The sequence below is a fragment of the Trachypithecus francoisi genome, unplaced genomic scaffold (genome assembly GCF_009764315.1).
Source record: "Trachypithecus francoisi isolate TF-2019V2 unplaced genomic scaffold, Tfra_2.0 Lachesis_group5, whole genome shotgun sequence".
In the NCBI taxonomy this organism is placed as follows: Eukaryota; Metazoa; Chordata; class Mammalia; order Primates; family Cercopithecidae; genus Trachypithecus; species Trachypithecus francoisi.
Genome location: NW_022681470.1, coordinates 27,211,990 through 27,356,168, shown reverse-complemented (window position 1 = coordinate 27,356,168; position 144,179 = coordinate 27,211,990). Strand labels below are relative to the sequence as shown.

Sequence of the window (144,179 nt, the reverse complement as noted above, 5' to 3'; positions counted from 1 at the left end):
TGTGTGTGTGTGTGTGTGTGTGTGTGTGTGTGTTTAGTTTTTTGTTTTTTTTTTCTGGAAGAATATTTTGCAAATTCTTCTTACTGAAAAAGATGAGTTATTTTCCTTCTTTTAAATCATGAAGAAACCATCCCTATCTCCCCCCTTCCCCCTACCCCACACACCCCCGCAAAGTCTGCCTCCTCTAGCAACGCAGTTTTCAGTTTTAAGATGTTTTATTAAATTGAAACACTACATCATTTCCTATGGTCTCTAACCAAAAAGAATATGAAACCCCAAATGTGTGGGTCTATTGTTGTTCAACTCGGTTCCTAACACCCCCTTATATGGAGAGAGGCACAACTGTGCTTGTTTCATTCAGTCCATTTTAACAAAAGCAGGGCAGTTGTTTCAAAAGAAGGTGGAGTGCAATGCGGGCCAATTTTGATTCTGCATTACTTTGAGTAGTCTAAGCAGCCTCCAGGCTGAGGTCTGCAAGCATTTGGCTTATTAGATCTAATCCACTGATGGCTTGTGTGGTAATGAATGTCTGAAATGCTTGTCTATGATTAGGAATTGTTAATGCTGTCCTCATGGGCTCTGCTGAACTTTCCTGCTAGTAAGCAGGGGCTTAACACACTCCAGTCATCCATGGAACTGAGTGAGCTGGCGACACCCGGAGAGGAAACTTGCCATTGTGATGCTAATTTCCCTCTCACCTTTGACCAGGAGTGGGTAATTATATATAATTTGTAGAAACAGTTCTTCTGGAATGAGTAAGCACAAGGGAAACAGGGAAGCTTGCTTAAACTACATTGAATACTTTCAGGGTAAGAAATACAAAGGTAGTCTGAACTGAGTTATTTTCCTCCGCCCTATTATTAAAGCACTGGGAGATTTTAACTGCTCTGAAAGTTGGGGCAACAGTGTGAATATTCTTGAATAGATCCCTTCCTGCAACTCTACAGAAACTAGATTTGATGAAGCAAAGATCCTCGGAACGGTTGCCAGAGACTTTTGTTTTCTTCTGTGATAGATGTATTGTAAAGGCATTGATAACTGTTTAATCATGACAGTAATGAATATACAAAAGGGGCAGCATTCTAGCATCTATTTTCTGTGCTTCTCCCTTGCCACTCCACTCCTTCTCCTGTCTCCATGTGTCAGCTTTAACCAAGTCGTGTTAGAATAGACACACCTGGAAAGTTGATGGCTCCCACCTCTAGGGTAACTGCCATTCTTCCCCTGAGAACATTTGTGTAGTGAGTTCTCTGTGCCTTTGAGAGAAGTCTCTTGAAATACATGTTCTATTTGTGTTCCCATTTCCAGTTGTTTTTTTACATCAGAAGTGAGCTCCTCAAAGGGCTAAAACTCTGAGTGGTGCAGTTAGAAGACAAAGCCAAAGCAGATGTGATGTGGACAACAGCGATGATCCGGGGATACAGTACTAATCCCTTTTCCAGGGTAGACAGCAATGGCTGAAGGACGTGCATCTTAAACACAGTTCACCATAATGCTTGTAGTGTAGTATTGACTGAAATACCATTTCTATCCATTTGTACTACTGATTGAAAGTGCTGGATAAGGGAAAGTCAAATTTGGTCCCTGTTGGAAATAGCAGGGGCATTAAAGTCAGATGGATCTGGATTCACAAATTAACTACACGATATATTAGCTGTGTGTTCCTTGACTTCCCTGAACTTCAATTTTCTTACCTTTAAAATGAGCACCATATCAAGGAAGTTTTAAGATAAGATACAGAAAGTGCTTGGTAATATTAAAACAAAACTTGACACTCAATAAAAACTAGTTGTTTCTTCCACTCTAAAAACAAAACAACAATTTTTGCTGTGAACAATTTTGTTGCAAATCATTCTAATGTCCAGTTCTCAGCTGTCTTTGATAATTGATGGTTTTGTTATGCCATAACTAGTTTTATTAGATCACGAGAGAGTCGTGTAATTGTAGAAGTTATAGGAGACATGATGAACAATGTCTTACTCTGAAATTTACCTTTAGTACCAAATATCCATAGACAGGTTTTTGTGCTGTAATAATAATCATCATACCATGATTTTTTTTTTAGCACTGCGGTGTGAGCCATAGAAAAATTATTTATTGATTATTACAATGTTATGAAGTAGTTATTTCTGTTCTACAAATGAGGGAATGAAGATTCAAAATGGTAAAAAATAATTTCCACTACACGAATAATGGAGATGAGACTCAAACTCGGGTCCTCTTGGCTAAATCCCAAGCTCTTAACTGCTGTGTGAATATTACCTTATGCTACTGAATCACATAGTACAGAATCCATCATAGTATCTCTACAGATCATCATTTAGACTCTGCTCAAATACTCATTTTTCCATCTGTGAGGTGCCTCATGTCACTTTTTGATAACTCTGTTTTTCTATAGTTCTTTACTTTGAATCTGGTGATCATCACTGTAAAGCCAGGAAGAACATTTAAACAAGGGGCAAAAATGTGCTGTCATATGGGGTAAAAGAAAAGAAAAAGCTGCTGAATTCTCTGCAAGTCTCCTAGCAATTATCTGGTTTCTAGTAATATTCCTCAGGGTCGTTAAGTATTATTTTTCGTTTGTTTGAATGTTTTCATGGCTGACATTTTAGAACTGCCCTTGCCATATGTGGCTATCAAGAACTTGAAATGTGGCTAGTTCACACTGAGATGTGCTGTAAGTGCAAAATAGACCTTGGATTTCAAAGTCTTAGCGCACACACACACTCAAAATGTAAGATACCTCATTAGTTGATTACACATTGAAATGATAATATTTGGATATGAGTTAAATAAATACATGTTAAAATTATCTTCACCTGTTTCTTTTTACTTTTTAAAATGTGGCTACTAGAAATTTTTAAATTACATATATGGTTTACAATTGCAACTTGCATTGTATTACTGTTAAACAGCATTGTTCTGGAACCTCAAAAGTGGAATGTACCAGATGTTTGAAATCTATCAAATCCACACCTTGCTCCAGATAGCTCAGAGAACAATAAAAGCAAATGCTTATTCAGCTTTCATCCTATCCTGCTTTAAAGCTTTGACTACAAGGTCCTTAGAACGCATGGAGAGATATTTATCTTTTGGCCAGAGGCTAGTGCTAAAATGAATATCCCTTAATCATCCTAATTTAAGGTTCATAAGAATTATTTCTTTTATACCAGAAATATTGCTCTGTGTTATAGGCAAATGCATGGACTTATTCCTTAAAAACCATGGAGTCAGAATTGGAAACATTTAGGCATTTGCCCTCACTTTTTGTGGGTGTGGGTGGGTGTGAAGGAGTGATGTGGAGCAGAGGACAGATAGAAGGCTATACTAAACAGACTTAAGGCCCAAGGAGGCTCAAGTACCACCTTGAGCATCCATGATGAACATAAATGTCTTTCCAAACCCAGATTCTCCATCTGAACACAACAGAACACTATCCAGAGTAATCAAACACATTGAAGACCTGAGTTGGTCCTGATAACTCTTCCTTGAGAAATAAAATGGTGTTTCCAACCACCCCACCTAGAAATGGTTTGTTCAGGTTGCAGAGAGGCAGCTACAACTGATTTCCATCTTGGAGGAAGGAATTGTTTCCGTCAGCCCGCCTGCCTCTGCCTGCCTGCCTCCACCTGCCTGCCTGACTGGGATTGCAGCTGAGCCATATTTAGCCTCTAAAGCTAGATGTTTTAGTGCCTAGCTCTTTTTAACTGGCATATGTTAAGAGCTTTGAATTAACAGGTGCATAAAAACTGTCAAAAAACACTTAAATCTCAAGACAGACTGTCAGTTGTATTAAAAAATATGGTGTTACATTACTATGCACTCTCAACACGTCCAGCGTGTTACAGCTTGGAAAGTCCTTTCTCCTTCTGAGCAGCCCAGCAATGTTAATCCATCTCATGAAACAGAAGGCCATGGTCCTTTAACCTCTTGATGGAGGACAGGAGTTTTGGTTGGGGGTTGGGGGGCGGGAAGTAGTGGATCAGAATCATGGAGGGGAAGGTTTTCCCTTTTGTGACTGAATCGTCTTTCAGTTTTTGAGATCCCCATTTCTAAACCAAGCTAATTGGACTGGAGGGAAAAGGAGCTCTCAGGGCTCTGTAAGGCATACTTGAAATGGTTTATTTTAAGGAAAATAAACAATTTATTATGTAATGTGGTGAAATTTAAATTAAAATTAGGACAGATGGCAGAGAGAGAGATGTGTTGCTTAAAACTGTGTGAACAGTTTCAAGTGAATGTATAAAAACCACTGCTTGATTAAAATAAGTGAAGTCAAGCATGATTCAGTTCAAGAAGAGGATAATATTTGTTTCTATGTACGATATTTAAGAGTTCTTTTTTTTTTTTTTCTTGTGAGATGGAGTCTTGCTCTGTCACCCAGGCTGGAGTGCAGTGGTGTGTTCTTAGCTCACTGCACCCCCACCTTCCGGGTTCAAGCGATTCTCCTGCTTCAGCCTCCCGAGCAGTTGGGACTACAGGTGAGTGCCACCATGCCTGGCTAATTTTTGTATTTTTTTAGTAGAGATGGGGTTTTGCAGTGTTGGCCAGTCTGGTCTCGAACTCCTGACTTCAGGTGATCCACCATCTCGGCCTCCAAAAGTGCTGGCTGCACCCAGTCAAGATTTCTTTTATTATATTTTTAAAGGTAGTAGTTATATATTACTAACTCTAAAATTGGGATGGGAGAACCTAGCATTTCTGGCTTAAGTACTATATTGCACATAGTATGCATCATAAAAGCATTTTTAATTTAACAAAATTAGAAGTTTGATATGACCTGTGCTATGTTTTATAGTGATGTCTTGGATTCAGCACTCAGTCCTAATCTTTCAAATAGCTGGGTGACTATGGCCAAGTTAGTTACTTTTTCTAAGCTTCATTTATCTTTTAAACTGTAACATGGAGGTGGATGAAGGTGGGATTGGTGAAAAGATTTTTTTTTTTTTTTTTTTTGAGACGGAGTCTCACTCTGTCACCAGACTGGAGTGCAATGGTGCCATCTCGGCTCACTGCAACCTCTGCCTCCCGGGTTCAAGTGATTCTCCTGTCAGTCTCCCAAGCAGCTGGGACTACAGGCCCAGCTAATTTTTGTATTTTTAGTAGAGACAGGGTTTCGCCATTTTGGCCAGGATGGTTTCAATCTCTCGACCTTGTGATCTGCCTGCCTTGGTCTCCCAAAGTGTTGGGATTACAGGCGTGAACCACCGTGCCCGGCTGGTGAAAAGAGTGTCACTTTTGGATATCTCTCTGTAGAATAGTAGGGCTACTGTGTTAAAATGATGGGGCAGATTAATGGGGTTTTTTTAGTTTTTAACTTTTTTCTGTGTCCTGCCTTTTAGATTGTTGGGTTTTTGTTGTTGTTGTTGTTGTTGTTGTTGTTGTTGCTCATGCTGTTTGTTTGCTTTTTGTTTTCTTGTTTTTGGTTGGTTGGTTGGATTGTGTTTGTTTTAATGTGCATTCCAGACCCAGAAGGCTTTCATAGGTCAGGTTTACCAGGAAAAAAACTCTAAAATGGAGATGCATATAATAGTTTACTGGGGAATATGTTTGAGAACAAACAACTGTAAGAGAACCAAGAAAGCAGGACTGGGCACAGCAAGAGGTTCAGATGTGATGCAGTCATAACAAAGACCTCAGCAGATCCCATGGGGAGTTCTGGCCCCGCAGCTCATCCCAACTGAGGCAAGGGGGTCAGTTCTTTCTACCCACACAATTATGCATCTTTTGCTGCATGCTGCCTTCCACCCTCCCAAGGGGAACAACCTTAGGCAAGGCCACTCTCTTTAGCCTAGAGAGAGATTCTCCTGGAGAGAGAATCACCAGTCGGCCATTAGCAGCCAACACTAATGGGTTTTAAAAATCAAACCCTGTTGGGTGTTTTTAAAAGTGAACCCTAGCCAAAAGCAAATAATATGCACTGTTCCCAATCAGCTGCTTTCCCACTGGAAGGTGTTTATTGTTGCTTTCTCCTTATCGAATGGCAACAAGAAGTTACTTTTTGTAATAGGCAATGACAAAGTGTTTGCTAAAAGGAATTAGATTCTAAGGAAGATCCAAGTGTGGGTGTTTCAACTGATAACATTTCCTCTCTGTTTGGATACTCAGGGTTTGCAGTCTCTTTTGAAATTCTGATGTGCAAATGGTCAAGACTTGTTCCTCATTCTTGCTTATTCCCTCCTTCTCTCCTTTGCCCACAGAGGTGTTCTTCTGGCTTTTCCCAAGCTCAGTGTCAGCCAGTCTGATGTCACTACTACAACAGGCCAAAGAAGGGGGTGCAATATCATAAAACCAAATACTCTTGGTAAATATTTTGATTTTTGAAAACAATTATTATCTTGGAAGTTGAAGGGCCAAGTCCAGGAAGGAAATTCTTGAAAAGGAACCTGGCCCTGGCATTGACAATCTCTTTAGTAGGAAGATATTTTTATCTTTGAATATGGAACAAGAAGATCTTTTTCTCCAAATGTTAGAATGAAACCAAATCTTTACCAGCCTGCCAACAACTTATAATAGAAAAGAAGAAAATCACCTGAGCTCTAACCATGGAGAACTTAAAACCATACCAATAAAACAGACTAAAATGACCCAAACAAACAAAAACCACTTTTCATTCCACTGTGTGAGCTAAACAATCCCATCCCCCCAAATGTGTGGTTTTTATTTTAGTTTATTTACATTTAGCCATCCATTTTGCCTCTCTTTAAAGGAGTCTGAGGTGTTTAGGAATGAAAATGAGTTTTTCCAGGTTATTTATATTACCAGTTTTTATTATACCATCTTTATTATTATATGAGATGTCAAATAATTCATTTTTCAATCTTTAAAGAAAATACATAACAAGTCCCTGAAAAAATATTATTCTGTTCACTTTAGCACTCCAGTTTTACAAAAAAGTTATGGTCAATGGCTTCATAACTGATTCAGACCTGACACTTCATCAAAATTAAATGGGACATATTTATGTAGCACAAATCTCAAAGTAAACCAAGTCTTGTGCTGAGTTATAGAGTATTGGGGGACTCTGAATGATCACAAGACTGTGGGGAAAGAGTGGGATGGAAAGGTGAGGGGTGGGACTTGAATGTGAATTGACAGATCCTAAGCATCTCCCAAGATTACCCTGGAGTCCTCACTTTCCAGGCCCTCACTCTTTGTTTTGCCTTGCTTTGCCACAGCCTACCAACTCCACTTGGCCTGTGGCTCGCCTGTTGGGATAAGCAGCCTCTTTATTTGCAAATGCCAAGTTCTTCCCGTCAGCTGACTCTCATGTGCCCAGAGTTTCCGTCTCTTCCCACTACTTTTAGACTTGGATAAACAGTACATCACAGGCATAGGATACATACAAGTATCTGACACCCCAGCAGCTATCCTGTTAATGTAATCCAGAAGGGGGAGGAGTTAACACCCTACAAGGCAGGGGGGAAGAGGAAATGGGTGAGAGCTGGCCAGATAAATTCCTTCTTCTTCCTCACACCCACAGGCTGCTCTGAAGTATCATTTATTAATATGAAATTTTTAATATGAAACTTCTGCCTATCTGTAGAACTCCCCACTGGGTATAACTACTGCATACCCAGCCATGTCTCTTTACCATCACTGCAAAGCCGTGGCCAGCACAACATTGCTTCCTGTTTCTTCCCTTCTTCCCTTCCTTCTTCCTTACCCCAACCGATTCCCCAAGTAAAGCATCAGCAGTCAATCCTTGCCTGCTGATAACTATACATCAAATAGTTATCATACTGTGGCTAGCTCATATGTAATGTCTTACTCGGGACAAGTAAGACAGTAGGACAGCATGAAGTCTTCTGAAAAACTGGTATTTTCAACAACCTGTATAAACTACTGTCGGAATCTTACAAAAGTGGCGTACAGGTTAAGAAATCACCCCGAGGAGTTAGGAATGTAAGACAGCCCTCCTTTAAGATCCTGGTAGCAGAGAGTGGCACAAATACATTTCTTTCACGGAAAAGGGGGAAGGGGTGTCTCTACTTCCTCAGAGCGGTACAGCTCCTCTACAGGACAATAGGAGCACAGGGTGGCCCAGAGGGACCACTGGGTGGCAACACCAGCAGCAGGAAGTAGTCCAGCCTTAGTGGCTGCAATAAAGAACCTTCACTTGTATTCACAGGAAAATCACTAAAGGGAAACAGACAGAGAAGGGAGTATGGCAGATGGTACATGGTAGTTTGAGAACTTACTCAGAAGAATTAGTGAGGCATCTCTTAGGAGTTTTAGAACTAATTGGAAATTTGGGAAAGGAGAGGATTGAGAAAGGTTAGACATTCTGAAATACAATTTAAACAAAAAGCCGACTTTTATCATGCAGTTGTTGTTAGAATGACTAACAACATTATATATGAGCTAGTATTTGCTGCATGCCCTTGCATGATACATGATTTAAAGTTCATCATCAATCCCATTGTCAGTAAATGTATTACCACTGTTTTATGCTAGTTGGTATTCAACTGTGATGTATATTCATATATATATTATGCATACATGGATAATATTGTGCATTGCTGTTCATTTACTGCCTCTCCCTTCACCAACACTCTTCCCACCTGTCAATATACCTTCTTTTAATTCAACCAAAGGATCACAATTTGTTGATTTTCATTGATGTATCTCCAATATCGTAGTACTTGACACATGGTAGATATTCAAAAAATGATTGTTTGAAGAATGAAATTTGTCAAAAGAGTTCACTCTAGAACTCTTGAAACAATCTCCTATTATGAAAAATCCTAAATAGGCTTTATTCTAAGGTTACACACTAAGCTATGTGAAGCACATAATTTTGAAGCCTAATGTTTATTTATTGTTGTTTACCCCAAAGAGTATGTCTCAGTTAATCAGGCAAAATAGAGGCCATGTGTATTATCAGACAGTAGAAACAATGTATCATCATGTGAACACAATTCATCATCATGAAAGTAATGAGGAATGGAAGAAAATATTTGAAAATCATACATTCATAAGGGGTGAACATCCACTATACATAAGGAACTCAACAACTTAAAAGCAAGAAAACAAATAACCTGATTTAAAAAATGGGTAAATGAACTGAATAGACATTTCTCAAAAGAAGATATAAAATGGCCAACAGATATATTTTTTTAAATGTTCAACATCACTAATCATCAGGGAAATGCAAATTAAAACCACAATAAGATATCTCACTCCTGTTAGAATAGCTATTATAAAAAAGATGAAAGATAACAAGTGCTGGTGAGGATGTGGAGAAAAGGGAACCCTTGATCATTGTTGATAAGAATGTAAATTAGTATCACTATTATGGAAAACAGTACAGAGGTTTCTCAAAAATTAAAAATAGAACTACTGTATTCTTCACCAATCCCACTACTAGGTATTTAGCCAAAGAAAATGAAATCAGTATGTTGATGAAATATCTGTACTCAGCATTATTCAAAATGGCCAAGATAGGGGAATCAACCTAAGTGTCTCTCAGTGGATGGATGGATGTTAATATGTGGTATTTATACATAATAGAAAATCTTAAAAAACAGAAGGAAATCCTGTGATTTGCAACAACATGGATTAACCTAGAGGACATTATGTTAAGTGACAAGCTAGGCACAGAAAGACAAATGCCATATGAGCTCATTTATTTGTGGAATTTTTAAAAGTTGAACTCATAGAAGCAGAGAATAGATAGCGATTACTAGGGCTGGGGTTGAGTTGGTATGATGGAGTTGTTGCTGTTGATCAGAGGATACAAAAGTTTTGTTAAATAGGAGAAATAAGTTCGAGAGATCTATTGTACTACATGATGACTAAATAACAAGTATATTCTTGAAAATTACTAACAGAGTAGATTTTAAGTGTTTTTACCACACAAAAAGTATGTGAAGTATTACACATGTTCATTAGCTCTATTTAACCATTCCACAATGTATGCCTATTTCAAAACAAATGGTGTACACAATAGATGTATATAATTTTTGTTATTGAAAAACTAAAATTTAGTTTGAATTTTACAAATATGCACAGCCTTTTTGTGTGTATAACGGGGCATTATTTCTGTCATCATCAATGTGATTGTTCTGGAATCATCTTCATCGTCCATTCTGGGTGGCTAACAAACACCACAGTCAGAAGTAGGGAAAGATGCAAAGGTAGTGCTGAGAAGAAAGGCTCAGGAGATGGTAGAATGTACTAGAAGAAAAGCACTGAAGTAGGAATCAGAAGACTAGAGTCTTTGACAAATTTCTGAACCTTTTGATCTTCCATCTCTTCAACTATAAAATGGAAATAATAATAATTCTTTGCCAGACTTGCTGGTGGTCAGGAATATCCAGTGAAATCAGAACTTGAGAACTTGGCAGTTTAATATGGTAATCTGTTGTTGTTGTTGTTGTTGTTGTTGTTATTTTAGAGATGGGGTCTTGCTCTGTTGCTGAGGCTGGGGTGCAGTGGTGTGATCATAGGTCACTGCAGCCTTGAACTGCTGGGCTCAAGCAATCCTTCTGACTTGGGCTCTCAAAGCATTGAGATTTAGAGGCCTGAGCCACTGCACTGGGCCTGTGTTTTTATTATTATTCACTTAACAATCTATTTAGGAGGTAACTAGACATTAGAACCAGACAAACAATAGCCCAATTCCTGAGTACCCAACACAAGACTTATACGAGCTTGGACAGGTTACTTCATCTTTCTGAACCTCTGTTCTTCATTTTAAAATATAGCCAATTCTGTCTGTTAGGGTTGATGTCAGAGTGTTGCCAGACATAGCATTTGAATAGCTTATACAAATTTGGTTTTTAAATGTTATTTTAAATAGATATTTGTGAAAGATTTCAGCTCAAATGTTGTCATTTATTTACTAAAACAAATGGAAACTTTGATGCATTATATAAAATACACAATGCAAACTAAATCAACTCCCTAAAGATGAGGACCTAATGTGTTTTCCAACTGGTGATGAGACCCAGGAGAACTGAAACATTTTCAAACAATTAGCAGTGCCTTGATCACATGATGCTCCCAAACAAGATCATTGTTTTCCATCAGATCGTGGAATTCAGTAACTAACCCGAGCAGTATTTGATATGGGGTATTAAAATAGTGTAAGTCAACTGAAGAAGGGAATTACCTGTGGTGAGTGATAAACAATAAAAGTAAGAAGGTTATACTGGTTAAAAAAAAAAAGAAAGAAAAAGCATGTTTACAAATGGCAGAGAACATAATAAGAGCAGACAATTTAAATCTAGTTTTTATTATTATTATTGTACTTTTAAGTTCTGGGATATATGTGGAGAACATGCAGGTTTGTTACACAGATATACGTGTGCCATGGTGGTTTGCTGCACCCATCAACCCATCATCTACATTAGGTATTTCTCCTAATGCTATCCCTCCCCTTGCCCCCGACCCCCAACAGGCCCCAGTGTATGATGTTCCCCTCCCTGTGCCCATATGTTCTCATTGTTCAACTCCCACTTATCAGTGAGAATATGCAGTGTTTGGTTTTCTGTTCCTGTGTTAATTTGCTGAGAATCATTGTTTCCAGCTTCATCCATGTCCCTGCAAAGAACATGAACACATTCTTATTTATGGCTGCATAGTATTCCATAGTGTATATGTGCCACATTTTCTTTATTCAGTCTAACCCTGATGTGCATTTGCCTTGGTTCCAAGTCTTTGCTATTGGGAATAGCACTGCAATAAACATACGTGTGCATGTGTCTTTATGGTAGAATGATTTATCATCCTTTTGGTATACACCCAGTAATGGGATTGCTGGTTCAAATGGTATTTCTGGTTCTAGATCCTTGAGGAATTGCCACACTGTCTTCCACAATGGTTGAACTAATTTACAATCCTACCAACAGCGTAAAAGCCTTCCTGTTACTCCACATCCTCTCCAGCATCTGTAGTTTCCTGACTTTTTAATGATCACCATTCTAACTGGCATGAGATGGTATCTCATTGCAGTTTTGATTTACATTTCTTTAATGAAAAGTGATGAGTGTTTTTTCATATGTTTGCTGGCTGCATAAATGTCTTCTTTTGAAAATTGTCTGTTCACATCCTTCACCCACTTTTTGATGAGGTTGTTTGTTTTTTTCCTGTAAATTTGTTGAAGTTCCTTGCAGATCTGGATACTAGCCCTTTGTCAGATGGATAGATTGCAAAAATTTTCTCCCATTCTGTAGGTTGCCTGTTCACTCTGATGATAGTTTCTTTTGCTGTGCAGAAGCTCTTTAGTTTAATTGGATCCCATTTGTCAATTTTGGCTTTTGTTGCCATTGCTTTTGGTGTTTTAGTCATGAAGTCTTTGCCCATGCCTATGTCCTGAATGGTATTGCCTAGATTTTCTTCTAGGGTTTTTATGCTTTTAGGTCTTATGCTTAAATCTTTAATCCTTCTTGAGTTAATTTTTGTATAAGGTGTAAGCAGTTTCAGTTTTCTGCATATTTAGGGCTAGCCAGTTTTCCCAACACCATTTATTAAATAGCGAATCCTTTCCCCATTGCTTGTTTTTTGTCAGGTTTGTCAAAGATCAGATGGCTGTAGATGTGTGGTGTTATTTCTGAGGCTTCTGTTCTGTTCCATTGGTCTGTATATCTGTTTTGGTGCCAGTAACATATTGTTTTTGTTACTGTAGCCTTGTAGCATAGTTTGAAGTCAGATAGCATGATGCCCCCAGTTTTGTTCTTTTTGCTTAGGATTGCCTTGGCTATACGGGCTGGTTTTTTGTTCCATATAAAATTTAAAGTAGTTTTTTCTAATTCTGTGAAGAAAGTCAATGGTAGCTTGATGCGAATAGCATTGAATCTATAAATTGCTTTGGGCAGTATGGCCATTTTCACGATATTGATTCTTCCTATCCATGAGCATGGAATGTTTTTCCATTTGTTTGTGTCTTCTCTTATTTATTTGAGCAGCGGTCTGGAGTTCTCCTCAAATAAGTCCTTCACATCCCTTGTAAGTTGTATTTCTAGGTATGTTATTCTCTTTGTAGCAATTGTGAATAGGAGTTTGCTCATTATTTGGCTGTCTGTATGTCTATTGCTGGTGTATAGAAATGTTTGTGATTTTTGCACATTGGTTTTGTATCCTGAGACTTTGCTGAAGTTCCCTATCAGCTTAAGGAGTTTTTGGGCTGAGAAGATGGGGTTTTCTAAATATATAATCACATCACCTGCAAACAGAGATAATTTGACTTCCTCTCTTCCTATCTGAATACTCTTTATTTCTTTCTCTTGCCCGATTGCCCTGGCCAGAACTTCCAATACTATGTTGAATAGGAGTGATGAGAGAGGGTATCCTTGTCTTGTGCCAGTTTTCAAGGGGAATGCTTCCAGCTTTTGCCCATTCAGTATAATACTGGCTGTGGGTTTGTCATAAATAGCTCTTATTATTTTGAGATATGTTCCATCAATACCTAGTTTATGGCATGTTTTTAGCATGAAGGAGTGTTGAATTTTATCGAAGGCCTTTTCTGCACTTATTGAGATAATCATGTGGTTTTTGTCATTGGTTCTATTTATGTGACGGATTATGTTTATTGATTTGCATATGTTGAACCAGCCTTGCGTCCCAGGGATGAAGCCGACTTGCTCATGGTGGATAAGCTTTATAATGTGTTGCTGGATTTGTTTTGCCAGTATTTTATTGAGGATTTTCACATCAATTTTCATCAGGGATATTGGCCTGAAGTTTTCTTTTTTTGTTGTGTCTCTGCCAGGTTTATGATGCTGGCCTCATAAAATGAGTTAGGGAGGATTCCCTCTTTTTCTGTTGTTTGCAATAGTTTCAGAAGGAATGGTATTAGCTCCTCTTTGTACCTCTGGTAGAATTTGGTTGTGAATCCATCTGGTCCTGGGCTTTTTTTGGTTGGTAGGCCAACCAACCAAAAATAATTACTGCCTTAATTTCAGAACTTATTTTTGGTCTATTCAGGGATTCGACTTCTTCCTGGTTTAGCCTTGGGATGGTGTATGTGTCCAGGTATTTACCCATTTCTTCTAGATTTTCTAGTTTATTTGCATAGAGGTGTTTATGGTATTCTCTAAGGGTAGTTTATATTTCTGTGGGATCAGTGGTGATTCCTCTTTCTTTTCTTTTCTCTTTATTAGTCTGGCAAGTGGTCTATCTATTTTGTTAATCTTTTCAAAAAACCAGCTTCTGGATTCATTGATTTTTGGAAGGGTTTTTCCTGTCTCTATCTCCTTCAGTTCTGCTCTGATCTTAGTTATTTCTTGTCTTCTGTTACCTTTTGAATTTGTTTACTCTTGCTTCTCTAGTTCTTGTAATTGTAATGTTAGGGTGTCCATTTTACATCTTTCCCACTTTCTCCTGTGGGCATTTAGTGCTATAAATTTCCCTCTAAACACTGCTTTAGCTGTGTTTCAGAGATTCTGGTATATTGTGTCTTTGTTTTCATTGGTTTCAAAGAACTTATTTCTTTCTACCTTAATTTTGTTATTTACCCAGTAGTTATTCAGGAGAAGGTTGTTCAGTTTCCATGTAGTTGTGCGGTTTTGAGTGAGTTTCTCAATCCTGAGTTCTAATTTGATGGCACTGTGGTCTGAGAGACTGTTTGTTATGATTTCTGTTTTCTGTTGGTTTTTTTTGTGTGTGTGTTTGTTTTTTGCTTTTGCTGAGGAGTGTTTTACTTCCAATTATGTGGTTAATGTTGGACTAAGTGGTATGTTATGCTGAGAAGAATGTATATTTTGTTGATTTGGGGTAGAGAGATGTCTATTAGGTCCACTTGTTCGAGAGCTGAGTTCAACTCCTGAATATCCTTGTTAATTTTTTGTCTTATTGATCTGTCTAATATTGACAGTGAGGTGTTAAAGTCTCCCACTATTATTTTGTGGGAGTCTAAGTCTCTTTGTAGGTCTTTAAGAACTTGCTTTATGAATGCTCCTGTATTGAGTGCATATATATTTAGGATAGTTAGCTCTTCTTATTGCACTGATCCCTTTACCATTATGTAATGCCTTTCTTTATGTTTTTTTTTAATCTTTGTTGGTTTAAAGTCTGTTTATCAGAGACTAGGATTGCAACCCCTGCTTTTTTTTTTTTTTTTTTTTTTTTTTTGCTTTCCATTTGTTTGGTAAATATTCTTCCATCTCTTTATTTTGAGCCTATGTGTGTCTTTGCATGTGAGATTGGTCTCCTGAATACAGCACACCAATGGGTCTTGAGTGTTTATCCAATTTGCCAGTCTGTGTCTTTTAATTGGGCCATTTAGCTCATTTACATTTAAGGTTAATATTGTTATGTGTGAATTTGATCCTGTCATTATGATACTAGCTGGTTATTTTGCCCATTAGTTGATGCAGTTTCTTCATAGTGTTGATAGTCTTCACATTTTGGTTTGTTTCTGCAGTGGCTGGTACCAGTTTTTCCTTTCCATATTTAGTGGTTCCTTCAGGAGCTCTTGTAAGGTAGGCCTGGTGATGAGAAAATCCATCAGCATTTGCATTTGCTTGTCTGTAAAGGATTTTATTTCTCCTTCCCTTATGAAGCTTAGTTTGGCAGAATATGAAATTCTTGGTTGAAAATTTTTTTCTTTAAGAATGTTGAATATTGGCCTCCACTCTCATCTGGCTTGCAGGGTTTCTGCAGAGAGATCTGCTGTTAGTCTGATGGGCTTCCCTTTGTGGGCAACCCAACCTTTGTATCTGGCTGTCCTAAACATTTTTTTTTTTTTTCATTTCCACCTTGGTGAATCTGACGATTATGTGTCTTGGGGTTGCTCTTCTCAAGGAGTATCTTGTGGTGTTCTCTGTATTTCCTGAATTTGAATGTTGGCCCGTCTTTTTATGCTGGGGAAGTTCTCCTGGATAATATCCTGGAGTGAGTTTTCCAACTTGGTTCCATTCTCCCTTTTTCTGTCAGTTATACCAATCAAATGTAGGTTTGGTCTTTTCAAATAGTTCCATATTTCTTTCAGGTTTTGCTTGTTCCTTTATTTCTTTTTTCTCTAACCTTGTCTTCATGCTTTATTTATTAAATTGATCTTCAATCTCTGATATTCTTTCTTCCACCTGATCAATTCAGCTATTGATACTTGTGTATGCTTCGTGAAGTTCTCATGCTGTGTTTTTCAAGTCCTTCAGGTCATTTACGTTCTTCTTTAAACTGGTTATTCTAGTTAATAATTCCTCTACCCTTTTATCAAGGTTCTTAGCTTCCTTGCATTGGGTTAGAACATGCTCCTTTAGCTCGGTGGAATTTGTTATTACCCACCTTCTCAAGACTACTTCTGTCAATTTGTCAAATTCATTTCCCATCCAGTTTTGTTCCCTTGCTGGTGAGGAGTTTCGATCCTTTGGAGGAGAAGAGGCACTAGTTTTGGGGATTTTCAGCCTTTTTGTGCTGTGTTGTTCTCATCTTTGCAGATTTATCTACCTTTGGTCTTTGCTGTTGGTTACGTTCAGATAGAGTTTTTGCATGGTTATCCTTTTTGTTGATGTTGATACTATTGCTTTCTGTTTGTTAGTTTTCTTTCTAACAGTCAGGCCCCTCTTCTGCAGGTCTGCTGGAGTTTGCTGGGGGTCCACTCCTGACCCTGTTTGCCTGGGTATCACCATTGGAGGCTGCAGAGCAGCAAATACTGCTGCCTGCTCCTTCCTCTAGAAGCTTCATCCCAGAGGGGCACCTGCCAAATACCAGCTGGAGCTCTCCTGTATGAAGTGTCTGTCAACCCCTTCTGGGAGGTGTCTCCCTGTCAGGAGGCATGGGGTCAGGGACCCACTTGAGGAGGCAGTCTGTACCTTATCAGAGCTTGAGCACTGTGCTGGGAGATCTGTGATGCTCTCTTCAGAGCCAGCAGTTGGGAACATTTAAGTCTGCTGAAGGTTCACCCATAGCCGCCCCTTCCCCCAGGTGCTCTGTCCCAAGGAAATGGGAGTTTTATCTATATGCCTCTGACTGGGGCTGCTGCCTTTCAGAGATACCCTGCCCAGAGAGGAGGAATCTAGAGAGGCAGTCTGGCTATAGCAGCTTTGTGGCGCTGTGGTGGACTCTACCCGGTCCTAACTTCCTGGAGGCTTTGTTTGTACTGTGAGTGGAAAACCCTCATACTGAAGCCTCAGTAATGGTGGATGCCCCTCCCCCCACTAAGCTCAAGCATCCCAGGTCAACTTTAGACTGCTGTGCTGGCAGTGACAATTTCAAGCCAGGGGATCTTAGCTTGCTGGGCTCCATGGGGTTGGTATCCACTGAGCAAGACCACTTGGCTCCCTGGTTTCAGCCCCCTTTCCAGGGGAGTGAATGTTTCTATGTTGCTGGTGTTCTAGGCACTACTGGGGTATGAAAAAAAACTCCTGCAGCTAACTCAGTGTCTGCCCAAACAGTTGCCCAGTTTTGTGCTTGAAACCCAGGGCCCTTGTGGTGTAGGCACCTGAGGGAATCTCCTGGTCCTTGGGTTGCAAAGACCTTGGGAAAAGCATAGTATCTGGGCGGGATAGCACAGTCTCTTGTGGCTTCCCTTGGCCAGGGGAGGGAGTTCCCCGACCCACTGCACTTCCTAGGTGAGGTGATGCCCCACCCTGCTTCAGCTTGCCCTCCGTGGGCTGCACCCTCTGTCTAAGCAGTCCCGGTGAGATGAACCAGGTACCTCAGTTGGAAACGCAGAAATCACCCACCTTCTGCATTGGTCTCACTGGGAGCTGCAGACCAGAGCTGTTCCTATTCAGCCATCTTGTCCCTACCAATCTAGTTTTAAAATGTAGATAAAAGACTAGAAAGAGCCACACATACTGCTTTTTCCCAAGACCACTGGATTCGGTGGACAAAAGGTTTCAAGTCTATGTGAGCAGTTAACAAGGTATGCAAAGGGGCAAAATAACCCTGGTGTCTTTTTCAGTGTTGTTCTGTTTCTAATAGGACTTGAAGAAGAAAGGCATTTGCTAATGGAAATAGAGCAGTGATTCAAAGTTAAAACCATTTTTCATGATATAGTAATAAAGAATAATACATCACTGAATAACATTAAAACCCAAAGTTTAATAAGAAAACAACTATGAAGTTTTTCCACAGATAGACAAGAGTCACCTGAAAAATGAGAGACTAGAACCTCCTGAACAAAGATTTGTAGGCCAAAGAGTAAGAAAGATGAGACTCTTCAGGTAAACAGCCTGTGCATGTAGTCATGGAGGCCCCCCGGAGGGAGGGGTGAAATGCCAGCTGCCAGGTGACAGATGATGCAAATTCTTGGACACTACACTGAAATCTAGGAATTCCATTCCCTGTTGTTTGATGAAAAGCTCTCCTGTGTCCACCATCTGATTCTTCCCGGACCTGGCTTCTTTGTTAAGACTCATTCTGTCACCTGTGTCCTGTGCTCTGTACTTACGTTGTTCTGAACTCTTCTAATCTCTTCTGGGCTGAGTACAACATGCTTTTTTTTTTTTAAATTCTCATTGCTTTCTGATTTTCTGATTAGAAAAACAAAAAACAAAAAAACAACACAAATAGGAGAGGAATGAGAATGGGCGGAGAGCAGTGAGGAGCATTAGACCTGCCTATAATCACAGGTGCCTCATTAGGACTGATTTATGTTTGACCAACCTAGAAAATGTTTTTACCAAAACAATCCAGTCCTAATTCATAGAGCTGTGTAGTCTTTCACCCTCAATCTGACTTAAACTAATAACCTGATTTAAACCCTGTAAATCACACATTGCCCAAGGCAAGGATTTAAAGTGAGAGTCAAGTGTGCAGTCTTTGACAAAATATACTTTCTCACCCCCTGTCACTTCTCCAGTTACGAAATCTTTTCGAACTTGGCTGGGCCTTCTGTGGCTGGAGCATAAATCAGGAGAAATGGGGGTGGAAATGGCTTTTTTTTTCTTCAAAGCAATAGGTACCCACCTCAATGAAGCATTAGAAATCCATAATGGTACAGGACACATGGTTTCCATTATGCCAATGTAAAGCCTGTCCTAGCTGCTCTCGACTGTCTCTCTGGTGTACGACATCGCAGCATCTTCTTTGGAGAACTTGATTTTTAAAAATCTGGAGAAGTTCTTGGATTCAAATCAAAAAGGGATCTTTTAGGCTCTCAGATCTAGTTTCTTATTTGTATATACACAGAGACAAAATGCTGATGGTATGGGGGCTTGGCATAGTCTCTGAGAGAGATTCTGTTAGGAGATTACTGACTTTAAATATCACTATCCTTTTGGGATTTCAGACTCCTCTGAGGCTGTTGACAGCCTGAGCCAGAATGGTCACGAGAGGCCTGGGAACAAACATGACACGCAACCTGAGGCAACAGCAATATGTTTATGACTTTGTTTCCTTCTCTTTTTTTCTTATTTTTTTCTCTCTTTCCCTTTTCCTGTCCTTCCCTCTCTGCCTCCCTCTTCCTTCATTCCTTCTTTTATTCTTCCCTCCTTATCTTCTTCTTTTTCTTCTTCTTCAGGACCGTTATTATTGATAGTTTGACTTCTCTTTTTGAGTTTTACGGTATATTCAGCACACTAGGCAGGTGGAAAGGTTAATAAATATTTCATATTTTTTTTTTTTTTTTTTTTTTTTTTTGAGGCAGAGTCTCGCTCTGTCGCCCGGACTGGAGTGCAGTGGCCGGATCTCAGCTCACTGCAAGCTCCGTCTCCCAGGTTTACGCCATTCTCCTGCCTCAGCCTCCCGAGTAGCTGGGACTACAGGCGCCTGCCACCTCGCCCGGCTAGTTTTTGTATTTTTAGTAGAGACGGGGTTTCACCGTGTTTGCCAGGATGGTCTCGATCTCCTGACCTCGTGATCCGCCCGTCTCGGCCTCCCAAAGTGCTGGGATTACAGGCTTGAGCCACCGCGCCCGGCCAATATTTCATATTTTTAAAATACCTTATTTCACTCTTTGTTTTTCCTAAGATTATTATTATTTTTACTCTGCTACTGCTTATATCAGTGGGGAGTAGCAATTGAGGTTCATAGACAAATGGGTCAACAGCTATGTATGATAAATGGATCTTTCTAGGCCACTGAGAGTTATCTAGTAAGTAGGAAGACCACGGACTCATGAAAAACCCATTTATCAAATCTTCTCACAGTGAAATGCCAAGAGATGTATGTATAAGGCCTGTCCTGCAAATAATTACAAGCTAGTGGAGAGGGGAAAAAGAGAAGAGAACCAATGTTTATTGAGTATCAAATAGTCATTAATCCTTTCAGTAAGCATACACTAAATATCTACTATGTGCTAGGAACTCTTCTAGGTGCCAAAGATACAGCAGTGAACACAACAGACAAAACCCAATTGACTTACTTTGTAGTATAAACCCTAGACATTTGTGCATGTAACTTTATTTGATACTCCCAAGAACTCTCTAAACCAGATATTATTATTCCCAGTTTACACATGAGAAAACAAAACTGCAAACAGGTTAAATTACCAGTTTGTTAGGGAAAGAGCCTGGATTTCAAACTAAATCTGCCTGACTTTAAAGCCTGTATACTTTCTGTTATACCACATGGTCTTTAGAGATTAATGAAATCCTAAGAGATACCTATAGGGCAAGACAGAGTAGGGTAATTGCCAGTTGAGAAGAATCCAGATGAGTGATGCCTGGCAAAGGGCTGAGGTGGCCCAGGAGAACTTCTTGGAGGCCCTCAGTCAGAAGGGTAGATAGAGCTTTGGCAAGAGAAGAGGTAACACAGGGCATACAAAGGTGCACAGACAGATATATCCATGGCTTATTTAGGAACAATAAGTAGAAATAGCTTAAATGAAAAGACATGGTCTCACAAGGGGGAATTGGGAGACAGAGCCAAAGAGAAGGGTCTGGGACAAATTGAGGTGTGTTTTAAACACTAGGGTTTGTACTGCATCCTGGGGCAGTAGAGAATGTGGAAGATGGGACTTAGACATTATGACAGTAAATGTCCTACTGTTCTATTACTACTAAAAGATGTTCTTCTTTCTTTCTTTCTTTTTTTTTTTTTGAGGCGGAGTCTCGCTCTGTCACCCAGGCTGGAGTGCAGTGGCCGGATCTCAGCTCACTGCAAGCTCCGCCTCCCGGGTTTACGCCATTCTCCTGCCTCAGCCTCCTGAGTAGCTGGGACTACAGGCGCCCGCCACCTCACCCGGCTAGCTTTTTGTATTTTTTAGTAGAGACGGGGTTTCACCGTGTTAGCCAGGATGATCTCGAACTCCTGACCTCGTGATCCGCCTGTCTCGGCCTCCCAAAGTGCTGGGATTACAGGCTTGAGCCACCGCACCTGGCCGATGTTCTTCTTTCAAAGTAATCATTTACTTATTTGTGAAAGAGAGGATAATCTTGGACATAGTTTTAGACAACTTCAAGAATAACTAATAAAAACGTTTGTAAATTGATGGACAAAGGACTAGCATATTATTAAATTTTCACCCTGGATATATTTTTTAATATCCATCAGATTCTTTTTTGGGCAGGCTTACTGTTCATACAACTGGATACATGAGTATTAAGCCAATAAAACGGGTTGAAGAATGTGAGAAATTTATCTACTACATGAAGTCATTGTTTCATATGTTTCTGAGGCTCCCAGTGGACTCTGAACACCAGATTTTTGTTACTCTCTGCTTTCCACATTGTACTTTCCCATGAGGAGATTCTTTTGATATCAGCATGGGGTGTATGGAATTCTTTGGGGGTGAAAGGTGTACTTTCTATTATAGTAACTTTCAATTTAACTAGTTCATTTCCATGTGCAAAAAAAAAAAAAAAAACAACAACAAAAAAAACTGCTATCAATGCAATACAATTTGAAGGGACACACCGGATCTGTGTTTTAATTTTCTTCTGGTGGCGTAAAGTTGCTGAGTAAATTTGTTGAGCAGTTGGAATTGTTAAAGTCACATTAACATTGAAAAAAGAAGGTCCTGACATCAACATACTTGAAGATCTGAATAATTTTGATCAGACTCCAGTTTTGATAATCCTATGCTCTTCCTTTTTTTCTTTTTCTTTCTTTCTTTCTTTCTTTCTTTCTTTCTTTCTTTCTTTCTCTCTCTCTCTTTCTTCCTTCCTTCCTTTCTCTCTCTTTCTTTATTTCTCTTTTTCTTTCTTTCTTCACTTTTTCTTTTTTCTTTCTTTTTCTTCCTTTCTCTCTTTCCTTCCTTCTTCCCTTCCTCCCTCCCTCCCTCCTCCCTCCCTCTCTCTCTCTCTCTCTCTTTCTTTCTTTCTTTCTTTCTTTCTTTCTTTTCTTTCCTCTCTCTCTCTCTCTCTTTCTTCTTTCTTTCTCCCACACTGGTTTGGTTTCTGGTTTTTCTCCTTTTTCTAATGAATCCAATACTATGTGGATTTTTAAATTTTGCCTGCTATAGTGCAAACAGTTCCTGTAGTATAACCTTTAGGTCAATTCTTCGGGTATTATTTGCTTGGTCTGTTCAGGAAAAATAAAATCACTTTCTTCTGCCCAGACCCTGTGTAATTGCATGAATGCTCTGATTTAGTTGGCTCTGCAAATTTATCCCAAGGTGCTTTGACTGCAAAGATGGAAGATAATTCATTATACATTCCTTGCTGAAATAGTGACCTGCAAATAATGACGGGGAAATCAACCTTGATCGCTGTTCTTTTCCTTTAGTCTAATTTCTTCTGAACTTTAGACTGTAACTTTTTTTGACTGGATAGCCTAAGGATATACTGGAATCTGACCAAGGGGGTGCCCAGACCTGGATTTTCACACCATGAAGCTGGTAACAGTTTTGACTTCAATACCTTGAAAAGTAGGTGATTTCAATTGCCCTGTTTCCTTTCAGGGGAAAATGCTCTCTTTGCACCTAAACAGTCTTCCGGTGCTTTTGACTGACAAGCATATTGTTATGATTATGACTGGACTTCTTGACTCCTGCAGGGATAGCATTTAAAACTGCCTGAGACTGGCACAAATCAAAATATTCATCAACTTAAACTATGTCAGCTAAAATGGGAAAGCCAAAATTGTAGTGTTTTATATCATGTCAGAAGTCCATGAACACAGTGCAAAACCTCTTAACTGTTTCCTTGCCAAGAGAAAAGCCTTAGTATGCTGCATAATTGAAGTTATTTGGATTTTTTTTTTCAAAATTACACCTGTCATGAAAATGCTTTGTATTTCTCCTTTTATAGTGCCCATCAGTTGTTTGGGTTTGTTAACTCTTCCTTCCTATTCATTGATTCATTTGATCATTAAATGCACACTTTTGAATGCCTACTGTGTGCAGGGCACTGTGTTTGCCTTTATGGAGAAAGGGAACTAAGCCCTTGCACACTGTTTACTGGTGGTCTGCTACAAGGTAGAGATATATCCATAAATGGCCATAAAATAAGCAATATAAAAAGCAGTATAAAATGTGGTATGTATAGATAAGCTGCCAGGGTAGTTCAATAAATATGAAATCACTTCTACCCAGGAAATGGTAAGCTGAATATTGAAGAGATTGTCTGCCCAGCCTCCACTTTTTCTTTCCTCCATCAGTGGTGGGTACTTCTTAGCCATTTTATAAAATGGGATCCTATCCTTCCCTACAAGGGGTCTCTCAGCTACAGTTAATTTATTATTGACCCAGTTGGCCCAATCAGAAGATCCATTAGAATCCAAATATTAGAGCAAGAGATTTCAGTCTCAGCATGGCAGGAGGAGGAGCACAAATTTAGGCCCTGTCTACAGAGCGGAAGAGAAAAGCCACGAAAAGAATGAACAAAGCCAACATGCAAAGAACAGAAACCAGAGGAAGCATGGGTCTGATAGAAATCCACAGCTTTGGTGCTTTCATGAAGCATGATCACATTTCTGTCTTAGACTCCAGTCCTTCCTGCTCCTTCTCCTAGCACCTGCATTATATTTTCTCTGAGGGAAGTGGTAGGCAAAAATGAGTTGATTTCCATTACTTACATCCCAAAGAACCCTATCTAATGTGGAAGGCTTTGTAAGAAAGGAGGAAGACGAGTTCATCTCAATTTAACAGAGAATAAAAAAGAGAATAGAAATCCTATTGTAGCAGGATATTTTGATGTATTAACCAATGTGTTTTTCCCGTGATTTCCTGTTACCCCTGACCCTCCCCCATCCCGCCAGCTAGACCATGAGTCATTCCTTGCCTCAAGGGAGGGTTGTCACAGCAGAACCAGAGAACAAAAGAGACAAATTCTTGGCTTTCAAGTTTTAAAAGCTGAGCTTCAGGCTTCAGACAAGAAAGATTTGGAAGAAGAAGATTTGATTAATTTGAGCCAATTTTTTTTTTTTTTCCTGCCCTCGTATGATAAAAATTCCCCTGGCTGGGATACAAGAGGCGATTCTAAGGCAAAGCAAGATGGTTCGATGCCGCTGAGTTCCTGGGAAGGGGCCCCTGCACTCTTCTCCTATCCTTCTCTTGCTGAGCGCTGGCCTGTGTATGGGTTTTTCAGGTTCTGAGAATCTGGAGACCTGTGGCTTATTTCCTTGTTGGAATCTAGGAGATGGCAAACCTCAGAGAGATCCTCTATACTCAGCATTGGATGAGAGGAGCTGCATGGCACATCTAGAGCAGAAGAGTCTACGGTTTCCTCAGAGAGTTTTCTATAATCTCAGAGTGGTAAGGGAGGTGAGCCTATTATTTTCTGGGACCTTGAGATGGGTGTAGAAGTGGCTGAGAGAGACCCAGACCTAGTGGAATGCTGCAGTCTTGTCTAAGGGATAATGCAGATGTAGTCCACATGGACTGAGTACTGGGCACCACTGGTCCCATCTACAGCTTAGAGGATGCTAGCCTGGAAAGATAACAACCAACAAGCAAACCTGAGACACACCAAAGGCCTGGAAAGATAACAACCAACAACCAAACCTGAGACACACCAAAGGCCTGGAAAGATAACAACCAACAAGCAAACCTGAGACACACCAAAGGCCTGGAAAGATAACAACCAACAAGCAAACCTGAGACACACCAAAGGCCTGGAAAGATAACAACCAACAACCAAACCTGAGACACACCAAGGGCCTGGAAAGATAACAACCAACAACCAAACCTGAGACACACCAAGAACCTTGAGTCATTCTGGGAAAGTAGCTCTTATACCCTCCGGGTAGCAATCTGAGCATGTTAGACCCACAATTCTCTACTCTTTGCACTGAATACTTCCCCAAACAAAGACTCTGATTAGATAGTTTAGACATCATTTAGATGTGGCACACACTTCTATGGGGCAGAGTTCCTGCTAATCACACTAAGGATGGCTGGCCTCCCTTTTGGGTCAGCCTGTATTTCATTGCCTCAAAGAATTTGCTGGAGTTCCTGATTCAAGGCACTATGGCATATCAGTTTTTCGGGGTTTTTTTCCTTTAATTATTTATTTATTTATTTATTTATTTTTAAGACAAAGTCTTGCTCTGTCACCAGGCTGGAGTGCAGTGGCACAATCTGTGTTTACTGCAACCTCCACCTCTAGGGTTCAAGTGACTCTTGTGCCTCAGCCTTCCAAGTAGCTGGGATTACAGAGGCACACCACCATACTCGGCTAAATTTTTTGTGTTTTTATTAGAGACAGGGTTTCACCATGTTGGCCAGGCTGGTTCTGAACTCCTGACCTCAGGTGATCTGCCCACCTCAGCCCCCCAAAGTGCTGGGATTATATGCATGAACCACCATGACCGCCCAGCATGTCAGTTATTTATTGCTGCATTAAAAAACACCCAACACTGAATATCTTTAAACAACAACCATTTTATTTGCTTCTGATTCTGGGGATAGGACAGAAGAACTGCCCATTTGATCCTAGCCCAATTTGCTGACACACAGAATGGTGAGAAAATAAGATGGTTGTTGTTTTAAGCAACTCTTTTTCCTCAAAGTCATGCTGAGACATGGTTTTTATAGAGTGAAGTCATGCCTTTTAGGTGTATTGTTTTATGTAAGCCACTGAGTTTTGGGGAAGAATTGGTACCTAGAACTGAGATGCTGTTGTAACAAAAATCTAAAACATATGTTTTTGGCTTTGGGACCAGGTAGCAGATAGAGGCTGCAAAAGCAGGGGGTAAACTGCATATGGAAAGATGGAAAGAGGGCAGCCCATATTATCCAATGGTGGAAACAACTGGCAAAAAATAACACCCATGATAACTCAGAAAACAGAAAATGTGCCTAATGAATTTCTGACAAAGGAGATTTCTAGACAGAATATTGATCATTTGAGTGTTTCTAGATGCGTATCATAAGGTACTATGAGAGAGATACTACAAAAACAGAGAAAAATGTTTCAGTTTGCAAGCAGAATTTAAAGAAAATAGAGAGGGCTAAGACTTATTGGGTTGGAAAATAAAACTGTTTCTCATCCTTAGCATTGCCAGCTGCTAGAAGATTGTGAAAGTAAGAAACAGGTTCAGGGTAAATTATACCAAGGATGTGACTATAAGATCTTTTGTTAAAACCTCAGAAATATTTAAGGTGGTGATGCCTTGAACTTCTCAGCAAGACAAAAGGGGTTCTAAGAAGCTTAGTGCCTATATTAGTCAGCTTAGGCTACCATAATAAAATACCACAGGCTGGGTGGCTTAAACAACAAAAATGTATTTCTCACAGTGCTGGAGGCTAGAAAAATCTAAGATCAAGGTTCTGGCCAATTTGTTTTCTGTTGAGGGCCCTCTTCCTGGCTTGCAGATGGCCACCCTTTCACTGTGTCCTCGTGTGGGGAGGTGTGTGTTAGCTCTCTGGTGTCTCTTTTTATAAGGACACTAATCCTATGGATCAAGGCCCAGCCCTTATGACCGCATTTAAACTTAATTACCTCCTTACAGGCCCTATCTCCAAATATAGTCACACTGGGGATTAGGGATTCAACATGTGAATTTTGGTGGAACACAGCTCAGTCCACAGCAGAGGTATTGTTTCATAGCTGCCTAAAAGAAATATGTCTTTGGGGTTATGAATGAACCCCACTAAGACTCTGTGTTAGTCCTTTTTTTTTTTTTTTTAAGACAAAGTCTTACTCTGTCGCCCAGGCTAGAGTGCAGTGGTACGATCTTGGCTCACAGCAACCTCTGTCTCCTGGGTTCAAGTGATTCCCTTGCCTCAGCCTCCTGAGTAGCTGGGATTACAGGCATGTGCTACCATGCCCAGCTAATTTTTGTATTTTTAGTAGAGATGGGGTTTCCTCATGTTGGTCAGGCTAGTCTCAAACTCCTGACCTCGTGATCCACCTTCCTCAGCCTCCCAAAGTGCTGGGATTACAGGTGTGAGCCACTGTGCCCAGCCATAGTCTGTTCTCATACTACTATAAAGAACTGACCAAGACTGGGTAATTTATAAAGGAAAGAGGTTTAATTGACTCACAATTCAGCATGGTTGGGGAAGTCTCAGGAAACTGACAATCATGGCAGAAGGTAAAGGGAAAGCAACGCGCCTTCTTCACAAGGCAGCAGGAAGGAGAAGTGCTGAGCGAAAGGGGAAGAGCCCCTTATAAAATCATCAGATCTCATGAGAACTCACTGTCACAAGAACAGCATGGGAGGAACTGCCCCCATGGTCCAATTACCTCCACCTGCTCTCTCCTTTGACACATGGGGAAAATAAGGATTATAATTCAAGATAAGATTTGGATGGAGACATAATGCTTAACCATATCAGATTCAAAGAAAACCTAAAAAATTTTAAAAGAGTTGTATTGACAAAAGCATCACCTGCTTGAAGTAAAAGAGGAGACTTCACAAAATGTAAAGAAGCCTCAGGACCATCAAAAATTTTTATGGTCAGGAAGCTGGCAGAGACAGCTACTAAGTTGCAAACATGGATCATTCCTTGAGGAAAAACAAAAACAAAAACAACATACAGATATCTCAGAGTGCAAAGCCAAGAATTGTGAAAAACATAGAACTAGGTAATCACTCCCAGAAAGCAGAATTAAACCCAAATTACACTCAGTGTCTCCAGAAAAGAGATTCCTGACAATATGTACCAGGCCAGGACGCTTCCCATTTGCTTCCTGTTCCTCCTCTTCTTTTTGTTTTTGCTATTTTATTTTTCCAGACTGGATCTTAGTCTGTTGCCCAGGCTGGAGTGCAGTGGTGCAATCATAGCTCACTGCAACTTTAAATTATGGGCTCAAATAATACTCTTGCTTCAGCCTCTTGAATATCTAGGACTACATGTGTGTGCCACTATGCCTGGATAGTTTTATTATTTTAAAAACTTTCTGTAGAGATGAGCTCTCACTATGTTGCCCAAGCAAACTTATGGCCTCAAGTAATTCTTCTGCCTCAGCCTCCCAAAGTGCAAGTAATACAAGTGTGAGCCACCATGCCCAACCACCTTTTCTTTTAAAAAGGGAATGTCTCCTGAAGCTATCCTATTCCCTTCACCACTGTGTATTGAAGTGTGGTGAGGACAGGTAAATTTTCATTTTAGTTCACAAGTTTTTAGACTAAGAGGAGTCATGTTGGAAGTTCAAAACCTGAGGTGCCTCATTCCCATCTGGACTTGATTAGATGATGAAATCCGGGACTCCACATCTGAAACCAGAATGGGATGGATGAGACTTTTTGGGGAGGTGGTGAATACATTTTTGTACCTGTAAGGATGTAATTATTGTAACAAGGCAGCCGACTGTGGTAAATTATTTACAAAGATCACAACAATCCCTCTCATTCCTATACGAATGTGACTTTCCTACTCCTCCCATCAAGTTGTCAAGACTGTTTGTTCAGCACTTGAATCTTAGCCAGTCTCATGACTTCCTTTCATCAGTGGACTGCAGCAAGTAATGTGATATGACTTCAAGAAGCCCTGCACCTTCTACTGTTGCCATCTTGGAACCCTGGGACCTCCATGAATAGAAGCCTGAGCAAGCTCCTGAGACTGAGAGACTAAATGGAAAAAAAGGTCTAGCTGCCAGAATGTGAATGAGGCTGTCTTGGATCATCCAGCCCTAGGAAAGTCACCTGACTAGTGCAATCACATGAGTGATCCCCAGCAAGATCAGCAGAATTTTCCAGCTGAACCTAGACCAAATTGCTGACCCATAGAACCCTGAGCAAATAAAAGTGGTTATTGTTTCAAGACACTAAGTTATGTAGTGGTTTGTTATGCAGCCATAAACAACAGATGTATGTGCCTAGAATGGCAGAGTTAGTTTCCCTTCTCTAACAGCATGTTGCACCAGCAATAGGAACAGGACAGGTTGGGGTCATTTTCCTCAAATGGAGATTATCATGGCATAGGAAAAGGCTTCAGGAACTCATTTCTCAGCCCATGCACTAGGATATGATTTCAGGATGTCCTCAAGTCCTCTCCAAGTACACCACTATTCCCTAGTTCTCTCACCTGCTCTCTGATGCTTGGCATTTCTTTAGTTGGGGGCTAAGAGTTATACTACACAAATTAAAACACATTACTTTAAAATATTCCATTGTATTAAAATGCAAACACTCTTGAGAAGTAATCTACTAACTTAAAATTTCCCCAAGATTCAAGTAACTGTCTTCAGATCTTCTCCAAAAAGCATATTCTGAAAGAAAGAGCACTGGTCCCCTGAAAGAGGGCTTAGGCTAAGAGAAGCCATTGTTTGCCTAGACTTTTGTCAAGGATACAGACCTGTCTTGTGCCATGGGAGACTAGTAGGACCACAGGAGACCTTGCCCTCTTTGTTTCGTATCTTCTGAAGTGATCAGACAGAAACACGGAGAGGAATACAGCAATAAGACACCTGCTTCTATCTGCAGGGCTTTCCAGAATCTCTGTCAGAGTTGGGTACTTCTCGCCCCGTCTTATGGCTACTGGGCATCTCATCTCTTATCCTGGTGAAAGACTTGTCACCACCATAGTGTGCGGTTTACTTGATCACTAGTTCTATGGTCCTCCCTCTCTTCCACCAACAGCATAGTGGTAGGGGAGGAAAAGCTCAGACTAGAAAGTTGAAGATGCTTCTGGCTCTGACACTGGAGCCAAGCCTACTGGTAATTTCTGAGGGAAATGCACATGAGGTGAATGAACCACAGTATGGGAAATGACACAACATGCTTCAGGGCTAAGCGACTGTAATCATAATTCTACCAGACCGTACTTCCATATTTAGGGCTACTGATTTTCAAGTTTGTGTCTGAACTGCCTGGTTTTTGCTTGGTTACAGATATGAGATAGTTAATTCTGCAGTTTTAAATTTAGTGAAAGCTCTGGCATAAATACACAACTTCAGAATGCTGGATACAACTAATGGCCACATGTACTATACACATGGTAATATTACCCAACAACTGAAATAATGGCTCATGAAATGACTCTTCTAACTCCAATTATTCATTTCCTTCTCATTCTCCCTCTAACAGCAGTGACACTAGACATTGCAGGTTTACTTCACTCCTCATCTGAACCTTTGGCCTAGTGACTTATCCCTTGAGGCATGCTATAATCACTAAGAAATGTTATCCCTGTCACTTCTTATTGCTTAATTATGGTTCTATTTTAGGCTCCTGGAATCATTTGGCTTGGAGAGACCTCCCTTATGTGTGCTCTTTGAACAAGCCTCTATGTTGAGTTATCCTTGAGCTCATATTGTCTGTTCCATTTACATCTTGTTCTGACTTAGGCAATACTTAACTGCCCCTTGGTTCCACAACACCTTGAATAATTGTAATGAGCTCTAACATTTAAGCTATTTTTCATCTAAAGAGATACCATCAACCCTCAGTCAGAAAGGTCTGTTCTTAAAGTAATTTTTCCCAATGCCTGATGAAGTTTTGCACTGATGAATTCCAATGGGTCCCCTATTTTAAATCAGTGACAGGGAAAAACCTTCCTTCTTTCCGATTCACTCTTGTCCTGGGGACTGTGCTCTAAAAACTCAAAAATCTGCACATATTGTCTTTTTTTTTTCTTTTCTTTTTTGGACATGGTCTCACTGTGTTGCCCAGGCTGGAGTGCAGTGGCATGATTTTAGCTCACTGCAACCTCTGCCTCCCACACTCTGATCCTCCCACCCCAGCCTCCCAAGTAGCTGGGACCACAAGTGCACACCATCATATTTGGCTAATTTTTTGTATTTTTGGTAGAGATGGGGTTTTGCCACATTGTCCAGGCTGGTCTTGAACTCCTGAGCTCAAGTCATTTGCCCACTTCGTCCTCCCAAAGCGCTTGGTTGTATATGTGTTTCTCCATAGTACTAAAGGCGAACTGAAAGATATGGCAGGTCCTAGGCACATGCATAGACTGCAAAACTGGATAGAATAAAGTTAAGAGTGTTCTACAAATTTGGGATTTCTGGAGGATACATTCATGTTCAGTGTTCCAATCACTTATTTTGCTTTCCATTAAGACATTGTTTCATATCAGCCTGTTTTATGAATGTGACTCCTATTGCTTCAATTAGAATATAAGCTTCTGAAGAACAAAAGGCAGAGATCATATGCCTCTTACATAGCTCTGTCCCTATAGATAGCTCTACTCAGTTGTTTGATCAATTGCATAAATAAATGATATTGTATTTTCAAGACAGCTGTTTGGGATTAGGAGCTTGCAAAAATAGCCTGACATTAAGAGAAAGCCAGATTGGAGAACAGTGTCCTGCTTCATCCCACCAGAGAACAGTTCAGATCAGGCCTAGGATAGATCTATGTTGAGAAAGGGTATAATTACCCTGATCCAGAGTGGCCCCAGGTCTTGCCTGGCAGACTGAGTTACATCTATCAGGGCCTTTTAAAAGGCTAACTTGGCTCCTTAGAAATATAAATAAACTCAAAACATCATTTATAAAGGTCACTGGGAATGGCCTGGGTCAGAATAACTTGAGTCCATTTTGTGCCAATGCCACGAAGAGGAAGTTGCTGAATACTTAGATAAGTTCCTTAAGAGTACTATGTTGCTAAATGCAAACCCAGAATGAGAAGTTTATAGCTGAATTTTTACTCTATAATTCAAATGCCAATCCAGCAATGAAATACGCTGTAGGAATTCCAGTAAGAGATTATCATCTGACTTGGAAACCAGCTGTCCTCAGTGAATACAAAGATTTACCACCTGCAAGTGCTGTAATTCAGCAGAACTATGCAGAGGTGAAAAACTCAAGTTTTTATTTAAGTGCAATGAAGACTGTGCTTTAACAAATTTTGCTTCTCTGAAATCCCCCCAAAATGGCCCTAAAGAAAGGAATAGAAAATCAAAGTATAAAAACCCTTCAATTCAGGAATTTAAGTTTACCCAAGTAAATGTATACTTTAAGTGAGAATTACAACAATTTGGTAAAGATTATCTTTTAAATAGAACAAGTAAGATAACACAAAGTAGCTGGCCCCTAGATTACTTTTCACATCATTAAGAATCCACATTTTAGCTCTAAGAATTTGAGAAGTGGAAGCAAGGAGAGAAGTTTAACCCCGGGAGGGACAGCTCTATAAAGTGCTGCAATAAACTCATGGCAGTAATTTTGAACCAGTAATTTCCTTCACAGAAATTAACAATTATTGTGTATTTGTGAATTTATATATCAAACCCTCTCAAACGTACTGTAATTTATTTTAAACATGTCTATGTCAGGGTGATCTTGGAAAAGCCAGTGCATATGGTCTTCATACCAATGAACCCTCACTTCTCATTCATTTGCTCTTCTTCCTCCCACAGATGGGATACAGCTGCCTTTGTATAAAACTCATGCAATATGATTTTGTCACTTATATCATCACCTGAGCACTCTCATACCACCCTAGGAAAGCCAAGCAAGATAACATTTTTTCAAAATAATGGGTTCACTCAACCTTTTATAGCCACATTTGAAAGCACTTTTCTCTCTCTCTCTCTCTCGCTCACACACACACACACACACACACACACACTTCCTCAACAGGTTATAAAGCAAAATTTGCAAGTGGAAGGATGCAGTGCAGTGAACTTCACAGCCTGAAATATGTAAGTGACACATCTGGAATATGGAACAGCAACTTTACTAGCACTTTAAATTTCAAATGAGCCAGCTGGCCAATAAGCTGCTACTGAAATCTTTGGCTCTCAAATTCCTCACTATAAAATAAAATGAGACTGGGAGCGGGGGCTCACGCCTGTAATCCTAGCACTTTGGGAGGCTGAGGCGGATCACCTAAGGTCAGGAGTTTGAGACCAGCCTGGCCAACACGGTGAAGCTTCGTCCCTACTAAAAATACAAAAATGAGCCAGGCGTGGTGGCAGGCGCCTGTAATCCCAGCTACTCAGGGGGCTGAGGCAGAAATGCTTGAACCCAGGAAGCGGAGGTTGCAGTGAGCTGAGATCGTGCCACTGCACTCCAACCTGGGCAGCAGAGTGAGAGTCCGTCTCAAAAAATAAACAAAAAACAAAAAAACCAAGATTAAATTAGATTATCTCTGAGGTCTCATCTAACGTATTTTTTTTCATGGTTCTCATTTCTTCATATATCTTTGAAGTGTTCAGACTGAGAATTAAGATTGCACATACCTGCATTTAACCAATATTATACAACCTCATTGATAATCAATTTTCCTTAACAGAGGCTTAACAAAAGTAAATAACTGTATGTACCACAAGGAGATCCAAGATGCATTATTGTCACACAATGCTTAACACATACTAAACTGTTAGAAATTTTTTTAAGGTAAATGAAAGACACTGTGAGTACATCAGACTTGTTTATTCCTTAGAAAAAAGTGTATTAGACAATGAAACTTTTGGCTTTTATGTATGTCATTCATAAATAAAAGCACAACTATCTATAGAAATGCTTTAGAGAAGTCAGTAATGAAATGTTATACTTTCAACTCAAATTGCGTAATATAAAAATATAAAGCTCATCTATATTATTGCCAGAAGATAATACCCTCAAACAAACCCATTTAAAAACAGGATGTCCCTAAGTTTTTCAGAAACTTTTATGGATACAATCTTATACTTGTGCTTATGTTCTCTGATGATAATGATTTTTTTAAGTCCTCAAAGGTAAAATTTTGACTTTTTGGAATTTCTGATAAATGAATCATAATTTAATGTGATACTCACAGACTTTGGGAGAAAATTACAATATTTATTTACACATTTACATACAGCACAATGTATTGGTCAAGTACTAGTAACAGGCAATTAACAAACTAACAAGAAAATCAGCTTTTAAATGCTTCATGACAGGGTAATTCATGTCCAACATATCAAACACATATTTATAGATAACTTTAGAAAGAAAATACATCCTTTTTTGATCATCACAAGTAGCAATGAGATTTTCTATATTATTTTCAGCCTCACTTCAGAAATGTTTTGTCTAAATTTAATCAATTCATCGATTAAGGGAAAGACAATATAATAGTAAAATTACATGTATGTTTATATATACATGTGTGTGTGTGTCAAATAACAAAACGCAGGCTGTGAAACTGAAACCATTTGAAGGTAAATTGAAGACAAAAGTGATGCTGGCTTCAGCTGTCTGGTTCTTCACATAAATTCCAATTTCCAAGTTTTACAACTCTAGTAATATCCAGATAGATAATTCAACCTACAACTTTTTTCTTCAATTCCTGTCTTTCTCTTTTTCACACTGTAATTTTTGTCTTTTTACTGATTTTAAATAAAATAGGACTTCCAGTCTTAATACATCTCCCAGAAGAAGTGAAATGAGTTCAACTAGGTATTGAGTATCATTTTCCATTTTACTTTTCTATATTTATCTGGTCTAAAAACACTCCAACCATGTAGTTTTTCTTCCATCCTTTTAAGTCACTTACTTTAATTCAGTAAAAAGGGTAATGGAACACCGAAAGAACTGAGCCAAAATCAAGGTGAAATATACCCATAGAAATAAACTTATCATAATTTTGGATTTTAGAATGGCCAAACATATTAATTTACTAAAACTAATCATGAATTCAAAAATCAGCATTGTTTTAAAGAGGTTTTTATTAGAGGTGAAGGCATAATCTACTGCAAAAAGTATACTTTACTGAATACCATATTAGTTCAAAAGAATACTAGAACTTCATGTGGCCAAAGCAGCTGAAATGTCATTACCTTCTTGATTTGGGCAGTTTGGACTATGAAAAGGGATACTATTGGAATTTCCACACTGTTCATCTTCCTTTGGGGAAACAGCTTGTTCTTGACACTTTTTGTTCTCTTTTGCAAATTCGAAAGTCACACTATCCTCAGCAGGCTGCAATGGCCTCTCTAAATGAACCACTGGTTTCCTTGCTTCTACTTCTTGTTCATGTAGCAATCTCTCTACCTCCACCTCAAGCTCCAGAGTCTCTTCATCAGCTTGTACATCTAGTTGTTGCATCAACTCCTCCAGCTTCTTGGCCTTTCGGAGCTCATTTTGCTGTATGATTGTACAAAGGTGTTCAGTGAGTTGCTCTTTTATCTCAGTCTTGCGCTGTAGATCTAGCTTTGCTGCAATATACTCTGCTTCAGCCCTGTCAAACCGCTTCCTGTAAGGATGTGTATAAAGATAGGTCCATCAGTTTTCCATTGAAGAAGATATTCAAAAGAGGATCTAGAAACAATAACTAAACTCCAAAATTGGGAAAAAAATATATAATGAAGATATGGATATTACTACTTTACAAACACTTGTCTACATGTTAGACAAACTAGGCTATGGCTGCTGAAACTTTCACAATATTCTTACTTGAATTCACCTAATAAAACACATCATTCTGCATGAATGTTTTCTTTCCAAAGCTGTTTTTGAGTGAAGGCAGTCTAAAAGGTTAATTCAGTGGTATGCTATTCCCGGGGTGGGAGGATGGGGAGCCCTGATTTGTAGCGTTTACATTTCTATGGGATAACTACTACCACCCTGTCCAATTAATTGCAAGCCACCAAGGTGATATTACTGAATGCAGAACTGGGAAGAGATACACAAAATCCGTATGAGCCAGGGTAAGCTAGCTTTAGCATACAGCTGGTTAAATTTATGAGAAGTAAGACAAGAGATGGAGAAAGTGGAAAATCATATCTCTTGATTAATAAATTTAAAAAAAAAGAGAAAAATTCTGATGGAGAAAGATACAGACAGTGGTTGGGAGATGAATATAAATGGGACAGAGCACACCCAGCAAAATGATACTGGGTGACAGCAAGACATAAACATCAAGTAGAAAGCCTCAGGAGAGCTATATGCAGGATTTCTCAATCTTGGCGCTACTGACAATTTGGGCCATATAATTATTTGTTGTGAGAAGCTGTCCTGCACACTGCAGGATGCTACAGCGCATCACTGGTTCTACCCATTAGTAGCCAGTAATTCTCAAAAGTTGTAACAAGCAAAAGTGTCTACAGGCATTGCCAAATGTCCCTTTATTGGACAAAAATGCTCCCACTTGAGAATCCTTGGGTTAAGTTGTTCTCACTCTCCCCACTACTCCACTTACACTTAGTAGGAAATTTTACATATTTACACATGTATAAACTCTGTTGATAGGTAATCTTATGTAAAGTCATATGTGAAGCAGAGCAATTCTACTGGAGAAGTCACCGTGCAATCTCACTTTTTTTCTTCTGCATTAGGTCAGTACAAAAAGAAGAGTTATTGTATCTTAATTTATTGTCTTTTGCCTTTCCTATATAATTTGTTGCTTTTCTTTTTGCAACAAGAGGGTCCTTCCTCTTTGTCAGAGAAAAGGTTGATTTCCAACTAGTTCTTCAATTTCATTACCATTAGTAGTTGTGAAGGCCACGCTGCTTTACCTGTTATGAGTGCCTACATCAACTTAGTGTAATACGTAGCTTCTAGTACAAGAGTTATGGCAAAAAGAAACAGGTGTATCTCCTAATTTAGGATTCTCTGTCTTGGAAAAAAATACAGTGAAAATAATAAATGGCTTTCATTTTAGACAACTCAGGGTTCAAAACCTTCCTGACAATTACCATGTGTGCCCGTTTTGGTTAAGGCTTTTTGTGAATGCAAAGAACAGATATCCAGTCAAACTAGCTCAGGTAAAAATTGGGTTTTATTGCAGGCTGCAAGAGGCAATTTCATAGTCATGTCATCAGAATCAAAGGCTATTCTCTTCAATGCTTAGAAGCAACACATTTTCTCTCATTTCAGCTCTCCTATCATAGTCACAGCCCAGCATGGCCAACACCTGCAATCGGTATCAAATTCACTCCACTCAATCTCTCAGTGATCCAATTCTATAGTCTCAGAGAAGAACCTAGGTTTGCCTAGCTCATCTCAGTTTAAACAGAACTCTTAGTGTCAGGCCATGCCATGAACCACTACTTAGCCTACGGAGTAAATGTACTGGAGTCGGTAGCCCATCTTTGTTCTAATTAGGTATGCCCCAGGGTCAGCATCCTGAGTCCAAAACACAGTCAGGTTCCTCTGGAAGGGGTTGGGTAAGAGGCATGCAATAATTGAAAATTCCAGTACAGAGACTCTGGGCAGTTACTTAAGCTGAGTCTTGGTCTATCTGTAAAACAATGATGATAAAATACCTCATAGGAGTTTTGAGTATTAAACAGTATAAATGGGGCAAGCTTCCAGTCTCGTGCATGGTAGGTGCTCAAGAAACAGAACTTCTCCTTTAGAACACCAGAATCAAAAAGTACTGTTAATGTATTAGTAAGCATGAATCTAAAATTAAGATTACACAAAATTTAGGGACCTGGTATTTATACTTGAAAACTCATGTACATAATGTTAATTTAGCATATTTCCTTTTTTTTTTTTTACTGTAAATATAGTAAATGTAAGAATGAGAGTGTCCATTATCTTTCAATAACCCTCTATGTTAAAAGAATTGTCCTAAAGGAACTCTACTGGATACCTAGTTCCCTTATTTCCATACTTTATAACATACCCTGTTCATGTAATATTCTTGCAACAAGACAGGGGTTCTGACATTCTCAATAGGTGTATGAATGCCCTGACCTGACCGTGACTCAAACCTCCCTTCTCTGCAAGTCTGTGGTCTCCTTTAGCCAGTCAAAATCAATCAGCAGAGATTTACAGTATGGACTCATGAATACTGAATTGAAATTAACATTTGCAAATAGGTCCCTTGTTTCCACTGATCTATCACCCTGGATAAATCACTGAAGATTTTGTATTTTGTTTATTTATTCAAAGTCTTTCTGGTCAGAAATACGAATATATACTTTCCTACAGAGTGATTTAACGTTTAAAATATTGATTAGTTTCACAAACTGCACTACCAGCCTACAGTCAGGTGGGTAATACCAAAGTAGTGTATGATGACATTCTGGAACAAAATAATAAGAGCATTATACATAACATAGTAAGACAGAGTGAACTGGAAATGTAATTATACAATTGTTTTGTTATTTTAAAGGGGGATGGAATGAATTAATGAAAGTTATTTTTAAAGGATTTTAGAAAGTATCTCTTTGTTTTGGTATCCCCTGAAATGTTTAAAAATTCCACCATTAACCCTCTGTATAGCACTGGGTTCCACGGGTCCACTTTTAGTTTTTCAGTTCCTTTTCTGAGCAGTTCTCACTATTTGTCTAAATTAGCATTTCATAATTTTTACCTTTTCTTAAGTCTTTCAAACAATGAGAAAATTTACTTATTTAAAAAACAGAATAAAATAAATTATATTTTGCAATTACTAGAGAGGTTCAATGAACCCTTTCATAAATCTAAGATAGAGGATTATTGCAGTATTTTTATATTTCCTGTATCTTGAAACATTCTGTCATTTCATCATCCTAGGAATTATTTCATCATTACTTATCAATTATTCTCTTTTGCAATAAAAAATTAAAATAAGAAAATAATGATCTAAAAGGATGATGCAATAAGTTATCATTGTTGACCTTCTTTACTGTGCTGTACAAAGTACTATGCCACCTCCAGAAGGTATAAAAGAAGACTGAAAACACCATTTTTGAAACCTGTTTTTAGTTTTCATTTCTGCCTATCCAGTATTAGCAAAGTAGAGACAACTGACAGAGGAAGACATTTTGCCACTGTTACAGAAATCAAAAGATGAATACTGTGGTAGGCTAAAAAATGGCCTCCCAAAGATACTTCCTAATTCCTGGGACCTGTGAATATTACTTTCTATGACAAGCGAGTGAAAATTACCTTATATGGAAAAAGATGTGATTAAGATAAAGGACTTGAAAGGAGTTTATTTCAGATTATACAGTTGGACCCTAAGTGCAATCACATGCATCTTTTAAAGAGAAAGGCAGAGGAAGTTTTGAGACAGAAGAAAAGGCAATATAACTATGGAGGCACAGAATGGAGTGGCGTGGCCACAAGCCAAGGGATGCCCACAGCCACCAGAAGCTGGAAGAGGCAAGAAATGGATAGCTAGAGTCTCTGAAGACATTACAAACCTGACACCTTGATTTTGGGTATGTGGCCTCCAGAAATGCAAGAGAAGGAATTTCTGTTGCTTTAGGTCACCCAGTTTTTGATTATTTGTCATAGGAGTCCTAGGAAACTAACAGAAATGCAGAGACACATTCTAGAACCCAGATGATAAAAATCGATCATATGTGAAATCTCAGATGAATCTTCAGCAAAATATATCCTAGGTGAATTTTCTCAAACTTGAGAATCAGTGAATGAAAAATATATTTCTAAGCATAGAAAGGAAAAATTATATTATCATGGAGTTAATCATTTCAGCAGGGAGAACTTACCCCCAATATTTTACAAGTATCTAGACTATCCCCTGTTGCTACAAAGATGTAATGTAACTATATTCTCTCAGCTTTTCATGTCTGTGAGTCAAACATTATTTGATACAAAGACGGTTACCAGGCTTATATTCTTATTAAAATCTTAAAGTTGTTTTACACAATCCCTTTTAATCTTACTTTTAAAAATTATTCATAAAGTGATTTAAAAATATTTGTCTGTGGGTGTATGTTTGTGTATATGAAGGTGTCTATGAAACCTAGATGGTCAACAGTGATTCAAAAAAATGTTCTACATGCAGCCACTCTCGATTTTGTAAGCTGGTCTGCACAGCATATGGCAACACTGTAATCCCAGTGGTGAGCAGTAGCAGTAGCAGTAGCAGCAGGAGCAGCAGCAACTCTCTCAAATTGGCTCACTCAAAGTGCCAGTCTTCTCAGAGGTCTCTCTCCAAACACTGCTCTACAGAGGCCAGTTTTAAAGCAAGTTCTGGCCTATTCACTATCCAAGAACCTTCTGTGGACATAGCATTGTACCAAATACTACAGAACTAAGATATTATTTTTATTAAAAAAAGAAAAAAGGAAATCTCCCATAAAAACTGACTGTCCTAGGGATTATCTTTCACGCGAAATCTGGACCATATTATTATTTTACCAATCTGTAATTTCTCAGTGACCACAAATGCAAATTTAGAAAATGATACCTTAATCTTACGCATGAACAAGACACACTATGGTTCTAATCACCATTGTCTATATTTCCCTTTGACTGAACGCAAGAGCTTCGGCTTTTGAAAATAGCAGCACACGGCCAGGTATGGTGGCTCACACCTGTAATCCCAGAACTTTGGAGGCCGAGGCAGGCGGATCACCTGAGGTCAAGAGTTCAAGACCAGCCTGGCCAACATGGTGAAACCTCATCTCTACTAAAAATACAAAAAATTAGCCAGGTGTGGTGGTGGGCGCCTGTAGTTGGGCTACTTAGGAGACTGAGGCAGGAGAATCGCTTGAATCTGGGAGGCGGAGGTTGCAGTGAGCAGGAATCACGCCACTGCACTCCAGCCTGGGCAATAAGAGTGATACTCCATCTCACAAATAAAAATAAAAACAGCGGCACACAACATCTACTTACATTCAACTAAATCAATATTAGTAACATGAGAAACCGTCATCTGTAACTTATTAAAGATGTAAAAATCTACTAAAACTTCATTTAGGATACTGAGATACTATAGGATGTTTTTTCCTTTAGTAATCCCACCTTCTTTGTGGTTCTTAGAAGGCTAAAACTATGACATTTCTTATATAATACTGAATATGAAAAGGCATCTTTCTCCAGTTTCCACTAGAACAGAATTAAAACAAAATCAAATTACTTTTCTTTTTCTTTCTTTCTTTCTTTTTTTTTGAGACGGAGTCTCGCTCTGTCGCCGGGGCTGGAGTGCAGTGGCGCAATCTTGGCTCACTGCAAGCTCCGCCTCCCAGGTTCACGCCGTTCTCCCGCCTCAGCCTCCCGAGTAGCTGGGACTACAGGCGCCCACCACTACGCCTGGCTAATTTTTTGTATTTTTAGTAGAGACAGGGTTTCACTGTGTTAGCCAGGATGGTCGTGATCTCCTGACCTCGTAATCCGCCTGCCTTGGCCTCCCAGAATGCTGAGATTACAGGCGTGACCCGCCGTGCCTGGCCTCAAATTTCTATTGAGGTACCTAGTGCTTGTACCTTATAATATGAATTATTCATATAAAAGGCTACAAAGGCATAAAAATGTTCCTCTGGCAAACTTATGTTACAGAGAATAAAATATGCTACAAATCAAGGCTTAGTTTAATCTTAACTAAAATCTCTGTTACCTCCCTTAATGACCTTATTAATGGAAACCTGGAACCTCTGGTTATCAGCTACTGATGGCATTCATTTAGGTAGTTAATTAATAAAGACAACCCTTTAAGTCTAACAGCATATGGTCCAACAGCAATTACAAGAATCACAAGAACAACCACAAGTCTCTTTCTTAAACACTCAACAGTTAATTAAAAACCACAATCAAGCATTTCCGCTTTAATAAACTGTTACATAAACATTCTGATGTTGTGGTTTACCCTGGCCTAATGAGGCATTTTGATTGATTTCTAGTGTAACAGAGAAAGATACAAAATTGAGTCATTAACACAGCATTCCCTTGCAAAAAAAGACAAACCAGTATGATTAAAGGAATGTTGAAAGGGCTGAAAACCCTGAAGTTGGATATAATTTTTTGCCCTTTTATCTGTCTGCAAAGTCCATGTAATTCATTACATGTGTTAGTTCATTTTAAAAATACTCCATGGTATTTTTTCCTCTTTTAAAAAATGCCAATGGTTGAAACCAAGGAAACATATATTAAACCATCTCATAAGAATATAATTGAAAAAAAAGAAAAGAGAAAATATTTCAAATTTCCAAGACAGAGGATCTGCTTAAAATATTCATAAGCTTTTAAAAACTAAACTAGATCCTCTTATTCTGATGAAAGCTAAAATGAGAACTAAACTTCAATCCTATAGGACCGTGTCAGATATCAAAAATTTTAATGGAAAGAATACAGACATGGTGTTTGAATAACAGTTTTGGGCAAATCACTCAGATATTTACTTTGCTGGATCCTGAAAGATGAATAAAAAACTTCCAAACATTAAATAGCTGAGGGTTTAGCAGCAAAGACTAAAATGTAAATAAATAATGCAAGAACTGCTCTAATGGCACACAAACAAGGTTAATTAGTAGGGCAGAGTTAAGGAAGACTTCACTGAAGAGGAGACACCTGAATTGGCACAAAAGAGGAATAAATACAGCACTGAATGGGGTTGTTTTGAGGCTTAAATTATGATATATACATAAAAGCCCCTGGAATAGCTGGCAATAAACATTAATTAAATCATACTCCTTGTTCAGATTCAACTTCCCCAACTCACCGAGCATATGAATAGTCTAAGCTGGCCTGATCAATTCGGTTCCTGAGAATTCCAATGTCAGCTGACACCATGTCATCTAAAGCCTGCAACTCCTTCTGGATCCGCTTTAGTTTCATGGTTTCTGCCTGAGTTCTTTTGGATCTAGAAAATCAGGTATATGAGCGGGAAAATAAGAACATTTTAAAACCATGTGTTCATATACAATGTAAGTGAAAAACCAAGATACTGTATATATGTTTATAATTTATATTTTAAAAGTTAGAAAAAACTCAGGAAAATTGAAATAAATGCTAGTTAACATTTGAGTTTTTGAAATTTTATATTTGCATGTTGCATAAACAAAGTAACAAATAAGACTAAAAAAAAACTCAGCAAATAGTTCATTTGTAGATATTCATTCTGTAAAGAGAACAAACACTAAAAGAATATATCTGTATTCCCTTTACATTGAAACATTCAACAGAGCTTTCCAAATTTCTAGTCTTTAATTCTTCTTCTTCCTGAGCCCATTTTCACTTGTCTGATACTTACGTGCCATTAAGAACAGACAGATGCCTATACTAAACCACACCTCTTCATACATCTGAGAACATCCATTTAGTTTTAACTTTCTTGGGACCCATTTCCCCAAACTTTTATTGCTTTGATTCTTGTTCTCTAGGAAAACTACTAGTTCCCAAAATTCTTTATGGAGTTGAACACCAAAACACTCATTTTCCTTATTTAAAAGCATATCCAACCTCATCATTTCTTAATCCCCTCTCCCAAGAACAATATATACTTAAGAAATGGAACAAGCAAATAAAAAAGCAACCCTTTAATCATGATTTCACTCATTTCAAATTTTCACACACACTGTGAATGAAGAAGAAAAATCCCCACATAAGTCCACTATGTTACATAGCACATTCTCTGCATTTCTACTCTTAGGCATTTACCCTTCCTTTCTGCCTACAAAAGTTCACTTAACGTCAAGTACTTCATTGCCATTTATTAAGAGTTCAAACACGATGCATTTCCCTACACTTCTGTTTACACTGGTGCTTTCTGTCTAAAATCACAAACACTTATAAGAAGAACTGCCGAGCCTGTACATGTTTTTGTAAAACCACAGAAAACAGCCTTCCCATCTCTTTAGAAATCGAAGACTACTAAAATGCTTTAATTACTTTTAAATAATCACTTACAAAAAAAAAAGAAGGCACTACTCTTTTATTTGCTAGTTTTTTCCCTTGAAACATAGTAACTCAGTGAGTTGCATATTTCCTATGCTTCAAGAAAGATCAAGGCGTATCAGTAGTAGAAAAAGAAAAATCATGATTTCTCAAATACACTCACTCCTCTGGTAGACAAAATTCTAAACTACTCTTATACCTATCACCCTCTTCCCTCTTCTCCTGCCCCTACACATACTCTAGCTTCAAGCAGTAACAGTCTGACAGACTTTTCTGGAAGTCTAAAAAGAAAATGTCACTAAATATTTCCTTGCATTTATTTTTCACTATTCATAACCATTAATTTATTGACTAAGTTTAGTTTCCTAAGGCCACAGGAGATTAGACAGAAACTACAAACTCAGCAAAAGTGGTGGGGGATGGGAAGAATGATTCCAATGGGAATGTTGTTGTGTGGGGCTGGTACAATGCAGTAAATGTGAAGGGGCTGCTGACAGACACTGGAAGATGAAAGAAAAATTGAATCTCACACAGTGCTCATAATAACGACCCTGAGTCATCAATAAAAAGTTAAACTATATCATGTATCTTCTACTTGTGGAGGCGGGACACATTATTTAAGAAAATGCCCACAGGAAATACAATTAAGATTCATGGGAGTATGTCACTTACGTAGAAAACCTTATTCCTCTACACATCAAATGATTAAGGTCTCCCAAATAAAAATTAAAACTTGCATTTTTTGCTAATTTACATATACTGATAGCTATTTACTGTTTCCCTTATGATTGTGTAGATGGCTAAAACTGGAAGCACTAATGAAGGTCTTTAAGTTTTAACTGCAACTATATTTACAAATTTAATATGCTCTATGCTTAAAAAGTTCTCCTTAATAAATTATAATTGGAATTTCAGTATCACTTATAAAGCATAATTTGTTTACTTAAAAGTAATGGTTGAAGAAAAAATATCAGTTTATTAAAAGAGACATTGGAAAATAAATATAACACATGACAGAACGGGTTACAGGTTACAAACAGCCTCTCCTGGTTCAGGTGCCTCACCTTTCTGCAATAGCTTTAGCCAAAAGAGCTTTTTTACGTTTATTTTTCTCTTCCATTAGCCGTTGTTCTTGTTGGAGGACTTCCCAACGAGATTTTTCTTGCCTAGGGGGCAAAAAAAAGCATAAAAATAAGTTTATGAAAGAAAAAGAAACTGCTACCCTATCCCACACCTTACCAGTCTCAGTCCCCTAAGTATAAAATTTAATCAAGAAGATTTATGTATATGTTCTTTCAAAAGTCCTCTTAAAAGAGACCCACCTGCAGTTCATTATTTTGTTCTAATGGGAACAAAGACTACGATCTAAAGTAAAGAGGCTTACATAAATTGGACCTCTGAAATCCATAATATGTATACAATCTAGGAACCCACAAACTAGAAGCCAGAATACTGTGGCATGTGTTTAGGAGTACAAAGAAATTTGTGTAAGTTAATTATGTATTATATGCAGAATGGAGATTAATAAAAATTGGTCTGTAGCTGATATCATATTATTTATACCTTTTAGAGTTTTCTATAAAGTCTCCACCACGTTAACATGCTTCAGACAATAACCAATGTTTATTTCACACGTTAATATTTTCTTTCAATTTGTTCACTTTTTCCCAACTCTTAGACTTTATTTTTGTCTGTTTTTTTTTCCTTTTTGTGGAGAATGGGGTCTTGCTGTATTACCCAGGCAGGTCTCGAACTCTAGGCTCAAGCTATCCTCCTGCCTCTGCCTCCCTAAGTGCTGGGATTACAGGTGTAAGCCACTGTCCCAGACCAACTCAGACATTTTTAAACGAAGTAAAACACTAAGAGGTAAGACTGGAATGCTGGGCTAAAGAAAAAAATTCAAAGATCTGAAAACATGTATTGTCTTACAATCTGTCCAATTCTAAAATAAATATATTAAAATTTCCCATAAAGTCATGAGCTTGATGCCAACTCAAATTAAACAAGGTACTGGCAAAACTATTGATTCCTATTACTGTCACTTCTTACAGCCATTATATCACATGTATCTATTCCCAAATCTAGTAACCACTTCCAAAATTGTCCCTGTCTCTCCATTCCTACACCTTAGTTTTGGGACTGGTCATTTCTCACTTTTACTATTGCAGGCATCTCTTCACTAGGCACCTTAGTTCCACAGCTCACCCTGCACTCTCTCCCATATGATCTATAACACTGACACCTGGAATTTCTCTAACCATTATTTTGATTGAGGCCTTTAGCCCTCAGAGAGCTTCATGATATCTTGCTGCATTAGTGAATTTGCTAGGCAGGCATCTCCGATCCTTTCTCATTTCTTTAATTCTCTACTTATTCATCCTCTGCTTCTGCTTCTGATCCTTCCTCATTTCTGTTTTCTTTTTTCTTTTCTTTTTTTTTTTTGAGACAGAGTCTCGCTCTGTTGCCCAGGCTGGAGTGCAGTGGCATGATCTCGGCTCACTGCAACCTCCATCTCCCAGGTTCAAGTAATTCTTGTGCCTCAGTCTCCCAAGTAGCTGGGACTACAGGCACGCACCACCACGCCCAGCTAATTTTTTTTGTATTTTTGGTAGAGACGGGGTTTCCCCATGTTGGCCAAGATGCACCTGCCTCAGCCTCCCAAAGTGCTAGAATTATAGGTGTGGGCCACCGCATCTGTCCTCCTTCCTCATTTATTTAATTCTCTACTGTTCTCTGGCTCATCCTTTGCCACCTCTCCCAGAGAAATGAGGTATCATCTCCAAACATTCTCTAGGACACAGCTTTCCTTTCTCCTCTTTAAAACCTCAAAATTTCTCCTTTACGTGAATGGTTTAGGTTACATGTCTTTTATGAAAATTCTTCCAAGTATCTAAAAAATACTAAAAAAATTCTATGTCCCTATGACATCCAATCTGAATTGTCCAGCTCAATGTAAACTTACCCCCATTTGTCTCAGGCCTTTGTTGGTAAACTACACTTAGAGACACTTTAATGTATGCACTTGTTCAATGTAGATTTCATAAATTCATGTGGTTTTATAACTCTTGTCAAAATGATTTCTTAGTTGTAAACCCCTAGTGGACAGAAAACATTTTAAATTCCCAGGATAGAATCTGGATCAGCAGAGATTAAAAAGATGTCAGAGATTAGGAAAAAAAAAAAAGATACTTTGAAAAGAACTCAGAAAAGAGAAAACAGAGATAAAGTCATTCCTTCTCCTCTGTGAGTGATAAATCAGAAGGAAACAAAGAAATAAGAGGATATATTAAAACACAAGCTATCAAATAAAAAATTCTAAGAATTTGCAAATCAAAAAATGGCATCTTCCACAAGAGCAGTGTAGCTAAATTATGAAAGTTGTTTCTAATACAAAGACAGTAAAGAATAAATAAAAAGAAACCTAATGATGAACTGAGTTTTACCATTAGTCCCCTAAATTTCCTACACTCTCTCCTTCGACCATCCCTTTACGTCTCTCCACAAGTTCCAATTTCTGGGCCAATGGAAACAGTCTGGAAGATGAAGAAAGGGGTCAATTTGGGGAGAGGCACTATGCATATAATAACTGCTTCTGAGCTGAGATCGCGCCATTGCACTCCAGCCTGGGCAACAGAATGAGACTCTGTCTCAAAAACAAAAAAGAAAAGAAAAAAAAAAAAAAGAACTGCTTCTGCTGAGTGTAAAAGGCATAAACTTTGGATCCAGACGACTTATATGTAAATCTCAGCTCTACTATTTACTAGCAGTGTATTAGCTTTAGGAAGGTATCTTTTCTGAGTCCCAGATACCTCATCTATAAAGTTTAAATAATAAACATGCATTTTAAGGCTGTTATGAAGACTCAATAACATAAAACATACAGAATGACTAACAGCATCCAGCTTATATTTAGGTGGTAGCTATTTTTCAATAGTTTATACATCACATTTCTAGGATTGAATATAAAAGAGAGAAAATGTTAAAATAAACAAGTTACATTTCCTTAAAGCCCACTGGGAAAAAACGGGTTAAATGAAAAGTCTCATGGACTTTTCATATAGACTTACTAACAATTCCACTTTCTTTTTCACCAATTTGCAGTCTGGCTTTGGAGGTAGAATCTCAACATTGTTGTGACCATCATGGGAATTCTCAAGTCCCAGTTCCTTTGGCTGACTTTCAACGTCCTGTGGTTGTCCATCACCAACAGGAGAGGTGAGAGGGAGATGACTCGGAAGAGTAGGGGAAGAAAAAGGTGGTTTTTGAACGTTAACTCTCTGTTTTGGTGCTGAAAGCAGCTGCTCTGGAAGTAATGAGGTTGATCCATCTTGAAGTCCAAGTTTTTGGCTTTGCTCTACAAGGGCTTTTTCTCGCTGAAGTTGTTGTCGACTTTTCTTCGCGGGGAGACGTCGTTGTGGTTCAAATGGATCTATGTAAAAGAAAATAGAGGAAAATTCCTTTGTGTGAGCAGCAAATAATTATAATTCCTCTAAGAAAATAAAAAATTAACATTACAGTTTGATAATTCTAGTGGTTCTCCTACCCCATTCTCTATCTTGAAAGTCTAGGGGAAAAACAGCCATCTTCCTGTAGAGTTTCAACAGTTTTTAGATCATAATGTTAATATTTAACAGAAACTCTTAATTTATCTTCAGCGAAGTCCATCAGTGAGTTAGGCCTTAGGTCACGAAGTGAGGTTTCTTTTTCAACTTGATTTCCTAATTGTCAAAAGAAATCAACTAATTTTGACCAAATCAGGGAGATGACTGAATTATCTGGTTTTAAATTTGATTTATGGTTCTGTCTGCTCTCCTGAACAAAATGGTGGTTGCATTTTCAAATGGGATTACCCTCTCTTAAATTTTAACAGCTTTTAGGGCAATTTGGTACATATGTGATACATATTCAGATGCTATAACAGGAATGTAGTTGAGTGAAGTCTCTTATTTCTAGGAATGCTAGTTAACCTTAAACTGTTTTCTTTCATCCTACAGAACAATCCAAGGTTGTACTCCCCAGAGCCTAGTCACGCTCTAATCAATGCATTCAAACTACTTTTAATAGTAGCCTGAGCAAAGCAATAGAAGATAAAACAACTGGGGGGAAATATCTTTAAAGTTATAAATAAGAATACTTCTATTACACTTTTTGGACTGTCCATGCCAGTGTAAACATTTTAGGGCAGACAACTGGAGAATCTGACTCACATTCATACTATATTTAATAAGATCTATAAATAGTATTCTCTCTTAAATGCCTGGGAAGTGAAATTATGAGTTTTTGTAAACGAACAACTCAAATGGGACTTTCAAATTTGGCATATTGACTTTTGAAGCAAAACAAGCTTATTATTCGAATTTCCCAAAGTATAGTTAAAAGCTCTAGAGTCACAATTCCAGCTTTGCTTTTGCCCAGTTCAGTGACCTCAGGTAAGTCAATTATTTATTCAATATCTGAGTTTCCTCATCTATCAAGCTGGTTGAAAATTAACCTGCTCTAATGCATGAAGTTGGTCTAAGAATAAATGAGATATGTACAGAAAACATTTTTTAAAAGACTGAGGTATTATCAAAAGCAAATGTTATTGTTTACTTTAGCCAGAAACACAAAGTATCCTCCTGTACCTTGCAACAGGAACACATTCTTGGCTCTGATCTTTATTCATACCATCAAAAAATGTCACTTAGCCTGCTTACCTCTCTGTTGAACTCATTAGCTGAATTATTAATAGTTCCTCTGAAATTCAGGTAGTCACTTCTATTTTATTTTGCATTTTTACAGAACCTACCTATAAGACTGAAAATGCTAATTTTAAACAATAAACAATAAGCAAATCAGGCCACTTAAACACAGAACATACCGTTTCCCACAATGCGTATTAGGGGCTGCAAATATCAAGGAGACTGGTGAACTGAGAAGCACAAGTCTGGTGGAAAGGGGGCAATTCAGTCACCTTTAGTCAATTGCTATCATTAAAAAATTTAGGTCAGCATAGCCAGATATTTTGATTTTTATGATTACAATTTAGACTTTTATGTAAAATATCTTGATTTTTAAATGTAGGGAACTGTCTCAATCAGGAAAATCTAGATTATGCTGTAGGGGCAAATCTTAGTGGTTTTAAACCACAAAGGTTTATTTTTCATCAATGACATGTGCCAACTAAAGGCTAACAGAGTGGTTCTGCTGATTAGTCTCTCAGGGCTCTAGGCTGACTGTACAGTCAGTATTCAGTGTTGCTGGCCACCACAACACAGGGAGAAAAGAGAGGTCAGGAAGGTCTTGCTACAGCAATTAAGTGCTCTGACCCAATAGTGATATAACACTTCTGCTCACAATTCAATGGCTCACCTAGTACATGGACCTACCCCCAAACAAAGGCAACAGTTATAGCTGGCTTACTAAATAACACAATGATTATCACCATTATTAACTTAAAATAAATGTAAAGATTGGATAAATGAAAGAGAAAAGGAAGAAAGGAAGGAATGAAAGAGGGAGGGAGGGAAGAAGGGAAAGAAAGGAAGGCAGGCAGGAAGAAAGGAGGAAAAAAAGAAAGAAGGGGGAAGGAAGCAGGCAAAGCCGAAAAGCCGCATACATTTTTGGGTTAAATTAAGCCAATGGACTACCAGTTTGTGATATATGCTCCATATCCCTTATTTAAGCCCTAGTCCCCCAACCCCAGAAAACCATCATTTGAATCATATGTTGATTATTCTGTTCCTTCTCTAATAGACATGTTGCATCTATGAATATTTCTAAAAAGTATTTACTTAGTTGTCCAATTTTATAAAAAGGGTTTTGTGCTGTACATCTGTTTTACTTCATATCACACTGTCAGTAGTCATTCATATTGTCTACGTCGCAGCAGTCATTAATTTTGTTGTATAACATTTCATTGTGTGAGTAAACCAGAGTCTACTGATCTTCTTCCACTGATAGACATTTAGGTTGGTTACAAGTTTTTGCTTTTGTAAATTTTCAATACTGTGTCTCTTATTTTACATGTACAAGAATTTGCTTTGGATATTATCTAAGAACAACTGAGTCACAAAGTATAACTTTAGAAGAAACATGAAAATGCTTTCCAAAGTGTACTCCCTCTAGTAATGTGTAAGATCCTGTGGATGTACTTTTTCTTCAATATACAATACTGTCAGATGTTTTAATTTTTGTCAATCAAATGGGTGTAAAATAGTAGTACCTCACTGTGTTCTTGATTTGTAATTCTCTGCTCCTTCGTGGTGATGAGCATCTCTTCATAGTTCCTTTTCTAGGAAATACCTATTCATGTCTTTTGTTGACTTTTCTTTTGGCTTGCACTTTTTTATATATCAGCAGAAAACAATTAGAAAATACAATTAAAGAGAATATATTTCAATAACAGAAATTATCAGTTATCTAGGAACAAATCTAACAAAAAGATGTTTAATACCTCTATAGGGAAAACTATAAAATTTATTGAGAATTTAAACAAGTACTAAATAAATGGAGACATATACCATGTTAGTGGTAATGTTTATAATATGAAGATGAAATTGATCTAAAGAGTCAATGCAATTACAATCAAAATTCCTAATGGGTTTCCCGTTAAATTTGGTAAAATTATTGAAATTTTTATATGAAAAGATAGAAGGTCAAGAATAGTGGCCAGGTGCAGTGGCTCACACCTGTAACTACTATTACAGTAATTATAGTAAGAAACCAATTTCTTAAGACACGGAAATGTTCGCTATTAAAAAAAGGTTCACATGTTTGAATATATTAAAATTAAGGCCCAGCATGGTGGCTCATGCCTGTAATCCCAGCACTTTGGGAGGCTGAGGGAGGAGAACTGCTTGAACCCAGGAGTTTGAGACCAACCTAGGCAAAATAGCAAGATCCTATCACTACAAAAAAAAAAAAGAAGAAGGAAGGAAGGAAGAAGAAAGAAAGGAAGGAAGAAAGAAAGAAAAAGAAAGAAAGAAAGAAAGAAAGAGAGAGAGAGAAAGAAAGAAAACTAGTGTGGTGTGATGGCATATAGCTGTAATCCCAGCTACTTGGGAGGCTGAGGCAAGAAGATCGCTAGATCCCAGGAGTTCAAGGTTATAGTGAGCTATGATCGCGCTACTGCACTCCAGCCTGGGCAACAGAGAGCCAGTTTCAAAAAATAAAATATTTTGTTCAGCAAAAAGATAAAAGTGAATAGACAACTTAAAAACTGAGAGAAGATATTCATAATGTAACTGGCAAAGAATCAGTATGAAGAATAACTCTTCTGAATAAATAATTTATTTAACTAAAAATTGACAGCATGTGGTTGCACTGTTTTCTTCCAATTTTTCATTATGAAATAGATCATACATCAAATATATGCATGTGTTACACTCATAAACACACATACACAGTCTTCCAACCTATATGATTAAAAAAATGTTTAAGAAATAAAATATGACTGCAGTAGAAGTAACTACTGTTTAACAATAGACATAATCCTCCTTTTAGAAGGTAAGAGAGAATTTATGTCCTATCCCCCAAGTTGTATAACTTGCTTTTGGTAAGTAAAATATAAGTAGGAGTGTCACATGTCATTTACTGGTGGAAGGATTTAATTGCCAATGTTCAATTTTCAATCTTCTTTTCTTCCTACCATGGTAAACTCCTACAAGACAGCACCAAAAGATGGAGTGACTGTGGAACACAGTCACCTGCCAAACCCACATTAAACATGAAACTAGAGTGAAAACCAAATCTTTATTTTAAACAATTGACATATTAGGGCTATTTGTTACTTTAGCTTAACTTGCCTTAACCTCATTTCATAAATTACCAATACCTCTGAATTTCCCTCTCCCTGATCACATTCCCATGCCTCCCCACTATATACAATCATATGTCACTTAACAATGGGCTGCATTCTGAGAAATGTGTTGTTAGGCAATTTTGTCCTTGTGCAAACATCAGAGAGTGTATTTACACAAACCTAGATGGTACAGCCTACTATATACTTAGGCTATATGGTATAGCCTTTTGCTCCTAAGCTCGAAACCTGTACAGTATGTCACTATACTGAAGAAAACAGAAAAAGTGCCATAAAAACAGGGTATTATAATAATCTTACCAGGCCACCACTGTATATGTGGTCCACTGATAACTGAAATACTGTTATTGAGTATGTGACTGTATATATTATACATACAGCTAGCTGATCCTTGATATATGAGGATAACTGGTTCCAGGATCCCCATGTATACCAAAATCTGTGCATACTCAAGTCCCACACTTGGCGCTGTGAAAACCACATATACCAAAAGTTGGCCCTCCATATACTCAGGTTTCACATCCCCCAAATACTGTATTTTTAAAATGCACATTTGTGTATAAGTGAACCATCACAGTTCAAACCTGTGTTGTTCAAGGGCCAAGTGTAAATCACATACACTGTATTAACAAACATGTTAATGCATGCGGTTACAGTTAATACTAATATATTCCCACCAGCTGTACAGTAGTAGCCCACTAGATGAGTATACCACAATTTATTTACCCATTCCCTTGGTAATGAATACTCTGGTTGTTTCCAATTTCTTAATATTATAAACAAGACTATTAACAACGTTCTTGACCATGTTCCTCAATGCACATACAGGGATCTCCAGAGTACTACTGTCCTTATTTTTGCTGGCAACCAACTCCATCTTCCTAGATTATTCAATAAATGTTTAAGGATAGAGAACAGCTAGAAATGGCTTTAAAATTAAAGGGCCAAATCCTCTAATTTTACAAATAAGGAATCCAAGGGGAAAAGATTTAGAAGAGCTGAAAGTTCTATACGCCAATGACTGTGTTTAGCTACGGGTATACAAGGCTGTTAAGATATTTTCCGTCCTCGAGGTGGTCACGGACTAGTGATTTGGTTTCCACACTCTACAGTGGGCCTTGAAGTTCAGGTCCTTACCATCCTCTATCTACCCCCAGTTGCAAAGGCATTTCAAAAGATACTTCTACATAATTAATATATTGTGTAATTTTGATTTTTAGATTAAGTCGTCTTTACCCTGGAAAATGCGCCTCTGCTAACACAACCTTTATGAAATCTTCCCAAGCTCCATTCAATCTCCAGCAGTGAGGTTCCTCTTGTCTCTGAAGCAAGCTTTTGCAATATCTACTACCACATAACTTTGTGATTTGTCTCCTCATGAGTCTACTGGAGTCAGACCAGAGGCCAGGGCACTTGTACCCTGTACATCAAAGTATGTGAATGGATGTTGAAAACACAGAGCAAAAGAATTTGAGCATATAAAGCAACACAGAGTCAGTTAACCATACAGCGTAGCATAACCTTTTTGATAGAGTTTTTAAAGTCCCCTGGACCAGTCAAAATGTCCCCAATCGATGTAATCTACATTGGTCCTATCTTACTAATTTACTTCTTTTCCCACTTGTCCGCCCAAGATTAGTCTCACATTTATGCTAAAAATGCACAAGCTACCAGAGCAACATCCAACTTCCCCACAAACGCTAAAAAAAGGTTTACTTCATTTTCTACCAAAATAAAGTATTTGAATTAAGGTACCAAGAGCGGTGTACACTTCTTACAGAAATTGTGTGTACTACCAGGATAACCACACAGATCACTGCGAAATTTCAACCACAAGTACAGTGCAATCAATATTACTAAGTTTTCCACCAACAATCAGCAAACTTAATTCCTTCATTAAAAAAAAAAATATATATATGTATACATAGTACAAGCCCATTCAATGCTTACTCTAAAAAAGCCAGAGAGAGAAGAACAAGATTAGCTTACTCCAAAGTAAGACTGTATGTATATAAACATATAAAGTCTTCACATCTACCCTCTCAAAGACCCTTTTGGTTTGCTGATTCTCAAAAATTGGAAAGAACTGCAAAAATCATCTGGCAACCAGAAGTGAATGCAACACTCCAGATGAACTGTGAAAAGTACCAAAATTTTGCCTTTATTCAGACGCCTGTGCTCCTTTTTTCCAATCATCTGCTTCTGTAAATTCACCACAATTCTAACATGATGTGCGCCCCTCCTCCTTCCCTTACCCTGACCCTAACCTTCCAACTGTCGATTCCTGCAGCAATCCTCCCTAAGGAAGACACACAGGCTGCAGGCTCACTTCCTCTCCCAAGTCCCATTCCTTTCACAAGAAGAGTCAAATCCCTACAGTGGATTCCTGGACCGTCTTTCCTAAAAGAAGATCCCAGTCCTCTGGCTTGCCCCTCCCATCGTGACTCCCAGTAAGTCCACCTCTCAAACCCCCTTACACCAGTCCACGTACTTACAGCGCCTTCTGCTAACGCAAACGTAGCCACTTCCACGCCCCCTTCCCCCGCCAAAGCTGCATCCCCGCCCCTTCCCCTTAAGACCCAAGAATTAAACCACTGTAAACCCATTTTGTTACCTTTAGTCTGCTTTAGTCTCCTGAGTTCCTCTTCAGAGAAGCCTGTCCAACCTTGCGCCATCGGCCCGGGCCACCGGCACCCCCAAAACTGCCCAAATATCGGAGCCGCGACTGCCAACACCGCTGTCCAGCGCATCCGGGTTTTTCCTCGGCCGCGGCCAATCAGTGCGTCGGGCTCCAAACACAAGGCCCTCTCTCCACGGCCTCAGGGTCCGGCTTCCTTCCAGGCTGCCTTCAGCAGTGCCTGACAAACTGCCTAAGGAAACCTTGCCACGCAGACATTCGTTTCCCCCAGGCTTGCCTTTGCTCTCTCTCTCTCTCTCTCTCTCTGTTTCTCACTGTTGCTGGTTAATCGCTTCAGGAGCTAAGAGGGGAAATGGCGATGGGGATGAGAGTGGAGATAAGGTATTTGGGGAGGAGCTACGAGTCGGTGGCGGAAACGGGAGATCAAAGTGCCTTTTGGGTCCTGTACCTGTGGGGCGGGAGTGGTGCTCTCTGTGGCTCTTAATTTGCCCTAAAATCCATGTGTTTTGCTGGGAGTGTGCACAGCGCTGGAGGCATCCTTCGGATTGACTCAGGAAATGATCAGATTTAGGATTTTGATGATGAAGAAACATTTAAAAGGGGTGGGGTATAATTAACGAAAAGGGAACAGGCATAACCAGGTCTCTCGCAGGCCGGAGCGTCTCCCAGATTTCTTTTGCTTTGGGTTGTTTCCTTTGTGAATAATTATAATATGTAAACTTTCCTCCTAAGGGATTTCTTTTTTTTTCCTTCTTTTTTTTTTTTTTTGAGACGGAGTTTCGCTCTTGTTGCACAAGCTGGAATGCAGTGGGACGCTCTCGACTCACTGCAACCTCTGCCTCCCGAGTAGCTGGGATTATTGGCGCCCACCACCACACCCGGCTAATTTTTTGTATTTTTAGTAGACACGAGGTTTCACCATGTTAGCCAGGCTGATCTGGAACTCTTGACCTTAGGCGATCTCCCCGCCTTGGCCTTCCAAAGTGTTGGGATTACAGGCGTGAGCCACCGCACCCAGCCAGGATTTAAATGGCTCCCCTTTAAATCTATGTTTCAGAGGAGACATTATAAAATATCGGCACTGGGGGATGGGAAGGCATTTCTCAGGATCCTGCCTGGAGTGCTAATACCGTAGTTTGGGTTCTGCTTTGAACACTAACCTGAGATCCCATTTCCTCATTTGAGGTAGGGTTGCAAAGATTAAAAGATGCAAGCGTTGTTAAAATACACATAGATGAGGATGATTTAAGAGAGACCTAGTTATACTATTTTTCATGCGTCTCTTTCACTATTTTTGCAGTGAGAACAACAAAACACCTCATCTTGGCTTACATTTTAAAATACTTTGGCTTTAATGTGTTGATATTTTTAAACAAAATGAAAGAAAGGAGTAAAGTACAAAATAAAACACGTCAAGAAAAGTTGAAAGGAGTACTTCAGATTTAGTAAGTGATCAAAAAGTGAAGGATGTTTGGAATTTCCCATGTAAATCTGAGTTTTTAAATTTAAAGTGGTTTCTGAAATTTGGGGATGCTGCAGATGCGTCATTTTAAATGTGTACTCAGTTTTCATAACATTAAACAAAATGCCATCCAAAAGGACTGGAGGAGACAGTTTCCTCCAGTTTCTGAACATAAGACTAAGTATATTCAAGTTATAGATTATGTAACTCCAAAGTAGTAGACGGGGATCAGTGGCAATCTGGTAGTTAATTCAGTTTCCCATTTGCAGGCAACCGCCATCTAGTTCATCTAATAACAATAAACCACCTTGTGTGCCCCATGTTGAATTTTACACATAAATGTTCTTTAGTTCACTCTGGGGGAATTTCAAAAATTATCCGTAATCTTAATAGATATGTAAATTAGGATATTTTAAAAGGTGTTGCATTGGCCCTTAATGAGAACCAAAGCAAAAGTGACATGTAGTAAAAGACAATAAAATCCGTCTGTATAAAGTTATAATTTCCAGTTTGCTAGGTTCTAAATCTCCTGTTTGTTGTTTCTGTTGGCTCTCCCTCATGGTGGCTAGTTTCTTCAAATGATGTATAATATTTAAGTGGGAATTTATCTTCAAAATTCTTTGTTCTGCAGAAGTCTTCTCTTCCCTGGGTTGAGAAAGTGTCTCTACAGATTGGTTTTATTGATCCTAAAGTTTCAGTTGTTTTAAACCAGATTTAAGGTAATTTTTTCAGCTTCTACTGTAAATTTAGTTCTTAGGTTCCACCCCCATATATGATACAGGACTCAGGTCTCAGTATTTTTTAATTGTCTTTATATACAAATTATACACAACTTTATTTTCAACAATCTTGTCTTCAAATAAGTGAAAGAGACCCAACCCTAGGATCTATATTTAGTTAGAATCCCCCTTTCTACATCTCTGTAGCTTTAAGATCTATGATGTATTTTTTGATTATGTAAATAAAAACATGTTATATGTTTTAACATGCCTTTAAACCCTGCCTTTAAAACAAAAAACAATAATAGTAATATTACTCACAGATAGCAAGCTTCCTTACTGCTTTTCCAAAGCAACAGTCTTAAGGTTTTGTGTTTTTTTGTTTGTTTGTTTTGTTTTAAAGGCAGGGTCTCACCCTGTTACCTAGGCTGGAGTGCAGTGGTATGATCTTGGCGCACTGCAACCTCTGTCTCCAGGACTCAAGCGATCCTCCCATTTCTTTGTCTCCGGAGTAGCTGGGGCTATAGGTGGCCACTACCATGCATGGATAACTTTTATATTTTTTTTTTTTGTAGAGATGAGGTTTTGACATGTTGCTCAGGCTGGTCTCCGACTCCTGAGCTCAAGCGGTCTGCCCAGCTGGGCCTCCCACTTGCTGGGATCACAGGCATGAGCCACTGTGCCTGGAGTTTTTCTAATCCTCTATGATCACATAGTCTATCTTTTCTAGACTCTCAACTTTATTTCAGCAATCTTGTCTTCAAATTATGTGTAGGAATCCCAATCCCCAGGACCTGTATCTAGGTAGAGACCCCCCTTTCTACATCTTCTTTGCTTTCTTTTAGGCTCTGTGATATATATTTTTTGTTTACATAAATAAGAACATGTTATACAGTATTTAGCATCTGTATGTGTTTATAGAAGGGGACCACCTATGACAATTTAGACAATAATCTCCAGCTGATTCTCCATCAGAGCCACTAGAGTAAAAATGAAGACTAATCGTGTCTGTAGCCTGGTCAAAGCTGGTAAAATGCCTTCCCAGCACACTTTGAATAAAATCTGTTTCTGCATGATCCTACATGATCTCACCCCTGTCTACCTCTCTTATGTGATCATTAGGCTGTCTTTCCCTTTACTCTGCACTCCCTATAATCCAGCCAAATTGGCATTCGTTGGGATTTTGGGATACACCAGACTTTCTTTTCTGCTACCCTCTACTACCTACCCAGGGCTTTCCCAAATGCTGTCCTTTAATTATTATCTTTCCCTTGTCTGGCTGATTCTTCCTCCTTCTTTACGTTTTGGCCTAAAATATTCACATAGACGTTCTATGACACCCTATCTAAGTAGCACCTGCCCACTTCTATGTTCTTTATGACTTTTACAGCACTAATTAAAGTTTCTCATCTCTTCTGTCTATAGACTGAGCTCCCTGCTTTACCAGCATTTATCCTCGAATGTAAAGAGACCCATCCAATTCCCTTTTATATACTGCCAGTTGCCTCTCTTCCTTTCCTGTCCCCGCTCCTGTGCCTGGCTCTTCATTTCTACCTACGTCTTGGGGATATAGGACTGCCTTTCTGACCCTTATGCCCTCCTTACCCTGGATCTGTAAATAAAAATCTTTGAACTTACTTCCTATTGCAATTGTGTATTGAATTTGTGCCTTCCATCTGGAGAACATAGGCTACCCCAGACCAAGTTTTGCCCTGGAGAAACACAGGTTGGACTCCCAGTGCCAAAGCAGTGGTCAGAAAGGCATAGAGTGGCTGTGGGTCAGACAAGAGCCACAGGGGTGTCTGCCAGTATAAACAAGATCCCCCTGTGAGGGACCCCCTGGTTGTGGGTCAGACAACTAGGATGTCCACCAGATAAAGGAAGTATCCCATGAAAGGCACTCTGTAAACACCCATATCTAGTTCCCCTTCATTTCCTGTAAGATTAGGGTTGCTATGGTACTACAAACCCAGTTTAGCTCTGGGCTCTCAATAAGTCTTGCACACCTGTCAGATTTATTTTACATAGTTAATAACACGATGCTATTATAGTGTTATTTTTAATTTCAATTTTTAATTATTTATACCTGCTACAGTCTTAATTTTGGTATACCTCACAAGATTCATATTCTGGAACTTAATCTTCATGTAACAGTATTAAGAGGTGGGGCCTTTAGGAAGTAATTGGATCATGAGGTCAGGGCTGTCATGTATGGGATTAGTATCCTTATAAAAGAAGTTTGAGGGAGTCGGCTTGCCCCTTCTATGTGAATATGCAGCAACAAGATTCCAGCTATGAAGCAGAGAGCAAACTGTTACCAGACACCAAATCTGCCAACACCTCGGTCTTGGACTCCCCAGCCTCTAGAACCGAACAATACATTTCTGTTGTTTTTAAATTATCTAGTCTGAGGTATTTTGTTATAGTAGTCAAATGAGCTGAGACAATATAGAAATAAAATGGACTCATTGATCTTGTATCCTCTAACCACAATAAACACATTTATTAGTTGTAATAGCATTTTTTGGTGGATTTCATTGGATTGTCTACATAGAGAGTCATGTCTGCAAATAAACAGTTTTACATCTTTTTTTCTAATCTGGTTGCTTTGCTTTTTATTTCCTTTGCCTTATTGCACTGGCTAGACCCACCAGTAAAATGTGGAATTAAAAAAAGTGAGATTGATTACCCTGACTTGATTCTGATCACAAGGGAAAAAACATGAAGCCTTTCACCATTAAGCATGATGTCAACTTTAGGTTTTCATTAATGCCCTTTAACAGCTTATGAAATTCCTTTCTGTTGCTAGTTTTCTGAGAACCTTTCTCAGAATGGATAGTGAATTTTGATGCATGCTTTCTCGGAGTCTATTGAGATGATCATATGATTTTTCTCTTTCAGATTGTTAATATAGTCAATTGCATTGAGTGGCCAGTGTTACACTAATCTTGTATTTCTGGGATAAACTCCATTTAGACATGATATATTATCCTTTTTATATGTTAGGTTTAATTGTTAATATATTTTATTTAGAAATTCTACATATGTTCATGAGGGATATCTGTCTGTAGTTCTGTTTTTTGTAAAGTCTTTGTCTGATTTGGGATCAGGGTAATATTCTGACACAATGAGTTCAGAAATAGTCTCTCAAATTTTTTGGCCAACTGTGTGCCACTAATATTCATTATATAGTTGATAGAATTTACCACTGAAGTCATTTGGAGTTTCCTTTGTGGGAAAGTTTTTAACTTCAAATTTAATAGATACAGGGCCATTCACATAATCTTCATGACTTTGGTGTTTTTTTTCTCAAGATACTTGTCCATTTTATCTAAGCTTTTCAATGTATTGACATAAAGTTGTTTATAATACTCTTTTATTGGGCAGTAAAGAGTTAACTTAGTGGGCTTGGGATGCTCAAAGCCTGCACTTGCCAAAGACTAGCCTTTGCCTGGCTCCTAGGAGATAAGCTCCAAGCATTTAGAATATCCCACCTAATAAGATAATCTTTATATACATGGGCCTTTTGGCCTTACCAGATAGTTTATGCTAACAACGTGATTTAGTAAATGACTGTTTTTGTTTGTTTGTCTTCCTGAGCCATGCTGTATCAGTTTGATGTCTGGAAGGGCTGGAGATTGGGTGGCTAAAGTCAGTTATATGAGTGCTCTCTGCCTATGTGATTGACCCCCAATAAGAACACTGCACGTCGAAGTGAGCTTCCTGGTTAGCAATCAACACTTCGTATGCATTGTCACACATAATTGCTGGGAGAATTAAGTGCTGTCCACACAAATATACTAGGAAAGGACAGCTATAAGCTCACACTTGATTTCTCATGGACACTTCCCTATGTGTCTTTTGCCTTTGCTGATTTTAATCTGAATCCTTTCATTGCAATAAACTGTAAATGTGAGTATGACTGCTTTTCTCAGTTCTATGAGTCTTTCTGGCAAATCATCAAACCTGAGGGTGGCATGGAGACCTCTTTAATATCTGTAGACTTTGTAGTGATTTCACTTCTCTACTGATATTGGTAATTTGTGTCTTCTCTCTTTAAAATTTTTTTTGTCACTGTCATTAGAGGTTTATCAGTTTTATTAATGTTTCTTCAATAAGCTTTTGGTTTTGTTGAACTTTTCTATTGTTTATTGGTTTTCTATTTTGTTGATTTCTGTTCTAATCTTTACTGTTGTATTTCTTCTGCTTTCTTTGGATTTCATTTGCTCGTCTTTTCCTAGTTTCTTAGGGTGGAAACTGAGTTCATTAATTTAAAACTTTTCTTCCTTTCTAAATCAGTGCTTAATGCAATAAAATTTTCCCTAAGTATCACTGTAGCAGTATCCCATGAATTTTGATATGCTGTGTTTTTATTTTCACTCAATTCAAAATTCATTTTTATTTCCTCTTGATTTTTTGATTCATGGATTATTTGAGATTTTGTTATTTAGTTTCCAAATGTTTTGGAGATTTTCTGGAGACCTTTCTCTTATTGAGTCCTATTTTTAGTTCCATGTCATCAAAATTTAATTTGTATAATTTAAATCCTTTAAAATTTATTAAGACTTCTTAAATATCTTGGCTGGGCGCGGTGGCTCACGCTTGTAATCCCAGCACTTCGGGAGGCCGAGGTGGGCGGATCACGAGGTCAGGAGATCGAGACCATCCTGGCTAACACGATGAAACCCTGCCTCTACTAAAAATACAGAAAATTAGCCGGGAGTGGTGGCGGGCACCCGTAGTCCCAGCTACTGGAGAGGCTGAGGCAGAAGAATGGTATGAACCCGGAGGCGGAGCTTGCAGTAAGCCACCGAACTTCGACCTGGGTGACAGAGAGAGACTCTTGCCTCAAAAAAAAAACAAAACTTCTTAAATGTCTCATAATATAGTTTCCCTTTAAATTTTTTTTTTTTGATTTAGAGTTTTGCTTTTGTTGCCCAGGCTGGAGTGCAATGGCGTGATCTCAGCTCACCGCAACCCCCACCTCCCAGTTTCAAGTGATTCTCTTGCCTCAGTCTCCTGAGTAGCTGGGATTACAGGCATGCACCACCACGCCCAGCTAATTTTTGTATTTTTAGTAGAGACGGGGTTTCTCCGTGTTGGTCAGGCTGGTCTCGAACTCCCGACCTCAGGTGATCTGCCTGCCTCGGCCTCCCAAGATTAGGTTTTTAAGTCCTCTATATCCTTACTCATTTTCTGACTCCTTGTACTTTTATTTATTGAGAGATCATAAATATCCTCTTGTAACTGTAGATTTGTTCATTAATCCTTGCAGTTACCTCAGTTTTGTTTCATGTATCTTGAAACTCTGTTATAAAAACAACAGGTGAATAAATATTTGTTTGTCTGTCTTCTTGATTCTTTGATTCATTTATCGTAATGAAATGATCTTTTTCTTCCTTCTAATTTTGGTCTGAAATCTACTTTGTCTGATATTAATATAGCAACTGTAACTTTCTTTTGCTAAATATTAGCCTTGGTATATCTTTTGCCTCTTTCCTTTTTCTAATGACTGTATCCATTTCCTTTATAAACTTATGAGCTATATTCTTTGTTTTGTTATTTTAGTGATTGCCCTAGGGTTTTGGTATGTATTTTTAACTCATCATAGTCCATCTTCAGGTAATATCATACCACGTGTACTATAAGAACCTTATAAATATACACCTCTACTTTTTCTCTCCTGGCCTTTTGCTATTGTTTCATACCTTTCATTTATACATATGTCTTCAAATCCACACTGCAATGTTATCATTTTTGCTAAAATAGTAAATTAACTTTTAAACAGATTTAAATAAAAATATATATTTACACATGTAGATAAAACATCCTGTGTTCTTCACTTCTTTGTGTAGATTCATATTTCCATCAGGCATCGTTTTCCTTCTACCTTATGGGCTTTTTTTTTTTTTTTTAGTATTTATTTCTTACAGTGTAGGTCTGCTGCTTATTAATTATTTCAGCTTTTGTCTGAAGGAAAAGTCTTCATTTTGCCTTAGTTTTCGAAAGATATTTCACTAGATATAAAATTCTAGTTTAACTTTTTTTTTAATTGCTTTATACTCTTCCACTCTTCTAGTTTGCTTGTTTCTGATGAGAAATTTGTATCATCCTCATCTTTGCTCCTTCTTACATAATGGGTATTTTTTTTTCTGTCTTTTAAGATTTTTACTTTATCACTGTTTTTGATCAATTTGAATATGATGTACCATGGTATAGTGCATAGCTTGCTTACTTTCTCTTTTTTTCTTTCTTTTCTTCTTTTTCTTTCTCTTTCTTTCTCTCTTCCTTTTTTTCTCTCCTCTTTCTTTCTTTCTTTCTTTCTTTCTTTCTTCTTTCTTTTGTGCTTTGGGTTCTTTGAGATACTTAAATGTCTGGGTTTATAGTTTTCATCAAATTGGAAAGTTTTCTGACCATTATTTCCTTAAATATATTATTTATTCTCCCTTCTTTTTTCCTCTTCTTTTGGGGATTCCATTACATGTTAGCTACTTGAAATTTTTCTGTAGCTCACTGATAGTCATTTCATTTTTAACATCTTTTTCTCTCTCTTTGCTTCATTTTGTATAGTTTCTATTGCTACATCTTTAAGTTCACTAATATTTTTAATGATTTTTTTCTAATATCTAATCTTTTATTAATTTCATCTAGCATATTTTTTATTACAGACATTGTAGTTTTCATCTCATCTCAAGATACTCAATTTAGATAGTTTTTGTATCTTTGATTATTTAAGGTATTTTTATATCTTTTCAACATATGGAATATAGGAATGACAAATATTAATATTCATGTCTGCTGATTCTAATAACTGTGTTAGTTCTAGGTAAGTTTCAATTGATTAATCTTTTTACTCATTATTTATATTTTCCTACTACTTTGCATGACTGATAATCTTTGGTTTGGTTCAAGACATTGTCAGTTTTACCTTGTTGGGTGCTAGCTATTTTTGTTTTCCTATAAATATTTTTGAGCTTTGCTCTGAGATACACTTAAGTTAGTTGAAAATAGGCTTATCTTTTTGTGTCTTGATTTTGGAATCTGTGACATAACCAGAGCAATGGTTAGTCAAGGACTAACTATTCAATGATTAGTCAAGGACTAATTATTTCCTGCTACTAATGCAAGAATCTTCTGAATACTCTACCAAATGCTCTGGGAATTGAGAAGGTTTCCAGTCTGATTGATGGGAACAGGCACTATGCCTGGTCTGGTGTTTTTGCTTAGTTCTTTCCCTGGTGTTTTATCCCATTTTGGGCTGCCATATCAGAATACTACAGACTGGGTAATTTATAAATAATAGAAATTTATTTCACAGTTCTAGAGGCTGGGAAGTATAAGGTCAAGGTGCCAACAGGTTTGGTGTTGGTAATGGTCTGGTGTTCACTTCCAAGATGGCTGTTAAACATGACGTCCTTTGAAGGGGAGGAACACTGTTCCTCACATGACAGAAGAGTGGAAGGGCCAAGCAAGGGAGAACCCACTCCTGGAAGCCCTTTTATAAAGGCAGTAAACCTGCCCATGCAGATGGAGCCCTCATGACGTAATCACCTCTTAAAGGCTGTACCTTCCAATACCATTATGTTGGCAATTAAATTTTACCATGTGTTTTGGAGGGGACAAACATTCAAATCATAGCATCTGGCTCATGTAGTTTCCTCACTTACATGTGCTGATCACCTTGAGGGAGACTTTCTACTAGTCTCCATGATTCTTCTATGCAGCTCACTCCTTTCTGATACCTTGTCATACAAATTCTAATTTCCTTGTTCTTCTAGCAGTCTGAGCTTCACCTCCTCAAGTAGGAGTCCTTTAGGATTTGTCCAGTCCCTCCCCTGCCACATGCTGTGGCCTGAGGACTCTCAAGGCAGTCAACTCGGGAAATCACAGGTCTTGCCTCATTTTTTTTTTTTTTTTCTCATCTCTTAGAGATCACTGTCCTTGGTTGCCTGATATCCTGTGTCTTGAAAACTATTGTTATTCTATTTGTTTGTTCATTTTGGGTTTAGAAGGAAACATAAATCAAGTCTCTGTTAGTTACTCTGTTTTTGTCAAAAGGGCAAGTCCCAGCATAAGTTTCAACTATTATTCCATTTCGTAGATGAGAAAACTGAGGCACCAAGAGATTAAGTTAGTTGTCCAAGCTTTCACAGCTTGGTAGTCGTAGAGCTAGAATTCAAATACTAGCTCTTGAATACTTGAACAGTATAACATCAGAATCTACAATTTCAGCTACTACTATCTACTTTCATATTACTTCTAAGCTTGCTAAGAACTGTGGCAAACATTTAATTAAATGTTTACGTAGCTCATATGAGCAGAATGTGGATGATTGATGGTCCTTAACTCCACATCACCATGATATTTGCATTTTCAAAAGAATATGCTTATTTATTCAGTATGTTTATTTATCTATCATATACTATTAAATATGTGATAGAAGTATCATGTATTCTAACAAAGAAAAATGAGAAATATTTATGAAGTATAGCAGAAGCTCTTTGTAGTTATTAACTCTCCCAGTTTCCCTCTACCTTGGAATTTTCTGGCTTGGTTTTCCTGTTATTCTTAATTTTTGCCAACTTCTCCTAATCTAACATTCTCAGACTATTACCAATGGATTAAAGTTTCCCTTTTTTAAACCTTTGTATCCCTTCATCAAAGACTGGGAAAATGGTGGTTATTTGTATGTAAATCACTTAAAAATGAAGAGCTACAAGTAATTTAGCAGCTTGCATTTTCCTTTGGGAAGAATTCAGAAGTCTTTCCATTAGCTTTCAGATTCCAATTTGTTAGAACTTTTGTCTGTCCCTGAGTGCATAACTATTAGGTAGCCAGGAGAGATATGTAGGAAAGGATTTTTTTTTTTTTTTTTTTTAACTGCTGCATTACAGGTAACTAGAAACAGTGCCTGAGATGGTGGCTGAATATTGTTGAATGAATGAGTGGATGGATGGATTAATCAAGCTGGTGGCCAGCTGGAGGAGCCTAAGGAAGACTAGACTAGACTGGGCAAACATGCTGTAGACAGCATATTCAGACTGAAGTTAATACCCAGCACCCCGGCAATTGAGTCTTGACTGTATTATGTTCTGGCTTTAGGATATGGGTATGTTCTACTTACATTTGAATACGGTTGAGTTTTGATTTCAGAATTCATCTAAAATAAGGAAATCATACTTGTCTGGACGGAGGGAGAGGAAAACAAAGAACAAAGGTGACTAAGATGGCGTACTTCCAGGTTCTTCATCACCAACTTTCCCGTGCCGGGGAAAGGCACAGGTCAACTGTGCAGGCGCAGCATGACGTCCGACCGGGGAAACCAAAACCTACCTGGCCGCGCCCACCACGCGGCCCTCCACCCGCCCGCATCCCACCTACCGCCCTCCCACTCCCAGGCCCAAGACATAAAAGCCGCTCCCCGCAGGCGTGCGGCGCGAACTTCCTCGGCCCCTCCTCATATGCGGACCTAGGAACCTTGCCCTAGAATGTTGGAGCAACTTCCTCGGCCTCCACCGCTGGAGACCGGTGAACCTCGCCCTTTCTTCCTTCACATTGGCTAGCTAATAAAGTTTCTTTTTTACCTTGCCTACTTGCCTTTTCTCTGGCGCCTGCTCTGGTGGTCGCATAAAACAAATCAATACTGACAACTCAGAAGATACGAGAAAATTGAGTTTCTCCTGTCTTATACTGTCTTCACCGGAATATTTTAAATATGTATCTCAATGAAGAGGCAATTCCATTTAAATGAACTAGTATTTCAAGCATTTTTAAAAAACAAAAACACACAAAAAGCATTAACTCGTACTGCCAGGCAAAATAGCCCTCCTGTTTAATAGTTTCCATCAGTCCTCAGTTTAATTACCACATTATTCTGCCAGCTTTCTCCAGAAATAATCGACTGAATGAAGTCATTTCATTTGATATTTACAAACACTAGACTTGTAAAGGGGGTATCTGTCAAGTCCCCTTTGGCTTGGAAATGACTAAGGCAGACCTGGCGGTACACAACTGCTAATTTGGGCTCAGAATATTTTCATAGTGACCAACTCAGTAAGATGATGGGAAGGAAAGAGAGGCAGGTAACTGCCTTTGTGCTCAGTTTTCTAATTTTGTAATTTTTGATGTGAAAAATGAGGGAGTAAAACCCTGATTTGCTCTAAGACACAAAGAGGTTGGAAGTGATGTTTTTGTGTGTGGTTGTTAGAATATCTTGTTAAATTATGAATAGTCTAGAAGGAATCTACAAAGCTGTGAGTATCTATGGTGAAAGCTTAAACTAGCTTATCAATCATGATAAAAATGAATTACAAAGGTCAGTCTGTTAATGTTATTGATTTAATGTTCTGGAATCAAGTGTTCTTCATTTAGATTAAATAATAAAATATCATTTTGAAGGCATAATGTCAAATGGATAGGAGATAAGATGAAGATTAGGCTGGAAATTATTTTATCTCAGGCAGCCAACAGGAAATTTCAAAAATAAGTGAAGTTTGTAAAGAATTGAAGTAGAACACCAAATTGCAGCACTACAGATTCAGGTTTATAAGTGTCAGTCCCTACTACATAGAAAAAAATGATTCAGAAGCTTCTGGTGGTCTTCAGAAGGAATTCCAACTGTAGTAATATTTACAATGTGATGTTTTCATAGTGACTATTTATAGTCTTAAAATATTGAAGAGTGGGGAGATTGGAAGAAACACTATTTTGGGTAGGGTGCTCATTTAAGAAAACAACAGAATAGTGGAAGTGGTAAACACCTTAAGAGGCATGTAAGAAGTGAGATGGGCCAGGCATGGTGGCTCATGACTGTAATCCCAGCACTTTGGGCAGTCGAGGCAGGCAATCACCTGAGGTCAGGAGTTTGATACTAGCCTGGCCAACATGGCAAAACCCCATCTCTACTAAAATTAGCTGGGCATGGTAGCGCATGCCTGTAGTACCAGCTACTTGGGAGGCTGAGGCAGGAGAATCGCTTGAACGTGGGAGGTTGAGGTTGCAATGAGCCCAGATCGTGTCACTGCATTCTAGCCTAGATGGCAGAGCGAGACTTGTTCTCAAAAAAAAAAAAAAAAAAATAGAGAAGGTTGAAGCTAATATAATTATGAAGAGTATGGAAAGAATGAACGCAGATTTATCTTATTTGAATCTACATTTCAGCTACACAGGAGTATGAAATCTCTTAAAGATGAGCCTGAGTAATCCAGAGTATATTTTCATCCATAATATCAATAATTTCAGTTCAGTCATCTCAGTGACAACTTAGACATTTGGTGAAAACTCATTTTCATTTTATATGGTAGCAGCAGGTTGTGCAGGACATGAAGGCTCTACAGTTTTGTGAGGCCTCCTTAAGTAAAAAGTAAATGCAACACTATAAATACACACTTAGTTATTGGGACTAGGAAGCCCAATGAGAGGCCCGCAAGCTTGAGCTTTAGTAACTTCAGGTCAGTCTGCTTCTGGTTAACAAATTTAATTTCATTTATATAGAGTGAAAAGATTCATTGTAAGTAAAGAGTAACTCGAATATGAATGTGGTGGAAAGAGGAGTAGATTGGGATTTCAGACCTGTGTTCTAGCCTAGGTTGACTCATTCATTTGCATTGCTCATTTACTGATTGCAGCATTGTAAAAGGTATTATGGAAGTGGCTGTGAATACAAAGGTCCATGCTTATGGAATAAAGCACTCCATGCCCAAACTGAATTTAGGAAATAGTGTACACTCTACCCTCCTTAGTGAGACACAATAGGCTTCAGCATATTAATGGCTCTGAGGGGTTTTACTGTTAATAAAAACAAACACATCATAAACACACAAGGTTTAACTTCATTTATTCCAGTTTTTAGGTTCTTTTCTTTTTGAATCTGTATAACACATACTGACATCACCTAGAAAACATTTGGGAAAATGCTGTTATAAGAAATTTTCTCATTCTGCTTTCTTGACTATTACAGCTGTTGTTCTTAGGTTTTCCTCTTTGGTCAAGTAGAAACTCTTGTCAGGTAATGGAATCAATATTCCCAGCAGTGTATTTTAGACAGACCTGTATACTTTGGACTCAGTCGGCAGTTCTTATTAAATGACACCACCCATCAAGCAGATATTGGCTGTGTGGGGTGTGATAGGTGCTTAACTGGGATGTAGGGACTGGCTTTTCACAGCCCAGGCTTGTTCTTCCTGATTCCTGGGAAGACTTTCCTTTAAGCATTCTTCAGTGGTCTTACATGAGCTTTCTGCGTTAGTGGTGTTGCCTTCTATGCTTGTTTATAGAGGTTACTACACGTGAGTGTGAATACCACCCAAGCAGCCTTTGCAGGAGTTGGAGGCTCAAGCAAAAGTAAGATTCTACTCCTTCTTCAGAGTATTTCTGAACGTGGAGGCTGCCTGAAAGGAGGCCTCTTGCCAAGTAAGGCTTGGAATTTAAACTTAATGCCAGGCACCACACCTTTTTTAGGATAATTACCACTTAACCAAACATTTCTGAGTTCCTTATAAATTGGTCCCCTCAGTCATTTAACCATTTTAGTAGCTTTTCTCTGAACTCGGTCCAAGTTTTCCACAATTCTGGTAACAAGGGACTCTGCAGGGAATTCAGTGTCCAGGTGCGGCAACCTTGCCAGGGCATTTGGTGGGGTGGGAGGGAACAAGAGAACGATGACAATCATCTAATATCCCTTAGGCTCTCATAAATGTATGGCAGCTTTCCAAATAACAGAGTTGAGCTCACAGTAAATGAGTAGGCGAGTAGACTGGAAATGGCAAATGGCTCCTTCTTTCGTTTAGGTGGAAGAAAAGCCAATGACCACTGGCCTGCAAACAAGGTGTGTGTAAATTTGAAGAAATCCTTCCCTTTTAGGATTAACATTATAGATGTACTTAACAGTAAGAAATCATTGTAAAGCAAAGGTTGAGAAGTTCTTAACAGGGATATTCCAAGGAAAGGCAATGGCCTAATCCAGTGTTACTATTGCAAATCTTTTATTTATTTATTTATTTTGTTAACTTAGTTACTGTCTTATTGTGTCCATATTTAAAAAAAAATTGTGGTCATTAGCTTACCTTTTTTTTTTTGATAACTCTCTTTTATACCAAAAAAATAAGATTCCAAAGACATCAGCATCTGATACTCAGGTGAAAGTACATTATGTCAGTTTGTTGGGGTTCTGGGTGACCCTAACAAGGATACTGGTAAAAGATTAACATTTAAGTTCAAAATCAATAATAAATTCTTGAAAAATATAGGGGACTTTCATTTGTTGATATTTGGAACATTACAACAAATATTTAACAATCTGATTCCAAAGCTAATTAAATATATGTATAATGGACCACCCTAAGAGATACATTAATAAGTTACTTACGCATGCAGCTACATATCTTTGTGGCCACTGATGTTTAAACCATATTTAAAATGCATAAATATTGTTATAAAACAAAACTAGGCAAGAAGAACCATACCAGGAGTATAATAGTTAACAACAAATATGCATATTGTTGTAGTGTTTTAAAGATACTTTTTGTAATTATGAGAGTTTAAGATTTCAACTGAAATGCAATTATTTCCCACAACCTAGAAAACTACTTGATAGTAAGATTCTCAATTCACCATTGCTGGCATGGGATCTCATGGCTAGTACTATTGGAATTGGGCTTTTGTTCTAAGCTCCTTGCTCTATCACATATTTCTCCCTGATCATCATGGGATGACTGTTTCCTTAACATAATCCTGTAATCAAGTGAGGCTTTTCAGGGAGTCGAATGCTAATATTGAACTCAGAATTCTTCTTTTCTTCTCTGGTCTAACAACTCTTTGTGCCAGCCCTACCCCACTGTAGAGGTTGAGTTCTATAGATCTCTATCTACTTTGAACACAGCTGGACTCTCAGGTAGTTTGGTCTTTGGGGGCTGATATGCCTAAAATAACTTCGAATAGTTAAATCTGACCACGTGTGATATGGCAGTTGCCTTTTAATTTTAATGGAATATTTTAGAGCATTTTTATGGAAAAGCTCTTAAAGTTCTTTTTTTCACTACCTTAATGAAAGGGGAAAATGTGTTGCTGTAGCTGTTATTTTTTATAATAAACTTAAAGGAGTTCCTACAAATCTTAACAAGTAAAATCAAATATTTAATGCTTTTGGCAAAATGCCTTTATAAAATTTCCAGAACAAAATAAAATGTTCTGTAGTCAAACTTCTTTGAATAAATCAGACTGAATTTCTAAGGGTACTTACATCATGTATCAATATTTTCAATTTAATTTGATGTAAGGAATCATCAAACAGCATCATTACAGTAGTTACTGTTGCAACTGAAAAGACTTATGCTCACATTTTAAACCAGAACAAAAAGCTAGATTCACAAATATGAATATCCCAGAGAGAAACCCAATTGTTTTGTTGTTTTTTAAACACCACATTTATTTGATATATGCAAATCAGGATAGCCTCTAATACTAGCTGTTGATATAGGCTACAATTATAAAAGATATAGTGGGCATTCCAACTCTGAGACTTTGTGAAGGCTGGTTCTTTTAGACTAGGGGCAGTGATGTGCTGGTAATGTTTAATAAAAGCCTCTCCAGAAAGAAAACAAAAAATCTGATTGTTGGTTTCCATAGTGTAAACATGAATTGTGGAGTTAAGAAGAGATATGTACAATCACCCCTTACCAGCTGATGCCAATGGCTTCAACCAGCTCCAGGAGACTACTGAAGAGGAATGACTTTATATTTGTTAAACATGCAATATGGAAGCAATCAGTTATAAAGACCCAAGTTTAACAGGAAAAAATGTTTAACTGGGTAAGATGGACTAATACCATTACTTTGGGCATAGACCTCCTGGGATAGTTTTGACCAGATTTAGTCACCTTATCAAATGGAGCATTTTGAACAAATGCCTAGTCATAAACTTACGTAGCTGTAGAAGCAGTGGCTTGACAAAATGAATAGAAATAGAAAAAATTAAAGTGGTGACTTTTTATTTATGTTACTTGTTATTCATAAAGAATTTTTACCATTGCCTTGCTCTGAATGAGCTTTGAGTTGGATCTTTGAAAATCGTCATCATTTGTATGATAGTTCTGGGAAAGATGTTTTCCAGGAAAGCCATTTTATTAAAATAATTGTAGCTAATATTTATTTTGACAGTTTCTGTTCTTCTGTATTATCTCATTGAATCTGCACAACAACTTTCTTACTATTTTCCCATTTTTCAGATGAGGAAACTAAGGAACAAAGAATTTAAGTAACTTGTCCAAATTACCACATCTAGTAATTGGGTTAACCCAGACAATCTGACTCAAGGGTTTGTGCTGTTAGTCAATACACTCTTATGCCTCAAATATATTTTTTTTTAAAGAAGCTTAGTCATTACTATAGTTAGCCAATCATTTTGTATATATATTTTAATGTTCTTTACAGTAACTGAAATTATGTAAGATTCTTTCAACATATGTGGATAAGAGACATATTCAGAGGGGTAGACGGTTTGTAAAGGGCACACATTTTAAGGTTAGAATAGTTCTGGGCCAGATGATCTTTAGATTACATTAATAAAATGGAGAGTAAATAGTAATGTGGCTAAACTACACTCTTACCTTTAGTTAATAGAAATCATCTGTCAAGAGACTGTATATTTGTACTCTTTGTATTGCTGCTTAGGCCAGAAAGAATTTAAGGTGCCTTAAAAATACAAAGGCACATACATATTTGTACACATACACACATGTAAATATATATGTATATGTGTGCAACTATATTATATATATGAAAACAAAGAAATGTAATTTAAGTGAAAGTAAGACTAGGAAAAAGAAAACATAGCAGAGAATGAGGGTAGTACACAAACACTATGTTTCTAGGTCTTATATACTTTCTAGAGCTGGATCATAATTTTTGCTCTGAATCTTTTCAGAACCAAAACAGAGAGGGGAATTGATATGCAGTGTCATATATATATATATGTATAATATAAAAAAAAATATATATATATATAAAATATATATATATATATATTTTAAGTACTTGAAGCATGGGAGAAGTTTCTCCCATAAGTTATAATAAAGGTTATATTATGAAATTTAGTAAGCAATGTCCTCAACATATTTAGAGTACAATGCATGTTTTGCCATTAAAAAAATATACATAGCACTGATTGATTAGCATAATTCTATGGCCAAACAGAATGGTCAAATACTGTAGTCCAGGTATGTACGTAGCAATGGCTTTGTCTGGCTATCTAATGCTAAAATGGACGGATAGACAGATAATTATGTGCTACAGTTGATGGCGTATACTTTTAGTCTGGGAATTAATTTCTACTTTTTAATCTGATGGGCTTTTGTTAAAGATTCCAAAAGAAAGAACTTTTTGATGAAAATTGTGGAACACCTGGAGTTAGCAAGGTATTAGCATGTAATAGAAAAAGAAACAAACTCAAATTGAATAATTTGAGAAAAATTTACTGAAGGGACCATTTACAAAGGTGTGAGCTATGTTAAAGGAAATTAACAAGGAATGATAGCAACTGCTAGGAACCATAACCACCAAGGCCACAGGAACGAGGAAAGGAAGTAGTAACCAGAATCCAAGAACTTGATGGCTATTGTTTGCTAAAGTTGTAGTTGTAGAAGGTACCTTGACAGGAGCTGTGGCCCTCTGTAGAGAAAGTCAGCCACTGCCATCCTGTGGCCTGCCAGGGAGGGAGCCAGAGAAATAAATACCCCATCCTTTTTCTCTTCCTACCCACTTACTCCTGCTGGTGCCTCCCAGTAGCCTAACCCAACAGGAAGTCAGAGGGCAAAGCGCCTGACTGACGTAGCTCACAGAAGTCAGCCTCTCAGGGCACAAAACAGAAAAAAGAAAGATAGAGAATTTATCTGGAAGGGCCAATGGAGATTACCTAGCACAATGTATATATTTCTTCATTTTCTTAAAAAAATTTATTTGTAGGAAATTTAAAAAAATAACCAGAAGTACAGGAAATAAAACATAAACCTGTATTGCAGCACACAGAATATAAACAACTATTAACATTTTTCCCCAATCCTAGCCTCTGACAACCACTAATTTGATTATTGTTGCTGTAGTTTTGAACTCCCACCAGGAATATATGAGAGTTCTAGTTGCTCCACATCTTTCTCAGCACTTGGGATATCATTAAAAAGAAACATAGGCATTTAATAGGTGTATAGTGGTATCTCATTGGGATTTTAATTTGCGCTTCCCTAATGGCATCTAATGTTGAGCATCTTTTCATGTGCTTATTTGCCATCTGTATGATTTCTTTGGTGACATGTCTATTCAAATCTTTTTGCCCATTTTTATGCTGGACTGTGTATTTTCTTATTATTGAGTTTTGAGGGCTCATTTTTCCTTCACAAAAAAGTTATCGACCATCCTTCTTTGAACAAAGTTCAAAGCATGGGCAAGGGCAAGGCATATGGGTTACCTACCTCAAGCATTATAACTTTGTAAGCACAGATGGAGCTTTAGCTATGAAGAAACCCTCAGAGATCTGAGAGGTCAATAACACCTGAGCAGTTTGTTTCCAGAGTGAGGCTATTAGGACAGAATTAAAAACAAAGAATTCTGTAAGGGTAGTATCTTATTCTCTTTGGGCTACTGAAACAAAATACTATAGCCTGGGTGGCTTAAATAACTAACTTTTATTCTTATAGTTCTGAAGGTTGGAAGACTGAGATCAGGATGCCTGTATGGTTGGGATCTTAATAAGGGCACTCTTCCTGGTTTACAGATGGCCTTTCTTCTCCTAGTGTACTCACATGTCAGAGAGAAAGAGAGAGAATCTCCTGTCTCCTGTCTCTTCTTATAAGGGCACTAATTTCATGACCTATTACTCCAAAAGGCCCCCTCTCCAAATCCTATCACATCAAGGACTAGGGTTATAACATATGAGTTTTGGTGGCAGGGGAGTGGGTGGGGGGCACAAACATTCAGCCCATAGTAGGTGGCCTTACATTATCTTTTGGATGGCTTCTAGCCAGGCCCTAAAACAACTGTCACAATGCAAGTAAGATGAATAACTCTTTCCTGGAAAAACATGTTATCCACCCTTTTCCTTTTCTCTCCAAATACATACCATTTTCCCACCTCCATCTAAAATATTCTAACTTACATTTTATTGAAATTTGTACCAAGGCTTTTGTTAATGAACCATTTTCTATTATTAAGGGGCTTTAAAAGGGATGTGATCTACAAAGTACCAAAGCATAGGTCAAATTATTTTCTGCCTATGTACCAAACCAGGAAAATTGTATATTTTTAAAAAGAAGAAAAAAGAAGAGGGGCAGGAGAGAGGATGAGTTAAAAGGAGAAAATAAACATTTCAGAATCTTATTTCAGTGGTACTTAAAGGATCTCTCTTACTCTCAGAAACTTTTGAGGGAGTTTAGGTCTTATTTATTTATTTATTTATTTATTTGGTAGCCTGAAGAAACTTTCCTGTCAATGACTTATCTAACCTCTGTCACTAGAAAGCTATGTGCTGGCAAACTGGCCTCTACAGTTCAAGGTTGGAGAACCCCAGCCAAGGCCCCGAGGGTGGGACAGAACCCAGGCGCCAAGCAGTATCCTCAGGCTGCTAATTTGCTGGACACACAGAGTCCTGTTCTGCAACCTCCCCCTAGGCTGTGGGTGAGTGGAACCCATTAACATTTAAAAATATTTGCAGAAATCAGAGGGGGGAAAAGGTATTTCTGGAGGGCCAGTACTCAGTGCACTTTCATGTGTGCCAAAGTTTGCTGGCATGTCTCAGGCTTTGATAGAGAACATCTGGGCAACTGCTGCTGCAGCATGTAGATGGGGCGGAGGGCAGGGAACAAAGCGGGCCTGTGAGAGAATGTTCGAGTGGGGGAAATGCTCTCCGCGAAGGAGGCCTTACTTAATGTCTATTCCATGCTCAGCTGCGGGAGGGGAATGAGGAGAGGAATGGAAGGTTTTGCCCTCACGTAGCCTCGATAATGAACACTGGAGACTGAGTGACAGGATAGAACTGGCTGGTTGGGTTGCAGAGACCCTTATTTCCACCACTAGACAGACATGCATCTCAGGGTGAAGATGCAGGAAACAGCAATCACCACCACCAGTGGCATCCTAATGCTGCTTCTTCTCCTAGAGCCTGTTTGTTGGAAGCCAAGGGAACAGAAGACGGATTGGGGAGGACAGAGGATTCTGTTTTCAGTGGACACAGATTTGACATTGTTTCCCCTATTGCCAATTCCATTCATATAAACAAGATGGCATGTTTTGAATAGGTATACTTCAAATACAAAAGTGCTCTTATTAACTGAAGCTTAAGGTCAGACTGTTGGAAATTTGTCATTTATGAGTAGGATTTTGTATCAGATTCTGATTTATGTATGCCTTACCTTACTCAGTATCCATGTATATGTAAGAAAAATCTATCTTTAGACATTTTTCAAATCATACCAATGCTGATACATGATGGGAACCACTGTAGTTCTTCATAAGAATGAATTAACTAGTACTCCCTTTACTCAGATAATGATTGTGGCTATAAGCTAGCCTATGTGTTCTCATAAACATGATGTATATGTTTCATTTATAATATCTTTCCTTACTTCTTCCCTTTCCTCCCAGCTCATTGCTTACCTTCTGACTGAGCTCTGAAAAACTAGCTCCACATTTTTAATGCTACCAAGAGCTCCCCTTCTCTGTGGATTCATCTAAGACAACAGATATTAACACTTGAAACTGATATAGGATTGTGATGGCAGTGGAGTCAGTACCAACTGACCCAAGTATTCCTAGCCTGTGGAATCTTTAGACTCACTTAATTCATTCAACAAATACTTAAGCGCCTACTGTGTCATGAACTTCAGGGACATGAAATTCTGCAAGATAGTCTTTGCTTTTCAGTACCAGGAGCCCCAGATATTATACTTAATATTTCAAATAGTGGATTCTGGGTTGTTTGAAAATCAGTAGGCAGCCTTTTTGTCATTAAATTTCCTTTATTGCTCTGATGCATTTTATTTTATAGTGACTCTGACTACTTCAGATTGTTCACAATATTTTAAAACTTACGTTATTAAGATTGTTGATTCTGCTGTTCAAAACTGTTAGTAAAATGATAAGGTTACCTTATGGCTTTGAATTTTAGGTGCTTTGGTATCCATGATACATATATAGTCATGCGTCACACAATGACATTTCAGTCAAATACAGACCACATGTTTGATAGTGCTCTCATGAGATTATAATCCGTATTTTTGTGGTCCTTTTTCTATGTTTAGATATATTTAGATATACAAATAATTACCATTGTGTTACAGTTGCCTACAGTATTCAATAAGTCACATGTTGTACAGGTTTATAGCCTAAAAGCAATAGGCTATACCATATAGCCTAGGTGTGGAGTAGGCTATACCACTATGTTTAAGTCCACTCTATGATGTTCACAAAACAACAAAGCCATCTAATGACATATTTCTCAGAATGTATCCCTATTGTTAAGCAACTCCTGATTATGTGGGTGTGTATATATATGTGTGCATGTGTATATGTGCTCCAAAATCAATTTTATAATTAATATTGGTCCTAAGTTCAGAATTTATTTCAACTGTTTATGTTAAGAATTACATTTTGCTACATCATACGATAGCTTTATTTTTACTTTTTAATTTTACTTTTTCATAATGGCTATACTAAGTTACATTCCTGCCAACTGTGTGTAACAGTTCTCCTTTCTCTGCATCCTCACCAGTGTTTGTTCTTTTTGTCTTTTTGATAATAGCCATTCTAACTGGGGTGAGTTGATATTTCCCAGTGGTTTTGATATGCATTTCCTTGATGATTAGTGACGCTGAACATTTTTTCATATACCTGTTGGCCATTTGTATGTCTTCTGATCCAGTAATCCCACTACCGGGTATATATCCAAAGGAAAATAAATCTGAATGTTTAATAAAGATCCGCTATCCCATATTTATTGCAGCACTATTCACGATAGCCAAAATATGAAATAAACTTATGTGTCCATCAGTAGATAAATGTATAAAGAAAATGTGGCATATGTGCAATGGAATCCTATTTAGCCATAAAAATGAACAAAATTGTGCCATTTGCAGCAACATGAATGAGCTTGGAGGACATAATGTTAAGTGAAGTAAGCCAGGCATGGAAAGATAAATACTGTACATTCTCACTTATATGTAGAGACTAAAAAAGTTGATCTCAAGAAGTATGGAGTAGAATAGTCATTACTTAGAGGTGGAGAAGGGTAAGGGGGTGGGGAGATAGAGGTTGGTTAACATACAAATACTAGATAGGAGAAATATAGTTCACAGCACTATAGGGTGACATAACAACAATTTATTCTGTATATTTAAGTAGTAGGAGAGAAGATTTTGGATGTTCCCAACACAAATGATACATGTTTGAGATTATGGATAAGCTAATTACCTCAATTTGGTCATTATACATTGTATACATATGTTGAAGTATCACACTGTACCCCATAAATGTATACAATTATCTGTCAATTAAAATAAAAATAATTTTTTAAAAGAAAAAAATTACATTTTCCCACTAGTACTTTCACATTCCCAATTATTATTTTTTAATATATTAAGACCTTTTTTTACTTTTAAATTGTTCAAAGACTTTCCCTTTTCCTTTCCCTCCTTTCCCTAAGCAGTAAACCAGATCTATCTGAATAACAAAGTTATGGTCAGTTACTCCAAGAAAAGCAGTTTTTCAAACTCAAATAGTTGAATATTTCTTAAGATCTTATCAAGTATTCTCTCTATACAGTCTGTAATTATAACAAAGTATCAGCCTCCTTATTTCAGAAGTAATAGACATCTGGTACTATACAGAAATAGAGTCTACAACTCAAACACCAAAATAATGATCTTGACCAATTTTTAGGCTGATAAAAGCGATGATTCCTTTTTTGCAGGAAAAAAATACACATTAAAGCCAACTTTTACCTCCATCCTCAAACAACTATGTATGTATTAGTCTCTCAGAACACAGTGCAATCAAATGAAAACTCAGGATTGAGAAACTCACTCAAAACCACACAACTACATGGAAACTGAACAACCTGCTCCTGAATGACTACTGGGCAAATAACGAAATGAAGGCAGAAATAAAGATGTTCTTTGAAACCAATGAGAACAAAGGCACAATGTACCAGAATCTCTGGGACATATTTAAAGCAGTGTGTAGAGGGAAATTTATAGCACTAAATGCCTACAGAAAAATCAGGAAAGATCTAAAACTGCCACCTAACATCAAAATGAAAAGAACTAGAGAAGCAAAAGCAAACAAATTCAAAAGCTAGCAGAAGGCAAGAAATAACTAAGATCAGAGCAGAACTGAAAGGCATAGAGACATGAAACACCCTTCAAAAATACCATGATCCAGGAGCTGGCATTTTGAAAAGATCGACACAATAGATAGACTGCTAGCCAGACTAATAAAGAAGAAAAGAGAGAAGAATAAAATAGACACAATAAAAAATGATGAAGGGGATATCACGACAAATCCCCCAGATATACAAACTACCATCAGAGAATACTATAAACACCTCTAAACAAATAAACTAGAAAATCTAGAAGAAATGGATAAATTCCTGGAAACATACACCCTCCCAAGACTAAACCAGGAAGAAGTTGAATCCCTGGATAGACCAATATCAAGTTCTGAAATTGAGGCAGTAATTAACAACCTACTAACAATAAAACACCCAGGACCAGATGGATTCACGTCGAATTCTACAAGAGGTACAAAGAGGAGCTGGTACCATTACTTCTGAAACTATCCCAAACAATAGAAAAAGAGGGACTCCTCCCTAACTCATTTTATGAGGCCAGCATCATCCTGACACCAAAACCTGGCAGAGACACAACCAAAAAAGAAAATTTCAGGCCAACCTCCCTGATGAACATTGATGTGAAAATCCCCAATAAAATACTGACAAACTGAATCTGGCAGCACAACAAAAAGCTTATCCACCATGATCAAGTTGGCATCATGCCTGGGATGCAAGGCTGGTTCAACATACACAAATCAATAAACATAATTCATCACATAAACAGAACCAAAGACAAAAACCCCATAATTATCTCAATAGATGCAGAAAAGGCCTTTGACAAAATTCAACAGCCTTCATGCTAAAAACTCTCAATAAACTAGGTATTGATAGAATGTATCTCAAAATAATAAGAGCTATTTATGATAAACCCACAGCCAATATCATGAGAATGGGCAGAAACTGGAAGCATTCCCTTTGAAAACTGGCACAAGATAAGGATGCCCTCTCTCACCACTCCTATTCAACATAGTATTAGAAGTTCTGGCCAGGGCAATCAGGCAAGAGAAAGAAATAAAGGGTATTCAAATAGGAAAAGAGGAAGTCAAATTGTCTCTGTTTGCAAATGACATGATTGTATATTTAGCAAACCCCATTGTCTCAGCCCAAAATCTCCTTAAGCTGATAAGCAACATCAGCAAAGTCTCAGGATACAAAATCAATGTGCAAAATTCACAAACATTCCGATACACCAATAACAGACTAACAGCCAAAATCATGAATGAACTCCCATTCACAATTGCTACAAACAGAATAAAATATCTAGGAATACAACTTACAAGGGATGCTAAAGACCTCTTCAAGGAGAACTACAAACCACTGCTCAAGGAAATAAGAGAGGACATAAACAAATGGAAAAACATTCCATGCTCATGGATAGAAAGAATCAGTATCATGAAAATGGCCATACTGCCTAAAGTAATTTATTGATTCAATGCTGTTCCCATCAAGCTACCATTGACTTTCTTCACAGAATTGGAAAAAAATACTTTAAATTTCGTGTGGAACCAAAAAAGAGCCTGCATAGCCAAGACAATCCTAAGCAAAAAGAACAAAGCCAGAGGCATCACACTACCTGACTTCAAACTATACTACAACACTACAGTAACAAAAACAGCATGGTACTGATAACAAAACAGATATATAGACCAATGGAACAGAACAGATGCCTCAGAAATAATGCCACACATCTTCAGTCATCTGATCTTTGACAAACCTGACAAAAACAAGCAATAGGGAAAGGATTCCCTATTTAATAAATGTTGTTGGGAAAACTGGCTAGCCATATGCAGAAAGGTGAAACTGGATCCCTTCCTCACACTGTATGCAAAAATGACCTCAAGATGGATTAAAGACTTAAATGTAAGACCTAAAACCATAAAAACCCTAGAAGAAAACCTAGGCAATACAATTCAGGACTTGGGCATGGGCAAAGACTTCATGACTAAAACACCAAAAGCAATGACAACAAAAGCTGAAATTGATAAATGGGATCTAATTAAACTAAAGAGCTTCTACACAGCAGAAGAAACTATGATCCGAGTGAACAGGCAACCTACAGAATGGGAGAAATTTTTACAATCTACCCATCTGACAAAGGACTAATATCCAGAATGTACGAACAACTTAAACAAATTTAGAAGAAAAAAACAACCCCATCAAAAAGTGTAGAAAGATATTAACAGACATGTCTCAAAAGAAAACATTTATGCGGCCAAAAAACATATGAATCAAAGCTTGTCATCACTGGTCATTAGAGAAATGCAAATCAAAACCACAGTGAGATACCATTCATGCCAGTTAGAATGGCGATCATTAAGAAGTCAGGAACAACAAATGCTGGAGAGGATGTAGAGAAATAGGAATGCTTTTATACTGTTGGTGGGAGTGTAAATTATTTCAGCCATTGTGGAAGATAGTGTGGTGATTCCTCAAGGATCTAGAACTAGAAATACCATTTGACCCAGCAATCCCTTTACTGGGTATATACCCAAAGGATTATAAATCATTCTAGTATAAAGACACATGCACATGTATGTTTATTACGGCACTGTTCACAATAGCAAAGACTTGGAACCAACCCAAATGCACATCAATGATAGACTGGATAAAGAAAATGTGACACATATACACCATGGAATACTATGCAGCCATAAAAAAGGATGAGCTAATATCCTTTGCAGGGACATGGATGAAGCTGGAAACCATCATTCTCTGCAAGCTAACACAAGAACAGAAAACTAAAGACTGCATGTTCTCACTCATAAGTGGGAGCTGAACAATGAGAACACATGGACACAAGGAGGGAACATCACACTGGGGTTTGTCAGGGGGTGGCGTGGTAGGGGAGGGATAGCATTAGGAGAAATACCTAATGTATACGGCAGGTTGATGGGTATAGCAAACCACTATGGCATGTGTATACCTATGTAACAAATCTGCACGTTTCTGCACATGTATCCCAGAAATTAAAGTATTAAAAAAATCTTAAAAAAAAAAAGAAACTGTACCCCGGGAGACAAGCTCAATTTCTTTTTGAGGTTAAGTTACATTTTTTTGAGATGCCTGTCTTTTGGACAAAGACCATTCCTAATATATCTAAAATATCAGTATTTTGAGTATTGTAGATACTTAAATGTTAAATAGAACTTGCATTCCTGAAATCAAAACATTACACAAAGTGAGAAAATGGGATATTAGTCTTTTATGCTGATAAGTATAGAAATTGACATCAAATCCTGAAAATGGTCTCACAATTTTCTAGCCTATATTGATTGAGAGCAAACCAATATCTGGATTGTTTGTTTCTCCCTATCTCAAAAAGCATTAGGTCCCTTTAATGTTATGTAAAGATTTAAATGTCAGATATAATTCATTAGATTCAAAAGAAAATCTAGAAATTATCATTAAATTCAAGAGTGATTCCCTGAATTCACTCTCCTGAAGCAAATAATTAAGTCTGGACTAAAGTCATAGAAGATTCTACCCTTGGCCGGGCACGGCGGCTCACGCTTGTAATCCCAGCACTTTGGGAGGCTGAGACAGGCGGATCACGAGGTCAGGAGATCGAGACCATCCTGGCTAACACGGTGAAACCCCGTCTCTACTAAAATATACAAAAAACTAGCCGGGCGAGGTGGCGGGCGCCTGTAGTCCCAGCTACTCGGGAGGCTGAGGCAGGAGAATGGCGTAAACCGGGAGGTGGAGCTTGCAGTGAGCTGAGATCCGGCCACTGCACTCCAGCCTGGGCGACAGAGCGAGATCTGTCTCAAAAAAAAAGAAGATTCTACTCTTATTACATTTTATTCACCAAGCTAACCATGAGTCCTTTCAAATTATTTCTCCATTCAAGAGTAGTTCTAGTGGTATGGATCCATATTATAATTTCTTCCTTAATCTGTATCCAATCTCTAATGACATCTCTTATTCAATGTCTTTTTCCTTCCTTCATTTACTAGAAAAGCACATGAGAACCTGTCTTGCCTTGCAAGGCAATTGAAATGACTAAAACATCCAGTGGTCAGTCTTACAAATGCAATGACATATTTAAATAGCCAAGTTATGCAGTTGATTTTTAAAGAGGTCTTCTGAGTTTGATGTAGGGACCTGGTGCCAATGAAGCATCTCAAGAGTTAAGTACATCTCATGTAGTTGTTGTCTAGTCATGAGCTGTTCATGAGATAAAACATCTGCATACAAAAAAGGAGTTTAGAGTTGCCCAGCTGGACATGAGGGGAAGACTATCCCAGCTGCTACACATGATCCAATAGCTCTCTGTTTTCCATGACTGATTTTGTAGTCTTATTTTAGCCTATCTCTGGATGAGCTCAGCTGTCTTGTTCAATACTTAATCTGCAGAGCAGCCCTGCTTTGCAGTTTCATCCAGTCAGTCCTAGCTTTGGCACATATATATTGAGGCTTTATCAATGGCAGTAAACACTGTCTTTATATATCCCTCATGCAAGGTGATGTAAAATGTTTACTGAGCTGGGCTGCATAAGCATTTCTGCTGCACAACTCTACAAACAACCTCCACTGCTGTTTGAGATTCTGAACTGTTTATTTACCACCCACTTGACCTTGAGGTCATCCTTATTTGAACTATTTTATCAGGACCCAGGAATAGCAAAACCTCACATTTTTGTAACAACCCACTCGACAATAACTCAGAGCCTAACATCGATGCAATTCAGTTGTTTCATTTGAATCATTCTACATAACCATTATGTTAATAATATAGGCCGTGCATGGTGGCTCACGCCTGTAATCCCAGCACTTTGGGAGGCTGAGGTGGGCGGATCACAAGGTCAGAAGATCGAGACCATCCTGGCCAACATGGTGAAACCCCATCTCTACTAAAAATACAAAAATAAGCTGGGCATGGTGGCATGTGCTTGTAGTCCCAGATACTCAGGAGGCTGAGGCAGGAGAATCACTTGAACACAGGAGGCAGAGGTTGCAGTGAGCCAAGATTGTGCCACTGCACTCCAGCCTGGTGACAGAGTGAGACTCTGTCTCAAAAATAAGTAAATACATAAAATAATAATAATAATAATAATAATAATAATAATGTAAACACTGCAGTGGTTCTATTGATGTAAGCTCGAGTATCAGCTGATAATTTTGACAATTTGAATTTGCACTTATAACCATGATCCATCTAAAAACTTTCCAGAGTCATTCAGAAATTTCGTAGCAGATGAAATATCAAGACTTGCTATTGTATAGTTGTTCAGATCTGTGCAAATGATCTTGGACTAGTCATTTTGTGCAAAGAAAGATGACTTTTTCTTTTGTATAAAGTATTATTTTAATTTAAAAATCTAACATTGATGAAGAAACACATCCAAGAAATGAGACTGAAAACACCCTGAGCAGATGTCACAATGATGCAAAGAAAAAAAAATCTAATAGAGGGTGCTGAAGTCATATACTTCATAACACAAGGCAACCATACTTTTAATATAATAAAAAAATTGCTTTTGTAATAAAACTGAGTATATCAATACAAGTCTCATTTAAATGAAAGGTCATTTCTAAAATAGTAATATGTATTAAGTTTACATAAAATTGACAATCATCAGGGCAATATTTATTTTTCCTTTTAAAATGAATGGAGGATTAGCAGTTCTGTAAAGCAGTGAATCTCCTTTCAGGGATCTCGTTCATCCAAACTAAAGTGATTGCTCCTAAGAGAATCGATAGCAACAAAGGTCTAATGCAGTTACTGCAATAAAGTCTTTGGTGGAACCACTCAAGCAAGTATTCCAATGTTTACAATCTGATTTTTGGGGGCCCCACTAAACACAGAGGAGATTAAAGACTACAATTCATCTCCTTCCTGCAACATGCCTCATGGGGGGAATATGTTGTCCCTAGTGATGTTTACATAGTTATCCAGCTGATATGTTTCTATAGGTGTTTTTCAACCTTTTTATAACCTCTGCCCTTTTTGGAAAAAGAAAAATCTCCTATTTCTCTGGAAATTATTTTATGCTCTGTCTGCAAAAAGAGAAAACCAAATAGGTGAAGAGATAGGGAGTGATCATTGCTCTATTTGTTTTCTGGGTTCCTTTACCAGTCGAGAAAGTTAACGGAGCCTTTTTCTTTCTGTAGCTTTTGGAAAATCCTTTATCGTTTTTTCTTGTTTCTAAATATTAAAAAAATAGAATGTTGAACATGTTTTATTCAAACTATATACATTCCCTTCTTAGGTTCTATTGCTTCCCTCTAGACATGCAGCTTGTCCTGAAAAATGGGAAGAGCAGCTTCTCAAATGTTTAGAATAAACGACATTTTGGGAGGCCAGGATATGTTTTTTAGCCCTTTCAGGGATAAAAATATGGATTTGGCTTATGTATATGTGAAAATTATAACCTAGTTTCTTATCTATTGAATAAATAGTGTTCAGATAAGATGGGCAACAACTGACTTCAGAAGACAATGAAAAGACTATCGTATCATTCTCTACTTATCCAGCCAAGTACACATGAAGGAATTCCTATGGGGTATATTGAAACTATTAGTTAGAAATATTCTGAAGGCTATTGTACTTTCACCTTTATTGCTGAAGACAGATTTTGGGCAAAAACAACTGGTTTGAGATGATTTGCGCAGCAACTATATAAATGGAAAGTCCTGGTATCTCATTTGCTACCAAATTTCTGAATGCTTCAGGAAAGTTTATTGATGGAAGACCATGATTGCAAGTAACAATTCATATATTAAAAATTATCAGCTGATACTTGAGCTTACATCAATAGAATCACTTGAGTGTTTATGTCATGCAGTGTTCTTTTTGTCTTCTTTAGCTGATAAACTTATTCATTGTCAGAAGATAATATAGTTTGATATCCTCTACCCATATTGTTCTTAATCCTCTACCCATATTGTTCTTAAAATCATCCCCAGTTATTACTTAAATCTGTTTTTTAAATTCTAGTCTTAACTTCATTTACATGGTTACTAATAATCATTTTACTTAGAAAAACAGATTTAAATGGAGTTTCTGGACTTGTCATGCCCTCTCACTTATAAAGATAACACACGACTCCTCTCTGATTAGTATATGTAACCTTTTGTAAAACCTTTTGGTCACATCTCCGATTCCCTTGATGAGATGTTTTCTCAACTCTTGCTGTGTGCCAGGCACTGGGTTAAGCATTCACATTCACCTGCCACTTAATTCCCATAGCAGCCCGCTGAGGTAGTCATGTTATTCCCACTTTTCAGGTGCAGAAACAGGTTCAGAAAGGTTGAGGGACTTGTCCAAGGTGACTCAATTCATGAGTGATGGAGCCAGAATTCAAACTGAGATCTGCCTGACTCCGAAGCCTTTGGTCTGCAATGTGACTCCATATAGCCTTCAGCAGTAATATTGGACCCTTACTCTTACAGGATCCTGAGGATCCTCACTGAACTACTTCTAGAGTCAATCAATTTACTTCACCTATCTTGTCTGACTTTTGATAAATAAATAGTTCACACCCCCTTGAACAATACACAGGTCACATATTGATGCTCTCATTCGTCTCGTTTCCTCTTATCACCCTGATGTAGAGACTATGCTAAGCAAATCCCTGTTATAGTTTGCTCAGGCCAAACTATGTGGGATGTGTTCTTTGATCCTGTAGAAGCAGTTTCTCTCCTCTGGAACTTCTGTGAGTAAAATAAGATTTCCCTAAACTTAAATAATCAGGGAGCTGCTAATAGACATTAAAATATTGTTATCTGTTTTGAGTAAACAAAGTTTACCCATGACCATAATTAACACATCCAAATTCTTGGGTGAGAACAACTTAGAGAGAGCATTGCTGTCACAAGATATGGGAATTATGACCATGTCTCTGGGAGCATTTTCCACCTTTGAGAATTGAAAAATGTCAGTTGACAGAAATGTAAGACCCTAAGAAAGTCTTGATCATGGTAGGGGATGCTGTGTATATTAAAATGCACTATCAGGAATTTCTTCAGTGAGGGAAACCAAATTTGAAGATCATCTGGTTTCTCTCAGGTATCTTATTTCCTTTGCACTAGTACCATTTTATCTGGTAGAATTTGGTTCTGGAACTTTCTAATGATGAAATTAACTAATGTTACTATGCTCCAGAGCTGAGTGGTAAAATCAAGTTTGTTAATTTGGACCAATTTCTTTCCTGATAGTACTAGTGGCAAGTTGGTTGGATTTCACAAAATATTAATATATTGAGATTCAGCCAATTTCAAAATGAAGGAAAGTGTCATTCTTATGTGCTGAATGATAAATGTTCTCTGAGAAGATGCAACAGAATAGACATTAGCATAAGACATTTGATGTCCTGATTTAAAGGAAAGACATTTTAAAAGATACAGAGACAAACAAACAAAAGACCAACATTTTATGAATTTAAAATAATTTGTATGTTCTCCCACTTAAAACTAGGTAGCAAATGAAATAATGTCAGTTTGTATCAACAGAGTAGATTCTATTTTTAGAAAGTTCAAGTGCTTAGCTTAAACTGAATTATTATTTGAGGTATTTAATGAATGAGTTGGTTCATAAAGACTGATAGTATTTTTAAGTAGATGTCAATTATATTGAATCATTACCTGATTTAGTGGTCCTGTATTTTTAACTTTATTGATTTGCTCATATAGGAAAGATTAGTTTCAGTAGAAGTTTCTGCTACTGAAATAGAGAAATAAGGAAAATAAGTTGCATAATAATTAGAAATTATTTGTTGGGTTCCAATGTCTGGAAATGTAATAAATGTTTTTTCCCACCCAGCTCTATATCACTGAATTCTTACTAGATGCGATCACCAGATCTAAGACTATGTTGCAGATGGGTATTGCTTTTCCCCAAAGAGTACATTTATTGTTTTGAGAATTCAATATAGCCTTCTTGGAAATAGTTCTGCTGGACGGTTTCCCTGTTGTACACAATTGGGTTATTTTGAGTTCATAAAAATTGAAGATAGTTCAGTTCATTTCACTGATATTTATGTAATGTCTGTGCTAGAACCTGGGAAAGATACAAAGTTAATACCCATCCTTAAACTTCAAGAAGATACCATCTGATAAAAATATTATATTTTTGAATAGTACTATTTGTCTTTTATAATGAATGCTACGTGCCACATCTTCTTTTATTCTAACCATGAAACAGAGCAGATGAGAAAACTGGGCATAGAGAGATTATAGAGTCGTTTAAATGTATGATAACTCGTTGGTTTAGGAACCAGGGCTAGATCCAGTCTTCTAATTTCTAAACCAGAGAACACAAGAAGTCTGAAAGGTGGGCTCCAGTTCTGGGTGACCTGTTACTAGCTGTGTAACCTTGAATTAATCACTACCTGCAGTGCCTCAGTTTCCCCAGCTATATTATAATGGGGTTGGGATAGATTATCTCTAATATTCATTATGGTTCTAATGTTCCAAGACTGTTTTCCCTGAGAGAGGAAGTGTGACAACCTGAAAGAGAGACCATGCTGTCAAGGCAGTCTTCTCAACTTTCTCATCCTGGGCTAATCCCCTTCTGCTTCTTTTGGTGAATCCAGAAATAATGATTTTTTTTTTTTTCTAAAAGCATCTGCTTTTTCCTCTTTCTTGACATCACTTAATTATGTAGGTCAGTGCTTTTGGCATCTTCTTTTTTTTTTTTTTTTTTTTTTTTGAGACGGAGTCTCGCTCTGTCGCCCAGGCTGGAGTGCAGTGGCCGGATCTCAGCTCACTGCAAGCTCCGCCTCCCGGGTTTACGCCATTCTCCTGCCTCAGCCTCCGGAGTAGCTGGGACTACAGGCGCCCGCCACCACGCCCGGCTAGTTTTTTGTATTTTTAGTAGAGACGGGGTTTCACCGTGTTAGCCAGGATGGTCTCGATCTCCTGACCTCGTGATCCGCCCGTCTCGGCCTCCCAAAGTGCTGGGATTACAGGCTTGAGCCACCGTGCCCGGCCGGCATCTTCTTTAACACTTCACTGCTATGGTTCCCATTTTTTAGGGTTCCCATTTTTAGGGTCTCTTTTTCAAAACTATATTTGGTCCCTTTGAACATGTTAGAGTTCCATGTATTAGCAAACTCTTTGGACTCTCCTCAGTAGCAGCAACACTTGCTCTCTAAGGACTCACTGTAAAGATTTAATGCCACTTCCACATCATCTTCCATGACCTCATTAAGACTATCCAGTTGTACAAACCATGGAGTGTTGGGAATTTGAGGCCTATCGAGTTCAAGACTAAGGAAATCATGTCCTTTCTCACATTAGACTTCTTTCCACACACTGTTCATATCACTTCCCACCATCATTTTTCAATATTTTTCTTAACCTGGTGGCAGGGGATTGTACCAAAATCCCTGACACATTCCACCCTCAGCCTCAGTATTCTTGATGAGCTATAAAAGTGGGTGTTACATCCAGTGCATCCTGGGTACGCATTTACTTTCCGCTTTATCAGCTGCTGTAACATTTTGTGTTGCATGGAAGAAACTTAAAATGTAATGTTTTCTTCCAAGGACATGTAGTATTTGAATACCATATTCAAATACTATATTCAAATTTGAATACTATAATACAGCAAATTGGATTTATTTTTAGCTTGTTAGTATTGTATGGTTATCTGTGTGATGAACAAGCTGGAGTTTTAATTTTAAATTCTCTGTTGAGTTTCTACTAAGGAAGAGAGTAAGGTGGTCCATGACTGCCTTAAAGCCAGACACAGTTTTTTCACATGCAATAAATGTAAAGGAAGGTATCTGTTTCCATGAGAAACTGATTCCATCTGCATTAAGAGCAAATTGTAGAAGACATTCACCAATTTCCATCATGAACTTGAGAAGTCCAGGAAATTTCCCTACTGTCGTCTAGTCTGTATTTATTCCCTATTCTAAAAGTTTGGTGCAGGCTAGTCACTGCAGCATTTAAAACAGCTAAATTGACCATGTCTAGCATTTAAAATTCCTTTAGCTACACTCTTGTATTTACATAAACTGAGTACCTTATTTATTCATGGTCAGAGGCAGCAAGTGTAGTAGAAAAGGCATTGAGGCAATTTATCTAGTCATGGCAATAGGACGTATATGGTGCTGGTAGTTGCTCTCTCTCTCTTTCCATGTGAGTGTGTATGTGTGTGTGTGTGTGCATGTAGGGTGACAGGGTGAAGTTGAAGGAGTACTCACATAGCAAGCAAGCAAAATCTGATAAAAATCCTGTTGAAATTATTGCATATTGACTTAGGTGTGGCCCCAGCCTGGCTGGGACATATTATGACCCAATGAGAAAATCTGGCAGCATTGAGTTCTTGGACTTCTTCCTCTGAGAAACTTTTTTGGTTGAGTCTGGTTGATTCCACCTGGCAATCACCTTCACAAGTCAGGAGGCACCTCTTTGGTAAAACCTTTCATGACATTTTCAAACTCCAGGAAGAATGAACAGCTTGCATCTCTGTGCTTAGTGCGTTTTACATACTGGCGATAAGTACGATAACAGATGTTTCCAAATCTGTCTCTCCAGCTAGATTGTGTCTCATTTGCGGGTAACAATTCTGTTTTATATTTTTTAATAGAGGCAGTGTAGCAGGTTAGGAAGAACCTGATCTTCAAAGCCCAGACCTAATTTCAAATTAATTTCACTACTGTGTGTTGTGTTGCCTTGAATAAAGTACTCAAAGCTTAGCCTCAATTACCTCATATGTGAAATGTATCTAGTAATGCCTATTTTTTTTGAAATGGAGTGTTGCTCTGTCACTCAGGCTGGAATGCAGTGGCGTAATCAATCTCGGCTCACTGTAACCTCTGCCTCCTGGGTTCAAGCGATTCTCCTGCCTCAGCCTCCCAAGTAGCTTGGATTTCAAGTGTGTGCCACCATACCTGGCTATTTTTGTATTTTTAGTAGAGATGAGGGTTTCACCATGTTGGGCAGTCTGGTCTCGAACTCCTGACCTTCAGGTTATCTGCCTGCCTCGGCCTCTCAAAGTGCTGGGATTACAGGTGTGAGCCACTGAGTCCGGCCAGTAATGCCTAATTCTATAGAGCTTTTTGAAAAAGTACAAAAACGTCCTCACATACTTCATTTCCTTGCATCTTAACTAAACACTAGTGCCTACTAGAAACATAGAAATATTCAATATTCTAATGTTCTTGGGCCTAGACTGTCCTGGTAACCTAAAGTCTGTCCTCCTTCTTCCAAAAGAAGTTACCACCTTCTCAGTAAGGATGGCCTGGCAGGGGCCTTGGTGATAGCCAGACTTCATCACTGAGTATTTTCAGAGAGACCACAGAGAGTCAACTGTTCAGGAAACTCTAAGAAAAGATGCCATCTCTATGTAGAAAGTTAATTCAGATAATCTCATTCATTCAACAGATAGTTTTGGAGTACTTACTGTATGCCTGTCAACTGTGCCAGATGCTATGAAGATTACAAACTAGTGAATGACAAAGATTTTAAAGTTAAATTAATATAAAATTATAACTAAATAAAGTATTATGAAGGAAAAAAATAAGAGCTGAGATCCTGAGTTCTTTTCCAAATCTAACCTATATGATTCAATGTCTACATTTTCATGAAAGTAGAAAATTGACCCACAAATTGCAAATGGAAATTCCAAGATCCCTTGTAAATTTGTTCAACTCTACTTATTTAATCTTCTGTTCTTTTCTTCCTGATAGCCCATCGAGTCAAAGTCTTCCTCTGGTGGCACAATCAGCATCCCTGTGTCTATGTAGATGTTGTTTCTTTTACCTGGAACTTACTCCATTCCACAGCCTAAAATGTTGTTCATCACCCAGAACCTAGTTCCCCAACTTGTAAAATGAGCTGGTGAGACTAAATGGTCTTTAAAATTTCTTAGTTCTAGAATATTTTGGTTCATTTAACCTTGCCAGTGAAGAAGAGGGAAGATTGTGTTCCCATCATTTTTACTTCTAAATTGCATTTTCTGGGCTTGGTCATCATGATGTATTGTTTTTAGCTTTTGCTCGTATCAGAACTCCAAACAAAAGAAGCTGGAATGTAGGGCATGGATTACATGAAAAGTGAAATGTTTTGAAAGGGCTTTGAAGTGTTGAATAGGAATATTGTATTAAGAACATTCCACTAAATGGAAGAAACCTGGAAACTGGACAAGCTGTGGATGTGCAGATGGTATTACTAACCATCAGTCAAATAGAGAACACAGGCTATGTGTATAGATCGATATGTCATGTGTCTGTATACATTGGGAGGTACCAAGAAGTTGTCAGCAGTTGTTATTTCTGTATGTATTGCCTCCAAGGAGAATAGTCAAATTGCCTGTGTTACACAGCCTAGAAATTTCAGTTTAGTCTGTACCAATATGAATGAATCTATTTAAGATGTCTTGTATGAGAAAGGATGCTTTTATAAATGCAAATGGACATCAAATGGGTTTGTTTGTGGATGGGTCAGTGAGGGGAGGTGGAAGCAGAGAGGAAGATCCCCTAGCTCAATAGTTCTTTAAAAAAATCTTCCTTATTCTAATATTAGACAGTCTACGAACTATAATTATCCAGAGTGCTCCATATCACCCCACGACATTTTACGATTAGAATGTGGGTGAATTGCTCTGCCTCAGCCAACACTAACATTAAAGAACAGCAGAGAGTCCTTTAGGTAAGTCTGAGCATGAATCAGTCAGCTATTGGAGTATTTCAGAGGGGTGTTATTTCTCAGAGATAAGGGAACAAAGAAGTCTTAATATCCGGCTCAGCCAAGGCAGGAAATTGCCTACTTCCTGAGCCAGTGTGGTAGAGGCTGTGGGATGGGAGCCAGATATTGGAGGGAGGAGGCAAGTAAGTGCTGGAGACCTCAGGATTTTATTGTAGGGCACATGGACTTTGTACGAGAATGTCAAAAACTCATTTTGTCTTTGGCACAGAAGATGCTTGGCAAACAGTTAATGACACTAAAGAATTCTTATGAACGTTATGGATGAGTGTTAATTTTCACAGATAGACATTCATTCTCAGATGTTTATGCTTTCGATTCCTGAAACAACTCCCGTCTGTGGTATGTGCCAATTTTTTAATTTTAAAGACTATCAATTATCCTGTTAATCCTAAATTCTATTATAAAAGTGTAAAGTACCAAGCTGACCTTACATCCTAGTCCTAATTACATACATATGTTTTTATAGACCCCTATCCAACCCCACTGACACTAACAAACTAGTTTGCAAAGCTCTTAACCTCTCCTGCTTTCTTTCCCTCATTTGTCAATTGAGAGTGTCAAACTAGATGATCTCAAAGGTTTGGATTCTAAAGAAATGTGGCAGAAATTCCATTAAGTACAAGGTTGTATAGTCAGAAAAGGATTTAGAATCCTAGATACTTGAGTTTAAACCTCTGTACCTCCTATTATCAGATTTGTGACATTGCGAACATTCTCTAATCTTCTCAAACTGGTAACAACATTTGTTATTGGAATAAAACCTGAATTAAAAAGTTGTCTAGAATTAAATGTCATAGGACATTAAAGTGTCTGGCAGATATGTATTTAGTAGTTGTTCCTTTTCCCTCCCTTCTCTTCCTTTAGTGTTATTGGAATTAATAGATTTTACTAGTTTTTATTAGAAAAAAGAACCTAGATTCAGAAAGTTGTATTGAAAGAACAGAAGAGAAAGGTTAATTTACAGGATCCAGAGATGGGTTGAATTTTAGCAAGCAAAAATCAAGATGAAAGTCTATCTATGTAGGGAATAATGTAATCAAAAGTATAATAGTGGTAACAAAAAGGTGTATATGGGGAATAGTACGTGGTCTGTTGATATTGAAATGTAGTGGCTGGGGTTAAAATATGTATTTTATCTATCTATCAATTTTTACTCAAATGTTTGTATATATACACAATGTTCTACATAATTTTCTCTTTTAAAAACATTTTGGTGATCATCTCATATCTATATATGAAAATCTTTTTTATTCCTTATTTACTATTCATAATATACCATTATATGTATACCTTATAATTTCTATAAGCAATATTCTATTGATGGATATTTAGAAGACTACTATATTTTGCTTTTATAAACAAAGTTACAATAAATAATCTTGTATACATTTCATTTTTTATATGTATGAGTAAATCTGTAGAGTATATTCTAAACGTGGAATTGCTAGGTTAAAGGGTATGTGCACTTATAATTTTGACAGGCATGGTCAGAATGCCCTGCAAACAAATTTTATCGGTTTAAATGTTCACAATCTATGTATACGAGTGTTTCCTTCAACTCTGAACATATTTTAACATATTCCAGAGCTGTTTATGTTTTCTTTTCTATGATCAGTGTGCTCACATTCTCTGCTCATTAATTTGCTGAATGGTTGAGTTTTTTCTTATTGATAAATAGGAGTTCTTTATGTATTACAGAAATTATCTCTTTATTTCTTATGCAAATATTTTCTCACCATTTTTGCCTGATTTTAACTTTATTGTGATTGTTGCCATGTAGAATGTTTTCTTTAAATTTTTTGTATCAAGTTTATCAATTTTTTAATGACCTCTGGATTTTTTTTCTACTTAAATTTTCTCACTTGAAAGAATAAAATGTTTTCATGGCTTTTTTTCTACTACTTTTACAATTGTGTTTCTTATACTTAAATATTTGATCAATTTCAGATATATTCTGGTAAATGATATAAATCTAAATTTATTTTTTTTTCAGGTAGCTACGCAGATTTCCCATAAGGTTAATATATAATCCATATTTTCAATGCTACTTTGAAATGTTCCTGTGTTTTTACTATGTAACTATATGTATTTGAATCTATTTCTGGATTTTCTTTTCTCTCTCATAAGCTTATCTGTCTATTCATGTCCAAGTATTAATTTTTTTAAAAAATCTGTTAAATTTTTAATATATTTATAATACATATTAAAATATGATAGAAATAGCTTCCTTTCTTGATTTAGTTTTTCAGAAATTTTCTGGCAATTTTTACTTGCTTATTTTTCTGATGATCTTTAGAGATTAGCTTAGTCTTATCAACCCTCTAAAACAAATATATCAAATTTATAAATTAAGTGAAATTGACACTTTCATATTTTGCGGGTATTTCTTTTCAAATACATGGTATTCCTTCCCAGTTGTTTAAGTGTGTATGTGTTCATGTGTGTTTATGCTATGTGTGTATGTGAATATATATGTATATTTTGTGACTCTTAGAAGCATTTAAAAATTTTCCTCACTCCTTATTTATTTCTGGTTAACTATATTCCTAAGTTTTTGTTGTTTTCAGATTTGATCTAATAAGAACACAGCTTCATGCCTAGGAATTATATATAAAACAGGTGTCTTGGAAGAGTTGAAATGAATAGTTTATAATAAAGGAAGGAAACAAATCTAGTTTAAACAGGTAGAAAGATACTTAACCAGAGTCATACAAGAGAAACACAAAAATTACATTCAATACTCATGGAAAGGGGTAATACTAAAATACCCCTGGTCACCCACTAAATTGGCAAAGATCATAAAGTTTAATAGCATACTGTGCCGATGAGGATAAATGACAGGCATTCTTATACATAATTAGTAGGTGGGTACGTTGTTAAACCTTATTGGAGGGCAATATGGTCATAGCTACTGCAGGAGACCAAAATATGCCACCTAAAAAAAAAGGTTTAAGAATTAGATGGTGTCTCACTCTGTTCCCCAGGCTAAACTGCAGTGGCATGGCAGTTCACTGCGGTCTTGAACTCCTGGGCTCAAGGGATCCTTCCACCTCAGCCTTCCAAGTAGCAGGAACTATAGGCGTAAACCACCACACCTAGCTTTTTAAAGAAATCTTACACACAGGAGGAGCTCTGTAAACAGAGTAGAAGTTTACCTTTACCCTTTTGTTAGGGAAATTAACATCTATAAAAGAAATACCCATTGGTAAAAGCATCTCCTCTCTGTACCAGGAAGAGATGGATAAAATCACTAGAAACCCTCATCAGTGGAGAAGGCACTAATTTAAATCTGCACAGTAACCTTACCCTTGTTTTACCATGTTTTTTTTCTGTGCATCTCCCCATAATAGGCCTTCCCCCATACCCTTCTTTCTTTGTTTCAGTTGAAGATGATGTGTGAACTTAAAGCTACTTCTTAGGAAAATTATTCATTCCCTGGGTGGCTCCCATTTATACATGAGGTATACATGTTAATAAACTTCTGTTTATTTTTCTCTTGTAAATCTGTCTTTTGTTAAGGGGTCTGTTTCAACTGAGAACCTTAGAGGGGTGAAGAAAAAAATTATTTTTCTTCCCTACAACTCTTTGAGTTTAAATGGCCTAATGCTTAGAGGCTTAAATCAAGTCTCAAGTCCTCCTTCCCTGTCTTACACTTGTTTAATAAAAAGAAAGCTACTGTTGCATTAAGGGCCACATACTTTAAGCTATTATTTTTATTAATGTTTTAAAAACTTCTCATGCAGTCACCCCGCAGTAAGCAATTGACTTTCTGTCAAATAAACAGCAGTAGGAAAAAACTGTAAAGAAAATTGAAATGAGAACAGTCTGTGTTGGTGTTGCTGCTTTTTAACTTTATTTTCTAAAATGTAACCTGTAGCAAAATGGGAATATTGGGCTTTTACCATTACTTTCTCTTTGCTGATTAAATACAAGAATGGCTGGATGCTGCATAAAAATATGCTTACATTTATGTAAGCTGTTTATATTTACATTTAGGAAATCCTGGAAGAAGGCTTTTTAGGAAAGGTAGAGGATGCAGATAGTGGGTTAAGAGTAGCTTTAGGTACCTGGGAATATTAACACAAAATTCCATTAAAAAATACATGTATGTAGGGGTAAAGGGTGAGCTGCTTTTAATATTTTGAATTCATACAAAGGATACATTATTATTGATGACAAATAAAAATTACAAAGCATTTTTTTCAACTTTTAGGTTCAGGGGGTGCATGTACTAGTTTGTTATATGGGTAAATTGAGTGTTGTGGGCGTTTGGTATACAGGTTATTTTGTCACTCAGATAATAAGCATAGTACCTGATAGGTAGTTTTTGGATCCTCACCCTCCTCCCACCCTCCACAATCAGGTAGGTTCCAGTCTTTACATCCATGTCTACTCAAGGTTTACCTTCCACTTATAAGTGATAACATGCAGTATTTGGTTTTCTGTTCCTGCATTAATTTGCTTATTATAATGGCCTCTAGCTCCATCCATGTTGCTGCAAAGGACATGATCTCTTCTTTTTTTATGGTTACATAGTATTTGATAGTGCATATGTACCACATTTTCTTTATCCATTTCTCTGTTGATGGGCATCTAGGTTGATTCCATGTCTTTGCTATTGTGAATAGTGCAGTGTTGAATATATACGTGCATGTGTCTTTATGGTAGAATGATTTATATTCTTTTGGGCATATACCCAGTAATGAGATGGCTGGGTCAAATGATTGTTCTGTTTTTAGTTCTTTGAGAAATCTCCAGACTGCTTTCCACAGTGGCTGAGCTAATTTACATTCCCACCAATGGTGTATAAATTTTCCCTTTTCTCTGCAACCTCGCCAGCATCTATTATTTGTTGTCTGTTTAGTAATAGGCATTATTCTGACTGGTATGAGATGGCATCTCATTTGGTTTTGATATTTATTTCTCTAATGATTAGTGATGTTGAACATTTTTTCATATACTTGTTGGACATGTGTATGTCTTCTTTTTTTGTTTGTTTGTTTGTTTCTTTGAGACAGAGTTTCACTGTTGTCACCCAGGCTGGAGTGCAATGGCGCAATCTCAGCTCACTGCATCCTCTGCCTCCCGGGTTCAAATGATTCTCCTGCCTAGCCTCCAGAGTAGCTGGGATTACAGGTGCCTACCACCATGCCTGGCTACTTTTTTGTGTTTTTAGTAGAGATGGGGTTTCACCATGTTGACCAGGCTGGTCTTGAGCTCCTGACCTCAGGTGATCCACCTGTCTTGGCCTCCCAAAGTGCTGGAATTACAGGCGTGAGCCACTGTGCTCAGTTGTATGTCTTCGTTTTAGAAGTTTAGAAGTGTCTGTTCATGTCCTTCACTCCTTTATTCCCCCTGCCTTTTATTTTTTTCTTTTTCCTTTTTTGAGACAGTCTCCCTCTGTCACCCAGGCTGTAGTGCAGTGGCGTGATCTCGGCTTACTGCAACCTCCACCTCCCAGGTTCAAGCAATTCTCTTCCCTCACCCTCCTGAGTAGCTGGAACTAGAGGCACACACCACCACACCCAGCTAATTTTTTTTTTTTTTTTTTTTTTTTTTGTAGAGATGGGGTTTCCCCATGTTGGCCAGGCTGGTCTTGAACTCCTGACCTCAAGTGATCTGCCTGCCTAGGCCTCCCAAAATGCTGGGATTACAGGCATGAGCCACCACACAAAGGAACTATGGTGGCAGCCACCAGGAAGCACCCTGGTTGGGCATTTGAGACTGTGCCGAAAGTAGGCATGGCCAGGCAGGGACTCTGGGAGAGGCTGACAGACAGGAGGGTGCTCAGATCAGACTGGCTCCATCCCACAGGCAAGAAAGCCTTTTTCTCTCCAAGTCCGACAGTCAACAAAGACCAAAGCCACCTAGAGGAGCGTGATGAGCTTTAGGGGATGGGCCTCCCTGACCATGTCCCACTGCAGCTATTCCCACACCAAACCCTCTGAGTTCCATGTAGGCTGGAGTTCCTGTCCCTGCCATCTCTCCAAACAGCTCTCCCTGTCAGCTCAAATGTCCATGGGGGTCACAGGGTCTCCTGCAGCTAGGATTCCAGAGGTCTGTGGCAAGATTAGGTCACTCTTCACCTTTTCTACTCACTCCTGCCCCAGAAGCTGCTGGGGGCCAGGAAGGAGTCATGGTGCTCAGCAGCCCCGTGCAGGGTTCCCAGCTTCTTCCCATTTCAACCCAGGGTCTGTGTCCTCCTTCTATCAACTCCAAAAGCCTTCCTTCCAAAGATCTGCTTGGAGTGTGCCAGTCTTCTTGATGGTCTGGTCTTTCTGTGGTAGATGCTCTTACTGGCTACATCTAGTTGGCCATCTTCAGTACAACCCCTACAAAGCCATTTTATTAGGTGAGTTGAGTGAGAACCTATTTAAAGATGTTGTTGAAAGATACCAGAATATGCCCACCTCAAAATATATGACTCTGTTACATAGAATATTCTGAGATACAGTTGAGAATCTGCAGGTGCAGGAAGAGCTCTTACCTTCCCCTAAATGCCTAACAATAGAATATAAATCTCCCCTTTTGTAAAGGATGTTTACGTTTATAAAATAAGTTTCCATTTGTAAAGATGTCTCCCTACCGGGAAGAAAGCTAATCCTGGAGACAACTATTATCACCAGAGAGATCTTATCTGCATAATAAGACAAGTCTTATTTACCATAATATCCTCCTCTTACTTTCCCCGCACAGAGCCTCAAACACCTTTTGTTTTGGTTAGCCTAAGATGGTACATCAGCCTCAATCATCTGGTTGTGTAGCAGCCTGATGGGTTCTTGCCTACTGCCCTGAAAAGCCAATTCACTGAGAAAAGCAGTATTGCAGCAAGGAAAGAGTTTAATAATCACAGGGCCAGCCAAGCCAGAGGAGGAGAGGTATTTCTTAAATCCATCTCCCTAAAACTTCAGAGGCTAGGGTTTTTAAGGATATTTTAGCAAGCAGGGGGCTGGGGAATTGAAACAATGATTGGCTAGGGATGAAATCACAGGGGTGTCTAAACTGTCTTTGTGTGGTTGAGTCACTTCCAAAAAGTGGCCTCAGGACCAAATTTTGTCTCTTGGTCTGTCAAAATGCTAAATCTGAAAAATATCTCAAAGACCAGTTTTTTAGTTTTCACAATAATGATGTTATCTATAGGAGAAGTTGGAGAAGTTATAATTTTTTTTGTTTTGTTTTTTTGAGACAGAGTCTCACTCTGTCGCCCAGGCTGGAGTGCAGTAGCGTAATCTTGGCTCACTGCAACCTCTGCCCCTCCAGGTTTAAGCAATTCTCTGCCTCAGCCTCTTGCGTAGCTGGGATTACAGGTGTGTGCCACCATGCCCAGCTAATTTTTTGTATTTTTGGTAGAGATGGGGTTTCACCATCTTAGCCAGGCTGGTCTTGAACTCCTGACCTCGTGATCCACTTGCCTCGGCTTCCCAAAGTGCTAGGATTACAGGCGTGAGTCACCACGCCCAGCCTATTTTTCTCGTCTTAAAGTCTACTTTGATATCACTTTAGTCATATCATCTCTCCTTTGGCTAATGCTCACTTAGAATGTCGTTTTTACATTCTTTAAAATACTATGTATTTTTACATTTATGGTGTGCTTTTTATAAGCAGCCATAATTGTATTTTTTTTAAAATGTGAGCTGAAAATCTTGTTACCTGAAGTGTTTCAGCCATTTACATAAAATGCAATTACTGATGTAGTTGGGTTTAGTCTCTCATATTGCTATTTGTTTTCTATTTTTCCTTGTTTTTGTTTCTTTGTTATACTTGCTTTGTAATAATTCTACTTGCTTTTTATATTTCATTTTTTTCTCCTCTGGTAGGCTTTTGTTATGCTTTTTAATATAATTGTTTTAGTAGATACACTAAAAATTATAAGACAAATACTAACTTATGATGGTCTATCTTAATACCTTTTTGGCTTTTCCAATAATGTAAAACATCTAGAACAGTATACATCTATGACCCTCTACTCCACCTTTGCCATTTTTGCTATTGTCGTATGTTTCTGCATGTGATAATCCCCATAAAATACTGCAATTGTTCTTGCTTTAAACAGTCAGTACTTTATCTACATATTTACCTTTCACAAAGATGTTCATTGCTTCTTGCACTTTCAACTTTTATTATTTTCTTTCAGTCTAGAACATGTTCTTTTAAATTTCTTACAGTGAAGATCTGTTGGTTGTGAATTCTGTCAGCCTTGGGTGTGTGTGTTTCACCACTTGATTAGTTTTATCTTCTACTAGTTATTTATTCTTCATACCTGAATTGAATATGTCTTCTTCAATCCAAGCTCTTTTCCATAATGTCTTTATAAGCTAGAAAACTTTCTACTGGAAAACTGATATAACTTATGTGGCTATTTTTAGATTGATGTATCCATTCTTTGCTTTTCCTTCCACCCTAAGTGTGGTCTTGCCCATTATTCCACAGGTAGGCAGGGAAGACAAATGAATGAAAGACATATGAAAGTACCCAGAAATATACAAGCGTTCTCCAAAAACAAAGTGAAGTTATTAGAATCATATTAGTACTAGAAATCAGTCTCTTTGAGACATTAATACCTTTTTAAATCTTACTTTTGTACTCTGCATTTTTTCTTCCAATGTTCCTGTCTTATAATTTTATTCTATATGATTCATTTGGTGCTGTGGCAGTTTCCAAGTCTAAATTGGAAAGTAGCCCCTTCTGGGTTTCCAGTTACAGTTACAAAAACCAAATTTAAAACATGTGATTAGTGGAACCATGTCATATGGATATTTAACTCAGTCAACCATACATGCTGTGCGAACTTAAAATGAAGAACACTTTGAACAGGGTGGAAGATTTTACCCACCATTTTCCTCATTGAACACATGAGCCAGACAATGTGAATTAGGACACATGAATCTGTCCTTGTTCAGATGATCTTGGTTCCTATATGCCTCTGCTGGTGGGAGTATCTTACTTCTCTGATTTCAGAGCCTGACCCCCGACAGAGCATAACACCATCATAAAAACACATTTACAGTTAGCTAGGTGCTCTTTTAAATCCTACTATAAAATCCCCCAATTACCCAGTAGCATTTGCTGCCATATCATTTGACCATCACAAATAACTTTCTCATAGAAGTGTGATTTAATTGGAGGCTATCTGCAACAACATGAAATGTATCCTTAAGACTTTATTATTAAATGGGCTGGGCGTGGTGGCTCATGCTTATAATCCCAGCACTTTTGGAGGCTGGGGCAGGTAGCTCACTTGAGGTCAGGAGTTCGAGACCAGCCTGGCCAACATGGTAAACCCTCATCTCTACTAATAAATAAATAAATAAATTAGCCAGGCATTGTGGCACACACCTGTCATCCCAGCTATTCAGGAGGCTGAGACAGGAGAATCGCTTGAACGTGGGAAGGGGAGATTGCAGCGAGCTGAGATGATGCCACTGCACGCCAGCCTGGGTGACAGAGCGAGACACTAGCTCAAAAAAAAAAAAAAAAAAAAAAAGACTTTATTATTAAGTGCCTCTAATGGTTACCACCTTTTCTTTCACAGATATCATGAAGTAGGATCACAGTCCAGCCAAGGAGAAAGGCATAGAAAACAATGAGCAATATATAATACTCCATAAAAAGTACTACTATGCTAGAGACATGCACAAGTGCTTTATAAAGAAGGAATCTTAGTGCAAAGTGTCCAGAAATTAATAATGGATTGAAGAAAACATTATTACCAATAGGAACAACATGGACAAAGACTATAAAACATCAAAGTAGGCCGGGCGCGGTGGCTCAAGCCTGTAATCCCAGCACTTTGGGAGGCCGAGACGGGCGGATCACGAGGTCAGGAGATCGAGACCATCCTGGCTAACACAGTGAAACCCCGTCTCTACTAAAAAAAAAAATACAAAAAATTAGCCGGGCGAGGTGGCGGGCGCCTGTAGTCCCAGCTACTCGGGAGGCTGAGGCGAGAGAATGGCGTAAACCCGGGAGGCGGAGCTTGCAGTGAGCTGAGATCCGGCCACTGCACTCCAGCCTGGGCGACAGAGCGAGACTCCGTCTCAAAAAAAAAAAAAAAAAAAACAAACATCAAAGTATGTGGCAGGGTTTTAAGGTGCAAGATATTTGTTATAGTTTAAAACCCAGAATATGCTGACGATAACAAAGGTTGGGAAGGAAGGTTATATTACAAAGTTAATTAAAATACTGTTCCAGGAAATTTGGACCTGATCCTTTTGTTACAAAAGTCATCATCTGATTTGGTTCTTACACATCCCTTGTGAGAAAACATGACCCAGTTAATTTTGGACTTCTGCACACGTACCAGAGATAGGACTTGAGCTTAGATGTCCCAACTGAAATTCTGCACTCTTTCTACTTCATTCTATTGCTTTTCATGGATAGGATACCAAGTCACTTTTTATATCTACAGATAAGGCTAGTCTTGTTATTATTTGCTCACTACTGCTCTGGTAGTAATCATGTGTCCTCCCCCATTTTATGGGATAGTCTGAACTCTGACAGTGAATCTGGGCCTTTCTTTCATTTGGAGCTTAAGATGGTGGCAAATCTACAAAGTTGTCAAAAGCAGACAGTTGGAATGTAGAATTACAGGGCTGCAAAACTGATGTGGAAAATTCAAAACACTCTGCACTTAACACAATGCCAGTGCTGATTAGTGCAGTTTATTGCTAAATCCCAAGGGACACCTGAAGGCTTTTACCTTCAGTCTAGAACCCCTGGCCTGAGTGAAGGTGTAATGCTGCATTAGTTCCACACTCTTTCTATTAGAGCTTACTCAAAACTGCCGACACCAGATGTGTTACAAACAAACATTAATTCTCCTCCGGCATCTGGATCGTATGTACAATAAGGGGCAAGATTTATGCCCTGCTGAAGCATTCCCCGGTTTTTAGCACAGAAGTGATTGAACTCCAGATGTTAACAAGATGCAGCGACCTTTTAGTATTATTAAAAACATGATTTCTTGTTTTGCTCATGACAAAAAGCATTGGATTAACTTATTAGAAGTAGAGCTGCTGTCCTGCTCATTGGAAGCTGTGTCTACTTTAGCTATTGGGGCTTGTCGTCAAAGATTTTATGAAGAAAGAATGACTCATCAACTCCTAAAATCATCAACTTTTAAAGTCCCTTTCAAAATCATGGGTTACAAAGGTAGAAATTCTCTGAGAACTGCAAATAGATTCAGATGAGAATGAAAGTTAAAACAAGTGTTTGTATGAATTAATCAAATGAGCATCTGTTCCCTTTCAATAATTTTATTGTTATTGAGAGACATGGAACTGTAACCTAAGAGCCTTAGAGCTAGAATTGTTCCTCAAATATTATCTGTTCTGCCCTGTCCTCCTTTAGCCCTTTTCTTTCTCTACTTTCAGAAAGGCAGAGAATAATCTCATTTTGAAGTCAAGCAAATGAGAGCAAAAAAGATCCAATACTTTGATATTTACTGCCTCAAAATCACTAAATAGCGAACTCATTGAAATCAGATCAGCTATTTTAAAAGTACAGTATCCTCAACGATAAAATGTACTTTGCCCATAGTTTATTTTTCCATAACTGGAATGAGTCTTAAATTCAACGTGAATGTTTAATGTTTGTTTATTTATTGTACCCAAATTTATTATTAATAGTGCACATGACAGTCAATGGCATCTTAGAATAAGAAAGTATGTTAAGTTTTGATTTCATTAAACAAAAAATAATAAAGAATCATCTAGAATTTTTACTACTATCATAATCAGGGAATCTATGAAAAGTGTTATCCTGATCGGAAAATGCCCTCCTTTGGAGATACTCATGTTACGGTGTTCTCAGCCTTACCTATTCAGGATGAAGGAGGCACTAAGATGATTTTAATATAAAACTTTAGCATAGAAAATATAATCATGTTAAATAGTTTTTATTAATCATGAATTTAGCCTACTATTTACAATATGCCTTTCAAGAATTTGTGGACTTAATATCTAAATGGTTTATGAATTGTAAGACCTTAAGTTTTCACTCTCCTTCAATTTCTTTGGTTATTTGTTCTATTCTATTGTTTGTCATGATACTCTTCATTATTTCCTTATGTCTCTTGGGGTGACTTTGGAGAGTATAATAAATCTACCTATAACATATGTAAATAAAAAATAATGAGCTCCATTATTTATTCCTGCCCCCAAGTGGCTCCTGAGGGAGGGTGAGTTAAATAGGTATGCAGTGGACCACTCTTTCCATGGACTTCCAGAATCCTGGCTGCAGGAGACCTGCCGGCAACCCCCATGGACATTTAAGCTGGCAGAGAGAATGGCTTGGAGAGTTAGCAGGGACGGGATTACAGCCTGCATGGAACCCATAGGGTTTGGCATGGGAATGGCTGCAATGGAGCATGGCCATAGATGCCTACTCCTCAAGGCTCGCCATGTTCCTCTGGGAGGCTTTGGTCTTTGTTGACTGTTGGACCTGTATAGAACAGGGATATTTTGCCTGTGGGACAAGGCCAATCTGATCTGAGGATTTTCCTGTCTGACAGCAGCCTCTTCCAGAGTTCCTGCCTGGCTGAACTTGTTTGCAATGAAGCTTCAGATTCCCAAACAGCATGTTTCCTGGTGGCCACTGCCATAGTGAGACACCCTTGCCTAATCATCAGAGCTTTTGAAGATAGGCCCCTTCCAGCATGCACCTGCTTGCAGCTGTACTCCACTGATTTGCTATAATACGCTTGCCTGTAGCCTCCCATGATGCTTTGCTGGCATGGACCCTGGTGCCACTGCCCTAAGTGCTTTGTCTGACACTCCCCATTGGAGTGCTATTGCCAGTGGACAGGGAACACCTCAGCCCCTCCAGCACAGCAGGTGTTTAACTTTGAGGAGTCTGAGAAAAAAAGCTGTGGGCCTGATCCCAGCCCCCCCAGGTATAGAGCATGCAGCCCAGAAGTGCTGAGCTGAGCCTTGGCCCCTTGAAATCATTCAGAAATGAAGCCAGTTGACTAAACCCAGCTTAAAACCACAGTCAAACCCTCAAGGGCATCAGAGAATACAAAAGCAAAAATCCCTATTGAAAAGAAAGCAACACAAAGATTAAAGGAATATCAGCCCACAGAGATGAGAAAGAATCAACGTAAAAACTCTGGTAACTCTAAAAGTCAGAATGTCTTCTAACCTCCACATGACTGCACTAGCTCCCCAGCAATGGTTCTTAACCTGATTTAAATGGCTGAATAGGCTTACATAGAATTCAAAGTCTGGATGGCATTGAAGCTTGTTGAGATTCAGGAGAAGTTGAAACCCAATCCAAGGAATCTAAGGAATCCAGTAAAACTATTCAAGAACTAAAAGACAAAATAGTGATTTTAAGAAAGAACCAAACTAATTGAATAGAGCTGAAAAACTCACACAAGTATTTTATAATACATTCTGAAGTATTAATAGTAGAATATAACAAGCTGAGGAAAGAATCTCAGAGCTTGAAGACTGGGTCCTCCAATCAACTCAGTCATATAAAAATGAAAAAAAGGCCGGGCATGGTGGCTCACGCCTGTAATCCCAGCACTTTGGGAGTCCAAGCTGGGCAGATCATGGGGTCAGGTGATCGAGACCATCCTGGCTAACACGGTGAAACCCTGTCTCTACTGAAAATACAAAAAATTAGCCGGGCATGGTGGTGGGTGCCTGTAGTCCCAGCTACTCAGGAGGCTGAGGCAGGAGAATGGCGTGAACCTGGGAGGCAGAGCTTGCAGTGAGCTGAAATCCAGCCACTGCACTCCAGCCTGGGAGACAGCGAGATACCGTCTCAAAAATAAATAAATAAAATAAATAAAGAAAAAATAATTTAAATAATGAACAAAACCTCAGAGAAATATGGGATTATATAAAGAGACCAAACCTATGACTCATTGGTATCCCTGAAAGAGAGGGATACAGAGGAAGCAACTTGGAAAGCATGTTTGAGGATATTTTCCATGAAAATTTTCCCAGCCTCGCTAGAGAGAATGATATTCAAATTCAAGAAATGTAGAGAACTCCTGTGAGATACTGTAGAAGATGACAATCCTCAAGACACATAGTCATCAGATTCTCCAAGATCAACATGAAAGAAAAAATATTAAACACAGCTAGAGAGAACGGACAGGTCACCTACAAAGAGAACACCATTAGGCTAACAGTGGACCTTTTAGCAGAAACTGTGGAAATCAGAAGACATTGGAGGCCTATATTCAGCCTCATTAAATAAAACAAATTCCAACTGAGAATTTAATATCCAGCCAAACTAAGTCATAAGCAAAGGATAAATAAAATCCTGTTCAGACAAGCAAAATGCAAAGGGAATTTATTACCACCAGACCAGCCTTACAAGACGTCCTTAAGGGATTGCTAAACATGGAAACAAAAGACTCTTAGTAACCACCACAAAAACACGCATAAGCACATTGACCATTGACACTATAAAGCAATTACACAATCAAGTCTACATAACAACCAGCTAACAATGTGATGACAGAATCAAATGTACACATATCCATATTGATCTTGAACATTAACAGGTTAAACACCACTTAAAAGGCACAGAGTGGCAAATTGGATAAAGAAGCAAGATAAACTGTATGCTCTCTTCGAGAGACCCATCTCACAAGCTATGACCCCCATAGGTTCAAAGTAAAGGGATGGAGAAAGATCTACCAAGCATACAGAAACAAAAAAATGCAAAGGTTGCTGTTGTTATTTTAGTAAAAACACACAGTAAATGAATAATGATCCAAAAGGACAAAGAAGAGCATTACCTAACGGATTCAATTCAACAAGAAGACTTAAGTTTCCTAAACATATATGAACCCAATACTGGAGCAGCTAGATTCATAAAAAAAAGCTTTTAGAGACCCATGAAGAGACTTACATAACCACCCAATAATGGTGGGAGAACTTCAACACTCCACTGACAGTATTAGACAGATCATCGATGCAGAAAATGAACAAAAATATTTGAGATTTGTACTTGACCCTTGACCACATGGACCTAATAGACATCTATGGAACTCTCCAGACCAAAACAACAGAACATACATTCTTCTCATCTGTACATGACACATACTCTAAAATTGACCACATGGTCAGCCATAAAGCCATTCTCAAAAAACTTTTTAAAAACCCAGATCATACCAGCCACACTCTCAGACCACAGTGTAAAATAATATAAAATAATATGTGTAAAACCACATAATAAAATCACATTTTATTATGATTACTATTAAATCATAATAACAATTAAAATCAATACCAAGAAGATCTCTCAAAATCATATGGAAGTTAAACATCTGCTCCTGAATGACTTTTGAATAAATAAGGAGACAGGCAGAAATCAAGAAATTATTTGAAACTAATAAAAACAAAGATTCAACATTAGTTAGAATCTTTGGGACACAGCTAATGCAGTGTTAAGAGGTAAGTTTATACCACTAAATACCCATATCAAAAAGTTGGAAAGATCTCAAGTTAACAACCTAACACGACACCTAAAAGAACTAGAGAAACAAGAGCAAACCAACTCCCAAACTATCAGAAGACAAGAAATAACCAAAATCGGAGCTGAATGAAATTGAGATATAAGAAGCCATACAAAAGATAATGAAACAAAAAACTGATTATTTGAAAGAATAAATAAGATTGACAGATCTCTAAGTAGACAAATAGAGAAGAAAAGAAGATACAGAGAAACACAATCAGAAACGACAAAGGGAACAATCCCACTGATCCTACAGAAATACAAAATACCCTCAGAGACTACTATGAACATATCTGTGCACACAAACTAGAAAACCTAGAAGAAACGGATAAATTCCTGGACACATACAACCTCCCAAGATTGAACCAGGAAGAAACTGAAACCCTGGACAGACCAATAGAGTTCAGATATTACATCATGATAAAAAACCTACCAACCAGAAAGAGTCCCTGGCCAGATAGATTCATAGATGAATTCTATTAGATGTATAAAGAAGAGCTGATACCAATCCCACTGAAACTATTTCAAAAATTGGAGTAGGATAGACTCCTCCCTATCTCATTCTATGAAGCCAGCATCATTCTGACACCACAACCTGGCAGAGACACAACAAAAAAAGAAAACTTCAGGCCCATATCCCTGATGAATGTAGATGCAAAAATTCTCAACAAAATACTAGCAAACCACATCCAGCAGCATATCAAAAAGTGAATCCACCATGATCAAGTAGACTTCATTCCTGGGATGCAAGGTTGGGTCAACATATGTAAATTAATAAATGTGATTCATCACATAAACAGCTAAAAAGAAAAAGCACATGATCATCTCAATAGAATGTTGAATTTAAATAAAATTCAACATCCCTTTATGTTCAAAACCCTCAACAAACTAGGCATTGAAGATACATATGTCAAAATAGTAACAGCCATCTATGACAAGCCTACAACCAACATCATACTGACAGGGCAAAAGCTAGAAGCATTCTCTTTGAGAATCTGAAGAAGACAAAGATGCCCACTCTTACTTGACATAGTTCTGGAAATCCTAACCAGAGCAATCAGGCAAGAGATACAAATAAAAGGCAACCAAACAGGAAGAGAAGTCAAACTGTCTTTGCAGATGATATGATTTCATACCTAGGAAACTTGGTAATTTCTGTCCAAAAGCTTCTAGGTCTGATAAACAACTTTAGCAAAGTTTCAGAATACAAAATCAATGTACAAAAATCATTAGCATTTCTATACATCAACAGTGTCCAAGCTGAGAACCACATCAAGAATGCAATCCCATTCCAGTGGCCACAAAAGTAATAAAATACCTTGGAATACAGTTAACAAGGGAAGTGAAAGATCTCCATAATGAGAATTTAAAAACTGCTGATGCTGGGCACGGTGGCTCACACCTGTAATCCCAGCACTTTGGGAGGCCAAGGTGGGTGGATCACAAGGTCAGGAGATTGAGATCATCCTGGCTAACACAGTGAAACCCCATCTCTACTAAAAATACAAAAAAAAAAAAATGAGCCAGGCGTGGTGGTGGGCGCCTGTAGTCCCAGTTACTCAGGAGGCTGAGGCAGGAGAATGGCGTGACCCTGGGAGGCAGAGCTTGCAGTGAGCCGAGATGGCATCACTGCACTCCAGCCTGGGCGATAGAGTGCAACTCCGTCTCCAAAAAAAAAAAAAAAAAAAAAAAAACCTGCTGAAAGAAATCAGAGATGACACAAACAAATGGAAAAACATTCCATGCTCATGGATAGGAAGAGTCAATAATGTTAAAATGGGCATACTGCCTAAAGCAATCTACACATTTAATGCTATTCTTATCCAGCTACCAAAAACATTTGCCACAGAATTAGAAAAAACTATTCAAAAATTCATATAGAATCAAAATGAAGCCTGAATAGCCAAAGCAACCCTAAGTGAAAAGAATAAAGCTGGAGGCATCACATTGCCTGACTTCAAACTAAACTGCAAGACTATGGTAACCAAAACAGCATGGTACTGGTACAAAAACAGACACATAGACAAGTGGAACAGCTTAGAGAACCCAGAAATAAAGCTGCACATCTATAATACAGTCATCTGATCTTTGACAAAGGTGACAATAACAAGAAATGGGGAAGCACTCCTCATTCAATTATGGGTGTTGGGACAACTGGCTAGCCATATGCAGGAGATTGAAACTGGACACCCTTCTTTTACTACGTACAGAACTCACTCAAGATAAATTAAAGACTTAAAAGTAAAACCTAAAACCCATAAACCCTGGAAGAAAATGTAGGAAATACTAATCTGGACATAGGCCCTGGCAGAGATTTCATGATGAAAACTACAAAACTATTATAACAAAAACAAAAACTGACAGTGGGACCTAACTAAACTAAAGAGTTTCTGTACAGCAAAAGACACTACCAACAGACTAAACAAACAGCCTACAGAATAGTAGAAAATATTTGCAAACTTTGCATCTGACAATGATGCAAAGTGCTTGGATTACAGGCGTGAGCCACTGTGCCCAGCCATCTTGCCCCAATTTCTTATGGGCTAATTAATTAAAATATATCTTCCAAGCAAATCATCTTGAAATAAGAATCATAATCTTGGTTTGTCATTGTGGGTCACCTTTTAAGCAGAATTTTTATAAGTAAAATTCCAGAAAAGTAGGGGCCACATATAAATATCTTCTTCCTGGATCCTTCAACTTAAGCCAGTATTGCTTTGCTAGAAATCTTTCACAAGGAACTGATAGAAATGTGGACAAAGCTTTACGTGTAGAGGTGATGACTGGAGTATTATTTCTAAAAATGAGAAACTGAACATCTAAATACCAAACTATAAGACAAATTTTTATTAAAATAATAAAGGGTCATAGGGATCATTAAGTTAGCAAATGTCTGCAAATAATTATTGATGATATGCATCAAGTGCTTATAAATGGTACAGGTAGAGAAACAGGTATCAAATAGTACATAGAATAGAATCTTGAATATGAATTAGAAGTTTGAAAAAATTAGAAATAATTGTAACAAAATTGGATGACAGATTTATAGATTTTTAAATAGATTTTTCTTTAAAATCAGCATTATTGACATATAAATTACCTACAATAAAATGCATATATATTAGGTGAACAATTAATAAGTATTGGCAAACATATAAACTCATATAACAATCACTTGAATTGATATAGAATATTTTCATCACCCCCAAAATTTCCCCTACGCCCATTCGCTGTCAGCATCCCTCCCTTTACTCAGCAAAGTACCTACTGACCTTCTTTCTGTCACTGTATCAGTCTTGTCTATTCTAGATGTCATATAATGCAATATGTAACAGTATAATGGAATGCACATACAATATAACAGTATGTACTGTTTTGTTTTTAACTTTCTTCAGTCAACCTAATATTGCTGAACCTTATCCTTGCTGTTGCATATGTCAGCAGTTCATTGCTTGCTTTCTTTCTCTTTTTTTTTTTTTTTTTTGTTTTGTTTGTTTTTTTCGTTTGGCTAAGCAACATTCGTAATTTGTTTAGCCATTTATCTGTTAATGGAACTTTAGGTTGTTTCCAGTTTGGGACCATCATGAACAATGCCGTTATGAGCATTTGTATACAGATTTTTTTTGTGAATATATGTTTTCAGTTTTCATGGGTAAACACCAATAAATGAAATCACTGAGCCAAACGGTAAGTGTACTGTGACGCAAATTGCTAAACTCTTTTCCAAAATGGTGTATATATTTTACACTTTCATTATCAATGTATAAAAATTTCCCTTACTTTTTATTTATAACAACAATGAATACTGACAGTTTAAGTATTTTTAGCCATTCTAAATGCCTGTCTAGTAATATCTCACTGTGGGCTTGCTTTTTGTATTTCCTTGATTGCAGATTATGTGGACCATCTTTCCGCCTATTAATTTACCATTTATACATTTTCTTTTGCAAGAAATTGGTCAAATCTTTTGCCTATTTTCAAAAAATTGGGTTGCTTCTTTTCTCAGTAAAGAGTTGCAAAAATTTTATATGTATATATTTTGGATACAAGCCTTTTATCAAATATATATATTACAGATATCCCTCCACAACCCTGTCTATGGATTGCATTTTAATATCCTAATTTTCTCTTTTGGAGAGTTTAAAATTTTTTTTTTTTGATAAAGTCAAATGCATTGTTTTTTTCTCTGTTATGGTTTAAAAAGTTTGTCTTCTTGGTCAATCTAGCCAGATGTCTATATTTTATTGATCTTTTAAAAATAAGTATCTTTTAGATACTTGGTTTTTCTCTCCTTTTTTCTTCTCTATTTCATTGAGTTTTGCTCTTGCCTTTATTTTCTTTTTTCTATTTTATGCTTAATAGTCTAATTGATTTCTAGCTTCTTTGAATGAAAACTTAGATCACTGACATATTATTTTCTAACATAAGCATTAAAATTGTACATTTATCTTCAGGCAATCACTTAGCTGTATCCCATAAATTTTGATATGTTGTGTTTTCATTTTCAAACAACTTGAATTATCTTATTTGCCTTTAAAAGTTTTTCTTTCATTCATGGGTTATTGAGAAGTATATTGTTTAATTTCTAAGAATATGGAAATTTTTCATACATTTTTGTGTTATTAGTTTCTTATTTAAATTTGTTGAGGTCAGAGGGCATATGACATATGATTTCAATCCATTCAACTTGTTTAGACATGTTTTATGTCTCAGCATATGGTCTATCTTGGTAAATGTCCAATTTGCATGTGAAAAAAAGTCTATCCTGCCATTGTTGGTATATATCAATTAGGTGTCACATTGGTTGATAGTGTTCAAGTTTTCTAGACTGATTTTCTGTCAACCTGTTTTATCACTAGGAGAGATGTGTTTTTACATCCAACTATAATTGTGGGCTTTTCTGTTTCTCCTTTCATTTTTATTAGTTTTTATTTTATGTATTTTTGAAGCTGTATTATAAAGTGCATACACATTTAGGATTGTGACATCTTTTGGATGAATTGGCTCTTTTATCATTATGAAATGGCCTTGTTATTCCTGGTTGTATTCCTTGTTCTGAACTATATTTTGCCCAATATTAATAGAGCCAGATCAGATTTCTCTTGAGTGTTTCTGTGGTGTCTTTTTCTACTCTTTCACTTTTAACCTCTGTATGTTCTTAAATTTAAAGTGAATTTCTTTTAGACAACATAGAGTTATGTTTTGCTTTTTTATCCAATGTGACAATCTCTGCCTTTTAATTGAGATGTTTAGGTCATCTACATTGAGTGTAATTATCAATACAGGTAAGCTTAATCCTTTCATCATATTTGTTTACTATCCTAAATATTTCTTCATTTTTCCTGCTAATATGTTGTTACCATTTTCATGGCTTTTTTGGTCTTAATGGAGTATATTTAAATATTCGATTTCCTTTTTTTGTTTATTACCAATGTGGTCTTTTTTTGTAGTGACTACTCAAGTTTTATAATAAGCACCTTTAACTTCTTTAAGTCTGCCTTCAAATAATATACTACTTCATGTATAATGTAAGACTCTTGCTACCATATAATTTTATTTGCATAAAATTATGTCATAATTGTGCTAATATTGTCATAGATTATATTTTTACACAAATTAGCGTTCAATACATTGTTGTTACTGTTCTACACAGTAGATTTTAAAAAGTAAAGTAAATTACAGTTAAATAAAAATTTATCCTATTTATCCACATATGCCATTTTCAGGGCTTTTCATTTTTGTTATAAATCCAAGTTTCCATCTAATATTCCTTTGGCCTTGAAGAACTTCCAGTGACATTTCTCTTAATGCATGTTTTCTAGTGACACATTATCTCAGTTCTTGTTTGTATTTAAATACTTTTAGGTCATCTCCATGTTTGAAGGTTATTTTTTCTGTATATTAGCTTCTAGGTTGATACTTTTTGTATCCAGCACTTTAAAGGCACTATTTCATTGTATTCTTGCTTTTTTATTTCTGAGAAGTCACTAATCATTCTTATATTTGTTTCCCTGAATTTAATGTGTCTTTTTATTTCTGGCTGCTTTTAATATTTTCTTTTTATTACAGATTTTCAGTAATTTGATAATGATAGGACTTCCTATGGTTCTTTTTGTTTTTATTTTGCTTCTTGAATGCATGGGCATTTTGGATACATGGGTTATAGTTTTCATCAAATTGGGAAACTTCTGATTTTACGTCTTCAAATAGTTTTTCTCCTGGGCATCCATTTACATGTATGTTAAACTAGGTGATATTGTTCCACAGTCACTGAGTCTTATCTTTTTCTTTACCTTTTTTTTCTCTGTGTGCTATAGTTTGGATAGTTTCTCTTGCTATGTCTTCAAATTCATTGATCTTTTCTTCTATAATGTCTAATTGGCTGCTATTCCCGTCTAGTGAAGTTGACATGAACTTCAGTCTTAGAAGTTCAATTTCACTCTTTAGTTTTGATTTCTCTTGTTCTTATGTTCATGCTTTACTAACTTCATGACCCTATTTATTATAGATGTTTGAATATCCTTGTATACTGATTCTACCATCTCTATCATTTCTGCATCTGTTTCTATCAGTTCATTTTTATTTTGGTTATGGTCATAATTCCTGGCCTATTGCATATTTAGTATTTTTTGATTGGTTGCTGAAATACTGTGAATATTACATTGAAGAGTCTGTGTATTTTGTTTCCTTCCATTTGAAGAGTGTTAACTCTTGTTTTGAGTGCCAGCTAGATAAATTGAGGTTTCATTTAATTTTTTCAGGCTTATTTTTAAACTTTCTCAGTGCAGGTCTAGAGTTGCCTGTCTTCTGGAGCTAGTTTAGTCCTACAGCTAAGGTACAATGTTTCTTGAGTCTCTGTTGTATGGTACAGATGTTCTAAAAAGTCTCTTCCCTCTGGATGGCTGGAATTTCATATGTGGTCTCAAAAGTGTTTTCAAGGAGACAGCTGGGGGATTGTAGAGCTCACTTCATTTTCCTACTCTCTTGTAGAGAATATAGTCATATATCTGAAAAGAGTTGTTTCTTATATTTTGTCGAGTTTCTAGTGGTTTATAAGAAGACAAATCAGGTATATGTTATTCTGTCAGTGCCAGACAAGTAAATTTGGTCATCATATAAATAAAAATATTATTTTTATAGACTTTTAATTTTCAACAATTAACATGTATTATTCAACAAATATACATAATATTATTGTGTGAATTTCCTATTTTTTCTGTAGCAAGTGAGACTTTGAAGAATACAAATTTATTACCTTAGAATTCTGTAGGTCAGAAGTCCTGCAAAGTCCTACTGGACTCATATTAAGGTGTTGAAAGGGCTGCCTATCTTTTAGGGGTTCTAGGGGAGAGAGAATCTGTTTATTTGCTTTTACAGGTTGCCTGCATTCCTTGGCTATAGCCACTTTTTTAATCGTCAAATTAAGAGGTGTAGCATCTTCAAATCTCTCGCTAACTCTGACTTATCTTGTCTTCTTTCACTTAAAAGGACCTGTGATTATAGTAAGCTCAACTGGATAATCCACTGTCATCTTCCATCACAAGATCCTTACATTTATCATTTTTGCAGACCCTTTTACAATGTAAAGTAGCATATTCAAGGTCCCAGGGGTTAGGAAACAGACATCTTTGAGGAACCATTATTCTGCTGACCACAATTATTCAAGTTTTTGTTGTGAATTATTGGGAGAATACATCGTCATTCTTAGAATGTACTGTAAGAAGAGATAATCTATTGATACACATCCCACATGCTCTGAAAGACACTACAACACTTAGGCTTTGATAACACCTAAGCAAATTTAACTATTCACTTTTCTAAGGCCATGTAAACTTGATATGTCTGCTTATGTCACAGTGGATAATGCCCAGTTCACAAGGTAGATAGCATATTTGCAGACTATTGGAATCTGTGTTTCCAGGTCTCTGATTTTCTCTAACGTACCCTTGATTTATTGAGACATTTCTAAGTATATCTGACAGTAGTAATTTTTAGAGCTATTACTACTCCCCAAGTATTGTGCTGAAAATTTTATTCTTAAGTGTTATAATAGCAAAACATTCTCCTTGTGACATTCTATATCTATAGGTAGGACCATGTTTTTCTGAACCGAGGTTTAAAACCATAGTCTCTTTTGTCTGATTTGTATCCTGATTTTTACTTTATTCACTGAATCAATTGTCAGATTTTGTAGACTTTTTCCGTAAGAAATCTCCCTAAAAATTTCTCATATACTTGTTTCATTTTAATTCCTACAGCCATAACTGTATTTCAGGTGTTTGTTCCTGTATTTGGATGATCACAAATGTCTCCTAATGAGCCTCCTTGCTTTTATTCCTTATCCAAACCACCAGTGCTAGATGAGTCTTCCAAAAGATTCATTCTTACTAAAATATTTCTTAGACTTTCCTCAATTTCTATCGGATGAATGTTTAACTTTTCATTATGATATAAAAAAACCACACCTTCATTTTAACAATTTAATTCCTCCATGTCTTATCACAAACTCAACTTCCTTTTATTTTTCTCCCTTTAACCATTTTAGTTTTCATCAACATGAAAAAATTTTTATGGTAGTCTTTTGTGGAAATCTTTTAGCAATTTATCAAACTGTGATTTATCTTCATCAAATAATTTATCTTTCTGTAATTATATACCTTTTATGTTTTATACTCCAACTAAATTTTTGAAGGGCAGAATTCATGTTTTGTAGGTCTTTGAATCCTTTACAATATCCAGAATTAGTATTTAATACACGTCTACTTATGGGTAAAGGAGAATAGGATTCAAGGCTACATTTTTTTCCAGGGTTTCTTCTAGTAGAGACAGGGGTGGTCATATGAAATGATCAATGTTTCCTAATAAGTAAGTTTCAATAATACCTAGTGTGCATATTATTTTTAGTTTTTAAAAAAACTAGTATTTTGTTTTTATATCTTCATAACCATTCTTTAGGGTTAGGATAGATATCCCCATTTTAGCAACTATGTGATCTCCAAAAAGCAGTTCAATTCATGATGAACAGAGCCAGGCCTCCTTACTCCTATTTCTGTATTCTTCTATTCTACTCTCTGGCCTCTCAGAATTTCTTATTTTATTTAAATATTTTAAGTCTCCATGCAACAACCTTAGTAACCACACAGACTATGTTAATCATTTTTCTCTAAAACTTACCTCATTCTTTTGGTTCTCTTTTGGCAGAATAATCTTCCTGTAGCTCATGAATCAAATCTACTTTGTTTTTACAGTAGAACCTAAAAGACTCCTTACTATTTTTACTACACAGCCTTGTATTCTCCATTCCTCTGTTTCAGTTTACTTTTTTTTGTATAATACAAACTAAGAAATGCAAAGTGTATTTGGATTGTCTTAAAATTGTCCCAGATATCTCTGTGGTTGACTCATTGTTATACCCCATGGTAACTCCAGTTTGTTTGGCTAAACTCAGGACTGGGATTTGGGGAATTAAGATAATTATGGCTCATCTTATGATCCCAGGCCAAGTATTTCATTTTTCTTTGCTTTAGTTGCTTCATCAGCGAAAGGTAAAATCTATTGTGTGTAACCAGAAGGTCGAATACAAAGGATAGAAAAACTTGCATGCAGTTAGTGAGCACAGGATACATATAAAAGCTAAGTATAGTCATCTCAACTGCCACAGGGGTATAGCATTTTAGATCTTTCTCCCAAGAGCTCCAGCAATAAATACATTTCGCAGCCCCATTTTTCATACCAACACATATAATACATTTTTAAATAATAAAACAGAGATTTCAGGATCTCAGATATTGAGATGTTTCAAGATGTCAAGAATATTAGTGATGATGATGAAAATGGTAGTTACCATTTGGTGAGCCTTGTGTACCATGTTTTGGGATTTATTATCAAAACTGTCTTTATACAAATCTGTGAGGTATATGTTCTTATATCCCTTATACAAAAAAACAGAAACAACTGAGGCTCAGTCAGCATAAGTGGCTTCTTTGAAGTCACAGAACTAGTGAGAGGCAGAGCCAATCTTCATCTCTATGACCCCAAGTTTGAGCTCATAACCAGCATGCTGCACCACTTCCACTACCAAGGCACTAGGTACATATCAATGAGCTGTTAAGAGGGAACTACTCTTGTTCTTTGCAACACTTTGACTCATTTTATAGTGACTAATTTAACTTGTTAAGGCAATGATATGTTAAGAGAATATACATTAAAAAATAACTGCAAGTTTTAGTTTACTTATACTTTTGTTTAAGTACATGATCCTATACTATACTCTCTTTGCTGGTCTTCCTTCCTTTTTCCTTCTTTCATTCATTCCTTCTTTCTACTAACCTCCCCCTTCTTCTCTCCTCACTTTTTTTCTGCCAATTTAATGGCTTTGAACTTCATCTGTAATACAAGAAGGATTTATTAAATTACGGTTTACTTCCAACACCTTTTCACCAAGTCTCCATTATATTGTAGCAATGTTTTGGAAATGTTCAGAACAAACTTATGGCTTTCTTGATGTGGCATCTGATTTGAGATAATATCAAGTATTAAGCAATTTGTTACTAATATTAGAACTTTTATCTCAGCAGGTGTTCCCCAAGTTCATTGGTACTGAAGCAGAGTTTAAGACATTTTAGCAACACAACAGGAAATCTACTTTGTTCTTACAACAGAACCTAACCTTCATTTCTTGGCTGTATGGCAGAGACTTGGCACACACAACTGCACACAGGATAGGCAGTCACCCAGAAGGCTCAGAGGTATTTATATATTCATTACATATTAATTGACCTCCTTTCTTGTTGAGGTATCAAGACTTTGGCTTTTTTTAGATCCTACCAACCTATTCATTCATTCCATAACTAAGCAGAAAGCATGGGAGTGAACAAACATATAAAACTCCCTAATTTCATGGGGCTTATATAATACGTGTATGTTATCCATATTTGACAATCTTTACATATCCTAAGGTGGGCACAGGACTCATGGGATTTGGTGTCAAAACTCACATTGATATTTTAGGTTAATTATCATACAAATATTTTTAGTTTGTTACTCCTTGGATAACTTTGTATTTCTCCTTGGATAACTTTGGTTTACCTATATTTCTCGCTTTGTCTGTTGTTTTCTTCCAAAACCCAGCACCCTCTCCCCAATACATTCTTCCCACTCTCATGCTTTAATATTCTTGAGAGCCCTCTCAGGTTTCATTTTATAGATGAGGAAATTAAGACTTAAAGAAATTTAAAAATTTCCTCAAGTCTACACAACTGGTGAGTAGTAGATCTGGGATTTTGATTCAGATCTATCTGACTCCAAAAGTTGCAGTGTCAACCACAATTTTATTCTTGCATGATTTTAAAAGTTTCCTCTATGCATATACCATGAAGTACTTAATCACATGGTATTATGACTTCTCTGAGCTAGTCTGTGAGTCCTGGCACAGTTCATACTCTGGTCTGTAAGCATGGGAATGAGGAAGCATATATCATCCTTAGGGCTCCTTTCAGCTTATGATGGTTCTGATCCATTGCAAAATTTACAGTTTCTAATACCATTAAGTTTCTGGAGAAAAATAACCCATTTTCACTGGAGAATCTTTTGGTCTTCTGCTTAACCATTTCTACTTTGTAGCATACCCAAGCCATCCAGCAGAAACTTTGTTCTATAAATAACCCTGAAAACTTTGAATGACTGTATATAATTATTACTTACTAAAGTGTCTGAAGAATTCCTTTTTATTTTGGTTTGTGGGGGAGGACATATGTGACCTATCCAAACTGCCAGTGTCCCTGGTCACATCATATATACCTTCTCACCAGGAACAGATGAATAAGAACATTACCATTTCTAATAGCTGTTCTGAGCTTACACATTTGTCTAATACGGCCTGTGTTTGAGGGTAATGGGATTTGAAAGTGACCTTATATAAACAGACTGAGTTATTTTTTAGAGAAATACACGCACAGGAAGGGTGCATGATTAGGAAGCACGAGACCCAAGCCCGATTACAGAATCACAAGAAAGAAGAGTAAAGAACAATGTGGTACAATAGAAAGAGCACAACGTGAGATTTAGGCCACCTGTTTTACCTTGACAAAGTTAATTAATGTTTCTGTACCTAGGTTTCCTAATTTACGAAACTTGGTAAATTATACTATACAGCGACTACGTAAGAATTGCCAAGGAGATTCTTGAAAACACAGATTCCCAGTTTCTACTTAAAGATTCTCATTTAGAAGGTCTGAGGTTGGACTAAGAATCTCTGTATTTTAACCAGTTGCCCAGGTGACTCTATTGCATACTATATTGGAAAAGAGATTGTATGCTAACTACTCATTGATTCTAAAATTCTATGCTTCTATGGACTTTTGGTTTTGCCCTTATTTTTTTCTTTTTAGGATCCCCATCACAAGGAGGGGAGGGCTACCATCCCAGCTGCAAACTCTCATTCAAGGTTTATGTTGCAGCCAGCAGTGTCCTTGGAGTCTAGTTCAAAGCTGAAGAGAGTGAACCATGGAACTGGGAGCCATTGGCGGAGGGCTGGCCTGAAGGAAGGGAAGTGTTTCAGCCAGAATGTACTGACGCACGACCAGGAAACCACAAGACTGGTGAGAACCTTTCCAAAACTGAGCTTTATGATCAAAAGAGGTACAGGAAATAGCTCTGCCAAGAGTCCTTTCTGCTCCTGGCTGGAACCCTGAGCTTCTGAGGCTCTCTGAGTCAACTCCCTGAACAGATGCTGTCACCCAAGGAGCCATCACTAAAGCATTTTTTTGCTTTGCTCTGAGGTAGCCTCACTGGTGGTTGCAAGTGAGTTACTGTCTCTTTTTCTCTTTCTTGTTTCTTTCTTTTGGCAGAAGTTAGAAGTTGCCATATGGTTACTCAATTCTGAATTTTCAGAGGCCATAGGTTACTGAATTTATGCCCTTTGCCAACTGACTATTGTTTGGTGCTGAGGGCCTGTATACAAACACCACATCCCCAAACTCTTATCAATACCTAGATCACCTGACGTGAATCTATCAATACCCTGGACTTAACAGGGTACTGAAGGAAAGAGAACCAGCAATTCCTTCATTTCTTGCATCCCAGCCAGTAGTCCTTCTCCCAGGCTAGTCTTCCTTTTGTTTCCCCTAAGAATGACTCAAGTAGGAATTGCATTCAGATCCCTGTCACAGATATAAATCTTGTCTGGATACAAGGTCAAAATCATTGTGTTCCTGTGGATTCTTTTTCTTTTTTCAACCAGAGTGACTACCAGTTGCCATGAAATAAATCACATCATCATATGGCAGATCCAGCTAATAGCTGAGACTAGCAGGATAACTGAACCATGTCCTCAGAGCTAAATGATGGAGAAATTGGACTGGCCATGGAGCACTTCAAATTGATTGCTTAGTAATGGGATATTTTTCCTGGAAAGACAACAGAATAATTCTGAATTGTTGGTTCTGTCATGGGTACAGGCTCCCATGTACAGGAAAATAAAGAAAATGTGATGAATTTTTCATCTGGCCTTCTGCCTACTTTCTTGCCTTCTGCATGTCTCCATTTTTAGTCTGTAAGCCCTGCCTAGATGACCAATCACTATTGTCCATGTGGCATAAAACCTACAATTTAAATATACTTCTTACCAAACTCTCAGCAAGTATGAGGTAGCCAACAGCTTTTTCAAGATAATGACTAAGTCTTAGCTTAGGTTTCAGTCATTTTAGGAAACATAAAAAATTCAATGGTGGGAGATCATACACCCTCTGCAAAGATGTCAGAGGTCAAGTTTTGGGAGAGTCCACACACAAACTGAGCAGTGATGGTAAAATGTATTTTGAAATATTTCTTCTCTGGGACTGTTATGTGAAGTAGAGCAAACACATTGTGCTGCAGTGCTTTTTGGGACATGCCTTTTTTGGGAAGTGCTAACTTTATACTCTGCTGACACCAAACATTTGAATATAAAACCTTATTTTTTTCTCTCACTCTGCTCCACTTTTGGCTCAGCTTATCCTACCAAAACACACTTCAAAAGACTTCTTTATAGAAAGAATGTTTCAAAAATATAATATTTCCATCTGTTATTTCAATAATACATGCTCTGGGACTCTCTTTATGAAGCATTTTCCTTTCTTTGCTCCCATTTAGATGTATAAATACTTGATTCTAAAGCTCTAAGGGATAGTCAGCCAATCGGGTCACTGAATTGTGAACATTCCTAACCCTATAATTTTGTCTGTAGCAGGCACCTCCTGCTGTGGAACTAACTGCTAAGGGATTATAGCAATGTAATCCTCAGACTGTTCCATCTCAAGGTTACTCTGAAGTGGAGGGAAGGAAGCCGTTTTAATTTTGATAAAATAAACTTTATTTTGTAACTTTATTATTTGTTTTTCTTTTTCCTTTCAACACTTCATAATAGATGTGTCTGGTAATTTGAAGTTAGCCTCTCTGGTTGAGGTACCCTAAACCACCTCATATTCTTGTAGCTTTCTTATGAGGCTACAGCATTTGTTTCTGTCATTACAAAGCACAGAACTTGAGTTTTTCTACCTCTCCTGAGCTGAATCAAGCCGTACGGACTCTTATTAACATGTTCAATTAGGTGCATTCCTAATGGGTGGCAACAGAAGACGCGTGGAAAGTGTCATGCCACCCATGTATGTTTGAAATGTCGGACCATGTGCAAAACTTTAAGTTACTTTTCTGCTTCCTAGGCTTTGCCTACCAGACCTTTATTTCAGCAATTACTGAAGCAATTGCATTTAAGTTTACAACATGAATTTCATGGGAACTCCCTGTTTGATATAAATGGAAACATGTTCCTAGGAATAAAATATCTTTATGAGTGAAGTTTAATATATTTTGAATCAGGCCCAAAGAGAGCTTTTGCTGTATGTGAAGAATAAAGTAAAAATTCCATTAATAAAATTTTATGGCTGGATGGATGGAGAAAAATATTTTCCAGGATAAAAATATTTTCATGTTTTTCTCAAATTAAAAAAAGTAAAGTTATTGATAGTCACTTAAAACCAAGCCTAATTATTAGACTATAGATAGCCAAATATTTCTGGAGGCAATAGGGCAAAAATGTTTTAGAGTTTTAAAATGTTTGTAACTTTGACCAAGAAATTATGCTTTTAGAAGTCTACTCAGGAAATACAACTTGAAATGCTGAATAAATTTTAAAAATCATTTTGATGACATTGGAGAGCTATAAGCCAGTCAAAAATTGAGAGTTCAAGATTGTCAAGATGATAAAAGAACCAGGAGAGGAGCCTGAAATTTGGTGCTGCCTTTTCTATCCAGGTCAACAAAATTGAGAAACTGAGGGCTGCTTTTGGCAGTTCCATGGGACTGAGGGGACAAAAATTAGGTATTAGAATCTGTGAATGTGTCAAGGACCTGGTAAACAACCAGGCTTTCAGTTGCAATCCCTAAAGGGATACAAATTGAAATCAATAATGAACACAGTAAGTCCTTCCAGTTACTGAAACAAACTGTCATGTCAGTTTAATCCCTTGTTATATTAAAGCAGTTTTCCTAGGCTAATAGTACACTGAAAGCAAAACTAATACTCTATGGAGGGAGATAACATCATCAAAAGCATAAAGGTATTGCTAAAATATTTCATATACAATGTTAGCATTTAATAAAATATTACCACACCTTCCAGGACGCAATGGCAAATGATAAAAACTGAGAAAAAAAAAAAAAAAAAAACAGGAAAAAATAAGATAAAACAGACCTATAGGAGAGACATTTATTAGAATTATCAGACATGGACCTTTAAATAACTATGATAAAATTTCTAACTAAAAGGACAACGTGAGAGATGGGATAGAACTGGAATCTAGAAAAATAATGAAATTAGAATTCTAGGGTAGAAATGCAATAACTGAATTTATTTTTTTTTTATTTTTTATTTTTTTATTATACTTTAAGTTCTAGGGTACATGTGCATGACGTTTATATCATGTATAACTCCCCAATGCAATCCCTCCCTCCTCCCCCCTCCCCATGATAGGCCCCAGTGTGTGATGTTCCCCTTCCCGAGTCCAAGTGATCTCATTGTTCAGTTCCCACCTATGAGTGAGAACATGCGGTGTTTGGTTTTCTCTTCTTGTGATAGTTTGCTAAGAATGATGGTTTCCAGCTGCATCCATGTCCCTACAAAGGACGCAAACTCATCCTTTTTGATGGCTGCATAGTATTCCATGGTGTATATGTGCCACATTTTCTTAATCCAGTCTGTCACAGATGGACATTTGGGTTGATTCCAAGTCTTTGCTATTGTGAATAGTGCCGCAATAAACAAACGTGTGCATGTGTCTTTGTAGTAGAGTAATTTATAATCCTTTGGGTATATACCCAGTAGTGGGATGGCTGGGTCATATGGTACATCTAGTTCTAGATCCTTGAGGAATCGCCATACTGTTTTCCATAATGGTTGAACTAGTTTACAATCCCACCAACAGTGTAAAAGTGTTCCTATTTCTCCACATCCTCTCCAACACCTGTTGTTTCCTGACTTCTTAATGATTGCCATTCTAACTGGTGTGAGATGGTATCTCATTGTGGTTTTGATTTGCATTTCTCTGATGGCCAGTGATGATGAGCATTTTTTCATGTGTCTGTTGGCTGTATGGATGTCTTCTTTTGAGAAATGTCTGTTCATATCCTTTCCCCACTTTTTGATGGGGTTGTTTGCTTTTTTCTTGTATATTTGTTTGAGTTCTTGGTAGATTCTGGATATTAGCCCTTTGTCAGATGAGTAGGTTGCAAAAATTTTTTCCCATTCTGTAGGTTGCCTGTTCACTCTGATGGTAGTTTCTTTGGCTGTGCAAAAGCTCTTTAGTTTAATTAGATCCCATGTGTCAATTTTTGCTTTTGCTGCCGTTGCTTTTGGTGTTTTAGACATGAAGTCCTTGCCCATGCCTATGTCCTGAATGGTACTACCTAGATTTTCTTCTAGGGTTTTTATGGTATTAGGTCTAACATTTAAGTCTCTAATCCATCTTGAATTAATTTTCGTATAAGGGGTAAGGAAAGGATCCAGTTTCAGCTTTCTACTTATGGCTAGCCAATTTTCCTGCACCATTTATTAAATAGGGAATCCTTTCCCCATTTCTTGTTTCTCTCAGGTTTGTCAAAGATCAGATGGCTGTAGATGTGTGGTATTATTTCTGAGGACTCTGTTCTGTTCCATTGGTCTATATCTCTGTTGTGGTACCAGTACCATGCTGTTTTGGTTACTGTAGCCTTGTAGTATAGTTTGAAGTCAGGTAGCGTGACGCCTCCAGCTTTGTCCTTTTGACTTAGGATTGTCTTGGCAATGCGGGCTCTTTTTTGGTTCCATATGAACTTTAAAGCAGTTTTTTTCCAATTCTGTGAAGAAAGTCATTGGTAGCTTGATGGGGATGGCATTGAATCTATAAATCACTTGGGCAGTATGGCCATTTTCACGATATTGATTCTTCCTATCCATGAGCATGGTATGTTCTTCCATTTGTTTGTGTCCTCTTTGATTTCACTGAGCAGTGGTTTGTAGTTCTCCTTGAAGAGGTCCTTTACATCCCTTGTAAGCTGGATTCCTAGGTATTTTATTCTCTTTGAAGCAATTGTGAATGGAAGTTCATTCCTGATTTGGCTCTCTGCTTGTCTGTTACTGGTGTATAAGAATGCTTGTGATTTTTGCACATTAATTTTGTATCCTGAGACTTTGCTGAAGTTGCTTATCAGCTTAAGGAGATTTTGGGCTGAGACAATGGGGTTTTCTAAATATACAATCATGTCATCTGCAAACAGGGACAATTTGACTTCTTCTTTTCCTAACTGGATACCCTTGATTTCTTTCTCTTGCCTGATTGCCCTAGCCAGAACTTCCAACACTATGTTGAATAGGAGTGGTGAGAGAGGGCATCCCTGTCTTGTGCCAGTTTTCAAAGGGAATTTTTCCAGTTTTTGCCCATTCAGTATGATATTGGCTGTGGGTTTGTCATAAATAGCTCTTATTATTTTGAGGTACGTTCCATCAATACCAAATTTATTGAGCGTTTTTAGCATAAAGGGCTGTTGAATTTTGTCAAAAGCCTTTTCTGCATCTATTGAGATAATCATGTGGTTCTTGTCTTTGGTTCTGTTTATATGCTGGATTACGTTTATTGATTTGCGAATGTTGAACCAGCCTTGCATCCCAGGGATGAAGCCCACTTGATCATGGTGGATAAGCTTTTTGATGTGCTGCTGAATCCGGTTTGCCAGTATTTTATTGAGGATTTTTGCATCGATGTTCATCAGGGATATTGGTCTAAAATTCTCTCTTTTTGTTGTGTCTCTGCCAGGCTTTGGTATCAGGATGATGTTGGCCTCATAAAAAGAGTTAGGGAGGATTCCCTCTTTTTCTATTGATTGAAATAGTTTCAGAAGGAATGGTACCAGCTCCTCCTTGTACCTCTGGTAGAATTCAGCTGTGAATCCATCTGGTCCTGGACTTTTTTTGGTGGGTAGGCTATTAATTGTTGCCTCAATTTCAGAGCCTGCTATTGGTCTATTCAGGGATTCAACTTCTTCCTGGTTTAGTCTTGGGAGAGTGTAAGTGTCCAGGAAATTATCCATTTCTTCTAGATTTTCTAGTTGATTTGCGTAGAGGTGTTTATAGTATTCTCTGATGGTAGTTTGTATTTCTGTGGGGTCGGTGGTGATATCCCCTTTATCATTTTTTATTGCGTCTATTTGATTCCTCTCTCTTTTCTTCTTTATTAGTCTAGCTAGCGGTCTGTCAATTTTGTTGATCTTTTCAAAAAACCAACTCCTGGATTCATTGATTTTTTGGAGGGTTTTTTGTGTCTCTATCTCCTTCAGTTCTGCTCTGATCTTAGTTATTTCTTGCCTTCTGCTAGCTTTTGAATGTGTTTGCTCTTGCCTCTCTAGTTCTTTTAATTGTGATGTTAGAGTGTCAATTTTAGATCTCTCCTGCTTTCTCTTGTGGGCATTTAGTGCTATAAATTTCCCTCTACACACTGCTTTAAATGTGTCCCAGAGATTCTGGTATGTTGTATCTTTGTTCTCATTGGTTTCAAAGAACATCTTTATTTCTGCTTTCATTTCGTTATGTACCCAGTAGTCATTCAGGAGCAGGTTGTTCAGTTTCCATGTAGTTGAGCGGTTTGGATTGAGTTTCTTAGTCCTGAGTTCTAGTTTGATTGCACTGTGGTCTGAGAGACAGTTTGTTATAATTTCTGTTCTTGTACATTTGCTGAGGAGTGCTTTACTTCCAATTATGTGGTCAATTTTGGAATAAGTGCGATGTGGTGCTGAGAAGAATGTATATTCTGTTGATTTGGGGTGGAGAGTTCTATAGATGTCTATTAGGTCCGCTTGGTGCAGAGATGAGTTCAATTCCTGGATATCCTTGTTAACTTTCTGTCTCGTTGATCTGTCTAATGTTGACAGTGGAGTGTTGAAGTCTCCCATTATTATTGTATGGGAGTCTAAGTCTCTTTGTAGGTCTCTAAGGACTTGCTTTATGAATCTGGGTGCTCCTGTATTGGGTGCATATATATTTAGGAGAGTTAGCTCTTCCTGTTGAATTGATCCCTTTACCATTATGTAATGGCCTTCTTTGTCTCTTTTGATCTTTGATGGTTTAAAGTCTGTTTTATCAGAGACTAGGATTGCAACCCCTGCTTTTTTTTGTTCTCCATTTGCTTGGTAGATCTTCCTCCATCCCTTATTTTGAGCCTATGTATGTCTCTGCATGTGAGATGGGTCTCCTGAATACAGCAGACTGATGGGTCTTGACTCTTGATCCAGTTTGCCAGTCTGTGTCTTTTAATTGGAGCATTTAGTCCATTGACATTTAAGGTTAATATTGTTATGTGTGAACTTGATCCTGTCATTATGATATTAACTGGTTATTTTGCTCGTTAGTTGATGCAGTTTCTTCCTAGCCTCGATGGTCTTTACATTTTGGCATGTTTTTGCAATGGCTGGTACCGGTTGTTCCTTTCCATGTTTAGGGCTTCCTTCAGGGTCTCTTGTAAGGCAGGCCTGGTGGTGACAAAATCTCTAAGCATTTGCTTATCTGTAAAGGATTTTATTTCTCCTTCACTGATGAAGCTTAGTTTGGCTGGATATGAAATTCTGGGTTGAAAATTCTTTTCTTTAAGAACGTTGAATATTGGCCCCCACTCTCTTCTGGCTTGTAGAGTTTCTGCCGAGAGGTCTGCTGTTATTCTGATGGCTTCCCTTTGTGGGTAACCCGACCTTTCTCTCTGGCTGCCCTTAAGATTTTTTCCTTCATTTCAACTTTGGTGAATCTGGCAATTATGTGTCTTGGAGTTGCTCTTCTGGAGGAGTATCTTTGTGGCGTTCTCTGTATTTCCTGAATTTGAATGTTGGCCTGCCCTACTAGGTTGGGGAAGTTCTCCTGGATGATATCCTGAAGAGTGTTTTCCAACTTGGTTCCATTTTCCCCCTCACTTTCAGGCACCCCAATCAGACGTAGATTTGGTCTTTTTACATAATCCCATACTTCTTGCAGGCTTTGTCATTTCTTTTTTTCTTCTTTTTCTTTTGGTTTCTCTTCTCGCTTCATTTCATTCATTTGATCCTCAATCACTGATACTCTTTCTTCCAGTTGATCGAGTCGGTTACTGAAGCTTGTGCATTTGTCACGTATTTCTCGTGTCATGGTTTTCATCTCTGTCATTTCGTTTATGATCTTCTCTGCATTAATTAATCTAGCTGTCAATTCTTCCACTTTTTTTCAAGATTTTTAGTTTCTTTGCGCTGGGTACGTAATTCCTCCTTTAGCTCTGAGAGGTTGATGGAGTGAAGCCTTCTTCTCTCATCTCGTCAAAGTCATTCTCTGACCAGCTTTGATCCGTTGCTGGCGATGGGCTGCGCTCCTTTGCAGGGGGAGATGCGCTCTTATTTTTTGAATTTCCAGCTTTTCTGCCCTGCTTCTTCCCCATCTTTGTGGTTTTATCTGTCTCTGGACTTTGATGATGGTGACGTACGGATGGGGTTTTGGTATAGGTGTCCTTCCTGTTTGATAGTTTTCCGTCTGACAGTCAGAAGGACTGTCTGTTGGTCTGTTGGAGATTGCTTGAGGTCCACTCCAGACCCTGTTTGCCTGGGTATCAGCAGCAGAGGTTGCCGAAGATAGAATATTGCTGAACAGCGAGTGTACCTGTCTGATTCTTTCTTTGGAAGTTTCCTCTCAGGGGTGACGCCACCCTGTGAGGTGTGGGGTGTCAGACTGCCCCTAGTGGGGGATGTCTCCCAGCTAGGCTACTCAGGGGTCAGGGACCCACCTGAGCAGGCAGTCTGTCCGTTCTCGGATCTCAACCTCCGCGTTAGGAGATCCACGGCTCTCCCCAAAGCTGTCAGACAGAGTCGTTCGCGTCTGCACTGCCCCCGCTCTTTCCCCTAATGGGCTGCAGCTGTGCGCTGTCCGCAGAGGTAGAGTCTACAGAGACAGGCAGGCTTCCTTGAGCTGCTGTGAGCTCCACCCAGTTCGAGCTTCCCAGCGGCTTTGTTTACCTACTTAAGCCTCAGCAATGGCGGGCGCCCCTCCCCCAGCCTCGCTGCTGCCTTGCGGATAGATCGCGGCAGACGGCTGTGTTAGCAGTGAGGGAGGCTCCGTGGGCGTGGGACCCTCCCGGCCAGGTGTGGGATATATTCTCCTGGTGTGCCTGTTTCCTTAAAGCACAGTATTGGGGTGGGAGTTACCCGATTTTCCAGGTGTTGTGTGTCTCAGTTCCCCTGGCTAGGAAAAAGGGATTCCTTTCCCCCTTGCGCTTCCAGGTGAGGCGATGCCTCGCCCTGCTTCAGCTCACGCTGGTCAGGCTGCAGCAGCTGACCAGCACCGATTGTCCGGCACTCCCTAGCGAGATGACCCCAGTACCTCAGTTGAAAACGCAGAAATCACCGGTCTTCTGTGTCGCTCGCGCTGGGAGTTGGAGACTGGAGCTGCTCCTATTCGGCCATCTTGCTCCGCCCTCGCAATAACTGAATTTAAAAGTCAGTTTAAAAATCAGTGTGTGGGTTCAAGAGCCAATTAGACATAGTCAAAAATAGAATTAGTAAATTAGAAGATGAGTCAGTGAAAATATTCAGAAAAAAGTATAGAGAAACAAAGTAAAGGAAAGCACAGAGGATAAGAGACATATAGGAAATAATGAAAATATCTATCAAATGTGTAATCACAATCTTAGAAGAAGAAAAAGAGAGAGAATGGGGAAGAAGCAATATTGGAAGAGACAATGGCTGATAATTTTCCAAAACTGCTGAAAAACATCAAGACATAGATTCAAGAAGAGTTGTGAATTCCACATATAAAACTATGAAGTAAACCACACCATAATAAAGGACCATCATTATAAAGCTCCTAAAAAACAAAGAGAGAGTGTGGCTGGCAAGATGGCCAAATAGAAACAGCTCTGGTCTGCAGCCCTCAGCGAGATAAACGCAGAAGGTGGGTGATTTCTGCATTTCCAACTGAGGCACCCAGCTTATCTCATTGGTACTGGTTAGACAGTGCGTGCAGCCCATGGAGGGTGAGACGAAGCAGGGTGGGGTGTCACCTCACCTGGGAAGTGCAAGGGGTTGGGAAACTCCCTCCCCTAGCCAAGGGAGCCATGAGGGACTGTGCCATGAGGAACGGTGCACTCTGGCCCAGATACTATGCTTTCCCATGGTCTTTGTTACCAGCAGACCAGGAGATTCCCTCGGGTGCTTATGCTACCAGGCCTCTGGGTTTCAAGCACAAAACTGTGCAGCTGTTTGGGCAGACACCGAGCTAGCTGCAAGAGGTTTTTTTTTGTTCGTTCATTTGTTTGTTTTTATGCCCCACTGGTGCCTGGAACAGCAGCAAGACAGAACTGTTCACTCCCCTGGAAAGGGGGATGAAGCCAGGGAGATGGGTGGTCTAGCTCAGTGGATCCCACCCCAATGGAGCCCAACAAGCTAAGATCTACTGGCTTGAAATTCTTACTGCCAGCACAGCAGTCTGAAGTAGAACTGGGATGCTCAAGCTTGGTGGGGGGAGGGGCGGCTGACATTAATGAGGCTTGAGTAGGCGGTTTACCCCTCACAGTGTAAACAAAGCTGCCTGGAAGTTATAACTGCAAACAACTTGAAATGCTGAATAAATTTCAGCAGCTCGTCAAAGCTGCTGTAGCCAGACTGCCTCTCTAGATTCCTCCTCTCTGGACAGAGCGTCTCTGAAAGAAAGGCAGCAGCCCCACTCAGGGGCTTATAGTTAAACTCCCATCTCCCTGGGACAGAGCACCTGGGGGAAGGGGCAGCTGTGGGTGCAGCTTCAGCAGACTTAAACATTCCTGCCTGCAAGCTCTGGAGAGAGCAGCGGATTTCTTAGCACAGTGCTCAAGCTCTGCTAAGAGACAGACTGCCTCCTTAAGTGGTTCCTTGATCCCCATGCCTCCTGAGTGGGAGACACCTCCCAGCAGGGGTCAACGGACATCTCATACAGGAGAGCTCTGGCTGGCATCTGGCAGGTGCCCCTCTGGGATGAAGTTTCCAGAGGAAGGAACAGGCAGCAGTCTTTGCTGTTCTGCAGCCTCTGCTGGTGATACCCATGCAAACAGGGTATGGAGTGGACCTCCAGCAAACTCCAGCAGACCTGCAGCAGAGGAGCCTGACTGTTAGAAGGAAAACCAACAAACAGAAAGGAATAGCATGAACATCAACAAAAAGGATGTCTACACAAAAACCCCATCTGAAGGTCACCAACATCAAAGACCAAAGCTAGATAAATCCACAAAGATGAAGAAAAACCAGTGTAAAAAGGTTGAAAATTCCAAAAGCCAGAATGCCTCTTCTCCTCCAGAGGATCACAACTCCTCACCAGCAAGAGAACAAAGCTGGATGGAGAACGAGTTTGACGAACTGACAGAAGTAGGCTTCAGAAGGTGGGTAATAACAAATTCCTCCAAGCTAAAGAAGCATGTTCTAATTAAATGCAAGGAAGATAAGGACCTTGAAAAAAGGTTAGAGGAATTGTTAAGTAGAATAACCAGTTTAGAGAAGAACATAAATGACCTGATGGAGCTGAAAAACTCAGCATGAGAACTTCGTGAAGCATACACAAGTATCAATAGCCAAATTGATCAAACAAAAGAAAGAATATCAGAGATTGAAGATCAACTTAATGAAATAAAGCACGAAGACAAGATCAGAGGAAAAAGAATGAAAAGGAATGAACAAAGCCTCCAGGAAATATGGGGTTATGTAAAAAGACCAAACCTACGTATGATTGTTGTACCTGAAAGGGATGGGGAGAATGGAACCAAGTTGGAAAACACCCTTCAGGATATTATTCAGGAGAACTTCTTCAACCTAGCAAGACAGGCCAACATCCAAATTCAGGAAATACAAAGAACACCACTAAAATACTCCTTGAGAAGAGCAACCACAGGACACATAATCATCAGATTCACCAAGGTTGAAATGAAGGAAAAAATGAGTGAGTTTCTTAATCCTGAGTTTTAATTTGATTGCACTGTGGTCTGACTAACAGCAGATCTCTCAGCAGAAACCCTACAAGCCAGAAGAGAGTGGGGGCCAATATTCAACATTCTTAAAGAAAAGAATTTTCAACCCAGAATTTCATATCCATCCAAACTAAGCTTCATAAGCGAAGGAGAAATAAAATACAGACAAGCAAATGCTGAAAGATTTTATAACAGTCATGCCTGGCTTACAAGAGCTCCTGCAGGAAGCACAAAATATGGAAGGGAAAATCCGGTACCAACCACTGCAAAAACATACCAAATTAGAAAGACCATCAACACTATGGAGAAACTGCAGCAACTAATGGGCAAAATAACCAGCCAGCATGATAATGACAGGATAAAATTCACACATAACAATATTAACCTTAAATGTAAATGGGCTAAATGCCCCCCAATTAAAAGACCCAGACTGGCAAATTGGATAAAGAGTCAAGACCCATCAGTGTGCTGTATTCAGGAGACCCATCTCATGTGCAAAGACACACATAGGCTCAAAATAAAGGGATGGAGGAATATTTACCAATCAAATGGAAAGAAAAAAAAAAGCAGGGGTTGCAATCCTAGTCTCTGATAAAAAAGATATTAAACCAGTAAAGATCAAAAAAGACAAAGAAGGGCATTACATAATGGTAAAGGGACCAATGAAACAAGAAGAGGTAACTACCCTAAATATATATGCACCCAATACAGGAGCACCCAAATTCATAAAGCAAGTTCTTAGAGACCTACAAAAAGACTTAGACTCCCACTCAATAATAATGGGAGACTTTAACACCCCACTGTCAATATTAGACAGATCAATGAGAGAAAATTAACATGGATATTCAGGAGTTGAACATAGCTCTCGACCAAGCAGACCTAATAGACATCTGCAGAACTCTCTACCCAAATCAACAGAATATACATTCTTCTCAGCACCACATAGCCTTTATTCCAAAATTGACCACATAACTGGAAGTAAAACACTCCTCAGCAAATGCAAAAGAATGGAAATCATAACAAACAGTCTCTCAGACCACAGGGCAATCAAATTAGAACCCAGGATTAAGAAACTCACTCAAAACCACACAACAACATGGAAACTGAACAACTTGCTCCTGAATGACTACTGGGTAAATAAAGAAATTAAGACAGAAAAAAAATAAGTTCTTTGACCAATGAAAACAAAGACACATCGTACCAGAATCTCTGGGACCCAGCTAAAGCAGTGTTTAGAGGTAAATTGATAGCACTAAATGCCCACAGGAGAAAGTGGGAAAGATCTAAAATCGAAACCCTAACATCACAATTAAAAGAACTAGAGAAGCAAGAGCAAACAAACTAAAAAACTACAAACCACTGCTCAAGAAATAACTAAGATCAGAGCAGAACTGAAGGAGATAGAGACATGAAAAACTCTTCAAAAATCATTGAATCCAGGAGCTATATTTTTGAAAAGATTAACAAAATAGACTGCTAGCCAAAATAATAAAGAAGAAAAGAGAAGAATCAAATAAACACAATAAAAAATGATAAAGGGTATATAACCACTGATCCCACAGAAATACAAACTACCATCAGAGAATACTATAAATAGCTCTAAGCAAATAAACTAGAAAATCTAGAAGAAATGGATAAATTCCTGGACACATACACCCTCCCAAGACTAAACCAAGAAGAAGTTGAATGCATGAATAGACTAATAACAAGTTCTGAATTTGAGGCAATAATTAATAGCCTACCAACCAAAGAAAGCCCAAGACCAGACAGATTCACAGCCAAATTCTACTAGAGGTACAAAGAGGAGCTGGTACCATTCCTTCTGAAACTATTCAAAACAATAGAAAAAGAGGGACTCCTCCCTAACTCATTTTATGAGGCCAGCATCATCCTGATACCACAACCTAGCAGAGATACAATAAGAAAAGAAAATTTCAGGCCAATACGCCTGATGAACATAGATGCAAAAATCCTCAATATAATACTGGCAAACCAAACCCAGAAGCACATCAAAAAGCTTATCCACCACGATCAAGTTGGCTTCATCCCTGGGATGCAAGGCTGGTTCAACATATGCAAATCAATAAATGTAATTCATCACATAAGCAGAACCAATGACAAAAACCACATAATTATCTCAATAGATGCAGAAAAGGCCTTTGACAAAATTCAACATCCCTTCATGCTAAAAAATCTCGATAAACTAGGTATTGATAAAATGTATCTCAAAATAATAAGCGCTATTTATGACAAACCCACAGCCAGCATCACACTGAATGGGCAAAAGCTGGAAGCATTCCCTTTGAAAACTGGCACAAAACAAGGATGCTCTCTTTCACCACTCCTATTCAACATAGTATTGGAAGTTCTGGCCTGGACAATCAGGAAAGAGAAATAAATAAAGGGTATTCTTATAGGAAGAGAGAAAGTCAAATTGTCTCTGTTTGCAGATGACATGATTGTATATTTAGAAAACTCCATCATTTCAGCCCCAAATCTCCTTAAGTTGATAGGCAACTTCAACAAAGTCTCAAGATACAAAATCGATGTGCAAAAACCACAGGCATACACCAATAATAGAGAGCCAAATCATGTATGAACTCCCATTCACAATTGCTACAAAAAGAATAAAATATCTAGGAATACGACTTACAAAGGATGTGAAGGACCTCTTCAAGGAGAACTACAAATCACTGCTCAAGGAAATAAGAGAGGACATAAACAAATGGAAAAGCATTCCATGCTCATGGATAGGAAGAATCAATGTTGTGAAGATGGCCATACTGCAGCCCAATGTAATTTATAGATTCAATGCTATTCACATCAAGCTACCATTGACTTTCTTCACAGAATTAGAAGAAAACTACCTTAAATTTCATATGGAATCAAAAAAGAGCTCATATAGCCAAGATAATCCTAAACAAAAAGAACAAAGATGGAGGCATCACACTACCCAACTTCAAACTATACTACATGGCTACAGTAACCAAAACAGCATGGTACTGGTACCAAAACAGATATATAGACCAACGGAACAGAACAGAGGCCTCAGAAATAACACTAAACATCTACAACCATCTGATCTTTGAAAAACCTGAACAAAACAAGCCATAGGGAAAGGATTCCCTATTTAATAAATAAATGGTGTTGGGAAAACTGGCTAGTCATGTGCAGAAAACTGAATCTAGATCCCTTCCTTACACCTTATACAAAAATTAACTCAAGATGGATTAAATACTTAAACGTAAGACTTTTAGGTCTTATGGTAGGTCTTATGTCTTAGGTCTTATGGTCTTACACCAGTACCATGCTGTTTATGGTTTTAGCCATAAAAACCCTAGAAGAAAACCTTGGCAACACCATTCAGGACATAGGCATGGGCAAGGACTTCATGACTGAAACACCTAAAGCAATGGCAACAAAAGCCAAAATTGACAAATAGGATTTAATTAAATTAAAGGGCTTCTGCACAGCAAAAGAAACTATCATCAGAGTGAATAGGCAACCTACGGAATAGGAGAAAATGTTTGCAATCTATCCACCTGACAAAGGGCTAACATCCAGAATCTACAAGGAACTTCAACAAATTTACAAGAAAAAAGCAACCCCATGAAAAAGTGTGCAAAGGATATGAACAGACACTTCTCAAAAGAAGACATTCATGCAGCCAACAAACATATGAACAAAAGCTCATCATCACTGGTCATTAGAGAAATGCAAATCAAAATCACAGCAAGATACCATATTACACCACTTAGAATGGCGATCATTAAAAAGTCAGGAAACAACAGATGCCGGAGAGGATGTGGTGAAATAGAAACAGTTTTACACTGTTGCTGGGAGTGTACATTTTTTCAGCCATTGTGGAAGACAGTGTGGTGATTCCTCAAGGATCTAGAACTAGAAATTTCATTTGACCCAGCAATCCCTTTTCAGGGTATATACCCAAAGGATTATAAATCATTCTACTATAAAGACACAAGCACACATATATTTATTGCAGCACTGTTCACAATAGCAAAGACTTAGAACCAACCAAATACCCATCAATGATAGACTGGATAAAGAAAATGTGACACATATACACCATGGAATACTATGCAGCCATATAAAAGAATGAGCTCATGTCCTTTGCAGAGACATGGATGAAGCTGGAAACCATAATTCTCAGCAAACTAACACAGGAAGAGAGAACCAAACACCACATGTTCTCACTCATAAGTGGGAGGTGAACAATGAGAACATATGGACACAGGGAGGGGAGCATCACACACTGGGGCCTGTTGGGGGTGGAGGGGCTAGGGGAAGGATAGCATTAGAAGAAATACCTAATGTATATGACAGGTTGATAGGTGTAGCAAACCACCATGGCATGTGTATACCTATGTAACAAAGCTGCACATTCTGCACATGTATCCCAGAATTTAAAGTGTAAAAAGAAAAAAAAAAAAAAGAAAAAAAAAAGAAAAAGATGGGTTACAATATTGATCAAGGTCATAATGCCCACTTTTGTTGTTTATGTTTTTTTTGAGATGGAGTTTCACTCTTTTTGCCCATGTTGGAGTGCAATGGCACGATCTCGGCTCACTGCAACCTCCACCTCCTGGGTTCAAGCGATTGTCCTGCCTCAGCCTCCCACTAATGCCCGCCTTTTAAAGAAATATGATCAAACCTCATATTTAAATACAAGTTATTTATCAAGCAATATAGAGCTTCTAAAATACACGTACTTCCATTAAAATAACAGCAACAAAAAATAAAAAGTATGTATTAGTTTGCTAGTATTGTTATGCCAAAGTATCACAGACCTGGAAGCTTGAACAACAGAAATTTATTTTCTCAGAATTCTGGAGACTAGAAGTTCCAGATCAAGGTTTCAGCAAGGTTTGTCTTTTTTTTTTTTTTTTTAAGCTTCTGTCTTTAGTTTGTAGTGGCTATCTGCTCCTTCCTGTGTCTCCATGTCCTCTTCCTTCTATGTGTGTCTATATTCTACTATCTTATAAGAACACTAGTTATATTGAATTAGGACCCACCCTCATGGCCTCCTTTTAACATAATTATTTCTTAAAGACTTGTGTCTCTAAATAGTCATATTCTGAGGTACTGGGGATCAGGACTTCAACATGTGAATTTCGGGGTGGGAGGAGGCAGGGCACAATTCTGCCTATAACCATGTAAAAGTGTGATTTTTATGATTCTATGCATTTACCAATTTTATAAATGGGATCTAAATTATGTATACACATGGGTGTCGAGTGGAATGATAGACACTGCAGACCTGGAAGGGTAGGGAATAGAAGCAGGTTGGATGATGAGAAATGACTTAATGGATACAATGTACATTAACTGGGTGATAGACACACAAGAGCTCTGACTTCACCACTACACAATATGTATCCATGTAAAAGAATTATGCTTGTCCCCTACATATTTATACAAATAAAATTTTTAAAATAGAGGAATTAAAAAATATGTGTCTCAAATGTTTCAACAATAAGCATTTTGAAAGATTCTGCTAATAGTGTGGCAGTGCTCTCTGGTGAGTGCAAACTAAGACTCACAGTCTGGTGGTCTGTGGCGGTGATAGACCTGTGATCTCTGCAGGTAACTGTTTGCATGAACTGATATGAGTATAGTCGTCCCTCAGTATTTGTGGGGAATTGGTTCCAGGACCCCTTATAGATACCAAAATCATAGATGCTCAAGTCCCTTATATAAAATGGAATAGTATTTACATATAACCTATGCACACCCTCTTCTATACTTTAAATCATTTCTAGATTACTTATACCCAATAAAAGGTAAGTGCTATATAAAAGTTGTCATACTATATTTTAAAATTTGTATTATTTTTATTATTGTAGTTATTTTTTATTGTTTTTCCTCAATATATTTTATCTGTGGTTATTTGAATCCACGTATGCAGAACTCATGAATATGGAAGGCCCATATGTATAGGCTTTTGTGAAGGAGGCAGAGAGAAGAGTTAGGAGTGAGAGCAAAAATCAGGGTAAACAACAATGGCCAGGACAATGGCATTATTATTTTTTTCCATCTGGTCAAGTTAAGTGTTTTTAGCCTTTTTGTAGAGAGATACTATAGACCAAACTTTAGGATCTATTTCCAAGAAAGGCTTTAGAGGAATCTGCACACAAGCAGAGTTGCTGTGAGGCCCAGTGACAAAATGCAACGTAGAATAGGAAAGAAGCCCCCTCTCTATGCTTCATATTACAATGCGGGTCTAGCAGTCTGAGTGGCAAAATGTCCATCAGCACCGACTGCTTTTCCTGATAGGGCAGAGCACTGTCAGAACACACAAATGTGGAGTGCCTTGACAAGGAGACTGTCAAAGAGATGGATGAGCCTACTGATTTCTCACACACAGAAAAACCTCTCTTGGGATCTTGCAGAAATCACTGAGAGAAATTGTGAGGTTTAAAGTATCCAGGAGCAGAAAAAGAAAAGTTCTTTAAAAATTGAGTGTGGTTTTTTTTTTTTTTTTGAGATGGAGTTTCACTCTTGTTGCCCAGGCTGGAGTGCAATGGCATAATCTCGGCTCACTGAAACATCCACCCTCCAGGTTCAAGTGATTCTCCTGTCTCAGCCTCCCAAGTAGCTGGGATTATGGGCACTCGCCACCACGCCTGGCTAATTTTCGTATTTTTAGTAGAGATGAGGTCTCGCTATGTTGGCCAGGCTAGTCTCAAACTGCTGACTTCAGGTGATCTGCCCACCTCGGCCTCCCAAAGTGCTGGGATTACAGGCATGAGCCAACTCGCCCAGTCAAAAATTGAGTTTTTAAATGTCCATGACTTCATTTATGCCTACTATCATTTGGGTTACAATTAGAAACTTGTTCTGTAAAGGTTTCTAGTCATCCCTTTGATAAGTTTTTTTTCACCATAATATGATGGAGACATGTGACCTCATAATTTTGGCAAATGTTGACTTAAGAATTTTCTTGGAAATCTTTGTGCGTGTGGAAAGGATTTTTAGTGCATACTGTGCTACATGGCCAGCCTTCACTTTCATACCCTGCTTTGAGATGGAAAGGATAATTATTTCTCTAGCTGCTAGGAGTGCTGCTAGATAAAAGCATTTATTTGTCTGCCTTCTCTTGGAATTCCTCCACTGATGTCACACCACCTTTCCAAGGAAGCCTTTGTCTAATGAATGGAGGTTATAAAAGCCCTGCTCTTAGCTCCAACTTATAAAACTCTGAAGGAACATTCGGTTTCAGAGCCGCCACTGAGTTCAGATGAATCTTTTGTTGTGACAGCACTTACAGTCTAACAAAAGTAAGCCAAATGTTCATAATAACAGAATGAATAAATAAATAGTCTTTGATGTATATAATGGAGTACTAAATAACAATGACAATAATCAAACTGCAGTTTGATGAATCACCATGGATAAAAATCACTCAATGTAATGTTGAGTAAAAGAAGCAAGACACAAAATGGTACATATTGAATAGGGATATACTTTTTAAAAACAGATATATATCAACAGATACATAATTAGTTATCATCTGTTGATATATAAGAATAGAATTGCTAGGTCATAGGGAATACATATGTTCATCTTTAATACATAGTAACAGTTTTCTAAATAGGCTGTGCCAATGATGTACTAAAATGAAGTACTAAATAGCAATGACAATCAAACGACAGTTGCATGCATCAACAGAGATGCGTCTCACTCAACGAAATGTTGAGCGAAAGACACAAGTCACAAAAGGGTATATGTTGAACAGAAGTACACATTTCAAAAACAAGCCTAAATTATCTTTGGTCAGAACTGTTGTTACCCTTTGTTGGGAGGTGGGGTATAGCATAATAACTAGAAAGACTTGCAAGGGAGCTTCTGGAAGTTGTGATGAGTTCTCATTGTTATAGTTTCCCCATTGACATGGATGCATTTACTTTGAGAACATTTCAGTCGTACAATCATGATCGTGTACACTTCTTTCTTTTTTATGAGAAGATCTATGAATGCACATGTATACTTCAGTAAAGGAAGGGAAAAAATACTCTGAAGGGACTTCTGTTCACATTATGGAAAAACTACTTTTTTTCCTGTGAAGAGATGAGAAAGGAATTTGGAAATTGTTCATTTGAGCTTGGAAATAGTTCATTTGACCTTGACTCCCTTTAAAGGAATTTTTAATAATTTGGAGGCTACTCCATGGAAATTGGAGATTTTAAAAAATCAATGTCTAAGGGTTATTTCCCTTTTCAATCTTTCTAGAATTAGTTTCCAATCATGACTTCTGATTCTAGAGGCTTTTAGGCTTGAATACTTTTCCTAAATGAGACATTCCTTTTATTCATATTGACTAATGAAGAAAAATGTGGCCATTTACCTGTTGCTCAGTGTAGTCTGTGATTTAGAGCACTGGAGAGTTCCAAGGATGGGTCATTGTTTGATATATGGAGTAGTTATTTAACACTGCATCTGTCTCCTGGTGCAAAGACCCAGTGGGAAAAGATGCAGGTGGTGGGTAGGCATTAAACTTTCTTAGAAACTAACAAAGTTGAAAGCTCTGTATAGAAACCTTGGAAAACTCTGGGTTACTGAGAGAATAAAGGAAGCCTGATTGAGAACCCTCTGAAAATAGACCCCAAAGAGGAATGCTAAACAGCAAAGTAATCCATTCCTGGGAGACCCATTCAGGTAAGAGTAAACCCATAATAGACAATTCCCCCCAGCCTGTTTTTACTTTGAACATGTGTCTAGAGGCTGGAAAACTATCTCAACTGACAAACTGATGCTTATAGCACAGTTAAAAATGTAATAATTTAGCGTGAGCTACAGATTCTATCCAGGAAACCAAGAAGCAGAGTAACAGACAATACAGGGGCTGTATAGTATAGTTAAGGTGCTTCTTCAAAGCAGCGAGTTGGTCCCCAATGAAATGCAAGACAGAATTTCCTAGTTGTTTTTTCTTGTATATACTTATAAACAAACATAATCAGATGCCCATTTTTCAGATACAAATTACGGTGATGTACCTACAGATGTATTAATGTTCTCAGGAATGATATTCAATCAGTTTGGAATGAATTTTATCTTTGCAAAAAGAAATTTGAAAAACAGAAGTATCTTAGTATTTTGTGAAGAAATTTATACTTTCTCTAGAATTTCTGCCATCTTTTAATGCGATGGTGGCAACAAGTTTTTCAGGAAATGAGAACAAAGAAAAATAAGACTGTTCCCTGGATTTACCTTTATACTTTCTTCAGTAGATATGAAATCAGTGTGACAAATCAAAGGGAATGGTGCCCCATGATACTTGTTTCCTTAGTGCTCTTCACGTGACGTGTGTGTCAGTTCTGCAGGACTTACAGCACCTTCAAGGTAGTGACACATATTTCTTTCTGGAATCATCGTGATAAGCTGTCGTCAGGCATCACTAACAAAATTACTTCACCTTGTTCCTTAATAGGTTTGGATTCTAGGGGTTTCAGGATAACTTAGAGACTCACATCGCTCACAGAATCTTGGGAAATTTTATTGTCCTCCATATGGAGGTGACATCCAGGAAGACAGCAGTGCAATGTCCCCAGCCTGGCTCAAAGGAGAACATTTTGATAAAGGCTTGTATAAGTAAAAGTGCTTCCTTCATTTCAACAATTTCACAGATCCCTCTCAATTTGAACTCTCTTACCTATCATCCAACAATGCATGCCACACTCACAGTGAACCGTGAAAATTATTATTTTTCTTGGAATAATAAACTTTCTGTTCCTCCTTTCCTGTTACAAATATTGTTCCCTGGCTAAAGGGTGGAAAGGTGGGTAGCTCAGGTCTATCTATAGTATTCCACTTCATTAGTTACAGTGAATGGATCTAGGATGGGTACGTGACCTAAGAAAAATCACTCGTAATCCTTCCCTGGAACTAAACATATTCTTTAAGATTTCCAAGACAGGAGGATAGGAACATGGGGCTGCTAGCAGAATTGTGGAGAGAATTTGCTTGCAGAGTGAAGCCAAGTAGAGATAATTGTCAGACAGAGACAGAAGAAATATTGTGGCTTTGAGTCTCTGGCTAAAGGTCCTGAGGCTCGGATTCTTGTAGCTCTCATTTCAGTTGTGTGAATTGCTCGTGTATGCTCCAGAGCTTTGTGAATGAAAGAATTTTCTTTTTCCACAAGCCAGTTAGAGTTTATTTCTGTTGCTAGCAACTGAAGAAAGTCCTAATGAATAAAAGAACATTATCAAGAATAATAGGAAAGCAAAAAAGTCAGTTGCTTCTAGTTTGGAGATACAGTAGTCCCTTCTACTCTGTGGAGGATATTCCAAGAACTCCAATGGGTGTCTGAAGCCAAGGATGGTACCAAACCCTGTATGGTCATCCCTCAGTATCCTCAGGGTATTGGTTTCAGGACCCCTGTGGATAACAAAATCCACAGATGCTCAAGTTTCTTATGTAAAATGGTGTAGTGTTTGCATATAGCCTATGCTCATCCTCCCATGTACTTTAAATCCTCTCTAGATTACTTATAATACCTGACACAATGTAAATGCTATATAAATAGTTGTCATACTGTATTTTTATTGCTTTATTTAAAAATGTATTTTCAATCTGCTGTTGGTTAAATCCATGGATGCAGAACCTGTGGATATGCAGGGCTAATTGTACATACTGTTTTTTCCATCTGCTGACCCAGATGGTTATTAAGTGACTAATGGGTCGGTAGGTGTGGATATGCTGAGCAAAAGGATGATTCACATCCTGAGTGGGACAAAGTGGAACAATGTGAGATTTCATCATGTTACACAGAATGACATGTGATTTAAACCTTATGAATTGTTTATTTCCGGAATTTTCCCTTCACTATTTTCAGACCTTAGTTGACCATGGGTACTGAAACTGTGAAAAGGGC

At 37.9% G+C, this 144,179-nt stretch overlaps 1 protein-coding gene and 1 long non-coding RNA gene across 8 annotated transcripts; one reads left to right on the top strand and one right to left on the bottom strand.

Annotated features, from left to right (window-relative positions):
- Positions 1–33,920: 33,920 nt before the first annotated feature.
- GORAB (golgin, RAB6 interacting) lies at positions 33,921–55,863 on the bottom strand. 7 transcript variants are annotated; one of them, XM_033196746.1, is made up of 7 exons: positions 55,073–55,193; positions 50,863–50,980; positions 47,726–48,087; positions 46,621–46,753; positions 44,723–44,824; positions 42,484–42,624; positions 33,921–35,337 (listed from the first exon to the last, which is right to left on the bottom strand). In XM_033196746.1, the coding sequence occupies exons 5-7, from the start codon at positions 44,776–44,778 to the stop codon at positions 34,890–34,892; spliced, it is 645 nt and encodes a 214-aa protein (XP_033052637.1). In that variant the 5' UTR covers positions 44,779–44,824; positions 46,621–46,753; positions 47,726–48,087; positions 50,863–50,980; positions 55,073–55,193; the 3' UTR covers positions 33,921–34,889. The 7 variants fall into 7 exon arrangements, with proteins under 7 accessions (XP_033052637.1, XP_033052636.1, XP_033052634.1 ...); XM_033196745.1 differs by lacking the exon at positions 46,621–46,753; XM_033196743.1 differs by lacking the exon at positions 46,621–46,753 and having other exon boundaries at positions 47,730–48,087.
- On the top strand, positions 55,403–123,150 carry LOC117074848. Its single transcript, XR_004433736.1, has 3 exons — positions 55,403–55,477; positions 121,244–121,384; positions 122,026–123,150. It is a non-coding gene; the product is annotated as an uncharacterized LOC117074848 (long non-coding RNA).
- The last annotated feature ends 21,029 nt before the right edge of the window (positions 123,151–144,179 follow it).

What these genes read in the sequence shown, in the direction of transcription:
- GORAB (XM_033196741.1), bottom strand. Translation starts at nt 55,208, where the DNA reads ATGCGCTGGACAGCGGTGTTGGCAGTCGCGGCTCCGATATTTGGGCAG. An exon ending in GTGAAAAAGAAAGTGGAATT is followed by an intron (nt 44,825 to 47,729) that starts GTTAGTAAGTCT and finishes TTTGCCCCCTAG; the next exon opens with GCAAGAAAAATCTCGTTGGG. An exon ending in GCTAAAGCTATTGCAGAAAG is followed by an intron (nt 42,625 to 44,722) that starts GTGAGGCACCTG and finishes CTGATTTTCTAG; the next exon opens with ATCCAAAAGAACTCAGGCAG.